The sequence below is a fragment of the Gossypium raimondii genome, chromosome 11 (assembly GCF_025698545.1).
Source record: "Gossypium raimondii isolate GPD5lz chromosome 11, ASM2569854v1, whole genome shotgun sequence".
NCBI classification, from domain to species: domain Eukaryota; kingdom Viridiplantae; phylum Streptophyta; class Magnoliopsida; order Malvales; family Malvaceae; genus Gossypium; species Gossypium raimondii.
In genome coordinates, this window is record NC_068575.1 from 62,387,485 (window position 1) to 62,497,340 (window position 109,856).

General features: G+C 31.9%; 14 protein-coding genes, 1 long non-coding RNA gene and 1 other non-coding gene across 19 annotated transcripts; 7 read left to right on the forward strand and 9 right to left on the reverse strand.

The window, feature by feature from the left end:
* Positions 1 to 3,840: 3,840 nt before the first annotated feature.
* LOC105801776 (uncharacterized) lies at positions 3,841 to 4,816 on the reverse strand. Its single transcript, XR_001136057.2, has 3 exons — positions 4,593 to 4,816; positions 4,180 to 4,404; positions 3,841 to 4,044 (listed from the first exon to the last, which is right to left on the reverse strand). It is a non-coding gene; the product is annotated as an uncharacterized LOC105801776 (long non-coding RNA).
* Positions 4,817 to 6,698: 1,882 nt separating this feature from the next.
* LOC105801774 (BAG family molecular chaperone regulator 1) lies at positions 6,699 to 9,317 on the forward strand. The gene is made up of 4 exons (XM_012633056.2): positions 6,699 to 7,540; positions 7,647 to 7,903; positions 7,982 to 8,128; positions 8,737 to 9,317. Exons 1-4 carry the CDS (start codon positions 7,324 to 7,326, stop codon positions 9,052 to 9,054), a joined length of 939 nt encoding a protein of 312 aa, XP_012488510.1. The 5' UTR covers positions 6,699 to 7,323; the 3' UTR covers positions 9,055 to 9,317.
* A 9,525-nt stretch (positions 9,318 to 18,842) lies between these two features.
* On the reverse strand, positions 18,843 to 20,623 carry LOC105801773 (protein DETOXIFICATION 49). Its single transcript, XM_012633055.2, has one exon. It carries the CDS (start codon positions 20,576 to 20,578, stop codon positions 18,977 to 18,979), a length of 1,602 nt encoding a protein of 533 aa, XP_012488509.1. The 5' UTR covers positions 20,579 to 20,623; the 3' UTR covers positions 18,843 to 18,976.
* A 9,971-nt stretch (positions 20,624 to 30,594) lies between these two features.
* LOC105801772 (ethylene-responsive transcription factor ERF027) lies at positions 30,595 to 31,652 on the forward strand. The gene has a single exon (XM_012633054.2). It carries the CDS (start codon positions 30,615 to 30,617, stop codon positions 31,326 to 31,328), a length of 714 nt encoding a protein of 237 aa, XP_012488508.1. The 5' UTR covers positions 30,595 to 30,614; the 3' UTR covers positions 31,329 to 31,652.
* Positions 31,653 to 41,766: 10,114 nt separating this feature from the next.
* Positions 41,767 to 42,882, forward strand: LOC105801771 (dehydration-responsive element-binding protein 1D). The gene has a single exon (XM_012633053.2). The coding sequence runs from the start codon at positions 41,964 to 41,966 to the stop codon at positions 42,603 to 42,605; it is 642 nt and encodes a 213-aa protein (XP_012488507.1). The 5' UTR covers positions 41,767 to 41,963; the 3' UTR covers positions 42,606 to 42,882.
* Positions 42,883 to 43,944: 1,062 nt separating this feature from the next.
* Positions 43,945 to 46,227, reverse strand: LOC105801770 (uncharacterized). The gene is made up of 5 exons (XM_012633052.2): positions 45,857 to 46,227; positions 45,216 to 45,477; positions 44,926 to 45,122; positions 44,564 to 44,751; positions 43,945 to 44,467 (listed from the first exon to the last, which is right to left on the reverse strand). The coding sequence occupies exons 1-5, from the start codon at positions 45,958 to 45,960 to the stop codon at positions 44,181 to 44,183; spliced, it is 1,038 nt and encodes a 345-aa protein (XP_012488506.1). The 5' UTR covers positions 45,961 to 46,227; the 3' UTR covers positions 43,945 to 44,180.
* A 6,190-nt stretch (positions 46,228 to 52,417) lies between these two features.
* Positions 52,418 to 54,697, forward strand: LOC105801768 (protein HOTHEAD). The gene is made up of 5 exons (XM_012633041.2): positions 52,418 to 52,539; positions 52,644 to 53,285; positions 53,359 to 53,756; positions 53,831 to 54,372; positions 54,451 to 54,697. The coding sequence occupies exons 1-5, from the start codon at positions 52,458 to 52,460 to the stop codon at positions 54,506 to 54,508; spliced, it is 1,722 nt and encodes a 573-aa protein (XP_012488495.1). The 5' UTR covers positions 52,418 to 52,457; the 3' UTR covers positions 54,509 to 54,697.
* Positions 54,698 to 56,872: 2,175 nt separating this feature from the next.
* On the forward strand, positions 56,873 to 63,290 carry LOC105801767 (MADS-box protein SOC1). 3 transcript variants are annotated; one of them, XM_012633040.2, is made up of 7 exons: positions 56,873 to 57,653; positions 61,274 to 61,358; positions 61,963 to 62,024; positions 62,126 to 62,225; positions 62,330 to 62,371; positions 62,831 to 62,867; positions 62,976 to 63,290. In XM_012633040.2, the coding sequence occupies exons 1-6, from the start codon at positions 57,472 to 57,474 to the stop codon at positions 62,864 to 62,866; spliced, it is 507 nt and encodes a 168-aa protein (XP_012488494.1). In that variant the 5' UTR covers positions 56,873 to 57,471; the 3' UTR covers position 62,867; positions 62,976 to 63,290. The 3 variants fall into 3 exon arrangements, 2 of the variants coding, with proteins under 2 accessions (XP_012488494.1, XP_012488492.1); XR_008190707.1 differs by having other exon boundaries at positions 56,874 to 57,653; positions 62,330 to 62,418; positions 62,826 to 62,867; XM_012633038.2 differs by having other exon boundaries at positions 56,875 to 57,653; positions 62,826 to 62,867.
* Positions 63,291 to 72,436: 9,146 nt separating this feature from the next.
* Positions 72,437 to 73,518, reverse strand: LOC105801766 (general transcription and DNA repair factor IIH subunit TFB2-like). Its single transcript, XM_052623343.1, has 4 exons — positions 73,333 to 73,518; positions 73,082 to 73,182; positions 72,928 to 72,973; positions 72,437 to 72,874 (listed from the first exon to the last, which is right to left on the reverse strand). Exons 1-4 carry the CDS (start codon positions 73,402 to 73,404, stop codon positions 72,797 to 72,799), a joined length of 297 nt encoding a protein of 98 aa, XP_052479303.1. The 5' UTR covers positions 73,405 to 73,518; the 3' UTR covers positions 72,437 to 72,796.
* A 173-nt stretch (positions 73,519 to 73,691) lies between these two features.
* On the reverse strand, positions 73,692 to 77,172 carry LOC105801765 (uncharacterized). Of its 2 annotated transcripts, XR_008190759.1 has the most exons (5): positions 77,037 to 77,172; positions 76,525 to 76,599; positions 75,125 to 75,242; positions 73,955 to 74,205; positions 73,711 to 73,839 (listed from the first exon to the last, which is right to left on the reverse strand). It is a non-coding gene; the product is annotated as an uncharacterized LOC105801765 (transcript). The 2 variants fall into 2 exon arrangements; XR_008190758.1 differs by having other exon boundaries at positions 73,692 to 73,839; positions 73,955 to 75,242.
* A 6,446-nt stretch (positions 77,173 to 83,618) lies between these two features.
* Positions 83,619 to 84,683, forward strand: LOC128034845 (cytosolic sulfotransferase 10-like). Its single transcript, XM_052623720.1, has 2 exons — positions 83,619 to 83,940; positions 84,421 to 84,683. The coding sequence occupies exons 1-2, from the start codon at positions 83,619 to 83,621 to the stop codon at positions 84,681 to 84,683; spliced, it is 585 nt and encodes a 194-aa protein (XP_052479680.1).
* Positions 84,684 to 85,754: 1,071 nt separating this feature from the next.
* Positions 85,755 to 87,200, reverse strand: LOC105801762 (3-ketoacyl-CoA synthase 6). Its single transcript, XM_012633029.2, has one exon. It carries the CDS (start codon positions 87,198 to 87,200, stop codon positions 85,755 to 85,757), a length of 1,446 nt encoding a protein of 481 aa, XP_012488483.1.
* A 2,091-nt stretch (positions 87,201 to 89,291) lies between these two features.
* On the reverse strand, positions 89,292 to 93,731 carry LOC105801761 (DEAD-box ATP-dependent RNA helicase 7). The gene is made up of 14 exons (XM_012633028.2): positions 93,108 to 93,731; positions 92,678 to 92,812; positions 92,448 to 92,588; positions 92,217 to 92,328; positions 92,049 to 92,119; positions 91,753 to 91,907; positions 91,520 to 91,631; positions 91,324 to 91,425; positions 91,170 to 91,230; positions 90,925 to 91,093; positions 90,752 to 90,848; positions 90,509 to 90,603; positions 90,061 to 90,194; positions 89,292 to 89,807 (listed from the first exon to the last, which is right to left on the reverse strand). The coding sequence occupies exons 1-14, from the start codon at positions 93,588 to 93,590 to the stop codon at positions 89,581 to 89,583; spliced, it is 2,094 nt and encodes a 697-aa protein (XP_012488482.1). The 5' UTR covers positions 93,591 to 93,731; the 3' UTR covers positions 89,292 to 89,580.
* A 2,107-nt stretch (positions 93,732 to 95,838) lies between these two features.
* Positions 95,839 to 97,688, reverse strand: LOC105801763 (xyloglucan galactosyltransferase XLT2). Its single transcript, XM_012633030.2, has one exon. It carries the CDS (start codon positions 97,417 to 97,419, stop codon positions 96,016 to 96,018), a length of 1,404 nt encoding a protein of 467 aa, XP_012488484.1. The 5' UTR covers positions 97,420 to 97,688; the 3' UTR covers positions 95,839 to 96,015.
* A 1,397-nt stretch (positions 97,689 to 99,085) lies between these two features.
* Positions 99,086 to 104,758, forward strand: LOC105801758 (hypothetical protein). Its single transcript, XM_012633026.2, has 2 exons — positions 99,086 to 99,367; positions 104,384 to 104,758. Exons 1-2 carry the CDS (start codon positions 99,253 to 99,255, stop codon positions 104,617 to 104,619), a joined length of 351 nt encoding a protein of 116 aa, XP_012488480.1. The 5' UTR covers positions 99,086 to 99,252; the 3' UTR covers positions 104,620 to 104,758.
* Positions 104,759 to 107,084: 2,326 nt separating this feature from the next.
* On the reverse strand, positions 107,085 to 107,925 carry LOC105801760 (CDGSH iron-sulfur domain-containing protein NEET). Its single transcript, XM_012633027.2, has 2 exons — positions 107,535 to 107,925; positions 107,085 to 107,455 (listed from the first exon to the last, which is right to left on the reverse strand). The coding sequence occupies exons 1-2, from the start codon at positions 107,777 to 107,779 to the stop codon at positions 107,353 to 107,355; spliced, it is 348 nt and encodes a 115-aa protein (XP_012488481.1). The 5' UTR covers positions 107,780 to 107,925; the 3' UTR covers positions 107,085 to 107,352.
* Between the last annotated feature and the right edge of the window lie 1,931 nt (positions 107,926 to 109,856).

Sequence of the window (109,856 nt, forward strand, 5' to 3'; positions counted from 1 at the left end):
AATGGATCGCTATTTGAAAAACTTGAAAGGCTGCAAATCAGATTGAAAAGATGGGCAAGCTCAATCAATAAGAGCCGAGACAGTTTAAAGAGAAAGCTCACAAAGGAACTAGAAAATCTAATGGCAAGGGAGAGGGATGATGATACAATGGCAAAGCTAATTGATACTAGAATTATACTTAATATGGAGATTGATAAAGATGAAATGTATTGGGAACAAATGGTACGAGCCAATTGGCTTCAATTAAGGGATAAGAATTTTGCCTTTTTTCATAAATATGCCCTAGTTTGTAGACGAATTAAAAAAAATAACTAGGCTGGAATTAGGCGAAGGACGGGAACTCTCTAATGAAACAACGATTAATGAGGTCGCTTCTATTTTTTTCTAGAATTTATTTTTGTCTAATAGAATTAGGAATCTATCCCACCTATTAACGGGCATTGATATTAATATCTCTTCTGATATCAATACAACTTTATTATCAACATATACGGCAGAAGAGGTTCATTCGGCTTTGAAATGAATAAGGCCCACTAAAGCACCAGACTATGATGGTTTTCCGGCATTATTTTTCAGAGATTCTGGCATATTGTAGGTAAAGATGTTGAAACTTTCTGTTTGGGAATTTTGAATGATGGTAAGGATTTTTGACTCTTTAAACCTAACAGATATTGTGCTTATTCCAAAAATCTTGAACCCCATAAGTTTTGTAAATTTTAAACCTATTAGTTTATGTACGATTATTTACAAAATTGTGGCCAAAACAATAGCAAATCGTCTTCAAGAAGTCATTGGAAGATGTATTGATTGCAGTCAAAGTGCTTTCGTTCCTGGAAGGTTAATCTCTGATAATGTGCTATTAGCCTATGAAATCTTACACACTTTACGTCAGAAGCATACCGGAAAAAAAATGCTATATAGCAGTAAAGTTAGATATGAGCAAAGCTTACAATAGAGTTGAATAAGATTTTTTAAAGGAAGTTATGCTCCAGATGAGCTTTGCAAAGGAATGGTTGGCACTAATTATGAAATGTATCTCCACTGTCTCTTATGCAGTGAACATTAATGGAAGAAGGGGATATATTTTTAAACCTACTAGAGGGCTCTGGCAAGGCGACCCACTCAGCCCTTTTCTTTTTCTTATATGCAGTGGGGGACTTTCATCTTTAATGAGACTGGCTATAAGAGAGGGCTTGTTAAAAGGAGTAAAAGCTAGCAGAAGGGGACTAGAGATATCACACTTACTTTTTTGCAGATGATTGTATTCTGTTTGGGGAAGCAACAAATAGAGGAGCGATGATTTTAAAAGAAATTTTGAAGGAATATGAACGATGCTTAGGCTAATGTGTAAATTTTAATAAATAAACGATCTTCTATAGCTCAACACAGTTGAGGAGAAAAAGAAGACATTTCAACTTTATTAGGTGTGAGAAGCTCAACAAATTTGGAAAAATATTTAGGACTCCCTAATATGGTAGGAAGACGGAAGAAATAATATTTTCAAAATCTCAAAAGATAGGGTTTACTTGAGAATTGAAGGGTGGAGTACAAAGCTACTATCACAAGGAGGAAATGAGGTTTTCATAAAATCTGTGCTTAGGTAATACCAACTTATGTTATGTCATGCTTTCTTCTACCAAAATCTTTATGTGGGGAATTAGAATACATTTTTGCTAAATTTTTGTGGCAAAAAGGACATTGGAAAAACGGAATACATTGGTGCCAGTGGAAGCATATGTGTCGTTCAAAAGAAGGGGATTGAGTTTCAGAAACATGTCTAAGTTCAATGTTCCCCTACTAGCAAAGCTAAGTATTTTCCGAATGATCATTTTCTAAACTCCCGTTTGGGAAATGCAAGCTCTTATATATGGAAAAGTAGCTGGGCGACGAAGGATATATTGGCAAAATGACATTATTGGAGGGTGGGTATAGGTATTAATGTCTCAATTAATGACGATGCATGGATTATTGACGCAGAAAATTTTAGATTATCTTCGTTTGTTCATATTATGCGAGATTCTAAAGTTGCTAAATTAATCGATAGTAATGAAAGAATATGAAAAATAGAGTTGATTGTCAATACCTTTTCGGAAGAAGATGCTGAAAAGATCCTCCGTATCCCATTAGCAGGAGGACCTCACGATGATTTTCTTATTTGGCGAGGTGAATCTTTGGGTGAGTTCTAAGAAAAATCCTAGAGTTTACGCTTTACAAACCGACTGTAGAAACTGTTAGAGTATGCCCAAAGATCAATCATGAGATGGTTGTAATAACATACTTGATTTATCATGTTTATTAATATAAGGCGTTACCATTATTATTTCAGTTTCTTTTCTGTGTGTATAAATAAACTGTTTTCTAATAATGTCCTAAGAATAATATGATTATTCTTAAAAGATCCTTAGTCAAGTATTATTGTTGGATAGGACAACAATAATGCATTAAGACTAACATGTAGTTGATTGATGATAAAGAGTTATCATTGATATGGAATATCGAATCGATGCATGAATATGTGTGTTAGAGAACAACATATTGGATGACCCATTATGAGTATGTTTCTTGGATTATTATGTAATTGCCACGACATTACTCATAGTGATTAATATGTATATGATCCTCGGACTTGAGATCATCATAATCCCAACATCGTGAGTAGTATATTTTGATACTGATCAAACGTACATCAGAATCGGTTGTTCTATAAAGGTGGTGTTGGATATACCACAATCGATGTAGAGGATATGGTTGGTCGATATAGAATAAGTCCCTCCTATATAATGGGAGTAATATCTTAGGCCACTTGATTAAGTGAGACTAGAAATGCATGGCCATGCTCAAATAAGTTGATATGAGATGTCATACTTATTTGTATATCGTAGTCTGCTTAAAATATCAAGGAACATGAAATGGACTATACAAGTGTGACTATTCCATGACTTGTGTCCAATCCAGAGATAAAGGACTTAAGGATTATTGCATAAAAGGTTAATCATAAAAGGTTATGTCGAATCATGACCTCTTGTGACTTAGGTAGCAATGATGCATTGCTAGATGCCACTCATTGTTTGTAACATTGGAATCGTTCTAGTATTACTGCTAACGTTACAAGAACCTACAGGGTCACACCCTATAGTTAAAATGAATGGAATAAACCATAGTTGGTATTGTTTTTAGGTGTCACTAGAATTAATTTAATTTGATTTCCAACACATTATGTACAAGGTTGTTGTACACATAATGAGGTTAGCATATGAATTCAAATAAATATATGGTTTACCGAAATTATAGTATAATTAATGTAATTATAATTTTCAGTTTAAAATATTATTATATTTATTTTAATTCATAAATAAAAACCCTAAAAAATAAATAATAATGATATAAGTATCCCGTTTTTCTTTGTTTTAGTCTAGTAGCCGTCAAAGAAAATTTACTCTCAAAACTATTTTGGGGATTTCTTCCGTTCGTAGTCAACTGGGTGGATCACGTGAGGTCTGAGTCTCAATAGATTGCGCTTAGTTCGATCAGAGATCGACTACACGTTGTTGAGAAGTTCTTGTCTATTCGAAACAACGATTAGGTAATTTCGTAACCCTTTTCACCCCGATTCGTTCCTTACACATGGATCCGTGGTTAGGGTCGCCGATTAATAAATTTTTCCGCTGCGCCGTAGGGGTGCCGGCGATCCAACAGAAACTTTTACAAAAAAATTTTGGCTGCTAAATCTACCTACTAAAATCAAAGTTGCAATCTGGAGAATATCATGGAACTATTTGCCTACAAAGGTCAATATGCATCATAGGAAACTAGTCAATAATACAATCTGCCCCCAACGTAGAGGAAAAGCTGAAACAATCGATCATATATTTCGCGAATGCCCAGTTTCAGTTGAAGTTTGGACAACATTATCAATCCAGAATATCCTCATGGATACTAATATGGATTTTTTACAGTGGATTACCTGGGTTTGTTATTAGTATACCCCTCGTCAATGCAGTTTTTTTTGTTGTGCACTTTGGGCCATCTAGGGAGAAAGAAATTCTAGAACGCATGAAAAGAAAATTAGCACTGGACAGGAAATAGCGAGTTTCGTAAATAATTATATTACTGAATAAAATGATATTGAAAAAAGAAATCTAGTAAGTTCGAAGTAGTTTAGAAGATGGAGTCACCCACCTAGTGAGTTCGTTAAAATCAATTTTGACGGTGCGTATGATGGGCGACATTACCAATCGACTCCGGGTATCATGGCCAGGAATGATGACGGGACAGTTCTCTTATCTTGCTCAAAAATTCATGAAGGGGTGGCCTCCGCCTTTGCTGCTGAAGCGATTGCATGCCGAAAAGCAGTCCAAATAGGAATCGAAAAGCAGTGGCCGACGATCATAATCGAAGTCGACTCTTTAACAATAATCAAGAAATGTAAAAATAAGAGTCAAAATCGATCACAAGTAGAAGTGTATATACATGATATTCAACAGAGAACAGGTAGATCTAGAAATATTGTGTTCAAACATACACCGAGATCAGTAAATGCTTTAGCACATATACTGGCAACAGAAACTCTGAAAAAGGAGGAGGAGGTGTACCTGGTAAAGAATGTCCCTGGGTATGCCGAAAATCAAAAAGAAATCGATTGGGTGCTTGAACCAGACTGAACATGACCGGAGAAGAGGATAAAGAGAGGAAAGCCTTAAGCAAAGTAAATGAACACTTTTTGAAAGGATAAGCTTCCCTGAGAACTGAAACCGTCAAAAAGAAAAGAGAAATGATGGTGAGTCGATAAGATGGGTATCAGGAATTTCTGATTGGGCAATCGTTCGGTGCTTTTATTATCTTTCTAGATTATTCTGAATTAATATCTAGGCTATTTTTTTTCTTTTTTGGGCCACTTTAAGTTTTGGGACCAAATTCTTTTCTTTTCTGTTTATTCTCTTTTAGACATTTGTTATGTAATCTAATTTCATTTACTTAATAAAGCTCAATCTAAAAATTTTGTCAAAAAAATTATCAAAATATTAATATCATTAATCAAATTGTAAACATATTTTAATATATGATATAAACAAATTAAATATAACGTGTTAAGAAAAAAAACACCTCCTTAAATTTATAGACACTATTTATGTTATAAGTATATATGTGTTTAAAATTTTAATCAACATCAAAGTGAATTTGGAAAATATTTTAGGACACCTATATTATGTTTATTTTTTTAGTAATTTAGTTGTTTTTTCGTTGACATGATTGGATCTGGCAGTAATTAGTAGTAATTATTACTCACAGTAAATCTAGTGAGTGGCCACACGTGTAGGAAGTTACCTGAAAAACGGACAAGCATGTGGCTGTCTTTGTCCGTGAATCGTCGCCTAAATGGCACGTGTCTAACATCCTATCCTACATAATTATCAGTTCAATGATTGGATTTATCACGAATTCACCAATATACCCCTCAACTCATATGTGTCCACTCATCAGCATTTTGAGCCCGTACTTATATTAGTAAACCGTGTCGCACTAGAATATTACCTCCCAATAGAGTTCGGTGAACATTTTTTAACGCAGTTAAGCGGTGGATTAGTACTTTTATTCTTTTATGAATTTTTTAATTATATTATAATTTGTTTACAAATAAAAAAATCTATTAACATATAATTTTTATTTTATGTTGCCAAAAGTAAGAAGATAAGAAAAGTTCCTTATAAATTTACAATTATAATGTATCCTCATAAATTAGATAATCGTTTTAATATTAATTTAAAAGTTTGAGAAGAAAAATAATTTTAAATTTTAGTGAAGAATATTACTACATATTTAATGAACTTTTTTATTATTATATAAATTTAAGATGATCAGTTAAACAGTTAATGTAAAACTTATCTTTGTTTTTGCCAAAACGTTAAATTTATCTAATGTCACACATTTATTATTATTTTACACAAATTTATAATTGTTTGATTTGATTATATTAATTCGATATATTTGTAAAAGTAATGTATGTTGAATAAATAAAATATTTTTATTTATTTAAAATAATAACTATTAAATATAGATAAAAAATTTAATATAAATATGAAATCTATTTTAAAATTAGATAATGTCACTAAATTATTAGTAAGTTTATGTTTTGGTTACTTAACTTTAAAAAGTTACAAAATAGTCATTGAACTTTTTAAAAATTTTCATTTAAGTTACTATATTATTAAAATTGTTGTTGTATAACATTCTCAGTTCACATCGCTTGTATCAATCAAAAGCTCTACTCCTCTTCTCTTTTACAGTTTAGTGTTTTTTTTTAAAGAAAAAACTTTGAAAGCCATGAATCTAAAAATCAAAATCAAAACAACTTTATTCTCTGGTCTCCAACATTGATCGTTAGATTAACTTAGATATAAGGTATGTTCTTCTACTTGTTGATGAGTACCGATCTATCTTACCATTTGTCAAATAATCATTTGGAGCCTGCTAATTGGACTTAAAAAAAAAGCTTAACAATCTAGTGATTTAAATAAAAAATCTCAAATAATTCAATAACAATTTTATAAAACTTTCTGAATTTTAGTGCTTAAACATAAACTTACTGATAATTTAATAACTCGAATATAATTTATATAGAAGTATGTAAAAAATGTAAATATTAATATAATCATCTCTCTCTCTATATATAGTTTCTTAAGCTAGAAAAACACAACTTCTACATGGTTAGCTGTCCACTGGTTTTTTTATTAATCTTTTTTTCCTTTTATTCCACCAGTTTTCCCCAGATTTTATTTTCTCTTAGCTTATATTTTTCTTCCCCCACCGTTTTGACATTTGAAAACTTTCCGGGACTTTATTTCCTTTAACGAAAGTCCCAGATTCTTAAAACACATTTCTCTTGGTAGAGATCTGGAGTTAAGGTTTTTGCTCTGTTTTAGTCAACGATCTGGGGAGTTCAGTTTGGTCTGGTTTTTTCTTACAGCTAAAGAATCAAAGGATTCTTTTTTTTGTTCTTGCCTTTGGTAAGACGCCATTGGAGAGAGAGTGAAAAATAACAACACCAAGACGAAGACGACGAGTTTCAGTTCAGTTTCTTTTTATATTCCTTAAAGCTTTTATCTTTGTATATAATACACGCGTGAACCTAGGAATTTGACTCGTGTAATGCTGCGAGCAGACTCAGTGAGTCTTACGCTTTCTCTGAAAAATGCGTTTCTCCATGATTTCTGAAACACAGATCGTTCATTTTCAATCTTTATAGAGATATAAAACCTTACCCTCCATACATATTTTTTTCTTCGTTTCTTTTTTTTTGTTGTTGTTGTTGTATAGTATAAAAAAATGATGAGAATGAAGACTAAACCGACGGCAGCAACCTTTAAAGGCGGAGGTGAACCGGTTGCACGTGAATGGGAACTTAGACCCGGAGGTATGTTAGTACAAAAACGAAACCCAGATTCCGATCAAATCACGATCCCACCGGCGCCGACTATTAGAGTTAAAGTCAAACACGGCTCTATTTACCATCAAATCAACATCAATTCTCAAGCTACATTCGGTAAAAGAAAATCGCACTTTTTTTTTCATCATAAAAATGGTTTTTTTATTATTAATTACAGTGAATTAATTATAAAACAACACTTTTTTTTTTGGTTTTTTTGCAGGGGAATTAAAGAAAATGTTAACGGGACCAACGGGATTACACCATAAAGATCAAAAGCTAATATACAAAGATAAAGAGAGGGATTCGAATGTGTTTTTGGATATGGTGGGTGTTAAAGATAAATCGAAAATGGTTTTAATTGAAGACCCAATTAGTCAAGAAAAGAGATTAATGGAGATGAGGAAAAATGCTAAAATGGAGAAAGCTTCTAAATCTATATCTGAAATTAGCTTTGAAGTTGATAGGCTTGCTGGCCAGGTAATTTGTTTTTTTGGGAGATTATGTTGTGTTTTTTTTTTTTGTGGGTTTTGATTTATGATGGAAATTATTTTGTAGGTTTCAGCATATGAATCGGTTATTTCAAAAGGTGGGAAAGTAAATGAGAAAGATGTGGTTAATTTGATTGAGCTGTTGATGAACCAGTTGCTTAAATTAGATGGGATTATGGCTGATGGTGATGTTAAATTGCAAAGGAAAATGCAGGTAAATTATAAAAAAAGATATCCCAATCTCTCTTTTTCTTTTTTATTTTATAAAACCCCTCGACCTAGCGGATTAGGCATCGGCTTGCTGGTTAGGCGAAAACTTTAGGTTTTTCTGTATTCAGTTTCGAGTTTTACTATACTACCTGTATTTCGCTTGATTTCATTTTAGGCAAAAATATTATGAAAGTTTTACTATACATAATTATTTTATTTTAACTCAAAAATGAAAAAATTAATTTTTGTATATTAGATCAAATAGTGAACTGATCTTTTCTATTAAAATTTATCTATTTTACTATTAAAATTGATGCGATGCGTGTATTTTATAGACCAATTTTAAGCACTAGAAATGAAAAAAAATTAATAGAAAGATTAATTTACTCATTAATCTAACATATTTAGATTAATTTGTCTATTTTTCAATAGAGGAGATAAAATACTATACTACTTTTAATATAAAACTTCCATTATACGTTTACCTTTCATTTTACATTTCAATTGATTTGACATAAATTTATACTTATGAATGTACTGAATTACTATTTTTTTCTTTAAAAAAAAAACGTAAAAACTTACAACCCAAAATCATTGGATATGTTGATGAAGGTGAGAAGGGTTCAAAAATATGTTGAAACATTGGATACGTTGAAGATTAAAAACTCAATGCCTAACAACAATGGAGGAGGTGAAATGGAAATGCAATCTGAAGACAAGCATACCAATGGGCAAAAAGTAGCCCCAATCCAAGAACGCCGCTATAATCAGCAACAGCAACAATCGTCGGCAGCGGATGGGGTGGTAGTGACGACAAAATGGGAGACATTTGATTCATTCCCAGCATTAGTGCCGGTCCCCTCGACATCTACATCGACTGCCAATAATTCAATCTCTCCGCCGAAGTTCCCTTGGGAATTCTTTGACTGAAGCAAATGCCATTTTTATTGTTTGTGTGTGTGTGGATGTGCTTTAGTGTTTGCCATATGATCTTATTGTTTTCTTCTTCATTCTTTGACGTAGTTAGATTTGGTTGAACAAAGCCCCCTTATGTTTTGAACATGTCATTTTATTAGTTTGAATGGGAAAATAAATACGGGGGCTTCCACTGTGGTTCAATTCTACAGTTCCATTTCAATTTGTATTCTCCTAAATTTAATGGTCGCAAACAACTATATATATTTTTTATGTTACTTCTGCTCTTCATATTTCTTTTATTTGCATTCTACATTATTTAAATATAGATTTTTTTAATATTGATAGATTTAAGTTAAAATAAATCTAAATTAAGAAACTAACATAATGTAAAATCTAAAATCTTAAAATTTGCGGATTTTAACCTTGTTTAGTGAAGATCTCATTGATAAAAATATAGATCATATTTAAATGAAGTTTAATTTTTAATAAACCATAATCACTTCCTACTTGACTATAGTTTTATTATCATCATTTATTGTATATGTAAAATGTTATATTTATCTCATATTTATTATTTTAAATTACAAATTAGAAATAAACACTATTTCATAAAAAAAATACCCATATTAATTTTAATTAATCACTTTACTAATAAAAATAAATAAATAAAACACGATTGTAAATGGTGCGACCAGAGATGAATTAAAGGGGTAAACAAGAGTTTTGGCTCTCCAAAAATAGAAAAATCTCTGTACAGCCCTTTAAGAGATGTTTAAATTTTAATTTAATAAGGATCAAATTACACTTTGACCCAAATATGATTTTTTTTCTTAAATTCCTTAAAGATAATATAATTATAAATTAATAGATAACAAATATATATTTTTTCACTTATAAAAACATTTTAAAATAAAAATTTTCATGTGTTTATACCTTGCTTATAATGGGGACAATATCTACATTACAACAGACACAAAAAGGGGAATTTCCAATGATAGGAAGCCAAGTATCAGAAAAAAAAGTTAAGGAAATGATTGGGTTGAATGTTAAGAAGTAGGGATATCATTGTTTTTCTTTACAAATGTCAAGTGACTCCAAATTCAGAAAAGAAATGTATAAAGACCTTCCATCTTTGATAGACTTGGTTCAATGGGTTGGTTGATTTTGAAAGGCTATATATAATGTACCTTTTACCTACTCAAAATAAAGTAAAAGAAGCAAAGGGACCACATTGTAAATGAGATTGAGTAAAGAGTAAGGTCACTTAGTTTTCATTTGCCTTCTTTTGCTTGGTTAAAAAAAACATGATATATGATGATGATGATTATCATCATTATTATTGTTATGTATCCTTTTGTATTGTTGAATAAGAAAGGACTAGAAATTACTCTTTTTCTTTTTTAATTTATTTATGTTTGGGGCTTGGAAAAGGGTTAGAATTAGAAGGACCTACTCAAATTAGATTAGTTCCAACCTACCAAAAATGCTCCTAAACTTTGAAATATATGTATAGATGATTAAATATTCAAATTGGATCCACTAATTGATTTGATTTCATTCAAAACTTATGGAATGCATATAAATAGAACTAAAGAATTAATAAACCAATAAAAACTTTAGAGATCAACCCAAGTTAACTTCCAGAATCCATACATTTACATAATGTGAGACTTGAATCTAAGACTTCAAAATTTTAGAATCCTCAACCTTGTCGTTTAGTCAAAACATTGTTTGCTAACGATGTAAATTGTTAATTTAATATGATATACTATAAAATTCATCATTCAATAAAAAGTTGATTAAGATGGTAAACATAATTATATATAATTTAAAAGTTTTCATTTTTGTAATGGTATAATGTCAAACTTAGGCATCAACATTTACATTTTTTGTCAAATTGACTCTTGTTCTTTTATTTAAACTAAATTTGACTTTTAACCTTTTAAAAGAGTTATGTTAGCATGAAGTGCACGTGCACTATTATGCGTGTTGCTACACTAACATCGTTAAGAAATTGATATTTTAGTTAACATTTTGTTAAAAAATAATTCGACTCTTTTAAAAAGTTAAAGGTCAAATATAATTCAAAAAAGAATAAAAATCAAATTGGCAAAAGATATAAATGTTAAACATTAAATTTCACGATTTATCTTTTTAATTAATAAGATTTCACCATTTAATCTATTAATCATTGAACATTAAACACGGTAGCATTAAAACAAATATTATATTAAATTCAATATATACATTTTTAAAATGAATATACATATTTTAAAAAATCAAATTTAAAATAATTAAATTCTTCTTAATTAAGCCATCCTATCAAACCTATAGCTATTAGAAACAATATCATATATATTTGTGACTTCTCCCATAAAAAATTTCTCCTTTTTTACATCAAATTATTTTCAATCCAACATAGAAACAAAAACCCTAAATAAAAATAATAATTGATAAAGTGCTCAACAAGGGAAGGGTACAGAGGAAAGGAGAATGATTACTGAGATGGTTGATTCACTTGGTTGGGGCTTAAAGCCAGAATTAAAGGTGGAGAGAGTTTGCAGATTGAATATAGAACAAGTATAGGCTAGGCATTCTTGAAAAGTCTATCCTTTCTTCAACTTTTTTGGGTATTTATAGGTGGGGCATCATACAATATGGTGTTAATGTGTTGGACTTACCATCTAGTCATTATTATGGAGCTTGTGGGAGCAATGTTTTCAATGGAACAAAGATGTTTGTGACGTGATGGATCCTATCATTCATTTTAATTGTAATGGAATAAAATAGTTGAGCTCACGTGATGTTTGGTGACTAAACGACTCCATATTCTCAATAAAAAATCAAGTCATCCATTGTCCGAATAATCCTCTCAAAAGAGTGAATTCATAGGGGACCACTTGGGTTGCCAGTGGGAGGCTTACTATTCAAACATCTTTATAAACTTACCAGTATAATAATAATTAAGAATAGAAAATTGTGAGGAGGAAAGCTAAGATAGAAGTTACTATCAAACAAATCATTTGAGCTTGAACGGCGTTGACATATCTGGTTAGCATTGCAAGTTATTAAAATAAATAAAATAAAAATGGAAAAAAGGTGGTCATCTAACATCCAATTCAAATAATTATAGCTTGTTTAAATTAAAAAGAAAAAAAAAAGTTAGCATTCAATATTTTTGTTTAAATCAATAATTGCTTGCAAAATATGAATATATTTAGTCAAATTTTATTTTATTTAATAAAAAGATTAGTTGTCCCTCATAATTGATAAAGCATTGGCCATCAGGGTAATAATAATTCAATCATATATATCTTTTCAGTACACATTTTGTTTGTTCAATTTGCCATTTTCTGAAAATTTTGTGATGTCATTAGGATATACTAATAATTAATTAATAAACAAATATATTAACGTATTATGGAGGTTTAGGAGTTGAATTTTCTTTTGCTTTCTTTACTTAAAAATAAGTAAATTAGTCACTGTACATTAAATCAAAAAGTAAGCTGATCATTTTGTCAAACATTGATCTTTGTATATATAACCATTTGATTATTCTGTCAATTTTAATAATAAAATTGATGAAATTTTAATAAAATTTTATATAACATACAGAGAATAATTTATTTATTTATTGAATAAAAGAAATAAAATATAATTTAATACTTTTACAGAATATCAACATTAATCATCATCAAAATAATGATTCTGATAATTTTGATTTATCGCATCAATTTTCTTTTAGAAAAAAGCAAGCTACTGATAGTAACTGAAAAAAGAAAGAAATTAATTGATTGAGACGAAGAGTTGTGGAACCGTACTATATTGTTCCATCACCGCTAATGTTGTTGGACTTACATGTAATATCAACCTCAAGTGCAGTATTATATTCTTATTTATGAGTTAAAAGGAACTATAAATAATTTTAAATATTATATCAAAAAAAATATCTTCAAAAACAAAATACAATTAGTGTTTGAAAGCAAAGGTAAAAGTAAAATTGAAGTCACAATTTTTGTTTGATGCAAATCTTAAAATAACGTGTTTTAAGTGTGCTTGATCTCTGTATTTTCTAAATTATTACAATAGTAATAATATGGGTTAAACTAAAATTTAGTCCACAAGTGAACACATTTTTGTGCATTGAATTTTCTTGTAAAAAGAATAGAGAATGCAGGCAATGGGTCTGCTCCAATTAAGCCCAGAGAACAACTACTTAAACGGCAAGATGCCCACTTGGTATATTCGATGTGGGATATCTGCTCCATTTCTTGAATTTCGTTAAGCCCGTTGTTCGTTTTGTTTAGATTTTTAGTTGGGCATGCAAAGCCCAAGAGACGTTTCACAAACCTAGCAATTTATTTGTATCACTTTTTAGATTATACTCATATATTTGGTTATAAAAATATTAATTCACTCGTGTATCTTTTTGCATTATAATAAAATTCCTTAATTAACATTATTGCTCTAACAACTCAAATAATGAGGGTTTCAACGTTTTTAAGCATACAATTTCTTTTGCTTTAGGAATTCAAAGTGATGGTGTTTCCAATTTAGTAACACCAACTTAATCTGTGAAAGTATGATCATACCAAAATCATTATATCAAAATACCCATAGGGGAAGGGATGGTGAAATTAGTTAAGATGAAAAAATCATAAAAAAAAAACTATATTACCTCAATTAGTTTCAATTTAAATATTATTAACTCACCTCCGAGTAAAACTTGCCTCCACCCACTTTCATTCGACCATATTTACTTTTAACTATATAAATATTTTCATCCACCCCAGACTTTGTTCGCTATCCTCTTCCATAAGGAACACCCCTTTTTAATATCTTTAGTGGTGTTTATCTTTATCTTTTAATTTGAGCTTGATGTTTGTTAATTTCATTTTTCTCGTGGATATACTTAAAAAAAAAAAAAAGGGTGCTGATTCAATCTTTAAGACAATATTCATATAAAGTTAAAAGCCACGATTAAGAAATTTAAAAAAAAAAGGAAAAGAAAGCAAAAAAGTGTAATTGTCAAATATTTATATCCTATTTTTGAGCATCATAAAGGCCCACTAAATCTAATAACTATAAAAAGAATAAGGAGTGAAGCTTGGCCCAACTCAGCTTTAATCCTATTCATATTAAAACCAACATTTTTCCTTCCACATTTCACACTTTTATCAACCGCCACCAATGGATAAAAAAGTTAGTATTCTAGACCTTTTTATATTCATCCTTGAAATTTTTGGGTTCATATTAATCCCCAAATTTGTATTTTCTTCTTTTAACTACGTGTCACGACATCACTTAACTTTAACGCATTATAAAATCTTCTTTTTTACGTTAAATTCATTGAATAAAAAATATTATAACTTTTATTTTTATTCTTCATCCTTATTAGTAACTTTTTGAAATATATAAATAAAGTGATCCCTACTTTTAAGGGGGGGAGTTCAAAGTTGACACGGATTCGTAGCCCAGTGAGCAGCCAAAGGTGTCTCGCAAATGCAAGATGATGGAGCCATGCCAACGTTCCCGGGTTTGCCAAATACCCATCCTCGCCTTTGTCTCCATAAAAGGGCGCCACCGTCTCTGCTGTCGCCATTATCCCCCCCCCCTACTATTATTCCTTTATCTCTCTATACAATATTCTTTTTACTGGGCGGTGCTCCATTCTCTGAAAATGACCCTTTGTTTTCTTTTTTTTCTGGAAATTCAACCTCTAAAGTGGTGCTTTGAATGGAAGCAATGCATCATCGGATCAGGGATTTATTTGTAGTTATCGCCCTCAATAGTGTTAAGATAATGTCACCCCATCTTATTTATTTATATAGAGAGATAAATAATGGCAGCCTTTTTTGCTTTTCAACAGTTGAAAAGGTAGAAAAGAATATTTTTTGTTTGGCTACTCTTTTTTTATGTCCAATATGTGGATCTTACACCACTTACAGGGTTCTATTTTGATGAAACGAATAACTATGGGGCACAGCACACACAACTTGGTTGCTAATTTCATGGAAGCATTTTGGAATTTATAATTTACTCATTGGTTTTTATATATATTGACAAGGGATAGGGGTATCCCGGGGCAAAAGTTAAAACAAATTTTCTTATGGATAAATATTAAATTATACATCAATTTTCATATAGTTTCCGAGGTTATATATTAATTTTAATTTGGTGTATTTGTAAATTGTATCAAAGTTCATATATAATTTTAGTATTTATCCCTTTTTTATATTAGGAGATCATAAAATTTATACATGGACTTTAATTTGATGCAATTATATATATGAAACTTTGATTTTGATCAATTGTATAAATTTAAAGAAATAAATACATACATTTATTTTATACTAGATTAATATAATTATTTGTGTATGTAATATATCAACGTGCTAATTCGATAATATTGTCAATAATTTATGAAAATTAAATCAAATAAAAAAAATCTTGTATAATTTTATACAAAATCAAAATTTACATTCGACCAAAGTTTAAGTATATTATTTTTGAACAACCAAAAATCCAATTTTATCAAACCACATATGAGGATGGCCCTGCCTACCCCCTCCTCCTCGGTAGGGGTATAAGTTGTCTAAACATTAACTTAAAATTACATCCATTTGTATTTATAAATAGTGGTCTTCGAACATTATTTCGTCAATTATATAAATTTTTAACAATAAAAATAATAAATCTTTTAATAGAAAGAAACGTTTTATTGTAATAAAAAATTTAATAAAAGTAGTGTATTAAAAGGAAAAGGGATGTAGTATAACAGTGGGAATTTGGGCAGTATAGTCATGGCACACAAAGGAAACATTGTACAATGAAAAGAGCAGAAGAAAAGAGGAGTCAGCAGATTCGTGGCCTCACATCTAAAAGAGAAAAACAATATCTAGTAATGAAGAACGGATCTGTACCTTGGAAATTTTTATTCTCTATTTACCAGATTTATAACTGTCCTTTAAATCTGTGGGACGTCACATATGTCGCCTTAATTAATTAATGTTTTAATCTTTAATTAATTGATGACAACCAAATAAATCTTTTTTATCTTTACATATATACTAGATTTTATTCCATTGATTTTAGTTATGTTATATTATGTGTAACCCTATCAAGCTACGACGTGCATTGAACAATGAAACTAGACTCTAGGTTTAGGATTGAATCAATGATGCTATAAAAAATATATTAACAAGGATCGTAATGTAAATTATTTTAATGGTTAAAATTGGATTATAATTTTTTAAGAGATTTCAAATTATAACTTATTAGGTAAAAATATTATAAAATTCTTGGATTAAGAGCCGGATCGTATTTTGTCTTTCTATTAAAAAGGAATAAATTAATCATTGTATATTAAACAAAGAGTCAATCGATTATTTTATTAAAATTATTCATTTTACCATTAAAATTAGTATTTGCATATCAACTGTATAGTATTTCATCAACCATGCCAATTTTTATATTTAAAATGGATGGATTTTAAACAAAAAGAACAACCGTGTGACCTCTATTTTTTGTTTTGTTTTGAATTAATCTCGGCTTATTTTCAAATTGATTTTAGAGTTATAAAACTTTGATTTAAACCCTATTTTTATATGAGTAACATGATTATTGACTGAAAGCATATTAATGATTGTTTAAAGATAAACTTTGGATTTATTTTGTTAATCGTCGTAACTCTAATCCAACGACGATGACGAGTGAAGTGTATTATATAAAATTCGCATGGTTTGCGATCCCAAAAAAGGCATGAACCTTGATAAATTGCAGGAAAAAAGTTCCAGATGCATTATTTTAAGGTGAGGATAAAAGAATTTGTTCCCTGAAAGAGATGATTAAGAAGAAAGAATGAGATCCCCGAGGCCGAGAAAGAGAGCAAAACGTTATACATTTAAGTTGACACGGAATTACGGCCACATTATCCAAACATCACTATTTCTCAAACGGTTTATACTAATGTATACCCAACAATTATCCCAAACCAGGTTTGGTCTCTCTCAACCCAACAGTTTTGGCGGTCTTGTCTCCTTGACTCACTGCCATTTTGTATATATATGCATTTATTTCTCTTATAGTTTATAGAGGTATAAAATGCATATGATACGTTGGTGATTTAAAATTTTGATTTTAATTTAATTATATTTATTTATTTTAATATTAGATTAATATAATTATTTGTGTGTATAATATATCAACATAAAATAGTACTAATTTGATAATATTATTAATAATTTATGAAAATTGAATTAAATTAAAATTTCATATATAAAATTCCACAAAATTAAAATTAATATATATATTAAATAAAAAATTATTGATAATTTTAATATTTATCCAAAAGAAAACGTAGCTTTATTTAAATGGGGATTTTTTTGTATAACATTCCAACTCATGAGAGCATCACTCTGATAAGTTCGATTGACTTCCATTACAAAAGGATTCTGCAAGTGGTGCCACTGCCACCCTTCATCTGAATATGTTCCTTTACTTATCACCCCAAAGATTCTGCTTCAATATATTATTCAAGTTTTACACTTTTTTCGTATCTATCTTATTTTTATTCAATTTGGTACTTATAGTTGAAAAAAATTATATATTTTAGTATTTAAAATAAAAATATTAGTTTTAATGTTAAATTCAAATTTGAGAGTTGGTTTCATAAAATTAATTGTTAATATTATTAACTAATTATAAATTTTCATCAAATGAACTCTAAAACCCGAATTAAACGCTAAAAGTATATAATTTTAAACAAAAATAATCTAAATACTATTTTTAGGAAAAGTGTCAAATTCATACATTAAGCCAACAATTAAATTATCCAAAAGAAATTAATACTAGTTTCATGCCACTAGCTTTGGTTCAATTTTTTTTTTTTAATATTAGCTAAGAGGATGTGAAAGTGTTTTATTCTTTTAACAGGGAGTTAAGTGAGTATACCAAAATAATAGTAAAAAAATTGCTTCAAATTAGTCCTTTTAAGCTTTACATGAATCATGCCTCATTGGACCGTGTCTCTGCTCCTGCATCATGCAGTTAACTCAAGGAACACTGCGTCTCTTCATGCGTTTCAAATTCATTCAACCAAAACCATTAATTATTAGTTTTTGGTTCATCCTTTTGCAATACATTCAAAGGACCTAAACTATGTCCACACAATACTGCAAATAAAAGTACATTAGAGTAAATTAGGGTATAACTGACCTGAATTCGAGTACTACTAAGTTTGAGTTTGAGCTCGACTCAAAATTTAAAATTTAATATTTGGTTTGAACTCTATCGAATAACTATTTTTAAGTTTAAATTTCGCTCGAGATATAATCAAGCTACTCAAGTTTGATTAAACTCATTTATCAATTGTTGTACTCGAGTTTGAACTTGACTCAATAATTAAGCTTAAGGTTAATAATATATATTAGGGGTAATAACGTAATATTAAAATATGAAAAACTCGATAAGGCTTGCAAGCCGGTTAAATAAAGTATTATTAAGCTTGAATTTGGTTCGATATTTATCCAATCTAATTCAATTTTTTTCGAGTAGAACACAAATAACTTGTGAGTATTAATGTCTCATTTACACCCCTAGGGTAAACTGCACCTAAGGTCACTAAACTGTTCAAAAATTTATGTTTGGTAACTCAACTTCAAAATAAAAACTTTCAAATAGTTTGATGATCATTTTTGTAACATTTTGAAATTAAATGATTAAAATATAAATTTACTAAAAATAATAATAATTTAATGATGTGAGAATTTTTTTTTGACATAATGGTTTTATAATATTCATATAGTTAATGATATTCTTTTTATACAATTGAATTAAAAAAGAAAACAAACTTTGAATAACTCCTTTTGTTCCCTCCCTTTACCTTCTTAAGATATACAGTACAGGTGACAAAAAGGGGGATAAAAATGGTTAACTAAACGAGGCAATAATGATTTGAATCACTTAATAAAGAAATAGATTCCTCCTCGAATTCTGCTTTGTCACTGTCATAGACAACCAGTACTGTTCCGGTCAGTTGTTTAGCCTTTGCAGCTTCCAAATCCCAATCTGTTCTAACCAAGACCACCATCATGGTCAACACACATGAGCCTTGTGCAGCCATTAGTCCAAGCCATAGTCCCTTGAAATCAAACCCAGCAAAGAAAGCTAGCCATATTGCAACCGGCATGCCAACAAGGTAGAAGCAACCGAGGTTTATGTTGGCTCCTACTTTGGGCCTGGCAGTGCCTCGTAACACACCACAGCCTGTGGTTTGTGGGCAGTTCCCGAGCTCGCATAAACCGATTATCGGCAAAACGAGGGAGGTTAATGCTATGATCTCTTTATCGGCGGAGAACATAGTAGCCCATATTTTCCTAACTGTTACGGCAAATACAAGTGCTGAAAACCCCAACATGAAGCCACAATGAAGGCCTACAAAGGCGGCGAGTTTAGCTCTTTTGGGTTGGTTAGCACCGAGTTCGTTCCCTACCCTTGTTGATACACTGAAGCTTAGTGAAGATGGGAATATGTAGATCAAGGCTGTTGTTTGAATCAAAATGCCCATTGAAGCAACGGTGGCTTTGGGGTTTAACAACAACCCACATAGAAGGATCATGATCTCGTACCACCACCATTCAAGGCAGACTGAAATGCAACTTGGAATGGCTAAATTCAATAGGGATTTCCATTCTTTAAAGCACTCCATTGAAAACCCTCCCCATGTCTTTTTATGAACTTTGAAGTAAAGGATATAGATTATCAATGAGGCTACAAGGTTGAAGTTGGTCCATACACCACTAAGAGCAACACCTTTGGTTCCTAATTTGAGATGGTATACGAGAAGGTAATTTATTGGTACGTGGAGAAGAATTGATAAAATGGCACAACATGTTAGAGGTAAAGTTATGGATTGGGTCCTTAGATAGATTCTCAATGGGTGTAAAAGGGATTGAGCTAAGAGATCAAGGATGGAGTAAATAAGATATGATTGTGCTTCAATGGCTATAGCTTCATCTTGGCCACAAAGTGTGAGTATTTTCTTCATGTTTATCCATAGAAGAGAAATGGGTAAAGAGGTAACTAAAAGCAATAGCACCGTTCTTTGCAACGTGATGCCAAGAAGGGTATACTTTCGAGCACCAAAAGCTTGTCCACAAATGGATTCCATTCCCATGGCAAGACCCGAAAGGATAGAGTAACCGGTGATATTGGCAAAGCCAATGGCAAGTGAACCACCAGCTAAAGCAAGTTCACCGAGTTGACCGAGGAAGAGCATGGAGATCAACGAGCGGGAATATAACACGAGCCCCGTTAGTATCATGGGAAGAGCTATCTTAGCTATGGAAATGGCTTCCTCGATTGCAAGAGACACAGAAGGCATGGCCCTTTCAAGCTTTTCGTCTTGGTTCCATATTGGGCTTTTAGGGGTAAACGATGGGTACATGTTGGACCCTTCGTTGGCTTTGATAGGGAGAAGGTAAGGCACGTTTGGATTGCAAGTGCAAGTGTCATTAGAGGATGTAAATTGACACATCTCTTTTTTTATTTGTATTAGAAACGAGAATAGAGAGTTTTGGGAGGTGGAATTGAAGAAAGTGGGGGATTACAAGGGTTTTTATAGTGGGTTTTGATGGGGAGGGGGATGACTCTTATCAACTTCACACGCATTTTACTAAGCCATAAGACTAACCCACTTTTCTTTTCTTTTATTTTCTTTTTTGTAAGCTTCTATATGTCGTCTTGTGCCAATGCAAAGGAGCCAAAAAAAGAAATATAAAATGATTCGAGATTAAAGGGCTTTAACCCAAATTTTCAATTAGCATTTGAAATCTAATGAGTCAAAAGTGTCATCGTGGGATGTCTTTGGGGTCAAACTTTAACACACGAATTTAGTGATGAAAAGGTCAAAAAAATAAGGCCTACGAAGACCGTCTATTGAAAGTGTGTACACTTGCCGTAAGAGGTAACAAACTTGTACCAATTTTATTTCTAAGATCATTGGTACTCACTGTAACCCTTTAACCCTTTCTAAATAAGGAAAAGGAAGCATTTAGTTCAGTTTTGTTGTTGCTTTTGTTGGTAACTTGAAACCCCATTTGGGATTGTTGTGTCTCAAGTGTTTGGTGCTTTACAAAAGTCAAGTAAACCTTGGGTTAAATTCTATTGTTAGCCCTATACTATGCAAAATTCATGGATTTAGTTAATGTACTTTAATTCAATCAATTTTTTAGTCATTGTACTTTTCAAATTGGTTAATTTTAGTCTATTTATTTTTGAATTTTAAAATTTAGTGAGTAATGTAGAAATAACAACCTCACGTGGTATTACACATATCATGATAATATATTTTCTGTATCAGATTTTGGAAATAACAAAATTTAACTTAATGAATTTAATATTGTTTGGGGAGGATTGAAATTTTAAAACTTGAAATGTACAGGGACTAAAAATGACCAAATTAAAATATATAGATTAAATCCACAACTTTCGTAAAGTTGAGTGACTAATGATAGAATTTAACCTAAAGCTTTCTGTTGGGGAGTTTTGATTGAAATGAAGTCACTACAAATATCTCCGTGAAGACCATGGAACATTGTTTGGTGGTTAAACAATGATGGTTCCATAGATGAGTGGGTTTGGTCTATAGAGAGCTATATATGTTTTGCAATGTATGTTCATTTTAGGCCCCTTCCCAAATATGGCATGAGTCCTAAGCCCGTCGTTTTGGCGGCTCCTTTTGTGGCCTTCAATCTAATTTTTCTATTCTTTTTTCTTATTATGTGTTTTTGAATTATCCCTGAACTTGATAACATTTTTCAATTTGGTTTTTGAACTTTTTTTTAGTTCTTTTAGGACCCGGCAACTTTTTCCAATTCGATCATTGAACTTGAATTCCATTAAGGAGTAAGGATGTGGCACTCTGAGATTTTGTGACATCATCACCTAAAAGTTAAAAAAACAATATATCAAATCTAAAAAATACAAAAAAAATTAAAATTATTAAAAATAATAAAGAAATTATAAAATTATTACTTTTCAAAAAAAAAATCAGATGATAATGTGCTAGTGCCACGCCATCATTCCTTCACAAAAACCAAGTTTAGGGAGCAAATTGAGAAAAATATCAAATTTTGAGATGAATGTGGACCAAAATAAGTTAGGGACTAAAGTGAAAAAAGTTACCAAATTCAAAAACTAAATGTTATTTTATCCTCTTTTTAAACCAATATTAGCACTACAATTTGAGGAGGGGATATCATTGTAAAGGTTTGAACTATGAATCATAAGATGTGAATATAGAACTTCAAATATTTGCTACTTTTGATTGTTGACCAAAAAAACTTTGTGTTTAAACACAAATTAGGAAATTCAGTGGTGAATCTTGTCATCGAATTAAGAAAATCCAATAGTGGATCTCACCATTAAGGTTTGAGGAATTCAAGTAAAATATCGAAAACAAATTTGAGGCCTGATTAAAAACTTTAAAACTAAAAACCTTTAAGGGATTTAATGAGAATTTTAAAAAAAATTAAAGGACCCAAATAAAAAGTTCAAAAAAAAAAAAGAGGAACTCAATGAAAATTTCTCAAGATTTTAGCCATTGACATCTATAACCTTTTAATTTGGACACAAAAAGTAAAGTAGAGAGAGGGAGTAAACGCCCCTAGTGATTGAAAAACGTGTGGAAATTTATGGAAATGGAAAGATAGAAAACTATACAAATGTTTAAAGTTTGATAATTGATACCTTACTTGATTCTCCAGAAATAAAAGAAGTTTGAGTTCCCATTTATTTGCTACCTTTAGACTGAGTCCAAGGCATTAAAATAACCAACTCTTTTTAATTGGAGTCCCACCACCATTTTTCGGAGGACTCTAATTTTGTGGCTAGGTGGTCTTCCACCTTTCGGTGGATCCCTTGGAAGCTTTTGTTGCATTTAATAATTATACAATTACGGTTTTCGATTCTTATAAGAAAAGTATACAAAATACCATTCATTTAAACTATTTAACACGTTTTGTAAATTCTCAATTTGAAGTTTTGTCTTCATACGCTGTTATTGGAAGTTCAAATGCTCAAAGAGAGACAAGTTCCCACTAGGTATAGTCCTAGTAGTAGGATTCTTACGCCACAAGTGCCTTATATGTTGTAAAGAATAGGGGTTTGATCGGTTTGACAAGGGATAACAATAATTAAATAAATAGTTACAAAATTATAAGATTGGTTCAATTGTCAATTGTTTATCCTAGTTTTACAATTTTTACCAATTCCGAGCGGTTTGTTTAGAGCAAGGATGAGGTAGAATATAAAATATTGTTTTATTCTTAGGACCATGGCCATTGTCTACCCCTATTCAAAGGTCGATTCAACCCCCAATTCCAAGGCGCTACATTGGTAGATTCTCAATTAAACCGATCCAATCGATCAATTCAATTCAGTTCAAGTAATACTAGTAACCATGCACGCCTATATACTCGATCTTCTTCGGCATCCAATGTATTGTTTCTTCAAGTATTCAAGCTCCTAAAATAATCAAGAGCTATCGTGGTGTTGAGGGATTAAAGGACCCTAAATAGACAACAATTTATATACTTGTTTCAAATGAGTTAAAAATCTCTGGAAAGATCCCTAAAGAAAAATTATATAATTAGAAGTGAAAATAGGGATGCATGTAGGGGTGTTAATTGAATTAATAGAAGTATTTAAAAAAACCAGCACCGTTAAAACTTCAGAACATAATAATAATAAAGCTTCAGTTATAAAAGGACGAGATATGGTTGTGATGGGAAATCAATCCAAACGAAACGGCTGCCCTAATTTACAATGATACAGAAAAAGTCAATAATCCAACACCATTTTGGTTTTGAACAAGTCTTCAATACGACTTTGAACAATAATATTAGCACGCATGCACAACCAAAATTTTGAATTCTTTTTTCTTACAAAGAATAATTAGGTCGCAATAATCCCATCTTCTTCATAAGGTGGCTTACCCACTGATTAAGACCATGCATGCAAACTGGTCGGGTCTTCTTGTAGGTGTTTTGTCTGTATGTTGAAGAAAAGCATCCATTTTTTTTCTTCACCAAAAAAGCTATGATATGGAAGAAAGTTGGCCAGATATTAACTTCACCTAATTGAATGATAAAGATGGCTATTTTTTTTTCTCAAGGTGAAGAAAAGTATCTAATAATATGCATCAGCTACCAACTTCAGTATTTGCATTGTAAAACGTCGGTTTAAAATAGTTGGAGGTCGGGCATGAAGTTTCAATCACTGTATCAACATAGCTATAGACAGGGTCCTAATAATCACACCCATTGCCCATTGCCCATTGCCCATTGCTGAAATTATAGTAAGGCCCCCGTTTTTAGAAAAAGCCTAGCCTAAAGCTCATAATGAGCAGTAAGCCCATTAGTTGGTGTTAGTTATTTGTCTTCAAGTTTAGGGTTTAATCCGTGAATTTACTTGCTGTGGGTTTAGGATTTTAAGGTTTAAATTTGAACTTGCATTGTATCAAGAAATCATATATATCAAATCTAAACCTATCATCTTCAAAATATAACATTATCAACGTACTCATATTTTATGAATAGTTGATGGATATGCTTCAAAAATAGATATAAAATTTTAAATTTTCTGTAAGAATTTATATTTATATTATTATTATTTAGACCCGTGATTGAATTGGTATTGTTAGTTAATCAAACTCCAATTGAATTAATATTATAAGTCAATTGAGCACAAATTCTATTGGAATATGACTAAAAGTTATTGTTTTTACAAAGTAGATTATATTACTATGAGAGAATGTTCTTGTCTTTTAAATTTTCTTATATATTAAAATACAAAAATAAGTTACATTATTATAAGAGCTTTTTTAAGATTTTTATATAGAAAATAATTTTCTATGCATGAACAAGTTTAAAACTAAGACACCATAAGTTTACACAATGTAGTGGATCTTGGTGTTAAGTTTCGTGGGTCTAATTAAATTTTCAAAAATTAAAAGTTTTAATTAAAATTTTCAATTTTTAGAGGGCTTAATAGAATTTTAATTAAACATTTTCAAAAGAAAATTTGAGGTGCTTAATAAGAACTTCTAAAAAATTCAAAAAAATATTAAGAGGCTTAATGAGAAATTACAAAATTTTGGGGCATGTGTAAAACTTTTATAAATTTTAAAGAGCATAACAACAATTTCTTAAATTTTTGGGGTCGAAGGTGTATATAAAATCTTGAGTGATGTGTATATGTTGGAAGATTATTTGGAGATTAAAAAATAGTTGTTCTAATTGTGTTTTTATTTTTATTTTATATTTTATTAAATTTAAGTATAAAATTAGGCTCGGACTAATTTGATCTATCCAATTCAAATGATTTGAAAATTTTAAACATAATCCAAGGTCAAAATGGCTGAGCCAAGTTGGCCACTTGGCCCATAAAAACCTAATTGTCCTTGTTGTTAGTTATGTAGCTAACTAAAACATCCTAATTAAATTCTCAAAATATTAATATCTTATCTATTAGCTCGAGTACTAAATATTTGCTCAAATATGATAAACACGTATACATATTACATGAACAACTTAGATTTAATTCGTTGAAAAAAAAGGTTTCCAAACATTATGGACATTATTTATGTGATAATTACATCTTATATAAAATAAATTTAACACCTCATTTTGTATGGTATTCAAAATGAGGAGATGGACATATTTTATGGGAATGGGGTCCTTAGATTTGAATGGAGAAAGCAAGGGACTATTAAGTAATGATGAGCCATTTTCAAGAAAAAGAAACTATTGGTTTGGTGGGTCGATTTTGATAGTATTGTATACATCTCTTTATTATCTATGTGCGGCTCTTTCAATTCTTATGCTTCTTTTCGCCATCTATGAATTCTTAGCTAAGACATTTTCTTGGGTTTTTAAATTTCATTAAATTCCTATAAATACTGTTTTTGAATAGTTTTAATCTTTATTTTATTAAAATATTATTTGATAAATGTTAGATGTAATGATAAAATAAATTGAAATACCGGTGAGAGAATTTAAGTTCAAACATTGAAGTCAATTGTATCTTTATTTAGTTGACATCGATACTAGTATGGCAAGTCCAGGAGGACGTAGATTTGGGCATACTTGAGTTTATTTTTTCTGAGGTTATTGAATATGTATTATTAGAAGTGGGCATTGTATAAAAAAAAGTTCAAACATTGGAGACAATGTTGTTAAGAGTGGCAATAACGAATCTCAAAAGGATTAAATTCGATTGACTGTTTGAATTTTAAATATAGACAATTTAACATATTTTTTTGATGTTAATATTATAGTGTTATATATTATTATAGATTTAATTTCACGTGATAAAATTTACATAATATATAAATAAAATAAAATAAAATAATAATAAAACGACTCGGGTTAGGTTAGGCTTGGGGCTTTGAGCGTTAGCGTCTAAGTTCAACCCATATTTTAAACAAGCTTAACTTTATTTCACGAACCCATATTTCACAGCTAATATTTTGATTTAAACCCTCTCAAATATCATGTCGGACTTTGAGCTTAGACAAGTAATTCAGTCCTTAAAAAAGTCTAGGCCATTGAAACTTTCGGATCTCAATTTTGAGTCTCATTTTATAAAATTCATATACGAGTTCTTAGTTCGGATTTATTCTGGTCTAAGTCTCATCATATGTTTGTCCCCCTTCCATCCTGATGTATTTGGATAATAAATCTATTTATTTGTGCATTGTAATGATTGATTTTGATTATAATTATACATATACATCAATTTTAAACTGATTTGAAAACTATTTTTCAACTAAAAGTTCATTTCAGGGAAGGTTTTCATATTGAATTTTAGTTTAATGTGTAATTTTATACATGAACTTTGATTTTGTGCAATTTTATACATTAAATTTTGATTTGATCCAATTCTCACAAATTATGAACACAATTATTGATATAATTTTATTTTATGTTTATATATTGCATACACATGTAATTAAATTTTATCCAATATAAAAGTAAATTCATATGTTTAATTATGGCTGAATTAAAATTAAAGTTTTATGTAATCGCTTAAGGGTGGTTCTTTTTTACAAAAGGAAATTAAAGTTTTACTTATACATTTAAACCAAAATCAAAACGTTACATGTACAACTAGATTAAATTAAAGTTTGAGAATTATAATTATAAGAAAGTTAGGATATAATGGAAGATTTTCAAAGTGAAATTAATTAAAAGATGGAACAAAATCTTAATGGTTGTGTTATAGGTTAGGTTAAGAGATATGTAAATATAATTGGACCATCCTTTTTCATTTTCTGTTTATAGGACCAATCTTATCAATATAATTGATCTGTCAAAACTGCAGAGTTTTAACCTAAAGTTATTATAGCACCGAGATTTTTCGATAGCTGCATTATTTCGTCGGAAATTGCCTTTATTGTTATTTATATGTGTCTATTAAATGTGAGATGGCCGACAATGTTATATTTTAAGTCGTAAAATTGGCATTCCTTGTATAATATTTTATTTTATATCCATATAATTAAATCATGTATTTTGAATAAATTTAAAATATATATTAATTTTATTAAATTTGAGTTGGAGGATTTTATCTAACAAACCCTAATTAATTTTAATTATTTAATATATTTGACTTCAAAATGAATATTTTGAAATGATCTTGTTGTTTAATATATGGGATGGTCCTTTTTTCCTTCCTTATTTTGCATTTGTTAAATGATGAATTTTATTTGTAAAAGACGAGCATTTTATATTTATTTAATCTTATTCATTTCATATTTGTATATAGTTTTATATACATAAATTAATCTATATTTTATTTAAGTTCTGGTGAGTTAGTGTCACGAGTTAGAGATCTTGTGAAAATATCATTCGGTAATTAAAATAAATTATATTATTCAATGATATGAGAATTTGAACTCATGTTATTTACATTTTAATTGTACTGTGCATACGATATTATTTCTATAAATTATATATTTATATTGATAATGTTATTGACTGAGTTGGTATTGCAAGTCAACTCGACACTAATAAAGATTGATGACAATACTTGTAATAAACAATTGTAATACATTTAGGCCTCGTTTGGTTATTGGTGTAATAATATAAGGAAAAAGTTTATTTATTACTTATGTATTGCAATAGTTAAACACGAAATAAGAAATAGTTAGTATATATAAATTAAAACTTGAAATTAGAAAGATAAGTAAAACTCTCAGTAAAGAATAAGACATTTTCAATATAAGCAAAAACATTACCAATTGAAATAGTTACTACTAAAACATGTGTAAACACAACATTAGTATTCTTAATACGACGTATTTATATGTTTAAATTTTATTTTACTCACAAATTAATCTATCTTTTCATTTTAATATCCTGTTTATTTCATGTATTATCATTAATTAGTTTCAAATCATACATATGTTATATTTAAACATAGTTTCCACACTGATAGAATTTAGAATAATTATTTTTAAAATATTAATATATATGAAAGGTACGTAAAAACATAGTAATATTTGTAGGTAGTAGCGACAATAGAAATACAAGTACTCATGGTCGTTAACATTATAGAGCAAAGTTTGAGTCTTGTGTCGCCACTTCCTCCTCAAATTTGTGAGGAAAAAACAAGCAAATGTGTGATAAATGTCTACTTTTTAATATTAATAAGGAGAAAATTAAGAGGTAGGGGACCAATCATCCTTCATTAAACCCTAGGGTGGGTCAGTGGCACTGAGAAGTAGTTCAGAAGTTTTAATTCAATTTTCTTACACCAAATGACACTTCCCCAATATGGTGAAATTTTATATAAGATTCAAATAGAGAAATTTTAATTCATTTTGTATAAAAATATAAAAATGCCAAAATAAATTATCCATTATAATTTATAAAAAATAACTAAGTCAAAAGTATTCCTAGTTATGGTTCTAATTGGTGATTAGTGAAATGTATGATTACTTAATTAATTTGTATCGATAATAAAAATATTAAGCAATTTTGAGGGATGTTGAGATTAATTTAGATAGAGTCTAGGAGCAATTTTATCAATCAAGGCCCTCAATTTGAGTCAAATGGATGTTGAGATTAATTTCACTCAAGGTGAAAACAAAATTGATGATATTCTACAATGCAATGCTGAGATTAACTTCAATAATTAATTATGGTTTAGGTCTTTTATTTACTTTATTTATTTCTCTTTCACAATCACAACAAATATTTATTCGATTATTATATAATTAATAATATTATTGTCTGTGCTTTTTTATTTTTATAATATAATTATTAATATTTATGTTTAATTATTTGATATCTAAAATACAAGAAACCATTTTGTTTATGGTTTATATGTTTATTATTCGTAAATAATTTTTTATTTACAAACATATTCAGTATAGGTTCGTAAACATGTTCATTTTCACAAATAAATTAATTCAATTTAAATGAGCGAACACGAACTCAAATAATTTATTAATGAAAAGATAATTGAATTTTTTTAAATTGCCATAATAGCATTATTAACCTTCAATATTTATTTATTTTATCAATTTAGTCTTGACTCTAAAAAATTAACCCTCAACATTTACTCATTTTGTAATTTGGTATTGTTTTTGCGTTTTTTTGTGACATTGAAAATTAATTCTAAAAGAATGAGAAAAGATGAAAATTATTATCTTGTAGTGTTGGACGTTTCTATTTTTTTATCAAATTTAGTTGATAAAATTATTTTTTAGCTTTTAAGTGAAAGAGTAAAAAAGAGTAAGACTCAAAATACACAAAATTACACAATGTGTAAATGTTGAGATCAATTTTTAGAATTAAGATTAAGTTCACATAATATATAAATATCGAGGTTTAAAGTTGACATCATTAATGAGCTAGTGACCAAAAATGATAAAATTGAATAATAGAGTAACTAAAGAACACCTCGAAATCCAAACGATTACATACGATATAAATAGACTCGTATTAACTATTTATAGTTGGGTTAGTAACTATTAATATAATTTTCTCTAAAATTTTATAAGAATTGAAGACGTGGAGAATGGTTATTATATATTTTCTATTACATGTATTGAAATAGAGATGAATGAAAAAGAAGGGATATAAACCCTATAAGATGGCCTGATAGTGAAGGGTACTTACAATTTCAGGTGCGGACTGAGTTTGAATCGGGTTAGTCAATTTAATTATACAGGGTTGTTGTAATTGAAAAAAAAAAAAGAAAAGGAAAAAGGGAGAAGGAATATGAGTAGAATTGAAAAAGGGGATCATAGAAGGACCGGGAGTAGACCGTAAGACAAAACAGTTAATTTACAGCTAATCCGTTTTTTTAATTGTCGAGCCCCTATTTGTCCAATACGTGTGCGCTGTTTTAGCGCCTCGCTCTCATAACCATCACATCATCAGTCATCTTCAAAGAAGAAAAAAAAAAGGTTCCGCGATTTCCCCACGCGGCCACGCCCTTTCCCCCGTCCTCTTCGTTCTTTTTTACCATATAAATCCAATCCAATCCCCAACCCATTACTCATGATTCAAATTTCTGCCATATTACACACAAACATGACTGAATCTGATTCTTCTTCAACCAATGTGCCCCCAAAAGACCAGCCGCCACCACCAACTGTTCCAATCCCTGACGCTCCGCCGCAAGAGCAGTCGCCGAAACCATCATCCACTCCATTGGTCTCATCGAAAGAAGGCGTAAGTTGGAATTCCACATCGAGAAAGTTGCCGGCGGTTTACCGGGGAGTAAGAAGCAGGAGTGGGAAATGGGTGTCCGAAATACGTGAGCCGCGTAAAACGACGCGTATATGGCTAGGGACATACCCTACACCTGAAATGGCAGCCACCGCGTATGACGTGGCTGCTCTTGCCCTAAAAGGTCCCGACGCGGAACTGAACTTTCCGGATATGGTTCATTCGTATCCGAAAGTGGGTTCTACATCGGCAACTGATATTCGTGCCGCCGCTGCTAGTGCCGCCGCTTCTAGACTACTACCCAAGGCTGTTACCAATACTGGGTCATCATCAAAAAACGAGGACACCACATCGACTACTGCTATGGAGATTACATGTTCAGGTCAAGAATTTATCGACGAGGAAGAGCTTTTAAACTTTCCCAATTTGATGGTGGATATGGCAGGGGGAATGCTAGTAAGCCCTCCAAACTGGATAAACTCACCACCTTCTGATGATTCACCAGATAATTCAGATGTAGATACACTATGGACTTACACTTAAAATAGAAAAATTCACTGTAAAAGTGATGAATGAGAGAGAGTATACAGTACAATGAAATGTAGAAGAAGAAGAAGCATGGTTTAAAAACTAGGGTCTAGATGCTTCTGATGATTCAGTAATATGAAATGCAGAAGGTACTGTCATTTGTCCTCTTTTTTTTCCTCTGTCCCTTCTGGTTTTTATCTCTTTTAGGGGTTGTTCCATTGCTGGAAAAACATATGAACAAATCAGAAGCCAATATAAGAAGAATCTGAGTGGTTTTACATATCTGTTGCAATGTTGATGCTATTATAAAGCTTGGGTTTTCTTTTGTTTTTCTAATAACTAGTGTTTCACTTACTTATTGCATCTATCTCTACTAAAGGATTGAGCAAATTAATTTTTACAAGTACAATTAAAGTGTAATACGTGAGCATAAGGTCTTTTTCCGGTGTTTCACTCAAAATCCCAATGGTGGACGACGACGACTCATAATTTTTTTCTGTTGGTACGACAGGCTCTCATCCTCAGAATTAGAGTTTTTCACCTTTTTTTTTTCTCTGGTATTATTTTCCTTACCTTATTGCCTATGAAAAAAAGCCTATTTCTAAGCTAAAAGTCGTTTGGGGTGGTCTCACAGACTTGTCTGTATGATGTTGGTACCACCACCAATTCTCTTTCCTTTTTATAGTATTATTTTCAATCACCATATAGAATCCATAGGCCATAGCATAAAGATACTAAACTGGGATATTTCATATCCTTACTATCACTGAGATGCACGGATTTTGATACTCGAAGCGACACAACTTTCTTTCTTTAAAGTGGAAACCTTTTATATATATATTATTTGCTTTATCCTGTTAACGGCATAAACTGTTTTTTAAAACAGGTTTTGTTTACTTTTGTGTTGTATTTGTTCCCACTTAAACCACCATGTCTGGTTTTTGTTGGTAATAATAATACTGCAGGCAGGGCTGCAGCATTAGTGCAAGTGAAAAAAAGAAATATGTGAGTTAATTGCGCGATAGCATTGATTTAAAAATGTTGAAATATTATATCAAATTCTTATGTCCATAAATTTAAATGTTTGCGACATCAACAATTATATTTACCTTCAAAAAAATTTTATTGGGATTTAGAGCAATGCAGGTTAGGGTTTTTTCCCATCGGTTGATTCTAATGCGATGTTAGTTTCATGGTAATACTTAGGTTCTGAGAAATTTCAAATCTTAACCTCAAGTCTTTGAAATTTTTTCTGATTTATTTTAATTGTAGTTAACAATTATTTATTTATTTTAATGTTTGTATTTATTGTTTCTAGCTAGATGAAACTGGTGACATAGTTGTAATTAAAAAAAAATCAAAATTCACCTTATCACCAAAACAACATCCTTTACGTATCTATTTGAAAAAAAACATTATATTAGGGTTTGGAAGATATCAAAATTTGGGTATTAAAAAGATGTTAAGCTAAATAGTTTTTTTAATTTTTTATTAGAATCTCAACCTTGGGTCTATTGGTCAAGAGTGGTTACCATATTTCTAAAATTATGGGATCAATCCATAAGCCATGTTTATGTGGTAAGTTAAGAGTATGTATTGTTTATGTTACTCATAAAAAGTAAATATTTAAGGATTCTTTTTAACTAAATCGTTAATGAGAATTTTTAAAAAAGAAGATTAAGATAATGATATGTGCCTGTATTTTAATTTTAAACATATATTATTGAAAGAATACATGTCATCTCTCTATCTTTTTATCTCATGGAGAAGATCACTAAGCTGATTTGAGGCTTTCCCTTACCTTTTCCTAATTGTTTTCATTCATTTTCTTCATCATTCCTTTTGTTATAATAACTAATAAGCAACAGCTCTTCTAAAGTTAGAAGACTCTCCCGGGTAATGGTATGAGAGGCAGGATTTTGTAGCCATTCCAGAGTGGAGTGGGGAGAACCTTTTTTTACATGATATGGTGACATTCACCTTTAATTCCAAATTTGGAGCTTTGGATCTTTCGTTGATGAGTTTTGTTTGGACTGTTGCTTGACAGTTTAGTCCGATATTGTAGTTATTTTTTCTTAACCCTCATTTAGTATAACTTTTAGAACATCATGCCTTGCGAGTTAAAGTGAAAACTGATGGTCTAAGTTATTTAATTTGCAAAATTAAATCCATGTATTTTAAATTAGCGATTACCAAATTTAAACCGGAATTGAAATAAAAAAAGGAACTCCAACTCTATTCAACATTAATATCATGCATATATGGAGAATGATACCATATCGGAGATTAAAAAGGCAAAATTTGTGGCGAAAGTCAAGGAAAGAAGTCTCCATCCCAAAAGATAAAGAGAGAGATTTTGTGACGCTTTTTGAGAAGGTATTTTCTTGCATGGGATCACATGGGTAGTCTCGTTTGCAGCTTGAATTTAACTTATTTTCACCATATTATCATTACTTCATCATGGGGTCCCAATCCAGCAAGTCTCATCCTCGATTTGCAAAACAAATCTATCAGACAATCATCAATTCAAAGTTTTAAGGCACAAATAAGTTGTTGGGGCTCAACTTCATTGCTATTCTTATATTAGGGTCTGAAATATTTTTATGTCCTGAACTTGACAACTGTCTTTTTGTCTAAATTAGTAATTAAAATAAGAACAATTATTAAGTTTAGATATTGATATAGACGATGAAAACAATTGCCTAATTCAACTCAATTGTCAACTACAAAATTTAATTCCATCTCTAATATAAAAATAACTAGATATATTTAAACCTATTGAATCCAAGATTTTATAACAATAAGTCGGCAATGGAAGATGAGTGTAGGTCAAACAGAGGTTGTCTCGTAAAAAAGAAAAAAGAAAAAAGAAAACGGTCAACTTAGTCACAGACAGAGGCTCATATTATCATCAAAGTTAAAAATGTAAGGTGTGAAATCAGCAACGACCGACATATCTTCAGACAGGTAAATTTCACATTTCACGAGACAATGATTCCAAAAGTTTTAGCCTTTAAGTTGTTCTGGGTTCCTTGTAGAAATAAAATAAAATAAAAACATATATCTTTTGATCTTATTGAAGGAGTAATAATTTTATAAATCAATTCAGTTAAGTCCACCAATGGTAAAATAACACGTTTTACCATAAAATTAGTCATTGTTAAGCATCATTTAATTTTTGAGACAAGCAAGGCTGTAACATTAAACAAACTGATAAGTGGGCCAATCTCTCACTAATGACATGATTTTTTCACATTTATTTAGAAAATAAGGTTGAAAAATGACTAACCAACACTGTACTATGAGAACTACTGTTTATCCACTGTTTTATTTAGTGCTAAGATGTGAGGGTAGTCCAAATGAAAATTCAAATGCTCTGATCATGTTGGCCAACTTGCCTGATAAAGACCATCAAATAAGTCTGCATAGACTTTGAAACCTATATGGCATGGCAGACCATATATCTTACTGTCCAGTGTCCACCTCCATTTCCAAATTTGTCATGTTTTTTGAAAATGAAAGAAACTACTCTCTACCTTCAAAACTTTTCGTTTCTTCAATCCATTCATCAATTTTCTATTTTTGTTTTCATTAACTTTTATTTATATTACTCTCCAATTTTAACATTGGTTTTTTAGTTTGTGATTATATAACAAGGGCAATGGTAGAAATTTTTTTTGTATTTTCTTTTAGAACCAAAATATAATTTTACTATTTTGATACTTTATATTTTTGTCAACTTTTAGAAGGATTAAATCACAATTTTATTGTTTTTGGATGACTAAAAGTATAATTTCTCCATTTTTAAACATATAATTTTTTTTAAAAAAATTAAAGGGTCAACCAGAAATTGACCTTCTCTTCGCTCCTGAATGATATTGTGTTTTCCTAAAAAATTTAAAAGATATAAAACCTAAAAATAAAAATAATTATTAAAATTTTAAAATAAATAAAAGTTTTGAAATGATGATATAGCATAATCTTAAAAAGTTAAAAATATAAATTGTAGGATCAAATCGGAAAAATGCTTCATATTCTCATTGCTTATCCCTGAGAAATTGAATGTCCCTTATCTAAGAGTTCTGTAAATATAAGAAAACAATATTAAAAGAGATTTTGTTATGTTCTTGATCTAATTGAATATTGAATGTAAAAAAGAATTAATAAATAAAAGTTTAATTTAAAAGCATAGCGAATAATTCAAGTCAAGAATCTCTTTTGTTCCATGTTTAAGATTTATATATTTCAATCTGTCTCATTTCATCAACATTTGGTTTAAATGGTGGAGCCTTCATAATACAAGGGGTGAAACTTGGAATTTTATTTAGTAATTAGATTTTAGTGTAATTATTTGTAATTACGCGAAAATGACATGTTTGGGTAACTATTGCATTTGGTGGGTCTCGCCGAATTGAGTGTACTTGAAGCACCTCAATTCTTAAGGAGGAGAGTGAGAATTAGAGTAATTACATTTTTTTTAATAATTTTATAAAAGTTATAAAAATATATATTATAAACATAAACACATGTGAATATTTGGAATGGCTATAGGCAAAAAATACATCATAAATCCTACAAAATTGTTATAAAAATGATTTATGGATTTTATAAAGTTATAACAAACAATTATATTATTTAAATCCTACAAAATTTCTATGAGGGAAAATTATTATAATTTGTTTATATTTTATAAAAGTATTATAATATATTTATTTATAAAATATTATGATCAAATATGGACATAACTTATTTATGTGTTCGTGTTATATATTATAAAATAATATACTTATTCACAAAAAAATGTTATAGGTTTTTGTATTGTAACTTATTTATATATAAAAAATTTCTAAAATTTTGACAAAAACTTATATTATTTATAAAAAATTGTTTTGAAAGTTTTGAGTAATTTATAAATTTTTTTATCAATGTTATATATTATAAAATTTATATTATTATTTATTTAATTTATATATTATGAAAATATTCAATCTAACATAAATTGTTCTCTAAATTAAATTTTTATAATTAAAACTATAGACTAATTAGACTATGAAACCAAATATTATAAAGTTGATTCTAATATGTAAATAGAAAAGGTTTTTTGCACAATATATTGGGGTACAATACCATAGATTGCTCATGAACTCTTTAATTTTAAACATTCAAGGCTTCAAAATATGGTTTAGAATACATTTGTTGTTCTAAAAAATATTTTTTATATTAATAATAGCACCTTAGTATAGCATAAAAAACAATGTTAGATCGTACTAGTATGTTGCAGATTTTATAACTTCAGTCATAGATAGAATTGATATGATCCAAACTTGATAAAAGTACATGGAAAAAAGAGATTTGATTATTAATTGTTTATCTTTTTACTGTTTTTATTATTAATTGTGTTATCAACTACTTTTTAGACTAACATAATACACATGATGATTTAATTTTAATTTTTGTTACTTGTCTAGAGATTATTTTATCCTAATAATAATTTTTAAAAATATAAATTATGTAATTGTGTAATTACAATTTGTACTACCAAACATGATATAGAAAATTACGATGTAATTATACTATATCAGTAAATACGTCAAGACAATTATAGTTCTTTATAATTACTAGAGAATGTAATTACTGGGTTAATAATTACTTTTCATTTAATTATTTTATGAGTTCTAAACAAACGCTAAAAAGTCCTAGTCGAGTTTAAATTCAATTGTTAATATGTGCTAATTCTTTTAGGGAAAAATGTTTTTTTTTTGGTAAGAAAAAGATGAATTTGTGTCTTTCTAAAGTGGATTAAATTATAATAATGGACTATTTAATTATTATAATGTAGATATATCATTCAATCTAGCTTATGATTCGTTTGAATGTCGGTAACTGTGTTTTATGATTGGATGTTTTAGATATTGGATCATTTATTAAACAATGTGAGTTAAATGTATAATGTGGTACATAAGTTTAATTTCAATGTTCAATTTAGTATATAAATTTGGATTCAATGTTAAATTTGGTACTTATATCGAATGACATTATGTAGCTCAATGGATGTTTGACACGTATTCTCATAAAAAAATATAATTAGTTTATTGGGGCAAAAAACGTATTCAATTAAACATTAAAAACAATACCAAATGGTATATCGCAGTGATATAAGAGAAATATCTATATAAAAGTATCATAGAGATCCTTATATTAGGAATAAGATTGCATTTTGTCAATCTATTCAGAAAATTGGTAAATTAGTCACTATATGTTAAATCAATGAGCAAACTAGCCATTCTATTAACAATTTCATTTATTATTAATGTTCATAACTGGTTCTTGTACCTACATTAGCATAATGTACATGTGGCACGACACGTGTAGCTATCTGGTTATTTCATTAGCCACAATAATTTTTAATTGTAGAAATTAATAAAAATTTTAACATAAAAGACCAATTTATTCTTTGGTCTAACGTATTCTTGAATTAACAATTGACTATTGGGGTAACAAATATCAATTGAAATATTAGTTGAATGTAATGATAAAAGATTAAAATTGACTGAAATCATCAATTAACACTTAAATCTCGAATTTAAAGATTAGACCATCTTTTTGTCTGAAACCCTAATCAAGAAAAATGGCCCTACAAATAGAAATTGGAAGAGGTGCATAAAGTGTAAAAATCAAATGATAATGTTCAAAAAGGAAGTCCTTTTCTAGAGAATGGAATAATTGGGTTTTTCTTTTTTGCCTTTTCTATCTTTATTATTACGAGAATCAATTTGTGGAAGGAGACAAGAACATGGTCTTTTTTTTCCCTTTACAAATTAAATTACTTGGTGTGGGTGAATATTTTTTAATTTTAATTTATGTTTTATAAGATTTTACATATTATTTAATGGTTAAATTGAGAGTTTCAATAATAATAAGACATAATTGATAATTTAATATGTAATTAAAATGTTGTAATTTTTAATCATAAATCGGAAAAGTTTATTCAATTAATTCTTTAAACAATAGTATGGAAGTATAGATATAGATTTGCCCTTTAAAAAGCCCAAGAGATTATGATTTGAAGTGATGAATCCACAATTTGCCCAAATACTTTAAAAGACTAAGTGGGCTGTCCAAGACTGAGAGCCCATATACCATAAAATGTCTAAAAATGCATTTTATATTAGGATTTTTAATAAAGAACCTAGACATTATATTTAACTGAATCTATTACTTTGTATTATATATATATATATATATATATATATGTATATTTAAGTTGATATCAATAACTTTCATAAAATCAACACAAGAATTTACATGGCAGTTTATTTTTTTTTAAAATAATTTCATACTACCTAAAACGAAATATCTGATAAATAATTCAAATTGGGATCATAATAATAATAGGTTTTGACGCGGATAATATCCGAGCCTGAGAGGAAGCCACCGCAGATGGGAATGGGTTATGGGCCACGCCGTACACGCGCTATGACGCGGCAAATACAATAAATAAATAAATAAATTATAGTCCTACTGGGTCACCAATCCATCAGCATCGGCGCACCTTTTGTGCGTGCGTTTCCTTTTCTGTCTGGTAGTGGAAAAATGGCGGTTGGGAAGTATTTAACTGTCAACCGTGTATTAGGAAATTCGTGTGACGTCACTTCAAGTTTGGTACGGCTTTTCCCTATGCCGGTTGCCTTGCCACCCCAAATCTGTTTTCCACTCTTGTCTTAAAATGTTCCGTTCAACTGTCCTGCCCTTTTCATCTCATTTCTAATTCATCGCCCATTTTTTCCACTCACTCGTCCTAACTTTTGTTTTGCAACTTTTTTCTATTTCACTAATTATGGGACGGAGACAACATCTTCGTATTATATCACGTGATTATCAATTTTTTTAAAATAATTTATTAAAATAGTTACTTTTGTTCATCTTAAGTTATATTTTGGTCACTTATGTTTGAAATCTTACATGTTGTAATATTTTAGTCACTGAGCCATTAATTGCTATTAATGATGTAACGATGGTGACGTGCCACGTTAAATCATCATTTCAAACAAAATTTTTAAGTTAAATTATACAATTGATCCCTTTATGTAATTTAATTTTCTTCTTCTATATTCTTTTAACTTTCATTTTTTCCTTTATTTTCTATTCTCTTCTGCTCTCTTCTGCTTTTCCTCCATTCTCCATTTCTTTTAACGTATCAAATAACAAATAAATATCAAGCAAGAAGGTCTTAAAATACAAGCTAAGCCTTAATAATGTAAGCAATAGAAAATAACTCTTCGAAATGAAATGTATCATACACATCTTAACAAAGAATCAATTATTGTGAAAACAAAAGTAAACCTAAAAAAATAGGTAATAAAAAATCCAAGATACTATCTTCCTCCCCAAAATTAAACCAATTTTTTTCCTTTCCATTTTTCCAAACTTTCTCAGCATCCAAACACCCAAAGTAGTCCACAAAAAAAAATCACAGAAAAAACCTGTCAACGACTATAGCAAGGGTTTTGATATAGCAATCGATCCTTTCCTACTTAGTAGCTCATTCTTCACCGGGCTTATCTATAATGATAAGTCAATGCTCATAATAACAACCCAAAAACAACCGGGCCATTTCAATCACCAGTTGATTGCTGAAGTTCGACCCTAAGTTGAGCAAAGAGTAAGTAGAGTTCCCGGAGCATTTGACGCGACATTGGATAGAGGTGAAGCATGTGGGGGCAAGAGGGAGACATCGGACGATATGGGAAAAAGGGGTAGGAGCGCAATGGGAGAAGCAGAGAAGCGGAGGAAAGGGATGAGAGGAGGATGGGTGATGGATTTGGAGTATAAGAGGCGTTTGGGGAGGAGAAAGGATAGAGTAAGGTGGCATGTAAGGGTGGATGTGGCGGCACATATAAAGGTTTGTGCCATGGTGAGTGAGAGATTGAATTTGATGAGAGTTGAGAGTGTAAGAGAGGATAAGTTGAGAGAGGGTTTGTGCCGTCCTGTTTGATACGTTAAAAGAATTTGAGAAGGGAGGAAAACGGAGGGATAAGTAGAATGGAAAGAAAAAAAAAGAAAAAAAAAGTTGAAAGAATATAAAATAAAGTTGAAAGAATATAAAAGAAAAAAAATAAATTGCTCAAAACATAGAAAAATATGGGGAGTAGTTGTATAATTTAACCTACAATTTTTGTATGAAATGATGATTTAATGTGCCACATCAGCTTACTGTTATACCGTTAGCGGCAATTAACAACTTAGTGACTAAAATGTTACAATATGATAACGTGACTAAAGTGTAACCCGAGGTAAACAAAAGTGACTATTTTAATAGTTTACCCAAAAAATTAAAACAATTTTTTAAAAATATATAAATATTGACATAAAATAATTTTTGTAATGCCCCAACATTTTAAACGGAGTAGAAAGCTCAATAAATACCTCAAACAAAAATTATTCGAAACACTCATTGACTTAACACTCACGAAGGTTCCACTTACTTCTTAAAAACAAGTATTACTTATTAATTGTCATCTCTGATTTCAATTACCACAGTTAATCTAAAATGCTTAACAACATATCCAATCGTTACCCTACCCAAACCTATAATAACAAATCACTTGACCAATCGCATTTGACCCACCAATAGAGGCTCGACAAATGGCACGTTGAGGCCACAACTAAAGGTATAAAAGCCCATAGCCACAAAAGGAAAGGGACTCTCTCTTTATTCTCCCTCAACTTTCTCTCTCAATTCTAATATTATCTCTCCTGAATATTGTCCAAGGCAACTCTTCACCTTGCACTGAACAAGATGAATCGGCCATCTCTATCTTGTTAGATTCGGACGTCAACAATTTTAATATATATTTCAATAATATTTTGAGTTTTTGGACTTGGATTTGAACAAACAAAATTTTTATTTGCAAGAGATGAATTAATTAGTGATGTAATAAGCTAAGATAAGGTGGTTGATTGAGATTGTAGTGAATGATTTGTGAGTTTAATAATAAAATTTCCTTAATTTCGCGAAGAGACAAATCTTTTGCTTACCATAGCATTATGTATAGGCTTCAAGGTTGTACAAAAAATTGACAACTATAAAAATAAATCAAAATTAAAATTACATCACTCATTGGAACAGATAAAAGATAAATCGTGCGAGTAGCTCGAAATGTAAGAGATAATACTGAAGCTGACGCTTATGACTCCGACAGCTACAGAAACAATAATTTTCTCGAACACAAAAAAATAATAATCAGTCAAAATGTCAAATAGAACACGTGTCGTTCCCTGAAGTATCGAGAGGTTGTCTGAAAAATTGGTACAGCTGGCTAAAGAGAAACCCAAGCGTGGATGCCCATCCACCTTTGCCCCCACAATTCCCACAGCCTGGATCCTCTTCGACTTTCCGTGTTCGTCCCCCTTATTTTTAAACTGTATAAAATTCGTGTACTTTCTAATCCTATGATCTCAACAACTTCAGATACTTATAAACCCCTTTCATTTCACACTTCCAATTCATACACTTATCTTTTATCTTACAACTTTGGGTTTGATTTTGTTCTACTGGAAGTGAAACTTCAGTGTCAAGCTCCTTATTCAAATGCTAAAAGTCAAATATTTGATTAATTGAAAATTCAGTTCACGGTTTTATTCCTTGTTATGGTTTCGTCACCGATGTCGGATAGTGGGAGTGGAAATGGAGCTTCTCGTCCGCCGAATTTTTCCGATGAAGACGTGATGTTAGCTTCGTGTTACCCAAAGAAGCGAGCGGGAAGGAAGAAATTCCGGGAGACTCGACACCCGGTGTTCCGAGGAGTTCGCCGGAGGAACTCCGGAAAATGGGTTTGTGAAGTAAGGGAACCTTACAAAAAGTCAAGGATTTGGCTCGGGACTTTTCCGACGGAAGAGATGGCGGCGCGTGCTCACGACGTGGCGGCGTTAGCTCTGAGAGGAAGGTTGGCTTGTTTGAACTTCGCTGACTCTGCTTGGAGACTCCCTGTACCAGCTTCTACCGATCCGAAAGACATCCAGAAAGCGGCGGCGGAGGCAGCGGAAGCTTTCCGACCTGTTGATTCCGCCGGAGATGGCTCAAAGACAGCTGAAAAAACGGCGGTGGAGGGAACTAAAGAGTCGGAAGAAGTGTTTTATTTGGACGAAGAAGCAGTGTTTGGGAGAGAAAAGTTTCTGGCAAACATGGCGGCGGGGATGATGATGTCTCCGCCTCACAGTGGATATGAAAAAGATGAACAAGAATTTGAGTTTGCCGATGGTTATGTACGGCTGTGGAGCTATTCTATTTAAAGTATTAAATATACATAGGAAATTCTATAATTAGGATATATATGTGTATACATGGACGAGATTAGTAAGATTGGCTTCTCGTCAGGGTATAGCTTCTTGTTCCCTTATTATTGCTCCGTACTTCAAATATTTTAGTAAGTACGGATGGTCTTAAATGGGTCCAGAGTTTTGATTCAGATCGCACGATCCCGACACGTAAGTGTTACTGTGTGTATTAGGTGCATCATTTGATTGTCGAAAAAATGATAGAAAAAAATGACAAAAATATTTAAAATTATTTATGGTCCTTTTTCAAATTTATAAATAGGAAGATAATGTGTTTTAATGCACCTAATCCCACATCTTCTTACACTAGCAACAATGTCTATACCAGTCGAATTAAGATTCAATTGGCATGAAAAAATTCATTTTTAAGCTCAAAGGAAAATGTCTAACCATCAATCCAAAGGCCATTATAAGATTTCGCATAAATCAATTGATAATTAAGCAACTACAGCATTAATTAAAGCTAATATTGCTGTAAATAGCATCAGGTTTAGCCAACTTTAGCTTACCACACTACTTGCTTAGCCCAACCATTGTAAGTGGGCTTCCAACTACTTCTGGGCTTTATCTCTTATTGTTGCTTCTCTAGGGATTTAAGTTGCTGGAGTATTCAATTTTTTTTTAAATCGATTAACAAACAATTCGATGATCAATACGATACATCAATACCCATAATTAGTAGAGCAATTCTTAGATCTAAATTGATAACACGGTCCATGCGGAAGATTGAAGAATAAAATATTTGGATTTTAAATTGTAGATTTACGATATTTAAAGCCATTTCAAGAAAAAATTAAACTATAGAAGAGAAAAGAAAAGAAAAATCTTTTAATTGATGCAGAAAACCATATATAAATAATTTTAACAACCCAATAATTTGAATGAAAACTGTTGAATAGTATGGTGGCTAATTTGTAATTTAAAAAAAGTAAAAGATAAAGACATAAACATACTAATAATTTAGTGCCATTGGGTATAATTTACCTTAACTAGTTCTTTTAAGTAATAGGAACTGTAATTACACAATTATATAAGTAAAAAATTAAAAAGGGCTTGAAATTCGTTGTTGCTATTTATTTGCATGTAAAAACTGCAATATTCAAACTATACTTAGATTACCCATAATTATAAAAAATTAGACTAAATGAGTTTTCAAACTAGTCTCAGGAAAATTGAACATCGAAATCCCAAAACAAAATAAAATCAATTTGAAAATGATATGAATATGCTTTAAACATGCCTTCGTTGCTACATAAAGCTGACTAAAACAAGCAATGCAAGTAAAACATGCTACTTTAAAGCTACAAAACACAAAAATTTACATTGAAATTGTGTTATCTTCGTGAATACACGGATCTTCACCAAAAAAAAAGACAGTCTAAAAAATTGGACTTACAGATTCTACAGAAACGCGTAAAAAGAAAAGATGTGGAGAGCCCCCATCGATGGCTTCATCACTGGTGAGTTCGGTTACTCGATAGGGTTTCACTGTTTTGGGGTTAGTGCACGCGTTTCTGACAGATAATAAAGTCATTTCGTTTTCTTGAGGAGTGTTGAGGTCCTGAACACGGCATCGTCCCTGACAAAGCTCCAGGAAATGTATGCGAGAGGGATATTGGCTGCATGCCAGAGAGCATGAGCATCGATAAAGCCTTTATAAGGTGGGAAATCGTATATTTCCAATAGCAATGCGATGGTTCCCCCTACATTGAACAACCAGACCTTCCACCGTGAAGGATGGCTCGTTATACCGGCCCAAACTCCCCAAATGAGGAGGTTGGCTACACCCATGGCCATACAGACTTTCGTATTTAGACCTGCAAATAAATCCGGGTTTGTTATAAAGGATACCAAAACGAACCGATAAGAGAATAACTCAGGATAAGAGATCAGTGATTCATAAACTGAATTACCATAATCAAGCTTGTAGAAGTTCAGATACAAGATATGTGTCATCACAAACGCAATCAACGGAGCAGCAACCATGACTCTCGAAGCTTCGTCTCTCACATCAAAGGTTCGTAGGATTGTTAGAATAAAACTGAATCCAACTAGTGCAACGGCAGATGAATAATCCAGCTTCTCTGTCAACTCGACATCTCTACAGGTGAATTAAGTTAGAGAACATTGCACAAGAGTTACACTATACAAGCTATGGTGAACACATGATCAAACACCTTATCACTCGAATTAATTCCTAAAGGCATTGAAAAAAAGGACTAGTCATTGTCAAAATTCTCTAAATCGTGACATTAGTACAAAGAGGACTACTTACCGAGTGTGACAAACGGCACTCCAAAACCAGAAATTCATTGCAAGGATGGCATAGATGTGAAACAAGCCAGTGTATTCATAATAAGTCTTTTTATCAGGCCTTAAAGGCAACTTATAATTCAAAAGGATAAGAAACGAGAGCCAACCATGAAACTGAATCGCGAGGCTTATCGCAGAGAATGCTACAGCTGCCGGTTCCTGAAAAAAATCACCCAAATTAAACCGTCACTAACAAGAACAACAATGTAAAAAAACCAACACAACAACAAGACACATTTCGCCTGTGTTAACCTGGATCGCGTAGACACGTTGGAAAGGCCATTTTCCGTGATATTTGATCGGTTTCCCACCGAGTTTCCATCTCTGTTCCTCTCTAGCAATCATACAATGGTACCGACAATCGGACCGACAATCCCATTGTTTCCATTTCTGATAAAGGGGTTCTTGCAAATACCATGGTCCATCAATTGGTTTCCCATCGGAAGAGAATTTACAGTGTTGAAAACACATTTCCCCTACACACCCACTTTTTTCACAGTCTTCTAAACAAGTCCTGAACATACCACGTAAGAATAATTGTCAAAAACCTAACGAGAATAACAGTTAAATTGCCGGGAAAGGACATTAAGGTCATCAAATTAAATCCAAATAGACAATATTGTAAATATAGCAAATTCAAACACCATAAAAATCTGTAATTATTGCTTGTTTTGTAAGAATATTCTTATTTGTATACCACCGATTATAAACAAAATTTTCTCAAAAATAATCAACCAACATAACTTTTTCATGAAATTAAACAAAAAGGGCATCTATTTCTATCAAGAAATTATCACATATTCAAAAGCTAAAGACCCAAGCTTCATTTTTTTTTGTTGAATCCTGCGAATAGAACCAAAAAAAAAAAAAGAATGGAAATTGAGTCAACTTACTTGTAAATCGGATCAGCATCACCTTCACTAGCTTCAAGTGAAGGAACAAGAAAGGAAAGAGCAAAAAGAAACATAATCAAATGGCTTCGAGCTATTTGATTCATGGCCAAAAAGAAAGGGGAAAAAAAGTCAACAGATAAAAAAATGTCTTGAATTATTAGTTTTTCTACAGAATAAAGGATAGGTGATTGAGGTTCCAGAGATGACGCGATGGATTCTGCCCCATGGAATAGAATAGAAAGAGAAGGGGAGAGTGAGTTCGATATGCAGAACCGAGTTGAGCTGGTTTTAAAAACGAAATCAGTGGAGAAAAGAGGAGAAGAAGGAAAGGTGTGAGAGTCAATGTTGGGGAGAAAAAAGGAGGAGAATAGTTATTTTTATTTTATTATTATCATAATTATTATTTTATTGTTTTTATGGAATCGTGACCGTGAGACCAGAATCTCGTGAAAGTGCTGAGCTCATAATCTTGACACGTAGGTATACAATGTTGTCTTGTTTTTCCTAAAACCACATTCGATTTCATCCGTATTGACGATTATGCCACTGGTCATTGACCATTTTATACGGTGTCGTTCCTTCAGAGGCGTTTTTTCTTTTAAGGACAAGTTTGGTTTTCGTCCCTTTAATTTTTATAGATTTGATCTTATAATTGCATGATAAATAGTTAATATTATTAATTACTCTCATTAAAAGAATCTAAGCATGATAAATTGAAAACAGGGTGAAATTAGAAATTTTTTATGGAACGGGTCGAAATTGAATTATAAAATTTGAGAGTCAAAAAGCAAATTTATTATTATATTAACTTATAACTTTATAGTTTTTAAAAGCACTAAATTAAATGTTTTAACATTTTTTAGAGATTAAAATATAATTTTATTATATATTAGTATGTAAATTTACAATTTTCAAAAATGCCAAAGCATAATTTTCTTACTTTTAAGTGGGCTAGGACCCTTCTTCCTCGTTGCTACCGTCCCTCATTGAAAAATGATGTTTCTAAAAAAAAAATCGATAAAAGTGCTATGGAGGCACATATACCAGAGTTCGGATTACATTTTACTTTCTTTATTCAAAATATGAATAAATTAGTCATTATATATTAGATTAAAAAGTAAATTAATTTTTTATTAAAATTTTCATCAATTTCTATTGTTAAAATCTAGTGTTAATGACAATAACCAGATAGTTACATGTGCATGCCACGTATATCTCATGCTAATGTACAAAGGCTAGTTTTTAAGGGTAAAAATACATAAAATTTTAATAGAATAACTATTTTAGTATTTGATCTAACATATAAGAATTAATCTACCTTTTTTTTAATAGAGAGGGTAAAATGTAATTCAACTACCAATACAAAAATCTCCGCGATATTTTTACTAAAAAATCACATCAATATAACTATTTAGACCTAAAAGTAAATTATAGGAATTAAATACAAAAATTAAAGTATAGAAGAAGGATTAAAGCCAGAATTTAACAAGTTTAAAAACAGTTACTTCGACGTAAAGACACGTGCTACGACCAACCTTGTCTCCGTCTCTGTAACCGTGCCTCTCCTTAGCCAGCTCAATCCCACGCGCGAAAAACTCAAAATTCCCCTCTATACCAATCACATCATTTCCAGCCAACTTCTCTCCCTGCCTGGGCAAGATTGAAGATTATCTTTCGCCGTCCAATCGTGAGTGAGTCCTGCTCGAGGATCTACGAGTCAGAAACGGATACCGAGGAAAAGCTGAGTCGCCAAACTTTGATAACTCGATGGCAGTCTTTTTGTTCCTCTTGTAGTCTATCAATAAATGCTCATATTCTCTATAAGTGATTTCTCTTGATCTTAAATTGAGCTTACAGGCAGCAGGCCAGATCCGTTATGGAAGTTGCTTAGCCGATTATGATCATTATTATTTTGGAGGTCAGATTTTAGAAGAGTTTTGCATCGAAAGGTTTAAAATAGTTTATGATTATATTAAATCTTATTTTCTTTAGATTTGACATTTGAAACATTTGTTGCAATCCGAATCTGCATGTTCGTGAAATTTTCGATCTGTCTATCCAGTTTAACTGGATATATGCTGGTGGAATTTGATTTCCTAAAACTGCAAAATCAGAAAATGGCAATAACCTTTTTTTAAAAAAAAAAGAAAAGGTGTGAACACATGCTTTGGTGACTCAAATGATAACTTTGGTTGTTCATAGATAAGATCCTTTGGTTGGGAAAAGAGTCAAATATTAATGGAGCATGGTAAGATTTTAGGCATGATCTCTTTTATGCACTTAGGGAAGTTTTTATCGTCTGTTGAAAGTTGTTTGGTAGAGCTAAGGTTAGTTTTGAAGGGTTTTTGTAGGTTGTTGCTTATCAGAAACACATTCAAATCCACAAATGAACCTTTAACCTTGGACAAGGTTGCTGTCTAGATTTCTTTACTGGCATCCCTTTTCCATTCTCTTGTTTGCACCTTTTGCCATAATGCTCATGTCATACATTTGGAAACCTTAAACCAACTTTGGCTGCTTTTGAGAACTGACTTTGTCGTTAGTAGTTTGCAATGTTGAGTAATTCTACATTGCTAAGAAATGTGCAAGTCTAAAGGTTTATATATGATATTCTTTTAAGCTAGGTTAATTGAGTCTCCATGACTAGCTCATTTAGAGCGAGCTACTTATTCAAAGATAGCTTAGTTGTTTTGCCATTCTCTACCCTGTGAGCGAAGGTTAGCTTGGCCGGATGATGCTCTGCTCTTGAAGGTATATCCAATGCTTTATCTTCATCTTCTCTTTAGGCTTTACTTTAAGCTACATCCCTTACACGATAAAAGTTGGTTTTCAGTTTTTAAAGTAAGATGTGGAAGTTTAGTAAGTATCAAACATAAGATTAGGCTTTCTTTTTACAATAAATAGGTAAAAGTCGTTTTCAATTTCGAAATTCAGCAAATTAGCCCCTTTCGAAAAAATTGGATCAAGTTAATCTCTGTTAACTTTGAAAGTGAGCAACTGAGGACAATTAATCATAGAGTTAATGTCATTTGTCAATTTTACATGATTTTGATTGGTATTATTTAGCCTTTAATGTTTACATATTTTGTTATTTTGGCCTTAATTCTAAAAATTTTTAACAAATTTAGTCTCAACATTTACACAAATTTTGTGGATTAATTTGTTAAATTAGGACCTAATTAATAGAATGTGTGAACTTTGAAGAGTAAATTTATTATTATACCAATTAAAATAATGTACAATTGATGAAAAACATTAATATTATCATTATGATTAATTGTTCTTAGTTGTTCACTTTTAAAATTGACATTGACAGAGGTTAAATTAGAGGTGATCATGGGCCGGGTGGCCTGGCCGGCCCGACGGCCTGCTTGAAATATGGGAGGACTCGGGTAAAATTATAGGCCCGAAATATGGGTTTAGGCAAAAAAAGAGGTCCGTTGGGCATCACTTTTTTAGTCCCGGGCTCGGCCCGGCCTGGCCCGAATATATAATATATATATTTTTATTTTTTTTAATTTTAAAATATTTTTAAAATACTTTTTTTATTTTTAAAATAAATTTTTGGTGTTTATTAAAAAAATGGGCCCGGCCGGGCCAGACTTGGGCTTAAGATTTTTTTCCCGGGCCGGGCATAGACAAAATTTTAGGCCCATATTTCGAGCCAGGCCGGGTCCGAGCCTAGGATGAGGGCCGAAATTTTTTAGGCCTAGCCCGGCCCATGATCATCTCTAGGTTAAATTACTTTTAATTTTTTGAAAGAGATCAATTTGTTGAATTTCGAAATTGAAAGGGATTGAAAAAGTTTTTTACCATAGTATTATTTGTCCACTGTGAATGGCAATAATGATCAAATGTACAAAACCAACTTGTAGTGGTAATTCTACACGTGATGGAGGTTTTTTAATTACAATGGCGGTGTAAGAATAATCATCTTGGAACAATGATCAAAGATACAAAATCAACTAAAGTGCTTAATTGTCCTGCACAGGTGTACATATTTCTTATCCTTGAGGCCTCCTGATATGGCAATTCTTAATGGGCTTAAATTTAACCCTAGCATGCAGAACTATGGCTGTTCTTCTAATCAGTTCAAGTGGGGCAGGCAAAAGCCCAATAGTAGACGATGGGTGAAGGCATTGTACTGCCTGCACGGGTTAGAAAGCAAACAATTACAGTGAAATAGTGTCCCAAACATGCTTTGAATGGTAAGAATAAATAGCATTCTGACTTTTGTTCCAAGTTTACCCTAATCAAGATAGACAGTAATTTCCAGGCTTCCTCCTATGCTTTATATATATACAAACTATACATGTGTTTGAAATTATGAATTGCTGGCTAGGTAGTTGGTAGCTAAAAGGCTGTTATTTGAAGTTTCCATAGATACCATTAATTACTTTTAGTAGTGGCTTTCATGTTATTGCAACCTTGATTTTGCATGAGTTTGGACCATTCTTTTTTTGTGGAACTTCAATTGATGAGGCTTTAATATCCGCCACTTTTTATGGTTTTTTTTTTATATAAGTCTTGCTATTAATTATAATCTTCGTATCAAACCCTTGAATCAGAAGATAATATATGTTTAAGTGTGTTTCAAAACGCTTCCTTCTGATGAGTAAAACTCAATCACCTCTTTTTTTTTTTGAAGTCATTGGAAAAATATTTGATTCGCGAGTTTTTTTTCGGGTTAAATATTTTTTGGGACCTTAACCCTTTTTGTTTCAAGTTAGGTCTTGAATTTGACAGTTGTTCTTATATTTAGGGTCGAATTTTTTTAATCCAATTTAGGTTCTAAACTTGACAATTGTTTTCATATTGGAGGCTTGAACTTTGTTTTGTCAAAGTTAGCCCTTGATATTTCTTTTAAAATCTTAAAAGTTCAAGCCTCAATTTACATGTAATTGTCAAGTTCATGGATTAACTTTGCCTAGTTCAAGCTTTAATATGAAATCAATTGAATAAAAAAATATACACCCCAAATAATTTTGTTTTGTATGAAGCAAATTATAACCAATATAAGTTTAGAAGTAAATTCTCTAGTAAACAATAAACCATTACATTTAAAAATATTAGAAAATTGAAGGGGTTTTGACTTTGTTATAGGGAGATTTTAAACTTCCCAAAGTTTGCATCTTTCAAATTCTTTTTAAGATGATTAAGTTTAGCATAACATTTTAATTATTAATGTGTTTTAGAGAAAGAAAAAATAGTTTCAGTTGATAAATTTAACTTGAGAGTTTTGATTGATTTATTTAAGTTGGAATCTAAATTTTTTGACTTTCATTAATACTTATTTACTTTTATTTCTTTTCCTCTTATGATGCAAGAAACTTCCAAAAGCTTGAGCAGATTGTTTAGAGTTATAGATATAAACATAAACATACAAAATACTTAAAATGTTATGTGTGATTGTTATGAATTTTCAAATTTCACTTAACCCAAAAATAATAAAAAGAATAAAAATATTTCATTTATAATTCGCCAAGTCACTGGTTTTTATTTAAAAATATTAAAATATTAAATAAAAAATTTTAAAATTTTAATCAATTCAATAAATCTCTATTAATTTTCTTTTATCTAAATAATTTAAACTTCTTTTTTAAAAAATTGATACCCAATCCATTTCAAACGTCATTCCTTAAATACTCAAAGTGGTTATCAGTCACAAAGTGGTCCCGTTTGACCTACGTACCTGTTCAAAAAGCAAAACAAAGTCGGGTAATGGTATGAAACAAAGTGTTTTCCTTTTGGATTAATTGCACTAAAACCCCTCAAATTGTGATGCTAATTTTAAATTGATTTCTAAAATTAAAACATCCTAAATAAGTTTTGAAAATATTATTGTCATATCAATTGGGTCATTCTATTACCTTAACTAATAGTTTAGACATTAAATGTGAAATATATTTAAGACATATGGATTACATTGTAAACATGTGTACGAATTGCATGGAGAGCAAGGAAATTTAATTACTTACAAGGTAGGCACACTTGTTTATAGTTTGATCTACGTGTTTTAAACATGTCTCATGTTAAATTCGAATCAGTATTCAACATCTAAATTGACAACTAAGCTGATAGAAAAGATTTAATTGACACAATATTGATCATTTAACAACTCAATTAGAATGTTTTGAAATTTAAGGACTAATTTAAAATATGAACAATAATTTAGGGATGTTCAGTTGAATTTAAAAAAAAAACCAACTTCTTTTCCATTTATAAGACTTTTGATTGTGTGTACCAGATACCAAATATATCAACAGATTCGATCATAGCCAAATTACTGTACTTTCCGTTTGTGAACACTAAAGGGTCAGCAAAAAGAAAAAAGTGAAAATTGATCAACACCCAAAATACATCTTCACCGGCAATTAAGGTTTTACAACAATAAATTCAGACCAGGTTGCTAGCATTTTAACAAGCTTGAATCTTTGGTTCTAAGGCAAGGAACAAAAAATACATTGTTGTTGAACTAGAAATCTTAAACATTGGGGCATTCTTTGTACCTAAAGAACGTTAGGGTCGTAGTAAGAGGAAATGACAGATTATTTAAAAGCAGAGTAGATTGATTGATGTTCCATCTTTTAGTGAACACAACATGGGTTTTGAATTTTGGATGTTTCTTTCACTTGTTTATGTCTCTCATTTTCATTTTCATGGCCTCTCTCTCGCAGAGAAAGGTATTCTATGCATACATACATATATATATATGTATATGATCTTATGAACGTAAAAGTTTGAATGTAATACGTGAACAATTGGGTTTGACTGTTTTTGGCTGCAGCTCCGTATTACAGCTTTGTTCATGAAGCAGCGATGGCGCCAGAAGTGTCGTTTTACGACTACATAATCATCGGTGGTGGGACCGCAGGTTGTCCCTTGGCAGCGACGTTGTCTGAAAGTGCGAACGTTTTAGTCTTGGAAAGAGGAGGGTCGCCTTACGAGAATCCTACCAAGCCGGACAAAGGGAATTTCTTCCCTAATTTATTAGACGTCTCCCCCAGTTCGTATGCTCAAGAGTTCACCTCCGAGGATGGTGTGTACAACGCCCGAGCGCGTGTTCTTGGTGGTGGATCGGTGATTAACGCAGGGTTTTACTCGCATGCTGAACCTGAGTTCTTGAAACAAGCCGGTTTGAATGAAGCTTTGGTTAATTATTCATACCAATGGGTTGAAAAGAAGATAGCTTTTGAACCACCTATGTTACAATGGCAATCTGCATTACGAGATGGGTTACTCGAAGCCGGAGTTTTGCCGAATAACGGGTTTACATTTGATCATATTTACGGGACTAAAATTGGTGGAACTATTTTTGATGGGGATGATCATAGACATACAGCAGCAGATTTACTAGAGTATGCTAATCCATACAGGATTAAGGTTTACTTGCATGCCACGGTAGAAAAGATTATATTTGAAACAAAAGGTAAATGGAACTTGTTTTTGTTTATGTCGTAGGAACCCCAACATATATATCTAATATGTTGTGTTTGATTCAGTTTTTTCAAGAACAAGAGCTCAAGGGGTTGTTTTCGAAGACGAATTGGGGAAGAAACATTGGGCGTTGTTGACAAAAGATTATAAAAGCGAGGTGATCTTATCGGCAGGTGCCCTTGGTAGCCCACAGTTGTTGATGTTAAGTGGCATAGGCCCTTCTCAGCAGCTTAAGAAATTTGGTATCAAAGTGGTGAAGGACCAACCCATGGTGGGTCAAGGACTGGTTGATAATCCGCTCAACGTTCTGTTGGTTCCGTCTCCGAGTCCTGTTGAGCTCTCACTCGTTTCGTTCGTTGGCATCACCCGGTTCGGCAGTTATATTGAAGCTTGTAGTGGGATAAGTTTCACTCCCTCTTGGTCTCGTAGTGTTGCTAAAGCCTTGGCTGCTATCTTAAACCAGGTTTGTTACTTTTAACTAAAAAAAGGCTTCTGTATATTTAGAGTTCAATTTTTAACTATGGTTGAAAAATGTAGACCGAGCAGAGTAGTACTAAGCTGTTTCAAGAAGGGATACTGAACCCCGAGTCACTCCTCGACACGAGGATACGAGGCGGAATTATTTTTGAGAAAGTGAAAGACCCGATTTCCTCAGGTTATCTTGAGCTTCGGAACATGAATCCTCGTGACAACCCTAAGGTGACCTTCAACTATTTCCAGGCACCAGAGGACTTGATGAAGTGCGTGCACGGTGTGAAAATCGCTATAGACGCTGTATATTCCAAATCGTTCTCGAATTTCCGTTATGAAATCTTGTCGGCTAAGGCTCTCCTAGAACTGATCGTTAACCTTCCCCTTAATCAAAGACCTAGGCACCTTACTTCGGCATTCTCCTTGGAAAAATTCTGCATGGACACCGTGATGACAATTTGGCACTATCACGGAGGCTGCCGCCTCGGCAAGGTTGTCGATCGCGACTACAAGGTCCTTGGTGTGGAGGCCTTAAGGATTGTTGATGGATCCACATTTACTTCCTCCCCTGGGACTAATCCTCAAGCTACTGTTATGATGCTTGGAAGGTAAGCAACATTAGCACATCAATGTGTGTGTGTGTATGTATGTATGATTGAAATTAACATGGGTTTCATGAGATGCAGATACATGGGATTGAAGATACTGCAAGAGAGATATTTCGGGAAGTATCGGAAGAAATAGTTGGATGCTTGGGAATGTGCAATGCAAAGCTGATTTTGGTTTTTTGATAGAAGGCAAGACATGGTCCTGCTTGATTTGTGCTATTTTGGCTGTCTGTTTTTATAGTTTTTGCTGCTTTGTAATTTCTGTTTATAACTTTGATTGATGTGATGCCCTTTATTAATGTTTGAATATATCGTGATTTATACATCTCTTATTATTATATTTACAGTCAACCTTCTAGATGGAAAATCAAATCAATAAGACAATTAATTTACGATTTTGAATAAATTATTAATGATTTTATTGAGGTTTTTTAAGGGTAAAGTGAGTCAAAGTTTGGGCTTCCTAGTCTTTCTTTTAACATGAATCTTGGGCCAACCGAATGTAGGTATTGATTAGACTGCACTAGAGGTGCTCATGGGCCGGGCGGCCCGGCCCGGCCCAACGGTCCGCCCGAAATATGGGAGGGTTTGGGTAAAATTATAGGCCCGAAATATGGGCTTGGGCAAAAAACGAGGCCCGTTTAGAAAACGGGCCGGGCCTCGGGTACCACTTTTTTGGCCCGGGCCCGGCCCGGCCCGATTAATAAATATATTTATTTTTTTAATTTTAAAATATTTTTTACATACTTTTTTAATTTTTTTTAAATTTTAAAATATTTTTAAAATACTTTTTTTAATTTTTTTTAATTTTAAAATATTTTTAAAATATTTTTTAATTTTTTTTAATTTTAAAATATTTTGAAAATATTTTTTTTACTTTTTTAAAATTTTTAAAATAAATATGGGCCGGGCCCGGGCTTATGATTTTTTCCCGGGCCGGGCTTGGGCAAAATCTTAGGCCCATATTTCGGGCCGGGCCCGGGCCTAGGACCCGGTCCAAAATTTTTTATGGGCCCGGCCCGGCCCATGAGCACCTCTAGACTGCACCAACTTCCTTTGTTTTCGTATATTTGTAATTCATATATGTTCTTTTACCTTAAAATCTACTATTTCAACTGATTCATTTTCCTATACTTTTATTCAACATATCAAAATATCTCCTTTAATGATAGGGATTATTTTTAAAATAAATTGGTAAAATAAGTATTTTTTATTAAAATTTACTAATTTGTTGCACTCATATGAGGTGTTATATAATTGACGAAAAATAAATAGGTTAAGTTGATAAATTATTGGACTAGAATTTTAAAATTGAAAAGTACACCAATAGTTATCCAACTATGAAAAAACTATAAAATGATCATACAACTTTTGACCCTTTTCAAGTAAAATACACCCGTAGTTATCCAACTATTACTATTCTTTTTTGGTAATTTACTTATAAAAATATATAAAATGATTATCTAACTTTTGACTTTTTTTCTGTCATCCTACTATTCAATTTTTTATTTGTTGGTCACCACCCATTAAATTACCGAGGAAAGACAATTTGGTAAATTTTAAAATTGATATAATAGTACTTTTAACCCTCAACATTTATAAATTGTATCAATTTAGTCTTGGTTCCAAAAATCTAACCCTTAACATTTACATATTGTGTAATTTAATTTTTTTTGTAATTTTACTTTTACTTGTGACATTAAAGGCTAAAAGAACAACAAAAGATGAAATTATTATATTAGATTTTCTAGTGTCTCCTTTTGGTATGGTCTCGGTCAAATTTAGTTGATAATTTCTTCTTCTTTTTTACTTTTTAGGTGAAAAGATCACAAAGAGAAGTAAAATTGAAAAAAAAAATACACAATTTATAAACGTTGAGGGTTAAATTTTTTAGAATCAAGACTAAATTGACCCAATGTATAATGTTGAGGGTTAAAATTACTATTATGTCTATTTTAAAAACTGTCACGTCATTTTCTCACAAGTCATTTAACAATTAGTGACCAAAAAAGAAATAAATTGAATAGTTGAATGACAAAAAAAAAAAACTTACCAAAGTTGCGGGGCTACAAGTATAGTTTACTCTTTCAATTTTTAAAATACAAAGACTAAACCTCAAATTCTATAAAAATTGAAGGACTAAAAACAGATTTTAACGTTCTTGAAATAAGAAAAAGTCACAATTCCCACACCCACTTTGTTTTTTCCTTTAATGCAATTCATACTCTTTTAACTCAACAAAAAAAATATATAAAAAAAACATTAGGAAGTCCAATTAAAGCAAACCCCCACACACACTAAAAAATATGTATAACATAGTAAAAGTTATGGCTGAACTCTCCATACAAGACAAGACACGTGACATGTCTGCTACCAACATGTTGGCGTGTCGGCACACCATTGCTCCAAACCTCACGTCATTGTACGATGATGTTTCTTTTATATATTTAAAAATTAAATCATTAGTATTATACTTATTTTGCTACTATACTCCTTTCAATCTTTCCTCTTTTCTTCCTTAGTTTTACCAAAAACAAAATAATGCCCAGACCCAGTCTTTTGAATCTCTTTTGATCACAATTTAATTTATTTTTTATTTGGGATTTGAGAGGTTTTTTTTTTTTTAAATTTTTGTTTCCATTCTTAAAGTTTTGGAGATATAAAGAGAAAAACGGACCTTAGGGTTAATTTGTGGTTAGAAAATAAAGAGATTTTCTTCTTCTTTTTGGTCCCAAAATAAAGAGATTGATACTTCAAAAAATAGAAAGATTCTAAGCGTTTTTGTTTTTGAACTTTTCATTTTGTTCCTTTTTTGCCGTTTTTACAGCTTTGATTATTCCCTTCTTCTTCCTTTAACCAGAAATTTTTTGTTCTATTGACTGCAGTACGTTGTTAAGTTGTGAATTCCATTGGAAAATCTATCTGGGTTTTCCTTAAAATATAATTTCCATTGAATTCTATACATAATTTTCCTTTATATATCTGAGCCCAACTAGAAGAACCATTTGAAGTATTTTTTCTTTTTAATTTTTGGTGAGTATTTTTTTTTTGCTGTTTTAAGCTTTTAGGGTTTTGCAGCATTTTTTAAAAAAGTAGGAGATGGTGAGAGGCAAAATTCAGATTAAGCGAATTGAAAATGCAACGAGCCGGCAAGTCACCTTCTCTAAGCGACGAAATGGGTTGTTGAAGAAGGCTTACGAACTATATGTTCTCTGCGATGCTGAAGTAGCTGTCATCATATTTTCTAATAAAGGAAAACTCTATGAGTTCTCAAGTTGCGAGTAAGTTCATTGTTCATTGTTCATTGATTTTCCTTCATTTTTTTCATTTCCCCATAACTAGATTTTCAAGAAATTTTGCTGGAGTTAGTATATATGAATTCGTGTTGTAGCAATAAAGTATGGGTTAAGTTGCATTAGTTGAGGATAGTGGCTGATGATGTTTTGGGCTATAATTGCTTTGATATATAGGATTAATTTCATGCCTGTCTCTTCTGACTCCTTTTTTCTCGTTTGGTCTTAATCATATCTTTCTATACCAATTAAGTTTTATATTTTTTGTACGGTTAAGATTTTATGAACAATCTTCAAATCTTGTTCACTTATGGTGGATTTTGTTTTGGTCCTTTGACTAAATATAATTATACCCTATTTGGCAAATCTTTTCTTTTGTTTGTTTGTTTTTTGGGGTTTTGGCAAAGAAAATTAAGAGCAAAAATAGTATATAAGTTCTATGATCAAGTACTTGAATCCTTATTATATTCATGTGTTTCTGCTTTTGTGTTTACGAATTTTTTAGTTCCCTATCCTTGCTTAAGAAAGTAGATCATCTCATCATCCCTTGAAACTCTGTTGACCTGTGTCTTCTAATGAATTGATTGTCTTTTAGGGTTTTGCAAAAGGTTTTTGAACAGCCAGTTGCAAGCCTAGCAAGTGTTGCTGGGAACCATCCATTGACATAGTTTTGGTTCAATGACTAGATTTTCAGTAGGGCAATCTTAAATTAATTACTGCATATTAGTAAAATGGACACCCTTTTGTGCCATAGGATAGCTTTACCAGCAACACCAGCCTATGTATAAGAGGTAACTAGATTCTAGTTTAAAACAAAGCTTCTTTCAATCATGGTAGTGAATGCTAAGCTCACACACTAATGGATCATAAACATGCAGACTCTGCTCTTAAAAACAATAGTCATTTCTAATAGCTCACCAACGCTAAGGGTGTGCTTAACTAGGTGGAAAAATAGAATGATTGAATGAGGGAGTGATAAAATGAAAAGAAAATAAATTTTGAATATGTTTGATAGAAAAGAAAAGTGAGATTAGGAAAGAAAATAAGAGAGAGAACCATTTTTCCTCATAATGCATAAAAATACATCATATAAAATTGAAAAGTTAGTTTAAAATTATGCATTTTTTAGAAGCTTCATTTCTACCAATTAATAAATGGAAAGAAAATTATTGTTTCTTTCAAATTTTCTTCTTTTTTCTTATTAAGCACACTAATGAAAAGAAAAATTATGTTTTACATTTTTTTATTTTTCTATTTGTAACACCTCATACCTGACCCGACCGTCGGGTCCGAGCTACAGGATGCCCAATTCGTTGTTGGTTCAACTACGATCATTTACAATCAATTTATACTATTAGATTATTAAATTTAACCAAAACATGCATTCAGTACAATATAGACTTGATTTACGGAAACGAGATACTGAAACTGTAATTTTCGACACCACTGACTTTCGAGTTATTTTCATTTTTTAATTTTCTTTCCGCTCTACCAAGCAAATTAGAAATAACTGATAGGGTGGTTAAAGACACATCTCCTATTGTTGATTTTCATCTGCAATCTGAGCTTTAAATGTTCCTTTGCTATTGCCCCTTTGTTCTTGCAAACTCTCGGCATGTGACCCTTTTGCTTGCAAGACCTCTTTCAAAGTGAATAATCTTTTGACACAGTCCATAAGGTGGATATTTCTTCTTTCCACCATCATTTGCATTCTTTGTATCGCCTTTATTTGTCGCTTCCACCATCATGTTTTCCTTATTGTATGAATTCCCTGGCTTTTCTTTGCTCTTAAGCCTGAACTGCAATCTAATTATCATGTTCTTCCTAATTAGCATGTTTGGTCTTGTTTGATAAGATATAGTAGACAAGTCTCTTGGATCTTCAAGATATGTAATGATTTCTTTTACTCATACCTGTAAAATTGTAATGACTTTTTCCACAACTATTTTTTCACTAAACTCATCTCCAAGTAGCCAGGTGCTAATGACAATGACCATATTAGCTTCATTATACTTTTATCTTCAGGTTCTCAAAATCTCTTCTCAAGAGTTGTTCCTGTCAGGGTTTTCTTTGAAACCTTGGAACTACTCCTTCAGCATGTCCATGCCTCCTTTAACACATTAATATAACAAAAGACATCACATGTCAAGCAAAATATAACAAAGAAATATGGAAAAATCTCTCTAACAGCAAAGTGCCACAACACTTTAACACATTGGCATTGATATTCCTTGATGAAGAGGCTCCGCTGGCCATTAGCTAAGATATGCTACTCTAGTAGACAATAATCTAGCTATCTATATGTATAAGGAGGCATAGGGAAAGTAAGGATTGACACTAAGTTGTTATATCCTATAACACAAAAGTCTTATTTTGTCGTTAGATTAAAAGGTTGTTGATGTTATTACAAATTATCTTGGCCTCCTATAACCCTTTAACATGTTCCATAAATGAGATGATGAGAACCTAGAACTGTAGATAAATATCTTGGTCTCCATGTCAAATGGTAAATCTAAATCTAGTCAATGAACATGTATTTTTAATGTTTGTAAGAGGAAGCCGTAGTTGTTTGTAAAGATCAATGCATTTGCAGATATATAAGGTTTATGGGTGGTTTTCTACCGAGTAATTAAATTTCATCTGCTGCATAGATGAATATATGGATTTAATTAGACTCAAAAGTATCAAATACAAATGAAACTAGAAAATTTATTGGCCTAATTGCTTGGAACTGTTTTGAGAATATTGTGATTATAACTTTGATGGCATGCTTTATTGTTTGTTTTCTTTATTTTTATGGTCCTAGATTTAGGTTACTTCTAGATGGGTTGTGAGCTTAGTTTTAATGAGACAGTACCATAATTGTAAAATTAAAAGAATGGTTGGTTATGTGATTGAATATAATAATGAGATGAGAATAGAAAATAATGATTAAAGACATTAGTATGAAAATTTTAGATAGTGTTAAATTATTTATGTATTTATATTAAAATTTGTAGAATTTTATTCTACACATTATTTACAATTATAATTTGTGTTAAAAATAAAAAAATTTGTAATATTTGAAGAAATGATAATTATGATATTTATAAAATATTCATTTTAACAAAGATAATATTGACAATTTGCATCGGTGAAGCTGGAGTCATAATGCACTAGTTAATAACTGAGGGTGCAATGAGATTTATAATTTATTTTTCACCACACTGATACTTTCCGAACAGCTACCTATGGTGGTATTGGATGGAAAGAAATAGCAGTTAAACGATTATCTAAAGGGGTCTTAGTCTTTATATTTATTTTAGTTCATGTCATTTTTACTAGTAATCTTGCATTACGTATACATTCCTCATTTTTCAGTTTAATTATTTTTAGTTTTTGCACTTTTTCAAATTTAAAATTTTGTGCTTAAACAATTAAATTCTTCAATTAAATAAAATGATTTTCTATAAATATTATGTAAAAATAATAAATTAATATAATATTATACATGTGATTATATGTTAAATTCCTCTTTAATCATTTGTTATTTTTCTTTATTAAACTATAATATCGCCATTCATGTATAAATAATATTCTAATTTTATTTAATTTGATGCTTTATGCAGCAACATGCAAAACACCATAGAACGATATCGCCAGTACAAGAAAGATGTCCAAAGTAACACCCCTCAAATTGAAAGATACAGACAGGTTAAACCTCAACAATATTATTTCCATTGTTTTGTTGGCATAATTAATTTATTTTCTTAATGAGTTTTTAATTAATTTTTAAATTGATTTGCATATTGTTACGCAAAAGCATTTTTATTCTTGTGTCTCGTAGTAATTTATCTTAGTTTTTTTAAGTTCTTGTGTTGTATCGTACTCGTGTTGCATGCTTGTATATGTTCTAAGAGAAGATAAAAATATAATGGAGACATTTGTATTAAGTATTAGATTGCATTTTGTTCTCATTACTTTGTTCTCATTATTAAAAAAATGGACAAATTAGTTCCAGTACATTAGTTCAAAAAGTAAATCATTAAGAACTGATGTTGCTGACGGAATAACCAAACAGTGATACGTACGTAGAGTGCCTCGTGTACATGATGATTTACAGAAATTAGTTTTTAACAGTAGAAATGGATAAAATTTTTAACAGAAAGACCAGTTTGTTCTTTGATCTAACGTATAAAGACTAATTTTGTTAATTTTTTTTAATAATGAGAGAATTAGTCAATTTTTTTTAATAATGAGAGGAAAATGCAATCTTACTCTGGGATTTCTGATTTGATTAATGGGATTTTGCATGTAGCAACTAAGGCTTGAAGCAGAAAATATGGCCAAGAAGATTGAGTTCCTTGAGGTTTCTAAAAGGTTAATGATTTAATTAGATGTGTTCTTCTTACATGGGTTTTCATTAAGCAATTATTACAAATATGAAATCTGTTTGAAACATAAGAATTTTGTTGTCTCAGGAGAATGTTGGGTCAAAATCTTGGTTCTTGTTCTATAGATGAACTTCAAGAGGTTGAAAACCAGCTTGAACGCAGCTTAAGAAACATTAGGGCAAGAAAGGTTAGCTCAACTACAATTTATACTTTTAAGATAAACCATTGAAATCTAGCATAAACCTAATTGAATTTAAGATAGTGAATCTGTCATGTTTTTGTATGTTGCAGGGCTATTTATTCAAGGAGCAGATACTGCAACTAAAAGCTAAGGTATGATATGGCTAAACAAGTATGCAACAGTTTCACTTCTCAATGAGGTATTTCTATTCATAGAGGGAGGTACATGTGCTAGAAGTTAAGTTGTATTTTGTCTCTTCTATTAAAAAATGGACAATTAATTCCTATATGTTAGATCTAAGAGCAAATAGATATTTTATATTCATCAATTTTTACTGTTAAAAATGGGCTAGGCTAACAGAATAACCATACAGTGACGCATGGCGTGCCATGTGTATTTCATGTTGACGTATAGTAACCAGTTTTTAACAGTAGAAATTGATGGAGTTTTAATAATAAAAAAACCAGTTTACTTTTTAATCTAAGATACAGAGATTAATTTATCTATTTTTTAATAGAGTCGACAAAATATAATTCAACTACTAATACAAGAGCTTACATGATACTTTTACCTGTAATAATTTTTCTTATGTTAATCCTAATCTAGGAAAGATATATGCAAGAGGAGAATGCCAAGTTATCTGCTAAGGTGATCTACTTTTTTATATTCGTATCAAACACATGATGCTATGAATATATGGAATGTCTTTGTATCGGCTAAATACTTGTATCTAACACATAGTTAACAACCGAACAGAACAATGGTACAACATGCAGCCAGCAGAACGCGGAGGTGGAGACAGAACTGTTCCTCGGGTTGCCGGAAAACCGCTGTTCCTAACAGGCAGGTCTTTGGATATGGAATGAAAATGGTATTCCCTATAGGAATAATGCTTGCTTGTACGCTATCGCCATTGCTACTGGTTGTGTCACTTGGATGTATGTATGTATATATATATATATATATATATATCCTCGACGCTCACCCAGAAACTGGACATCAGTGCATGGGACAAAGCTCGATGGGGGAAAACAGATCTTAATTCAATGTCGGTTTTTTGCTGATTACTCATCTTCACTTACAACAAATAATGGTACTATATATATATATATGTATATAAAGATGATTATTAAATATGAAATAGAATTAAAATTTTAAAATAGAAATTAATAGTCTAAACGAGGTTTTACATCTTAAGGAAATGCAATTAGAAGTTCATGTGTGAGGTTGTAATTAAGCTTAAGCTATTATTAAAATATTATTTTGTTTAAGTCCGATATAACTCAAAACATGTACCTATTTAATACTTATTTATTAAAATTTTATATAAACAATTAGGAATTTCTTAAATTTCCAAGAGAATATTAAAAACAAAAAAATAATTGTATGAAATAAGAATATTATCTTTTCTTATAGTTTAAAGTCATATTATTAATTTCATCTTTAATTTTAAATTTTTATTTAAATCTAATTTTTATTCAAAATAAAGATAATAATGTAGCATTAAATTATTGAAAACATGATTATTTCATTAATCCTTTCCGAAAAAAAAAAGAGAGCAGCAAAGTCCATCCTGCTACATGTCGGCATATAAATTATTAATACCCACATCAAACATGACACGTGTCCTGTCTTTTCTAAACTCATGATAAGTTATGGTAAATTTTTGGTCCATGTTATGCTTACTTTTAGGGTTTGATCATTTTTAAGATTACCCTATTTAACTTAAAAAAATTTAATATTTATAAAAATGACTTTGATTCAAAAACATTTACCTAAATGCCTTGAAATAAATAATAAATTTGGGTTATGAGAACCCAATAGTCGACACCCCCTTGTATTTCGGTCCCATGATTACCTGATGATTGTATCAGACTTTTAAAAAATAATTTTGAGTTCTAAAAAAAATTTTAGGTTTTGGCCAATAGATAGCCGGCACCAACACCTTTTTCGAGTCCCAAGACAAATTTTTTTGTTTTGGGACACTAATGGCCGACACCACCTTTTTCGGGTCCTAAAATTTTTTTTTGAGACACTTGTACTAGCCCGATTTTCAGTAATGTCAGAAACAGTGGTTCGAGACCACCAAGTCCAGCAAGTAAGCTCATAAATTTTATTATTTAATATTTATGAGCCAAATGTGGTTTTTAAAAGGTTTTTTTTATTAGTAAATTTGTGTTTATAAGGATTTATTAGATTAATTGATTTAGAAAATGAGGTATCGAAACCTCAATTTTATAAACCGAGCCGTAAATATTTTTAATAAATATTTACGGAGTGTCATTAACTTAGTATTAAAATTTCGTTAGAAAATTTTAACGTTTTAGTAGTCAATTAATTAAAAAGAATTAAATTGAAAAAGGTGCAAAACTTGCTAAAGTGATTAAATAGCTTAACAATTAAATAAGGCAGGACTAAAAAATGTTTTATGTGATTAAGGGTAAAATTGGAATTAAAACAAAGTTTATATGGCCAAATGTGATTCTAATAGTTTCTAGACATTTTCTTCATCATTTTTCTGTCAAAAACAACCATTGAAGAGGGTTTAAGCTGGTCTTTCATATTTTAGCTTCATGTAAGTTTAATTCTTGCTTTTTCTTGAGATTTTTATGTTTTTAGGCTTTTACAATTAGGTCCAACTTACTATTTCATTTGTTTGTGATTTTGTTGAAAGTTTTGAAAGTTACCATTGATGAATTCATATGATTTTAGTTATTAGATGATGAAATTGAGATTTTAATGAATATTTAAAGGTATTTATTAAGGAATTTTGGATGAAATCATGTTTTAGGGATTATTTTGAAAAGTTGTTGAATTTATGTGAAATTCTAAAATTTCATGGAATTCTTGAGTTTTTATTGATATATATGAAAATATCTAGGCTTGGAATAATGATTAAATTGCATGAATTTTATCTTCCAAGCCTAGGGAAGAAATCATAAATAAGTAAAAGTATAGGGGTAAAATGGTCATTTTAACACTCCCTTACCCGAGACCGTTGCCGGAGTCGAGTACGAGGCGTTATCTAACTTAACTTACTAGTTCGAAACACAAAAATTTGCTTTTAAAATTAATTTCACTATTCCTAACAAAACTGTCCACCTGTGCGACTGTCACTAATTTAATTATAACTCGAGATAGGAAACTCAAAATTTATATTAATAAATTTTCTCTGAAACTAGACTTATATACCTTCTTACCATAAAATTTCCAGAATTTTTGGCTTAGCCAATGAGTACAATTTATTCGTTAAATTCTCCCCTGTTTCACTGCTCGATAGTTCTGACCTCTTGCCACTAAAAATCAATTATCTCATTTTACAGAATTCATATAATGTTATTGTTTGATTATTTTGAAAATAGACTCACTAAGGAATCTAGACATATAAATAATGACCCATAATTGTTTCTGTACAATTTTTAATGAATTTCTAAAGTCAGAACAGGGGATTTCAAAAACCATTCTGACCCTATCTCACTAAAATTCAAATATCTCAAAGTATAAAATTTCTTTGCCTACATCGTTTCTTTCATTTAAAAATAGACTTGATAATATTTAATTCTATATATCATTCGCTCTCTAATTCTATTTCTACTATTTTTGGTGATTTTTTAAAATCACATCACTGCTGCTGTCCAAAAATTACTTCTTTGTATTAGCTACCATTTAAACATATATAACACCAAAACATGTTCTTTACTAACCATTTCAATAGCTAATCTTTAGCCATATCATATGAGCATACTCAAAATGAATAAGTCTCTATACATGCCATAGCTTTAAACGTCTTGAAATCACATAATACCGAGGTGTCTGTTAATAGTGTGATACGAAGCTCCGACGACCCCCAATTCGAGTAAGCTCAAAACACTATAAAACAAAGGAAAAGAAGAAAGGAGTAAGCTACTAATAGCTTAGTAAGTTACATGTAAACAATAAGCACTCATTTAATAATTAACATTTTTTTAGCATATAACTAATCAATACATTTCTTAGCAATTTCAATAAGTTATATATGCACAATCTTACCAAATTCACTTGCATATACATTTAAACACTTAACCTTTATCACATATGCTCATTCTTTCAAATGTACCTGCATACACACCTCATTTCATATTCACTTTAACTCATTATTAATCTCATTGAACACTCGGAATATACACGGATACGTAGAGAATTAGCACATAAGTGCCACACTGATATGTAGCGGAAGCTACCACTGATATGTAGCCGTAGCTACCACTGAAATGTAGTCGAAGCTACCACTGATCAAAAACACTAGAAATGTCCACAGGCCTGTTCATACAAGCTGTCAGGTATCTGTAACACATGCTAGATCACCCAGCACCCGGGACTCATTGTAACACTGTAACACTGGTCTCTAGTGACATGTCACTTGTATCCACTTTTAGTCCTAAGTTCAACCGGGAATTTACACTTAACACTTTATTTTAAACACTTTATCACTTGAATAATTCATGAACAATTTTCCTTCCACATTCAATATTAATTCACATATCAAATATAATTCACAATTTATAAAAAATATTGCTATTATTTACACATAACTTACATTGGATGCAAAACGACTATTTTCGTAAATTAGTCGATAACCTTCTCTTTTCCCCGATCACTTTCACTATTCCTTCTTTCTTGATCTATATTAATACAATTTAATATATTTTATCAACATCCCATTCAAATACAATTCATACACAATATTTTGACAAACTTACATTTTTCCCATAACTTTTCAAAAATTTCACTTTTGCCCCAAAGCTCGTAAAAATAAAATTCACTAAATTTCTTAAATTTTAAACCTCACTAAATCATATTTCATGCTCATAACAGCCCTCAATTTCACAAAATCACAACTTTATGCACACTTTACTATCTTTCACAATTTAGTCCGTTTTTAACATTTTTTATCGAAATTCATCTAGTAAAACTCGTAATTAGCACTTCAATCATTCATTATCTATCATCACTCATCAAATTACAACTATATCATGAATGGGTAAATTTTTTTAAACTTTAATTTTATTTAAAATAAATGGTAGAAACATGAAATTCAAGCTTCAATCGGCATAAAAATACGAAAATAATTAAAAACGGTGCAGAAAATCACTTACAATTGAGCTTAGAAAAATCAAGAGCCCTAGCTATGGTGACATGAAATTTTTGGCAGCAAGGGTCTAATTTGAAGAAGATTAACACTTGTTTTCATCTTATTTTGTCTTTTATTCAATTTTGACAAAAATGCCCTTGACCCACTTACTTAGATAGTTTTCTAGAATTACCCTTATGTGTCCATAACACTAATTTATGGTCTACTTGCCACATAAACATTTTTCTCAATTTAGTACTAAAAATTCAATTAGGCACTAAATCATTAAAATTTCCTATCCATATTTTCACACAATATTTCAATCAATCAGTAATTAACAAAAATTTATAAAATTAAACTATTTCACTTCAGATTTGTGGTTACGAAACCACTGTTCCTATTAGGCCCTATTTCGGGCTATCACAGACATTTTTCCCAATTTGTGAATTGAGATGAATTGAATATGAATTGTATTAAATTGAGTTAAATTTACTCATATAGATCTGGATAGATAAAAAATGGAGTTAGATCGTGGTAAAGAAAAAATATTGGATTAGAAGATTTCAACTCACGAACAATTGTCGAGGTAGGTTTGTGTTACTAAATTGTGTATATTTATATGCTTAAATTGAATGTTGAATATGTAAATTGTATAAATGTCATGTATGTGTATATAATTTACCTCATATCCGACAATTCTTGATAAATGAATAAGTCTCGATAAAATGAATGAAACTCGATTGGATACAGGGTTCTGTTTCCCGAACTGGTAATGTTCCTGCATATGTTGCGGACGTACTGTAGCTCGAAAGAGCGTCCCGTTATAAGCCCTCTCAAGCTTCCTGTTATAGTGTTCTTGCGGGCTTCTCGTTAAATGCTCTTCAGAGCATCCTGACTGGTTGTGTTATGCATATGTTGTAAACACACCCACGCTCTTACGGGCGGTCTATTTAAAAGTTCTTTGTGAACCTCCTTTTAAAGTGCTCTTCGGAGCTTCCTGTTAGTGCTCACTTGAACTTCCCGTTATATGGCTATCAGATGCTTTCTGATTAAGTGCTCTTCGGAGCTTCTCGTTAAGTGATCTTTAGAGCTACCTGTTAAAGGCTCTTTGTGAGCTTCCCATTTTTAAGCCCGAATAAGTTTCCCATTACATGCTCACATGAGCAATCTGTTATATGGCTTGAAAGTGTGCTTTTTGTTTAAGTGCTCTAATGAGTACTCCCGAATATGAGTTGACGAATTTCTGATTTATACACTTTATGTGTACTACCCTCGTTCCCATCGATATTACAAATGATTCAACGGGTGAAATTCTGACACGAAGACAAGTGAAAATCAAAATAAAATCAATATCTGAAAAATACATGAAATGTATCGAACTTGGTATTTGATGAGCTCATCTTTGTTATTGATATTTACATGAAATGAATAACTGACATATTTGATGGGATTGTGTGCTTATTTTTTCTTAATGTACAAATGAATGGTAAGTTAATTTTCTGTTATACGGACTTACTAAGCATAATATGTTTACTCTGTTTTATTTCATCTGTTTTATAGTAATACGAAAGCTCGTTGGATTGGACGTTTGGCAGAGATCACTCACACTATCCAGCGGCACATTTCGATACAAATATGATACTAATTGTAGATATAATGGCATGTATAGGTTTTGGTTAGCCAATGTTGGCATACAAATATTTTGGTTGTAAATAGCCATTGGAATGGCTTGTGATGAATGTGTTTTGGTATATTAACATATGGGTTAATTTCATGTTTGATATTAAGCAAATATGGTCAAATAGATAAATTCACAAACATGGATTATGAAGTGATATGGTATGTATGAGACTTGAGTTTTGCATGATTTAAATGTTTTGGATTGACTTTTGGATGTGTTAAAATGTTTGTGTAGGTGGATGATCAAATAAGTGAGAAATAAGGCTTGGAAATGGTCTTATTTTGTCTACAAGGGTAGAGACAAGGGCATGTATATCAACCGTGTGTGATACAACACACAGCCTAGCACATAGGTGTGTGTTTTGGCCGTGTGTCCCCTGCATATTAAAATTCAAAATAGAATGCTAAGTATTTTTCACACGGCCTGACACACGGGCGTGTGGCTTGGCCGTGTGACCCCTACACCTTAATGTTTTGCAAGTCAGAGAGTTACACGGGCTAGGGACACGGCCGTGTGACCTACTTCATATACCACATGTCCTAGGACATGGGTGTGTCACTTGGTCGTGTGAGCCACACGAGCGTGTGACCCTTGCACCTAGGAAAAATTCTGAAATTTTGGTCCTCGAGAGCCCTAATAAGGGACTTTACGATAAATTTTTTGACATGTATGATAAAATAATATAAAATGTTTGTATTCATTCCGTAAGTTCTGGTAATACTCTATAACCCTATTTCGGCGACAGATACGGGTTAGGAGTGTTACAACACTGATGGTTGACACCAAGTATTAAAAAATTATTTCTCTTAATTTTGGGAATCAGATGGCCGGAACCCCCCACTCTATATATTGGGGCTAGTTTGGGTTCTGATATTGTCATTGGATGAGAATTTTTTTTAGAGAGCCACCAAAATTAGAGTGTTTTATAGTGTATCATCAAATGAGTTTTTTTTGTAATGGATTGCATATAGAAGTTTTTCGTAGTGTACAACCGAATTTCGGGGTTGGATTATATATTGTCATGTTTCAACGGAGTTGAATTATACACTGTCATGTCAACCGTAAAGGTTATACCATTAAGGATTGGATGACTTTCAGTGCCATAGATGGCTAATCGAGATGTCCAACACAAATAAACATTATCCACGCTTGCGCTGCAAAAGCGTTTATTCCGCAACTTATAGGTGGGGTACTGATGCAACGTAGACCTGATTCAAGCAAAAGACGACTAATTGTGAAGAAACTACTATTGAAAATTTTTGTCTTAATTTTTTATCTATAAATCAAATTCGTGTATTAATTCTTTAGAATGTTTGTATTTTTTGTATCTGTAAATTTAATTTAGTAGGTATTATTTGTTGTTTCAATTTTATATTTTCGTGTATTAATTTTTTAGAATGTTTGTATTTTTTGTTGTATCTATAAATTTAATTTAGCTCGTATTATTTGTAGTTTGAATTTTAAATTTTCTTGTATTAATTTTACCTATCTATTTGTATTTTGTTGGGTCTGTAAATTTAATTTAGTTCGTATTATTTGTTGTTTGAATTTTATATTTTCGTGTATTAATCTTCAAAATGTTTGTATTTTCTTGTATTGTAAATTTAATTTGTTGTGTATTATTAATTTTTCTAATTATATATTTGTTTTTATTAATTTTGAAGTCATTTATCCAAACAAATAATTATTTTAGAAAAAAATAAATTTATATTAAAAACAGAATAATTACAAAGTAAAGTAAATATTTACAGATAAAAATCAAAATTGTCGTGATCCCGGCAACATCCCCAGCGCTGGTGTGTAACGATCTGGCTGCCTCCGACGGTGATGCCGTGCACCTTTCTGAGGCATTTGATTGTTGCTCGGTCAGGCCTCCAGTGTCCAGTCCGATGTACTTAGGAAAGTAGTAATAATTGTATACACCATAATCAGGAGTTAAGGAGTATTACGTGACCGGAGGTACCGATGGAAAAAATATCCTTAGTAGTAGGTGTACGTGCTTCCTGATCGAGCTCCGGGTGGTATGAGGACGATCTGGAGTGTGTCGAATGTTGAGGCTTGAGGTCATCACCAAATATATCCTCGAACAATGGAGAAAATTGTTGCCCATTTTTAATAGGCTTTGCGTAAGTGCGGGCTTGTCATGCTATGTCTTGTTACCTTCTTTTTTCATTTCAATTTATTTTTTTAATTTGATTTCAATTTAATTGTTCTCTAATGTAATTTGAATTTCATTTCACTTTTTTTCCGTTTTTAATTAAAAATTAATTTTAATTTCAAATTTTTCTCATTTTATTTGAATTTAATTTCAACTATAATTTTATTTCACTTTTTCTCATGTCATGTCAATTTTATTCTCATTTCAATTTCTTTTTAAATTTCATTTGAATTTCATTTTCTTCATTTCAATCTCATTTTACTTTAATTTCATTTGATTTCTTTTTAAAATTATTAAAAAAATCAATTCAGCCAAAACAAATCTTGTTATGCGAGCATTGACCTTGGTGCTGGCCATTAGGCCTGATTTGATAGCCTTACAGCATGTTTGGTTGGCTGTAATGGAATAGATGCGTAATGGAATAGAGGCGTAATAGGTAATCTTTTATTTGGTTGAATGTAATGGAATAGAGGCGTAATGGTATTCTTGTGTTTGGTTGAATGGAATAGAGGTGTAATAGCATAAGGAAAAAAACTAAAATGACTAGAATACCCTTAGCAGAATTGTTTTTAAGTAGATGATTATTGTTATTGTTATTAAATTTTAATAAGCTTATTAATATAAATAATATATAATTTAATAAAATATATGAATTTACTAAAATCATAATATATAATACTATAAAATATAATTTAAAATAATTATTATTAAATATAATTTAATATAAATATATAATTCCCCACGTTATTTGGAGATACAAAATACGAAGCAATTAATTGTTTCACTAATCAAGGGACTGATTTTGTTTAGCCATAAAATACATCAATATATATTTATGTAATGAGAGTTTTCATTTACATCCGAGTAAAGTTATTTTAATTTTATATTTCAACTAACTTAACATTTTATCTCCTATATTCTTTTGGAATATTAATTTTTATCAACCTTATACCATTCTTCTATATCATTTTGATTAAATTTAAGCTTAAATCTTATAAAAATAACATGTTTTAATAATAAAATGAAACAAACTTATTTTATTAAATTCCATAAGTTCAACTTAATAAACTGTGCTTCTTTTAAAACGAAAAAGGAAAGCAGGTTATGATATAATTTGATTTAATAAAATTAGTCAATATCCAAACTTTACAATTTAATCATTTGTGTCCTATACTTTAAGCAAATATTCTCTCCATTGAAGGTGTAGTAGATCACTTCATGCAAGACAACAAATCAAAAAGCAATTATATAAAGTACAAGTTTATCAGTATAAGGCCAAGACAAGGAGCCAATTTCTATTTTTCCTTCATTAAGCTTATCAGTATATGGATCCATCAATCCACAAACACTTGTACAACCAAAAGTCCCATATAGAAATGGTACATTTTTCCCTTGAACTAAAAGTAGCTGCTAATGCTCAAGCACACAAGAATACACAAGCTATTACTTTAGTGCATGCGCACAGTCACACCCCCTTAGGTACATCCACATTTAAGAGGATAATATATACTAATAAACCAATACCAAATAAAATTTTACAATAAATTCATGCCAATTTCCCCTTCAAGAACTTAACAACAGCAAAACACAATAGCTCTAACAAACAAGTTCCAAGCAGAACACAATAATTATCTCATCAAATATACCTCTGAATTGGAGATATACTCTCTGATAATATACCAAAGCTGAGCATTTGTATCCATCAACTGTAAATTACACAGAAAAGAGGCAAAAGGGCCATGAGTTTCATGATGCACACCAAGAATTGGAAACCACTCTCAGTTAATCTTGGAGCTTCTTTATCTCTGTAAAAACAAACATAAATACATCATGACACCAATCGTGAGATATAGAACCCTCAATATCTATTGCATAAAAGAAATGAAGCTAAAGTTCATGGCAGGATATAGCACCTCTGACGCAAAAGACCACGCTGAAAAATTCTCATCATGGAAGAGCTGAAGCTCGTTGATTTTTCAGCTTGTCCCGAACTTATAAGTTGCAGCAAGAAACACCGCTAACAAAGTGAAGTAAGCACTCAAACATTAAAACTAAAAAGTTGAGCAAATTCAAAACTAATTGCATAATTCCGCATCACATACACTACCATTAAGAACATAAATTATGCCAATGAATCAATGAAAAAAATAGGTGAAAGTCACACCTCCCATTGCTCATGTGCATAGGCATCGAGCTCCTCTGAGGTTGGAAGCCTTGCAGTAACACTTTGAGGCATCAGTTCTCTTGGCAAAATCCCACTGCAACTATCTCAACAACTCGTTGAGTAGTAACATCTTCCTGCATTGTTTAAATATGGCAATGCACATATTAAAATTCCAGTAGGTTATCAATTGAGCACACTGCCTAGTTATGGTTAATCGGGCAAGTCGAAAAGAACTCTCTGAAACCCACATAGTAATTATCGTATATCCTTCAGATCCATTGGTGTAATCAAGAATCGCAATCATAGGAGCATTTACACAACATCCTACTGAAAACATTTACAAAGTCATTAAATTTGTGAGAGTGATTAAGGAAAAAAAGGTTAGCATAAATAGATTTTCTAATAAAATTTGGCATTATGGAGAAAAAAAAGAAGTAAACATGTAAAGGGAAAGACTTACCATACATTCCATTTCTCCAACAGAGAATAAACCGTCCTTTGTTACCTCTGAATGATAAAAACAATAGATACTTCATATTCAATACAATCTAAAACTTCAAACTCTGACATGAGTTTTACATGATATGTGTATAACTGCAAGCAATATGTTTACAACACTTACCATTGCGCTCAACCCCCAAGTATTTCAATAAGGCTCTTTCAATTTCTCCTGAACCACATATCATACATGGTGTTGTGCCACAAACCAATGACCACATAACAGAGGAAGTGAGCAATTAGAGAATGACCGCAAAATGCAGGAAAAAGAAAAAAGAGAGCAAGAAAGCAACGATGGAATCAAATCTAAAATACCTTTGGGAGATGTTTTCTTCTTGAAGATCTTCAACATGAGATTAACTTCACTGGTTTATCCTTCAAAAACAAACAAAAACCCTAATAAACCAATATCAATGTGAGCAATAGCACTTCCAGTGAGGGAGAGACCTGGGCATGAAAAAAGAGGGAGAATGTAACACCCCTTACCCGAGACCTTTGCCGGAGTCGAGCACGAGGCGTTACTGAGCTTATTTTACCAATTCGGAGCATAAAAATTTGGTTTGAAAATTTATTTCACTGTTTACAGTAATCTGCCCAATCGCGCAGCAGTTACTAAATTGATTATAACTCGAGCTACGGGACTCGAAATTTAATTCCGTAAATTTTCCCTGAAACTAGACTCATATATCTTTCTACCATAAAATTTTCAGAATTTTTGATTTGGCCAATTAGTACAGTTTATTAGTTAAAGTCTCCCCTGTTTCTTCAATCGACTGTCCTGACCTCTTGCCACTAAAAATAATTTTTCTCATTATAGTATTTTCACATGATATTACCACTTGTTTCTACAGAAAATAGACTCAATAAGGATTCAATACATATAAACTAAAACTCATAACTATTTTTGTACCAGTTTTAGTGATTTTCTAAACTCGGAACAGAGGACTCCAGAAACAGATCTGACCCTGTCTCGTTAAAATTCATATATCTTAAAATATAAAATTCTTTTTGCTAAACCGTTATTTTTCTATAAAAATAGACTCGATAATCTTTAATTTCATATATTATTCACCCTCTAATTCATTTTATACTATCTTAGGTGATTTTTCAAAGTTACGTCGCTGTTGCTGTCTGAATTCTGTTTCTTTGCAAAATTTACCCTTTCTTGATTTTCATACTTAACCATTTTAAAAGCCAAACATTATCACATACCCACACATCTTTCTTTAGCAATATCATAGATACAACATTCAAAATGACTAATCCCTATACATCACTTAGGTATATACATTACCTAGGTATGTACATTACTTAGGTACATGCCACATTATCAACAGAAAGGTACATCACTAAAATGTCTCTGAGGTCGGGATTACTTTGGATGCTGGATCGAACACTGGTTTTCTACAATCCTGTGCACGGAAACAACCGTACGCTGAGTATGGGTATACTCAGTGGTATTTCCATAATTCAAATTAATAACATAAATTGATAAATTATATACATTTAATTTATGTCTACAATTATTCACTAATTGTCTCATACTTTAAATCAACTCGATCATTAATAACAATAAGCAATATTTCAGTCTTATATTTAATGGTATTCATACCTTATTTCACTATCTAAATTTTATTGGATTTTTCACATCTCATTCCAATAATTCATTTCAGTTCATATGAAATTCATTCAATTTATCACTATATTTAGTATCAATTCTATTGCAATTTGTACTCACTAATATCATATAACAAAATTTACTCTTTATCACATCATGAACTTTGGGCTCATATCTTTAAATCTCTTATTTCGATTTCCAATTCACACATCAATTCACAATTTCACTTTTTCGTTTCTTCCCATAGCTCAATCAATCACATTTATTCAATTTTCTCATTTCAATTATTTCCCCTATTAACAAGACTCGGACCTTGGCGGATACACGAATCCAACCAAACACACCAGAATGGCACCCAGTGCCTCATCGGATAGTTCGAAGCAATAGTTGACACCCAGTGTCTCATCGGCCAAGCCGAAGTAAGTTGGTACCCAGTACCTCATCGAATCTATCCGAAGTAATAGTATGACACCCAGTATCTCATCGACTCAAGGTCGAAGTATCCCTGAACTCTTCCAATCCTATGGCATGCCAACTATATCCGACTCAGCCCGACTAGTTAATAGGGTTTCCGAATCACATTTCAATTCAATCACTTTCTCATACTTTCAATTCAAATCATTCCCATTTAATCACCATTTGTTTCAATACATTTTTCTATTTCAAATTCACTTTCGATTTAATCGCAATTCAACTCAGATTCACTTCCCACTTTCAAATCAATATACAATTCAATACCAATACATATTTCAGATATTCACATATAATCATACTTCGATTCAATTCAAACCACTTTTCAATCAATACACAATTCACATATCTCAATTTAATATCTCATTTATTCAATTCATATTTTAATTCATTCAATTAAATATCAATATTCTCCTTATTTTTATTTACTAACATATTATTCAAAATTCAATAATTACTGTCAATAAATTCAATATCAATACGTATATATATATATATATATATATTATTCAATTCAATTATGAAACTCACCTCAATTTGCTTATCGTGTATATTAATTTAATTTTAACAATTAATAATTAAATTCGAATTATGGTCATACTAACCGAAATTTCTCCCGAGTCAATCCTTGTCCACCTTCTCCTTTCCTTTCTCGGACAATGACTCGTACACGACATTAGCTACGTAATTAAACAATTAAAAATCATTAATACTCAATTTCATTAAAATATTTCCCGTATACCTAAACTTTACCCAAATTCTAATTTAATCCCTTATTAATACTAATTTTATTTTTCCATTCTAACTCTATATTCTCTCTTAATTCTTACTATAAACTCAGTTTAATTCTTCAATTTCCCCATAAATCCCTAATTTCGGGATTCTTTCAATTTAATCCCTATCAATTCAAAACTTATGTTTTATTTTACAAATCAACCTTTTACTAACTTTTAACTTAAAATTCAATCATTTTAACCTCTAATTCATCAATTAATTCAACATGAACAACATCTAATAATCTACTAACTTCCAAAATTTCCACTTAAATCAAGTAGTATTTTGCTCTAGGATTCCAAAAATATCAAAACCATAAGAAAAAGGGACTAAATTGACTTACCAATTGAATTTAGAAGTTTTGAAACCCCTAAACCGTCGCTCTTTCTTTTTCTTCTTTCTCCCTTCTCTGTTTCGTTTTGCTCTCTGTTTCTTTCTTTCTCATTTCCATTCTTTCTTTTGTTATATATATATAATATAATATAAAATATTAATAATAATCATTACTTACATATATATAATATATATATATATATATATATTAACTAGAATATCTCAGATATTTCTTTCATTATGCCGCCTCTAACTTTAGAAAAGGCATAATTGCCTATTTGGTCCTTTTAACTTTTCTTTAATCTATAATTAAACTTTTATCCCTATTGCAATTTAATCCTTTTCATAATTAACTATCGAAACATTAAAATTTCTTAACGAAACTTTAATATTATCCTATTGACACTCCGTAAATATTTATAAAAATATTTACGGCTCAGTTTATAATATCGAGGTCTCGATACCTCGTTTTCGACCCAATTTACCTAATAATTTCTTTTAAATCACAAAATTCACTAATTCAAAAATATTTCTAACTTTTTCATCGAATTTAGTGATCTCAAATCACTGTTCTGACACTACTGAAAATTGGGCTGTTACAGAGAAGGTTGGAAGGAAATGGGAAGAAGAATGAAAAAAAGAAGAAGATGCTTCAGACGTATTACACCCTCATCTAAACCAACTCCATAAAACGAGAAGAAGAAGCAGAAATCAATGGAAGGGAAAGGGAAATTACCTAATCAGCATTTGAGGCAAAAATTGATGGAAGAAGCAGAAATTGACGAGGGCAGAGAATGGAATAGAAAAAAAAATAGGGAAGGAATCCCTAATCAGCGTTTGAGGCAGGGAATGGCTATTACAGCCAAGTGAGGTAATAGATCCGTAACCAAATATAGCCGTAATAGCATTACGGGCAACCAAACATATGAATAGGTAGGGCCCACGTAATAGGGGTGTAATGGCTATGCCATTACACCCAACCAAACATGCTCTTAGTAAAAAATCCTTGACTAAATAGTGTCAACTATTAATAAATTTTTAATTATGTCAGATAAATTCGTAAAATCTTTTTTTAATAAAACATTATAAATTTTAAACTTTTCACTTTACTTTTCCAAGCTTTTACATTAATTATGGCTTCAGACGCCCAAAATAATTTCGTTTCAAGCTTGACTCAATGATCCGACTCGAACTCTTTAAGATTTGTGTGTTTTCAAGGGGAGAGTTTAATTACCTTTTAAATCTTTTTTTCTTTTTTGCCCTTTTTTAATTTCGTGTTATTTTCCTTTTTATTTGTTTTAATTTCACCCCTCTTATTTTATTTTTTTACAATTCAGTCCTTTGACCCACTGTTGACCTAAGGGAATGACATAGGGTTGGGAAAATAACATTTTGAGTCCCCGTACTTTTCTATCTTATTTTAATTTGATCCTTTATGTTTTGTTTTTATTTTTTATAATGTATACTTTAAATTGTGCTACATATTCAATTTAGTCCCCTACTTATTTAATTAAGTCTCTGTACTTTCTATCTTTTTAATTTTTACCCTTTAAGTTATAGAATTTATGTTTTTACCCTCAAATTTCTGATTATTTTATTTTGGTCCTTTATTTTTAATGTTGATACTATTAGTATTATTTTATTTTGGATATAATTATATTATCATACATTTTATATTATTTCACTATTATTATCATCATTATCATATAGTATTATTAATTGAATATTTTTATTGTTATTATTATTTCTTATTATTGTATTCATTATAGTATTGTCATTATTTATGTTGTTATATTGTTAATACAATAATTTTGCCATATTCATACATTGTAAATATTGCTACATACACTCATCCGTTTTTTGGCACAAACACATAAAAAATAATTAAAACCGAGGAAATGTTCATTATTTTAGGGATTCAAGGAGTATTCTTGTTTTAGGGCCTCTTCTTAGAACCAAAATAATCAAACATCCTATTTAAAATTCAAGACACGTAGGACTTAGGTAACAATCAAATGACGAGTATTCTTCTTTTCGAGGATTCGAGATATCGTGGTCTAATTTACGGGACATGATCTTTTTTTATCGATTAACTCGAAATAAGAAAGCCATTTCCATAAAATTTAATTTAGTTAGCGATATTTTAATCAAATCATGCAAGAAGGGGATCGTATTTTAAATTTTCTTTGAATTCTCAACTTTCAACACCAAGTAATCAACTAGCTACCAATTTTGGGCGTTGTGATGATGCTAATTCTTCCTCATATGTAATCAACTCCCGAACCCATTTCTTAGATTTTGTAGACCGAAAATTTATCGTTTTAGTAAAATTAACCTTTTTTATTAAAATGATTAAATCTCAAGGTGTCCCAATCACACCTAATAAACATGATTAGTGGCGACTCCATCTTCGTTTTTAAAATAAAAAGTCGATTTCCAAAAAAGAAGTTTCGACATATACATATATAAAATAATTTTTTTAAAATAATGATAAACTCAAAATGGTACACCGAAACAAAGACTGATACCAATACATACTAATATCAGTGGAAAAATAATACATCCATCAATAGGATACTGCCTACCTTAATCGTTGTGAAAGAGAAAGCAACTCATGCAATATAAAATGTCAAATTACTTAGATAAAAACTAAGCATCTATATAATATATACGAGTTTTAAAAAAATTGAATCGGTGAGAATGTTTTTATTTTTATCATATTACTAATTTAATATTTAAAATAATTATAATATTTCATTTAGAATTATTAATTTTAAAAAGTTGATGTAAAATAGAATTTGAGATAATTATACATTAACAATAATTATAATTATAATTTAATTTACTTAAAAATTAGTTTAGTTAAAATAGTTATAATTGTAAAAATGTTTTTACAATTACAATCATTTAAAGGAGTTTTTCTTTTATATATCTTTACTTGTCTGTTACCTATTAATTATATACTATTTACAAATTATAGTCAATTTATTAACTAATAAGAAAATAAAACAAATAGTGAAGAGTTTATTTAAAATATATCATAATTAATGTATTTTGATAATATTGTAGATTACATTCTTACCGGCACTCAAACCTTGTTTAGGTTTAAGTATGAAGCACCTAAGCATTGATGACAAGGAGAGCTAGTTAATTATGTTTTGAATGTTTTTTAATATTATTAAAATATTTATTGATCTTTAAAATATTATTATTTTTAATATGGTGTTTGATAATCATATTTAACAATTTGAATAATAAATTTAAAATTAATTACAATAATTAAAATACATTATTTAAAAATTAAACATTAGTATTACAAAATACTACACATAATTGGAGGTCCAAATGCCTCAACTAACACATTAGGGCTTATCCACCGTTCATTTATCAAAATCATAGATAATTTTAAATTAATATTTATTTCTTTCAAAAATATCTGTAATATAGATATTATATATATATATATATATATAAATACCTGTTAAAATATTTTGTAGTACTTCCAATACAACATTAGCACTTATATCTATAAAATTATTATAATAATTAAAAGAATGTAAATTTGAGTAGGAAAAAGTTGGATTGGCTGTAATCATTCATTTATACAATATTTTTTAAAAAAGTTCAAAATTCTTTTAAAAGTAACTTTTAAGTTTGTGTTAAAGTCAAAAGAAAATTTGATTTCGGGAGACTAATTATGTGTGGAAAAGATTTGATATCCTTGTTGAAATCTGTGTTATCTAATTTTTAAAATATGAGTTGAATTCAATATTTAATTATAATCCGATGAAATGAAAATTTATTTATTTAAAATAAATTATATTTTATATAAAATAAAAATATCTTCGATAATTTTGAAAATACTCGTTTTAAGAAGAGCAATTCATTTTTAATAAAAATGGATGTAATCCTACACATATATTCACTAATGCATAAACACAAATACACATACAAACATGTTCATAATTATAACATGTACATTTAACCATGCGTGGGAAATTAAACCCATATCTACGTACGTGAGGCATCTAACCAGGGCGCAGTTATGGCTAAAATAAATAAAAAAATAATTTTTTTAAGTTTTTTAAAATTTCAAATTAATAAAGATAAAATCGTATTTTGACTCCTCTAAAAATTATAGAAATTTAAATTATTAAAATGATAAAATTATACTCTTATTATAATAAAAATTACTCCTAAAAGAATTTCTGAGTTGGTGCCTACATCTAACCATCACCATGCTTTCTTTCGTTTTAGCTTTGGATTCCCATACTGTTTGTCGTGTGAGTACCATCATTATCTCCCTTTTTAATATTATATTATACCATATTAATAATGAATAATAGGTAAATTATACCGACAGTCATTCAATTATGAGGTAGTTAATAAAGGAGTCATCTAAGTTTCATTTCAGTCATTTAATTTTTAAAAAATAACGAAACAGTCACCGATTAACAGTTTTCATTAGTGTCTTAACGGGACTACTGATGCGAGAAACTCACTCAATTTAAAAAGAAATTGAAAAAAAAACCTTAATAACAGAGAAAAAGAAAAAGAAAATGTTCCACGAGTAAACAATATTCCTTTACGGAAGCCGTTCAAACAGTGACTCAGCATCCGCCATCGCCTCACACTTGCAATACATTGTCAAAAGTGCATTACTCACAGCTGTTTCTGATAAATACTGCATCTTCACAACTTGGGCATGAAGTTGTTTTCCTTCTTCGATAGTCGAAAGGATTCCACAAATTGCTAGCATACTTGAGTATGTATAAGAATTAGGCTTGTTACCCCAGCTTTCATAATTCATGAACAAGCTAAAAGCTTCTTCAAATAATCCACAATTAGCATAACCAGAAATCAATAAGGCTGGTATTTACAAACTCATCCCCATTAAGTCCAGTCTTTGCAATCAAACCATGGTAAGTCCTTCCAAATTCTAAACATCCTTCACCACCACAAAACTTTAGAATGCTAATCAAATGACTAATGTCCAAATCATTTCTAGCATAATCACCATTTTCCCCAGTTCCAGTTTCGTGAAGATATGTTAACGCACCAGTACCAGTTCTTTCAGGAATTCGAGAAAATACTCTGCATTCATTCTTTAACGGAACTGGAAAGTTACATCTTTGAAGCAAGGTTTGATCTTTAACAGAACCAACAAAAGACAAGGAAGACTTTTTTTTTAGTCTCTTCTTCTTAGACTATCTAAAATTGAGTGAGTGTTGGTGTAATTTACTTTTATTATATAAACACAAACATAAATCCACTTATCTCAACCTCAATATTCAAGTTTTCGAAAGTTTTACATTTCGAGTTTTGTTTTAAACGAAATTTTAAAATTCATGATCAAAGTCAAGAATGTACAAAGTCGAAAATTGAATTTAGTGCACGAAATTTAAGTAAAACTAAACTAAAATAAATATTCGAATTAATCTGACAGTACACCAAATGTTATTACAGCAGGAATGATCTTATTATTTATAAGACCAAAGCCAAACATAGTACAGATACGAATAAAATGCTGATTTGGAACAGGGAAGTGGAGCTGGCGCGTACTACATATACCAAAACTAGTATAACAATAAATTTTTAAAAATTTTAATTTAATAAAAATAAAATTATACTTTGTCCTCCTTCAAAATATAAAAATTTAATTTAATTATTTTAAAAAATAAATATATAAATTATCAAAATAGTAAAATTATATTTTTACTAATGTAAAAATTACAATTTAATTTTGAATTTTTAAATAAATTTTTTAACCCTTGTGGAGTACTAATATAATATATTTTAAATTCTCCCCCCATAAAAAACCTCATGCACAAAATGCTGATAGCATAGGGTCCAGAGTGGGTTGATAAGCTGAGCTATAAAACCTGGGTTTTTTCTATATAGAAATCAGACCAGATTTCACTCAATCTAATGTTTTTTCCTTTTTTTTACTTGGTGTTTTCATCAGCTGGTCAGTAATGGTGTGCGGTGACTTCAGTACATATTATAGTTTGATGGGTGAACTCTCTAAAGTGACATGGTTTCGTTCTGAATTTTCCCAAACTCTTTTTTTTATTCGGAAAGGATTAAAACGAAATTACTTCTACGACACAATAATCATTTCAGTACAATTTATTCTTTCCTGTTTCCAATAATATATTTTTAACAATTTACCTATTATTGGAAGAAAAGGTTGTAAACTTCAGTCGTTAATGGATATTTTCAAGGAAATTCGTTCTTCCAATACGTACTAAAATATTTTAGACGTGGAGCCTCACACTGGACTAGATTAATGGTATATGTGTTATAATTTGAAGATATCAACCCATATTGAATTATTCATCAAAATCATCGCTCATTTTACTGCTCTTACAACTCGCTAGCTAATTAAAAAGAGAGTCCCCAAAGATAAACTCATGCAAAACATGCTGATACGTCGGTTCGTGTAATCCAAAGGGCCCCAAGTGGGTTCTCAAGCTCAGCTATAAATACTGGGTTTTTTCGATATAGAAATCAGATCAAATCATTTCTCTCTCTGGTTTTCTTTCTTTTTTACTTGTTCAATTGGGTTTTTTTTTTCATCAGCTGGTCAGTAATGGAGTGTGGTGACTTCAGTACATTTTATACTTTAATGGGTCAACTCCCTAAAGTAACATGGTTTCGTTTGGATCTTTACAACTGGGAAGGGTTCTGGTATGTGGGCGATCACCTTCCTGGTGCCATGGATGCAAAGTCCAACTTCCAAGCAAAAGACGACGATGTGCTTTTGACTTCTTCTGTAAAGACGGGCACCACATGGCTCAAGGCTATCATCCCATTCCCAACAATCATGAACCCCAAAGGTCGCAAAGATGATGGTAGCGATGACCCTTCGCTCAAACACCACCCTAATGAGCTGACGCCATCACTGGAACTCGGTTTTTATAAGGTCAACCCCAACCCTGATCTTTCCCATATGTGAAAGAATATGATAAACAGAAGAGAGAAATGATGAAAAATATTCTTTTGTTATTCAAAAATTCTTAACCTCTCAACTCACCAGATACCGTATATATAGGCATCCTTATTCCTTAATATTTGCTCTCAACAATATAGCTGCATTAAACAAACTTAACAACTTTCTAACTGCTTAATACTAACTGCTTAATTGCTTGATACTAACTGCTTAATAATATGCCTTCTCCAAGACTGTTTCGGACCCATATCCCGTACACTTCGTTACCCGAATCCGTTAAAACCTCTGCTTGCAAGATCGTGTACATCACTCGAGAGAGTCGAGACCCAAAGGACACGTTCGTGTCATCGTGGCACTTCGTCAACGTTTTCATTGGTGATCAGGGAATAGATCCATGGCCTTTCAAGAACGCTTACGGGGCCTTTCCATGACCATGTTTTAGGTTCTTGGAGAGAGAGTATAAAGAGGCCTGAAATGATATATTTTATGAGAAACGAAGACATGAAGAAGGACCCAAAGGGGGAAGTGAAGAAGCTGGCTTGTTTCCTCGGCAGGCCATTTGAGAAGGAAGAAGAGGTGGAGAAGGTGTTGTGGAGGTGCAGCCTGGATAGGCTTAAAAACCTGGAGGTGAACCAACATGGAATCGAGCCTTGGTCAGGCGTGGGATTGTCGGGGACTGGAAGAACCACTTCACTGATGAGATGAAAGGGAAGTTGGACCAGCTTACAGCCATGAAATTTGAAGGTTCTGGTCTGGATTTCGGATATTAAATCTTGGATCTGGTTTGTGTGGGTGTCTGTTTGATTTCATGAGTTCAGGGTTGGTTGTGTTGTGGTTTTTCTGTATGAAGAAGTGGTGTTGTATTGAGGTATATTAATAAATAAAATCAATAATAATATTAATCTTACAAAAAATGAACACCTTTATAAGATCAATTGCATTTATCTCTTTCTTTTATTTCCTTTTTATTGGTTATTTAGGTATATTTTGTGTTTAATAATTATTTCAACACATGGTAATTGAATTCTATTGCAGCATAGGTAATTAATAAAAAACATTATTATTTGAAATAATAATTGAGAATAAAAGATGAATAGTAGAGAATATTTAGGATTATTGTCGATCTATTTCATTACATTTTTTATTTTCCAATTCCAATTATAAAAGGTTGAATCAAACTAACCAAACCAAAATAATTAATTGGGTGAAATAATAGTTGAATTAAGTTTTATATATATATATATATATATATATATATATATTTTTTAATTTTATGAATTTTAAATAATTTATTTAATTAAAATCGAACCGACAATCAAATCAGTTTAATATAAAATTAATAATCTAACAAGTTTAACCACCAATCATTCACTCACTCTTTCGGATGGTTGACAATCAAAATAGTAAATTAAATACTATAATACTTTAAATTTAAATTTGTATATATATTCTAATACATAAAAATATAAAAGGTAAAAGCACCAAAAGAATATTTATTATTTTATAAAAATAATAAACTCTTAGTAAAAATTCCTTTTCACTAATTAGTGTCTAACTATTAATAAAATTTTAATTATGTCGGATAAATTAGCAAAATATATTCTTAATAAAACATTATAAATTCTTAACTTTTCAATTACGTTAATTTTCACTAACAGAAATCAGTCACTTTTAAAATGTAAATCTATCATTACTTGATATATAGGTTCAAACGACCTTATTTAAAGTAGGACTAAAGTTATAAATCCTGATACCAAGAAAAAAAATTAGACATTACTAGACCTGAATAGGATACTGTTGAATACAACAACTCCATGGGCTTTTCTTGTCATCTTCAACAATGGGTCTCAAACACTCCAAAACCAAACTACAACACTTAATTCCAGTCCCCAATCCAAGAACCCAAATCTTATCGCCTTTCTTCACTCTCCACTTCCCTTCCATGTAACCCAATTCATACCACCATGAAGACGACGACTGGTTCCCGAACCTATGTAATGTCATTAAAGCAGGCTCAATATTCCTTCCATTAAGATTCAACCCTTTAGCCACCTCTCTTATCAACGGTTTCCCCGAACTCGGCAAACAGAAATGCTGTACTACGGTCTTGAATCTCGGCGTGTAAATTTCTGCTGATTCATCGATGAGTTTTTTACGCAGGATCGAAATAACATGGAAAAATTGTTCCGTAAATGGTAAGATTTGGGAACCGAGGAGTGTTATGTGTGACCGAAGAGTTTCACTGACGGCTTGTAGTAAATCTTTATTGAACGTGACACCGAGTATCCCACGAGAGTCTTCTTCACGGTATACGGCATAGTAAGCTGTATCATCGTAAGCTCTTTGGGTTCTTAAGCTGTGTATAAGCTTATATTTCGATGTGTTTTCTGCTTGTTTTTTGTTTGATAGTAAGATTCCGGCGCCACCCATTCTGAAAACGCAGTTGAGGATTAGCTTGGGTTTTTCGTGACCGGAATACCAGCCGGTGGATAAGATTTCAGTGCTAAGAACAATGGCGGTTTTGTTTTCATGTGTTTTGAGGAGGTTTTGAGCTAAATCGACACCGATGGTTCCTGCACTGCACCCCATACCGGAGAGATTATAGCTTTTGATATCACTTTTCATGGAGTATTTATTGATGATGATGGAAGAAAGAGAAGGTGAAGGGCAAAAACCACTACAGTTGAGGATGAGTATATCGATGTCGTAAGGGGATAGTTTTGTTTTTGATAACAGTTCATCCATTACAGGGAAGAGTACCATTTGAGCTTCATTGATGGATTCTCGATCATGGGTTTTCGGTGGAATACAATGTAAAGCTGGTGGAAGATAAGTTTCTTGGCTTAATCCTGAAGAAACCAAAGTTTTGGCCATGAATTCGACACTTTCAGTATCGAAAGCTTCGATCATGGAGGCATGGTGTATGAAGGAAGAGAAAGGGACTTTACATTTGCTCGGTGGCTTGTAACACAAGAAGTCTACGAGATAAACAGGACGAGGCTGCTTTGACTTGAGAAAGTAGGTTTTAATGGCGAAAAAGAAGTACGATAGCAGCAGGAAGTGGAAAATAGGATGCCGCCATTGTTGAAGGATGAATAAAGCTTCAAATGCAACGATAATGAAAGCAAAAAAAGTTGGCTTAGATAGCATGGTGGATAGAGGAAGAATGTTGATTAAATTCAGAAAGAGCAGCCCATAATCATGCTGAGATATGGCAGCCATTATATTGGAAGGGTTGCATGAGTATGTGTGATGGACCGTTGGGGAGGTTGATGCTCATTTATTCAAATTTGTTGCCCCAACAATAGCTTACTGTAAATTTCAATGTAATATACAATAGGGTTAATATATTTTTTTCAAATCAGTACTTGAGTCTAGTTTTAATATTAATTTTAATATTTAAGCATTTTTAAATTAATATTTGAGTGTTTTTTATTTCAATTAAGTATCAATGTTCGATTTGATACTCAATTTTTTTTATTCCATATTTATGTCTTTTTTACTAAAGTACATTTGATTTAGATATCAAATAAAACATTAAAATTAAATTGAAAAAGAAAAATTCATATACCAAAATAAATATTAAAACTAAACTATATTAATCTTATTCTTAATTCTTTTTAACAACAAATGTTTTGGAACTCACATATCTGTAACTATTGGCTAGCCTCAGGACATACAAGTCAAAGCTTATTGAAGTCTGGCATTATAAAAAAATTACATTAATAAAAGTTATTTGACGTATTCTTAAAATATATATCTTTTATTATTTGGTTGGAATTTGTGAGAGAAATAAATTTGGTTGGTGGAGAGATGATGGGTTTATACAACGAAGCCCACTGTCATTTTGTTGACGGTTCAAATTTGAGGGGAAATTATTTTATCTACTATTCCTTATTTAATCATATTTTACTAATTTTAATATTTTTTATCTCGAGTTCAGAATTTAGAATCCCAAATAACCTTAAACTCGAACTATGATACTAAAATTGGTGGGTGGGTATTAATTTCAACCCTCATTTAATATTTTCAATATTTTATAGTGGCTTAGAGAGACCCCAAGCCAGTCGTTATGAATGGAAGCTTAGCGTATCCTCTAACTCCTTTTATCAAAAATATTGAGATTTATTTGGATTAATAATTAAAATTTTTTCGTGAATTAAAATAACTTTTTAACAAATTAGTAATAATTGATAAATCAACAGAAAAATAAATAAATTAAATTAATTAGATTTTGATTGTATTCAGAAAGTAAATCTTAAAACCTTTTCCTATTAAAATAAATACTATATTTCCACTACATCAAATTATTTGTCTGCAGTTAAATAAATTAATTCCGTCTCAATACTCAATACTAATAAATTAAATAAAGTTAAATTTTATCATTTTACAAATGAAATCATTTGTTAATTTGAATTGTGATTGAAGAGAAAACATATCACTTTCTAAATAATAATTATTTAAAATTTAAACTTTTTAGTTTATTAAAGTAATATAAGGAATAATTCAATTAATAATAAACACTGATTTAATTCGATCTCTGCATAATTATTTTATCTAAAAATAAGCATAATAACTTATTTGACCCTTCATTTATTTTTATTTTTTATCTTTTCGATTGAATCACACCAAAATGAATAGAAAAACATTTTTAACTTTACTTACATTACATACACATGAGCTACCACGTATGATATAGCATTTAATTAATTTCTTAAATTTTAAAATTATTTTTAAAATAAAAATTCATTAAAATCGTTAAAAATTATAAATAAATATTTCTTAAAATTTAAAATTAATTAAATGATAATGTGTCATTCTCATGACTATTGTATACTACGTCAAAAGTTGACAAATACAAACTTTTCTTCTCTTTTAAGGTAATTTGATAAAAATATACAAATTCAAAGATTAAAAAGACAAAAAAATTAAATCTAAAACAAAGATAAAATTTATCGTAAAATTGGAAAATCAAAAATCATTATGCTAAAAAATAAAAAGATTGAAACAAGTTTATCTTTACCAGATTTGCTAAACTCAATTATTCAACCATTACTCTTCAGTTTTAATACTAAATTATATACTAAAATTTATGGTCTCAATTAGGTAACCCATAATGCTATCATAAGCCTAATTGGTCCCCAATTTAAATCAATAATCCAAACCCTCCCAATTTTTTAACAAACCTCCTTAAGATGTAAAATATATCCCTTCTCAGTGTATGAAAATAAAATAACAATATTCATGTCCATTTAAGATCAAATGAATTTTCATCATATCAATGCTGTTCGAACATAAATACTCAGTTCACCATGCTTAAATATTTTTTTATAATTCTTTTCTCCTGCTAATGTTTTTGGTCGCAGGCAAGGATTACATATTAAATGTATTTTTCTTACATTTCTAGCAAAACATAAGAAATAAAACTGGGGAGGAAGGCAAAACCCCCAGGGATTATCATATAATTTAAAAACGAAAAAAAAAAAAAATACAGATCAACACAAGTAGATAAAATGTTGCAAGGGTTCATATCTTCTTCATCTTCAGGTGGTGCCACTTCCCTCGAGTACCCTTATTACATTGGCTGAAGTCAAGAGTTCACTCACCATCTCTTACTATTATAATGACCTCGCCCACCTCCATTCCTTCTATCGGAAAACCCACCTCGGCCACCACCTCTGCCGCCAGAGAACCTGCTACCACCACCATTTCTATCACCAAAACCACCCCGTCCACCACCAAATCTTCCTCTTGACATGTCCCTCTGTTGCAAGGGTGGCAACGCATTCTTCAACACCTCTAAGTTAACATTAGCTGCATTTTCAGCACCTGAAAACATAAAGCAAGTAAAAAGTGTGAAACTACAACCAACATCACAAACCAGTAAGAAACCAGAGAATCGAGTCCCCAACATTCAAGAAGCCCAGCAAAACAAACACTTTGGCATAAGAGAAGCATTATACATCATATATTGTGAAATTAAGCAACAACAGAGTTCAACAAAATGAACACGCGGGCAAGGTAGCAACAAAAAAATAACCATCAAGAACAAAAAGTTCAATAGAATCGCGGAGAAAAATACCAGTAAGAAATGCTTCCACATCATCTTCTGCAACATCAAAAACTGCACCCATTCCATCAGCGGTAAGGGTCAGACCTTGCACTGACTGAACCTTTTCCTCGGGCAAGAATCTTTTCAAGACACCAAAAACAAATCTAATACATGCAAAAAAGATAGGGTCAGGAAATGTTAATTGAATTTAGATGGCTCAGAAACAAAAGATGATGATGCGATGGAAGGTGATACAAGAGGAATTCTAACGTCCAAGAATTTAGGACTTGATTGAGATATAATATCGCATTCTTAGATTCAACTCATTTGACATTCATACATATAGTACTCTTAAGCTTATTTAATTAGGGTTTTGGATACCTAAAAAAATTAAAACCTCCTTGAGTCGCTAGTTATTTTTCTTTGAAAATGCTACATCAATTTAAAAAATAAACAAATGAGAACTTCGTGATCTTACGAAAGTGTGTAAATAGGTTTTCCAGCTTCAAGAAGTAAAGTAACATGGTTCTCCATAGACGATAGAAGGGATCTACTCTTTATCTCAGAGTAACCCTGAAAAACCATGCAATAATTAGTTGCTTTCAACCGAAAACATAAACAAAGAGTCAAATAATTAGGTGCTTTCAACTAAACAAGAAAGCGAGCATTCACAATATAAAGTGAATAAAAATGTCTGTTATAGGGGTGGAACAGGACTCACTGCAGCCTTGGCAAGTGCTTTGGCGAGCAGATCTTGTGCTGATAGGCCAGAAGTTTCCAAAAGCTCCTGAGCAACGTCCTTGAAGGCAGGGATTACACTATAATTTCATAGAGGTTAAAACTACAGTTGACAATACATTAAAAAAGATCAAATAACAGTAGTAGCAAGTATACCTGTCTGAGACTTGGGTTATTATTTTTGCTGCTTCTACACCAGCAGATTTCGCAATATCAACAGGCTGAGGAGCAGATATGTGCTCAAATTTTACACCGGATTCTCTTTCTATCTTTGATACGCTTGACCTTTTAGGATCATAAAGCATGACAGCAACTCCAGTATTGCCTGAAATTTCATTATTCTCAGTATCATATCAAATTCAAAATACCAAATTGAAAAGAAGAGCTGAACTGTTTCATACCTGCTCTGCCTGTTCGTCCAGACCTATGAATGTATGCTTCTACATCACGTGGAGGCTCACACTGGAATAGATTAATGGTAAATGTAAACTTAAATGATACGTATAAGCATAAACACATCAGCAACTTCAGTAAAACAAGTGTATTGGAACATACCTGGATGATTAACTGCACATCATTGATATCTAATCCCCGCGCTGCCACATTGGTAGCCACTAATGTCATGAACTTGCCTGAGCGGAACCCATTAAGGGTGACCTACAACCACATAACACAGTGAGAAATAGTACATACATGGTATGTTTTGCCGTAGGAGAGCATGAATAATTATACACAATCCATATAACACTACCTCACGTTGGGCCTGCTGTATGTCACCATGCAAAGCACGGGATCCAGGCAATAAGCCAGCAAGCTCAGAGGCAGAATCTTTTGTCTCAGTGAATATAATAGTTCGTCCACCACTGAATCAAATTGATCAAACAAAGAGGATAAATTAAAAAAAGACAAGAAAAAAAGGCAACTCGGACAAATCAAATGGAATCTAAATTGTAGCAATACTGTTATATTAAAACTACATCAAACCTGCTATAACAACGTATAATATCTGGGATCAACTGTGACCTTGCAGACTTAGAACAGGGCAAAACAATATGCCTAACATTGGTACTAGCCTTCATCTTCTCATTACCAACTAGATCAACAGTCTTCTTACTTGGTTTAAGAAACCTTGAAGCAATCTGTCAATTAGAAAAACAAATGTTTTCAATCAGCCGGGGTAAATAAACAGGAATTGTATTAAATTAAACATCAATTCTTTTAGATGAATATATTCGAGCTAAAAACAAAGATAAATGAATACTAATAGTTAAGAAACATACACCCTTCACCCAGTCCGGCAAGGTGGCACTAAAAAGAACTGTCTGAACTTTACTTGCATCCGCTACCTTGCCTGGGAAATTAAAACCATGGCATGCATAATCAGACTGCAGTGTTACACACAGGGACCACTGCCTGCCAAGAAAGGTAACATTCACAAAAACACATACCTAATATAAGTTCAACATCATCAACAAATCCCATTCTCAACATTTCATCTGCTTCATCAAGAACTCGGAATGTCAATGAGCCTAAGTGAATATTGCCCCTCTCTATGTGATCCTGCACCAGTTGCAATAGAACATCAAAAATCATAAAATAACATGGCATTTTAAGAACTATAAAACTTAATGTTCCCTAAAACTAGCTAAACTGCTTGAATTATTAAAACATCAGGCTACCTTTACACGTCCAGGAGTCCCAACAACTATGTCAACCCCTCTCTTCAGTTTCATCTCTTGGGTGTGGTAAGGAGCACCTCCATATAAACAACATGATGTCAACCCCACTGCCTCACCATAAACTTCAAAGTCCTCAAAAACCTAGAAACAAAAGATTAATTATCATAAACTTCACAGACAAAAGACAGGCATTATCGAAGAATCACATGTGTAGAGAAATAAGCAAATACCTGTTTAGCCAATTCCCTGGTTGGTAAAAGTACTAGAACACTTGGTGCCCTTCCATATCCAGACGTCCTTGACGATTTTCCAGGGCCATTTGTTAAAGACTCCAATATAGGCAACACAAAGGCCAGTGTCTTACCCTGCAAAATATTAAACAAAGGCTAATGACAACAAAGAATAGAACTTCTAAAATCAGTCACACGACAATGGTTGAATTATATTAACCAATTTCAATAAGACCAACAGACTAGCAGCCATAACTTATTAATCACGGTAGGACTTCAAAATTAGGCAAACGGAGAATATAAACAAAGCGTTTCGTATGATATTTTGGTAAATCTCCTACGTAAGCTATAACAACAGGACAATCACTTCAATAGCAACACCGTCGTCCATTGGACATTCATAAGATATCAACGGTTACGAAAATTATACCTGACCGGTTCGTGCGCGTCCAACTAAATCAGTGCCATCAAGAATCATATCAAAAGTCATGGCTTGAATGGGGAACAAAGCCTCAATCCCCTTGGACTTAAGCTTTTCCCTAAGCGCTTCCGAAATCCGAAACCTCGAAATCGCATTAGGATCCTCACTTTTCCCTTCATCTCCATCTCCATCTCCATCTCCTTCTTCCTCGACCTTAGCTTTCTTTTTCTTCTTTTTCTTCTCCTTTGGATCCACCGGCTCAACAAGCTCCGAGCTCGTCTCGCTCCTCTCCTCCTCTTCCATTTGGAGCTCCGAGGCCTTACGCTTCTTTTTACTCTTCTTCACAGCCGAATCATCTTCCTCTTCTCTAACCTTAGGTTCCTTGATCTTCTTCGTTTTTTTATCGGATTCAGGTGTTTCGAGAGCGATCTTCTTCTTCATCATTTTCTCTTCTTTCTTCTCTTTGAGGTCAGATATAGCCAAAGAAGGCATTTGGATTAAGATTGTTATAAACTAAAATCAAAAGCTAAAAGGATGTCTCAGAGAGAAAGAGAGAGAGCTCCTTCTGCCGCTGCAAAATATAGTATTTTGCAATGTGAGGCGGGCAGAAACAGAGGAAGAGAGGAGGGAATTAGGGTTTAGCGGTTTCTTTTATAGTGTTGCCATGTGGTAATCTTTCAATTAAACCGTCAAACCCTAATGTTGCTTTAAACTGGACGGCTTTGATTTGACTTTGAGTTGAGTACGTCTCCTTTTGAGTGGGATGCGAAACGATGTCGTTTGCATCTAGATATTTTAGTTTTGCTATGGTAAAAAGCCCTCTCTAATCCTTCTCAATTTCAAAACCGATCAAATTGATCCCTCTCAAACAATTCAAAGCAATTTAATCCTTGTCAATTTTGAAAGTGAGAGGACAATTAGTCATGGTCATGGCTTTAATTTCTTCAGTAAATTGTACATGATTTTGATCAGCATAACAATAAATTCAGCTCTCGATATTTACATGTTTTATTAATTTAGTCTAGATTCTAAAAGTTCAACAAATTTAGTCTCACCATTTACACATTTACATAAATGTTAAAGCATTACCAATTTGATAGAATATGTAACTTTTAGGGCTAAAATTATTATTACATCAATCCAAAATATGTACAATTAATAAAAATATTAAGGTCGTGATTAATTATATTACCTTTTACTTTAAATATCTCTTCAAAAAGAATTAATCACTTATATCCACACTGAATCAATAATTTCAACCAAAAATATCCACAAGATTACAAAGGAAAACAATGTTACTTTTCTATTAAAAATTAAACTCGACTTTTATACTTTTATCTTGAACTTTACGATGTTTAAATTTAAATTTCAATTAATTTTTAATATTATTTACATATTTATAATATTAAAATTAAAATTGTAAAAATATAAACTGATGAAATACTTAAATCTAAGTATTAAAATATTTATCATTTTATCAAAAGAAAATGTATAGGTGAATGATTTTTTAAAGTATGAAAATAAATTCTAATGTTAATATATATCCAATTAATCATAACATAATATAAAAAACAAAAACCTGAACAATATACACATATTAAAAGTAATAATCTACAGATTATAATTACGAATAATGAAGTATTAAGAATGATGACTATTTAAATGATGGGAGATCCAGAGGGGTAAAATTATTTTTACTATTAAAATAACAGGTGTAGTTTGGGGTAAGATTTGTGAGGCATCCAATTTCATGATGGTTGTGGAAAGTCCTTTATTTATTAACTCCGTTTGATGATTGACTAAAAAATCCTTCATTTAAACGATTTAACTTCATCTATTTTCAGCGTCACATGTTTTAATACCTTGGACGATCCACTAGAGTTTTGAGACCGAATGCTACTTCAAACAAACAAAACAGTGAACTCCAAAGCCTTGTCTTTTGTAATAAACAATTATTGGTGGGTAAAAGAAAATTGTAATTACAAATAAAAGCAAAAGGGGATGCAATTCATTTGTTTTTTCATTGTTGTTTTTTATTACAAGAAAAGCAGTGCAGAAGTAAAGAGAAATTAGATTCCTTGTTGCGTTTTTTAATTCCACATTTCCCCCTCACAGGCCCACCATTAAAGATGTTCCAAAGGTTGTCATTCCAATTCATTTTTTATATTTACCAAACACTTCCCTTGCATATGAGAATCATTGCAACGAGGAATAGACGGCTTAGAGATGGGAGAAAGGTCACGAGTGTGGTTGAGAGATGTAGTAGGTTTAGTGTTCATCTCTTTAGTGATATAAGAGATGTTACGTTTCTGGATCTCACTAGCGATTAAGTTTAATTGTAGTGGCATTGCGTGTCAAATCTCACATGCTCCTAACAGAAGTAATATTGGAAGTTCACTTAGTACAGCCTGCAGAGGTAGCATAACAATTTGTATATATACATGTTTTAATTTTCTAATCTAATTGCCTTTAATGTTTTTTTTCCTCCTTATAATTCACTTCACTATCACCATAAATAAAGTTTCACGGTGTTCCCAATTTTCATAAAATATTAATAAATTAAGATAAAAATTCCTCTAGTTTGATTAAATATTACATTAACTTTGTTCTCACCTCTATTGGGAGTCACAAATTGTCGAATCAACTCAAACATCATTTATGAGCTAAGCTATATTACTACTGATTTCTAAATTCTAAATCTTCAAAGCCAATCTCTTATTACTCAACACAACATAACATATTCAGTAACTTTCACCCTCAAACCATTATTATTATATACAAAAAGTTAACAATGTCAGGGGGAAGTCATGCCCCTATCCCATCCTTTAAAAATGAAAAAATAATAAATATAAATTTCTGTATATTCTCTGCATTTCTATTTTTTTTCACCCCGAGCTTCCAATTTCCATTAAAACCATCATTTCCACTTGTAACCAGGCTGCTCATGCTCCTTATTTCTCTTCAACACTCCATCAATGGCGACATCAAATGCATCTTTAATACTCTCCAAACCATTCTCAGGCTTTGCATAAATTATCTTGGGAATGAATTCAATCACTTTCTCCCTCATTTTCTTCACTTCTTCTCTACTGTAACGTTGAAGCACGCTTTGAATGCTCGTCCCATTTTTCACCTCGTCCCGGTGGATGAAAACCGAGTAACTTTTGGGATCATTCGGTAAAAACCACTGGTACTGGAGATAAGCCGTTCGGTGCCAGAAGAAAACGGGGATGGAACCGGCGACCATGCAGTCGAAAATTGACCTACGAGTGAAACTGTCGCCTCTGGGTTGCAAGCAAAAATCGGAATCCAAAAATGTTTCGAGGATCGCCGATGTGCCGTTGGAGCAACGGGTACCGGCGCAATCAACGACCCGGCATAAACCGGAAGCGTTCATACATTGGTTCAACAGCAAGCCTCGGAAATCGTTCTTCACGGCGCCGCGCGGCGCTCCGGCAAAGCAGAAGAGGGTGTCGCGTTGGCGGTTACGGACGAAGTACTGCCATTGGAAGATGTCGGAATCGGACCTGGGGTGGAATCCACTAGGATAAGGTACACCGACGTCAAAATAGTCCCAGGGGTTTCGTTCAATCAAGAGACGCGTGATGTTCCTCATCCCCGGCATGTAAATACATCGGGAACCCCAGTCTTCGTTTTTGGACCGCCGGAAATCCCATGTGATGCGTCCCATCGTCGTGAAATGATCCCATCCGTCGGAACGGTTCCAATACGGTTGATCTCGGACCCAGTCTAGTATCATCTCGCAGTACCTATCACGATCTTTTGTAGTATAATTGGACCACAAGTACTTCCCGACGGCGAGTCCAGCGTAAAACGGGATATAAAACGCCGTCGCGGAATCCGGTTCCATGGTGCGACACTTATGGTTCAAAATACGGTTGTGGTAAATAACTTCCATGGCGAACTGGTCTGTCCAGTACCAAGCCGGGATCAACTCTTCCGGTACGACGCCGGATAATCCCGTCGCCTTCCTCCCTAACCCACCGTTGGACAATGCTTCGCAACGTGAATTCCATGGGTCCAGCTCGTGGCAATTATCCAACAACTCTTGGTTGAAAACAAGTGGCAAGTTGTAAACGAAGATACGACCCGACGAGCACGGGTCGGATACTGGGTTCGGGAAATGGGTTCGGCGATTGTAGAAAGGGACGGCGCGAGCCATAATGAGAATGGTTACCTGAAGTGAGACGATGAAAAGGAGCAGCCATAGAAATGAAAAAGGTTGAAGCTGGAGAGAGGAGGAGGAGCTGTTTGTTTTTGTAGTAGAGTATATAGCGTCGCTGCTGGAGTTCGGAGGCATTAAGATCTCTTTTGAGGGCGACGTTTTGTGGAAGTTCCCGGCCGGAAAATATGGTGAGAGGAGATGAGTGAAAATTGCAGTTTGGTCCTTGAGCCTTGAGATGGAAGGAAGGAAGGAAGTAGGAACCTTAATTTGTATAATGTAGACGGGTATTCCGACTTTGAAGAGAAATCAACTATGGCAACCGAGGAGAGGGGGGAAGGGAATAAACACGTGGCTTGTGGTTATTGGCTTTTAGGCTACCGACAAAGTGTGGATATCGAACCTTCAGTAAACTCACACATGGGTATTGCCTGTAGATTACTGGAAAGCGTTCCGCTTGGGACATATTTCAGTTTAGGTTAAGGGAGCAAAAATAATTTTATTTTTCTGCCGTGTCAAGAAATATTAAAAAATGATCCAAAATTTAAATTGTTTACCAAATTATCGGTTAAGTTCAGTCTAATCGTGGCAATAAATCTCAGCTTAAATCTCGTTTAAAATATGTATCAAATTATGATTATATCTGTATTTATTAATAAGTATATTATTTTAACGAATTATATATAAAAACTTTCTTTAAATTAAATATTCATGTATTTATAATTTGATTAAGATGAAAAACACCATATATATTATTACTGATATACTGCAAGAATGGGATGAAAATAAATAACGCGATCACTGCCCTAATTTAGCTCCATTGCTATTTATATTTCTTCAAATGTTTTTAGGTTTTGGGTGGAGGATTTACCAGCGGCGGCAGAGGTATTTTTGGCTAGAGACCTTTCGGGTCTGATTTCTCAGATCTAAGGGACTGGAAGCTGCGTTTTTTGGATCTCTGGTTTTATTTTAGAGCAAAATTTCTTCTTTCTCCGCTGGTGCTTTTGTGTTTGGGTATGCTTTATGTCTTTTCATTTACCCACAAGCCGCCGAGAGTTACTGCTTAGTTTTACGCTTTCTTTTGTGTGTTACAGCTAGGGCGGATAATGACTTTCCTGTTTTGCCCTCCCTTTGTACTTGTTTTTTTCATTATTGAAATAAAACTCTCGGTATTACTATAAAAAATTATTTATTTTTATTATTAAAACTTAACATCGAAAAATAAATATAATCCATTTTTAATAATAATAATAACTCTCGCCATACTTTCACCCATTCAAATTTCCGGTCAAAATTGTCACTATCCTTCTCTCGAGTAATGACCACGACGATGGTAAACATAAAAAATCAAAGATTCAAAAGTCCAAATCATGACGCAAAGTTAGCCAGGTGGAGATCGGATTGTGGGCCCAAGAATAAACCTTTAACACCTGTTAGTTCTAAAGTAAAGCCACGTAAGTGGGCCTCTAGAATAATCCAATTACAGTTCCGATTAAGCTGGCACTAGGATAGCTGTTGGGATAATACGTAATGTATTCCTCTCTCTCAGCTTTACTAAAGGACGGGAACGGCGACAAATTTGGTTTCGTAAATTTTGGGGCTCTGACAGTGAAAGAGAGAGATTAGTGACTGCGTGCCTTAAATTTGTGACAATATTTTATCACTGATTTGACACTTGGATGATTATAACTGGTGAACTGGCCGTCTCCCACAACCTCATAAATGTTCTGCACATGGTTTTGCTTCTTATATTATATAGGTAATAATTAACAAAATTATTCAATCAATTCTTTTTTTTTAATTAAAAACCGTGATTTCCATTAAAATAAAATAAAACCAAACCCAATTGGAACAGTTAGTCAGCAAAAATAGAAAAACAACAGTAGAAATGAAAAGTAAAGTGGAAAGGAGGTAAACCCAAAGACACCAGACCACCATGTAGATCTCTCTGGTGACAAAACCTGACCGTCAATGATTCCAACAATCCGGTCCCTAACCCAAGCCTTCAATCAGTTACAGCACGTTGCTTGTCTCCTCCGCAGCCACCAGCTCTCTCGCCACCGCCGGAATGTCTTCTATCCAAAAGGTATTCTCTGATTTACTGTGACTCTCCCTAGCAATGATATGTGCCACTTAATTTGCCTCCCTTCTGACATGCTTAAAGCTAATCTGCTGAAAATAATTTTTGAATGCTTTGATGTCTGCTATAACCGAATCCAGATCTGCTCTACCATCTTCTCCCTGAATAATTTTCTCGATTACTACCCGCGCATCCCCTTCAACCTCTACATTTGCGAAACTCGTTTCTTTAGCAAAGAGGAGACCTTGATAGCAAGCTACAGCTTCAGCCAAACCCACATCCAATATGTTGGAATGAAGGGTAATTCCACTACCCATTACTTCCCCTTTCTCGTTTCTAATAACAAACCCCTAACAGGACTTATTCAATTGAGCTTTGTAGGCTGCATCGAAGTTCAATTTTACCCATGAATTTTGTGGGGGTTTCCATCGGTCAATATCCACCTCTCTAACAGCAGGTAATTTCTCCTTCAATACATCGATCTCAGCAAGTAAACTCAAAATTTTTGCTATAGTCTCATGTCTTTTTACAACTTTGCCTTCCATAGTTTGTCTATTACGAGCCCACCAAATAGCCCAAACCGCAATGATGACCTTTTCCCAGACCCTCTCCGCTCTGTCCTGTACCAAATAACAAAACCATTCCCAAAAATTCACCAAATTCAGATTATTTGGCCAGGTAATACCTATTGCTTCCTAGATGCTTTTGACTTGATTACAATCTGCTACCACATGCAATAATGTTTCTGATTCAGCATTACATCGAACACAGGTTGCATTATTTCGAATCCTCCTATTATAAAGTGTCTGACCTGTTGGGAGGAAACCTCGAAGCGCTCTCCACATCATTATCTTAATCTTTGAAGGTAAAGATAGAGTCCACAATCTTTTATACATTGAGTGCATGTTATCTGTAATTTCTAAATTTACATGTCGAGACATAAGCTCTTTATACCCACTCCTAACAGAATATTGACCTGTTTTTTCCCCACGTCACACCAGACAGTCTTCGCGTACAACTTTGGATAAAGGAACACATTTGATTGCTCTCGCGTCTTCAGCTGAAAAAATACTGGTAATCATCTCTTCTTTCCAGACCCGTCTTTCCTGGTCAATTATCTGATCCACTGTTAGGACTAGATTATTAATAGGATAAGAATTCACCTTGCTGCCAAACTTTTGCGGTAGCCAACGATCGTGCCAAATTGATATCCTCTCCCCTGTACCTACCCTCCAACCTATCCGTTGCTCCAACAAACCCCTAGCCGCGTATATACTTTTCCAATTGTACGAAGGGCAAGTTCCAAGTCTAGCTTCCCAAAAACTTGAACGAGAATAGTATCTTGCTTTAAGAATTCTAGCTAACAACGAATCCGACTTAGTAATTAACCGCCATCCTTGTTTAGCTAATAAAGCGATGTTAAACTTCCCCATATCTCGAAAGTTTAGACCCCCATCCTCTTTAGCCTGACATAAATCAGACCAGCAGGACCAGTGCAAACCGTGCCTATTACCTCCTTTTCCCCACCAAAACTGATTCAAAATCTTTTCCATTTCAACACACAATGACTTTGGAAGAAGAAAACAAGACATTGAGAAAATCGGCATGGCCTGTAGTACAGCTTTAATGAAGACTTCTTTGCCCCCTTGAGACAACATATGGCTCCCCCACCCAGTGATTCTTGCTCTCAGTCTATCACAAAGTATTTGAAAAGCCTCATTCTTCCTCCTCCTCACCATTGTAGGCAAACCCAAATACTTTTCCATACTCGTGACAGACCAAACACCCAAATAATTCGTCAAAAGATCTCTATTGTCTTCAGGGCAGTTAGAACTGAAAAAAATTATTGATTTATCCAAATTGATCTTCTGACCTGATGCTTTCTCATAGTCATCCAGAAAGCCTTTCATTATCCTGCAACCATCCTCATTTGCTTCTCCAAAAATAATGCTCTCATCTGCGAAAAACAAATGAGTTACCCCCGGACCTCCTCGACAAACACGCGCTCCTTGGATAAGACCATCCCTCTTAGCTAGTTTAAGTAGTGTTGAAAAACCCTCAGTACAAATAAGAAACAAGCAATGACTCAGTGGGTCCCCTTGTCTGAGGCCCCGTTCCGATTGAAAAGGCTCACTCAACCTTCCGTTGATCGTAACAGCGTAATGGACCGAGGAAATGCAATGATAAATTAGCTCCACCCATTTTTCATCAAACCCCATACTCCTCATCATGCCTGTGACAAATCCCCACTCAACTCTGTCATATGCTTTGCTCATGTCGAGCTTTAAAGCAAAAAAGCCCTTCTTCCCTTTCCTCCTATTCTTAAAAGCGTGTAGGATTTCATAAACCGCAAGGAAATTATCCGTAATAAGCCGACCAGGGACAAACGCTCTTTTGAATCTATTAGCGATGACTTTCGCTATAATTTTATATAACACCGTACACAAACTTATAGGCCGAAAGTCTGTCATACAATCTGGCGTTGGGGCTTTGGAGATTAACACAATCGTTGTAAAATTAACCTCGTTCAGCTGGAGTTCTCTATTAAGCACTTTAAGACAGAAGTTTGTAACATCCTCACCTACAATTTCCCAAAATCTCTGAAAAAACACCGCATGGAAGCCATCAATACCCGGAGCTTTATTTCCCCCATCTCCTTAACCACCCTCCTAACTTCATCATCGCGAAAGATGTCCAATAACATCATGTTCATCTCAACTGTTATCGTTTTTTGACCCCTTCAAAAATTTTTCCAGCTCCTCTACATCTCTCACTAGCAAACAGCCCTTTAAAATAACTGGTTGCAATGCGCATAAGGCCTTCGTCCGTCTCCATGATGTTCCCATTTTGATCCTTCAGCCCAGTAATCTTGTTTTTACGGCGTCTACTTGATGCGAGATTGTGGAAAAAACTAGTATTCCGATCCACATACCTTAACCAATTTGATCTAGCCCTTTGCTCCCAATAGAGCTCTTCCTTATCGATCTCAAGATTCATCTCTAGTTTAGTCCTAATCATGGCCCCGATAATGTCATCTGAAGGGTCTTCCTCAGACAATTTATTTAATTGGTCTGACAGCTTCTTCATATTCGCGCCCCTTTCCCTCTTTAAATTACTTGCCCATCTTCATAACCCCTCACCCATCAGTGTTAATCTTTCAGGCACTGGCGCATTTTTGTTGGAAACCCACAAAGATCTAACTTGCTCATAACAAGAATCTTCTAACAGCCAAGCAGTTTCAAACCGAAATAAACACGTTGAGTTTGAAGAGGTACCATTACTTGTCGATAAATCTGTTTCCAGCAACAACGGACAATGATCAGAAATTGAATTGTCAATATGAAGGAGTCTATAAAATGGAAACATCTCAGTCCACGCCAGATTTGCCACTCCCCTATCAAGCCGCTCTCTTATATTATTTGCCTCAAAATTCCCCCTCTCCCACGTATACCATCGGCCACTGTACCCTATATCCACCAACTCATAATCGTCCAAAGTTGATCAAAAAGCCTCCATTTGCCTTGCTTCCCTCAAACGACCTCTTTGTTTTTCAAAGCTAAATAAAATCTCATTAAAATCCCTATAACAACCGAAGGCAACTCATTGTTTGTGCTTAGTTGCTTTAACAGATCCCAAGAAAAATCCCTCCACCGACAATCCGGAATACCGTAAAACCCCGTAAGCCTCCACTTTGTCGCCCCATCACTATTCACAATGATTGCATCTATATGATTCTCCGAGAAACTTGAGATGGTAATATCCACCAAACTACACCAACTCAAAGACAGACCCCCTTGCGATCCTTGGGCCGAAATATCCATCCCATTCACGAAACCAAATTTCCTTCTTATTCTGTCCATTCTCGATTTCTCTACTTTTGTCTCCATAAAAAAACAAACTTGGGGACGGTACTTTTTCAGCACATGCTGAATTCTCCGAACAGACCGTGGGTTCCCCAGCCCACGAACGTTCCAGCTCAATATTTTCATAATGCTCGGCTGACCTGCCCTGCAGGTTCAGCCATTATTCAATCAATTCTTAAAACATCCATAAAAGTACAAATGATATTTTAATATATAGAATTTATATATCTCTTATTTGATTCATAAGAGTTAATAGGCTTAAATTCATAATTTAATCTTAATTTCTCTTGTACTTATCAAAATATTCATTTAATTTCTATATATCATATTAATAGGGTCAAAATTTTTGTTATTAATTTTATTTATAAACATATTAGATAATTGAAGTTAATAATAAATTACAAATTTGTTTTTTGTTATTCTGCTTCTATTTTAAGTAAATATAAATAAAAAATTAAACTGATAGGTTAAGATTTGGATACTGTTAGTAATCTCGTGAAAGCTTGGTTTATTTTAAAATGCATTATGTGAAAAGAGAAATAAATAAATAATAATAATGTGATAGAAAAAATAAAGAATACGGAAAACCAATTGTGTTGGTGAATAATATTCCATCTATTTTCAGTATGTGATTTTTTAATTAAATGTGATTTTGAAGGAAGCCTTATTTTGTGTTTTGAGTTTATATGTTAGGATTTGTGAAATAGTCTCATTTTTTGTCAAGTTCTTTTCTAGCTCTTCGTGGAGGGAACCTTTGATGATATTAGTTGAATATGAGAATGTCAGTTTTATGTAGTGGATTATGAATCAGCTTGAAAGATGAAAAATACTTACTCATCCATGTTGCTAAATAATGAATCATTGAGTATTTAAAGCTTTTTCTTTTCTATTTCTTGGTCATAAGATAATAATAATATATAATGAAGTTAATAATTTTGAGCCATTCAGCAATTCACAAGTGTAAGGCTCACATTTACTGGATTGCTTGCTCATACCATAGGCATTTAAATTTCTTCATTTATTTTTTTTGGTTAAAGGAATCAATACTGCAGGGTCAAATTTTATTAAAAAAAAGTTGATGTATTGGGTACGTTTTTTTTTTATTAATCTTTTTCCCTTTTCAATATATACACACATTTTTCGCACTTTTGGAAAAAAGGACAAAAGAATAGAAAGAGTGAAGCTGTTTGGAAATATTTGGAGAGTGGTTACCCAAAATGTCATTGGCCATGTCTCTCGGCGGCCCAATTGAGCATGATGTTCAAGGACAAGAGATGGCAAGTTGTAAGAATAGAAAGTGACCAAAGCTCCGACCACCAAACTTATAATTCCGGCAGCTCATCCGAGGAAGATGAATGCAAATGGGAGGCTGAGAAGCGGTGGTGCAACAATTGATGTGGTCAAGTGGTAACCACAGTGCAGCCATTATCCTATACGTTCAATTAAAACATGTTAATTAAACAATTCAAACTTCATTTGGCCACGTAAGCTTGACAATAATATGATTAAAATAAATTAAAGGTCAAAGATAGAATACGCTGATTTTTTAGTTTTAAATTATAAGTCTTCAATCTCGATAAAATCTTAATTATAAAAAAGAGTAATATATTCCATAAAACCAAGAGCTCATGCATGTTCGTCGGTGCCTTAATTATGAACAATATGATATAAAAAAGGATTTGTATGAACTTAAAACTTACAAAATGGTAATTGAATTATTTAAGCCAATAAATTATTTAAAAGTTTTTATTTAATTCATTGAGCTGTTAAGTTTTTCTTTTTTAAATAGTGTGATTAGCGAGTTCCAAGCAATGATTCGATGATCGATACGGTGGATCAGTACTGATTTGGTGTGGATTTTGATTCGTAAATTTGTGATTTTTAAAGTTATTTTATGAAAAAAAATTGAATTGTAGAAGAGAAAAGGAAATAGAGCTTTCATTTGGTGCAGGTGGTACGAACAGAAAAGGCCATACAACAGCGACTTTAATAGTTCAATAGTTCAATGATTTAAATGAAAACTTTCGAATAATTCAATGACTGTTTTATAACTGTTTAAAGTTGAAAGATTAAAACATAAATTTATTAGTAGTGTAATAACTTTGGGTATAATGTACCTTTTTCTATATATTAATATACATTAGGAAGAAATTTTAAATTTTATTTGATGTGATAACATTAAAGTTATCGATGGTATATGATTGAATATTAACTCCACAGAGAATAAGAAATATGAAGTGTTGTTGGTGTCTATGATATACGAAGGCAAAAGGTGGTGAAAGAGAGAAAAAGGGAGAGCCAGGAAAAAACACAGAAAGAAAGTCGAAGATTTTTCTTGATGATAAATTATAAGACTTGGATGGAAATTAAAGAGAATAGTGAATACATTTCATTATTTAGAAAAATAATCATTTATTTATTCAATATTTATATCTAAAAATAAATGTTAGACAAATGAATTAAATTAAGTTGTGAAAGTAGATATTAAATATGACATATTATCATAATATATACAATCAGTGTATTAAATATTGGATAGACAAAATTCCAATTGCTATCTGGTTGGTGGGATCTTAATTAAGACATTGTTTAAATGAAGCGTAAAGTGGTCAAAATAAATAATAATATTTTGAATATCAAAATATAAATTTATCATTATACTAATTTGTATTTATATAAATTTTAAAGAAATTAATTGGATAATTTTATCACGTCGGGGGCAAGACGATTGTGAGTGGCAGAGTAATTTACTCGTACTTTTAATACCTCAAATTTATCATCCATGGTTAATATGATAATTTTGAATTTATGTTGTATATATATATTTTATCATATTATTATAAGAGTTAATTGAACAAAAGACTGCTAAATTATGATCCTCATTCAAATTGGTCCTCAAACTCTAAACCATTCTAATTACATCCTAAAACCATCAATGTTATATCAATAAGACCCATTCGTTACTAAAATGGTTAACTTAACCGATACATGAGATGTTAGATCTTATGTAACATAATTTATGAAAAATTTAAAGAAAAACAAATATCATAAAAACATTGGTTTTAAAGGTTTTGAAACTTTTAGGTTAATGCACTCTCTTTTTTCGGTTTTACTTGTCTTTTAGTTTTAATATTAAAAGTTACGCGACAACATTTGATTTTTCTTTAAAAAAATCATTTTCAATTACTTCGCATAAGATCTTACATGTCATTTAATAGTTAAATTAATGGTTTCAACAATGGAAGGGCTTGATTGATTTAACATCAATAGTTTGAGGATGCAATTAGAAATTTTTGAAGCTTGGGGACCAAATTAGAATGAGGATCATACTTTAGGGATGTCTTATGTAATTAACTCTTATATAATCATGCATATGAACTAAGTCTGAAAGTGCTCTTTTTGCGTATGGGAGCGTTATCTTCCACTGAGATCGTTGAAATGAGTATTGGGTATAAAGTGAGAGCGGTCATCGGTGGACTAGTTCGGAAGCTGGTGGATGGGGTTGTTTTCGCAGAATCAGGATTGAATAGGCAAACCGTTGAGCACTTTTGTTGGAACTACCTCTGCTTTTGTTTCGACTGTGGTGTGGTGTGCTTGGTTCCTAACTCATAAGTAGATTGCATAAAGAATAAGATAAAAGATCAAGGAGCAGAATCTGCTGCTAACCAATAGCATAAATCAAAGCTAAGCAACTTCTAAGGAAGGCAATTAATACAGATAATCGGAGATAAAGGGGCAAACATAGGATCCCAGCTTGGTCAAGAGCCATGAAACTGTTTGTATATGTAAGTACGTGAATATACTACCAATGTTGGGATTCATGAATATGGCATTGTGCCCTGAATCTGACTCTAATAAAATAATGTTATAATCCACACTCCATATACTTGGTTAAACTCTAATACACAATGGATTCATCGTTTACTTTGAAAACAAGATATAAAGAATACCAATATTGCTTTGCAGCTGACGGTATACGAAGAAAAACATAACTGAGGAAACAAACACTTCAAAACAAAATCAGACCAAACACAAACACAAGAAAGAAGGTTCTCAGTTCATACGATTTGATAATCAAATTTAACATCAAAGTCCAAAGCCATGATAGAGAAAAACCAAACCAAAGGGTTACTGTTTCTTCAAGAGCAAAGGACCAACATTGTCCCCTGTAGCCTTGTTGTGTTTCACATGTCCTCCATCGCAAAGAGGGAAAGTACCTGACCTCCAACATCTGCAAAAAACCAACATAAATAAACCTTCGTAATATAGTGAAACTCAAGACACAACGAAAACAGAGAGAACCAACCAACCTGCAATAAGCTGTAAGGGGCTTAGAGAGTTCAGTGACTACAACTGAGTCGACCACCTTCTCTTCCGTTTTCCTTATCTCTGGGTTTATGGTTTGACCCTCAGCTCTGACTACCATAGCCGACGAGCGGCGAGGCTTTGGAAAAATAATGGTAGCGACACCAACAGTGGGGCTTCGCTTGAGGCTGCTCAACCCCAAAGCTGTTGTTGATACGCCGGAACCGAATGCGATCGTACTGGACGCCATTGAAAGGGCTTCGGATTGTTGAGAGAAATTTGGTACTGCGTTTGTGTGTCTGGTTAATAGAGATAACACAAACACGGGGTTATCTTTTGGGATCGAAAAATAGGCGAGAACTTGTGGCAAACACGCTCTCCTTCAACGCCCGTGGATTCAACCAGCGACACGTTGCTTTGTTTTGTACGGATTAAAAATAGATGTTGGTGCTACGCTCTAGAGCTGTTTATGACCAAGGCCGGGCCGCAGCCCAATTTTAGAAATGTTTTCAAGCCTGGATACGAGTTCGACTCAGGTCATTCAAATATTTTATTTTACTATATTTAAAAGATAATAAAACATAAAATTTTCATTTATATATTTTTATAATTAAATTCAAATGAATTATTTATCTAATTTAAATTCAGGTCAGTTCGAAATCATCTAAGAACAAAAAAAAAGTTTCATTCCCAAACACGATTCAAGTTGGGCCAAAAGGCCTAGACCATGCTTCAATATTTAATTTGATACTTTAGTTTATTTTATCTCAATTTGGTACTTAAGTGTAGTTCCAATGTTTATTTTGGTATCTAAGGTTTTTTGGTTATAGTTAAGTACCTAAGTTTAACTTTAATGTTCAATTTGATAAACAAGCTTCTTTGTATCGTAATTGAGTACCTATATTTTTATTACTAAAGCACTTGTGTCAAAATTCATTGATCCATATAATGTCGTTTGGTCCGAGTATCAAATTGAACAGTAAAACCAAACTCAGGTACTGAATTATGACAAAAGAAAAAAAAAAGCTCTCAGTGAAGCATAATCAAGTATCAAATAGTATTTAAAACTTAAAGCATAATAAATTAATTTACATATTGTTCTTACATAAAAACGAAAATATCCAACAAAAAATGCAAACCTACGTAAGCAAGTAGCTTTGATTCTACAACCACATTAAAAATATTCAACAAAATAATATAAGGTTTTCATCTCTTAATTTTGAAGAAAACTTGCAGCCAAATCGTCCTATGTTTCTTATTTCATGGCTACCTTCTTTGTTGCATTAAATGATCAGAAGCAGCAACAAGGGATTCCTCGTTGAACTCCTCCATCGACATCACCTGCTCGTAAAGCTGTGTGGCGTTAACTTCATCATCACTAATAAATTTTCCCATGGCATCTGCGATCTTTACGAGTGCATTCATTACATTGTTGATGCGTTCATTTTCGACACTTGCTCGAACAGTTTTCCTTCTAGGACGAGACCTTGATTGTGCAGTTCCAGCTGATGAAGATGCTTTTCCCGAGTTAATATCAGCCTCGGAATCTTCAGAATCAAGCAAAACTTCCGGTTGATATTTCTTCGTCAAAAACCAAAGCCATCTCGAGTTTCCTGTTCAAAACCCATTCGTACTTGGGATGTTTCTGTTTCAAATCATAAATACGAGGAGAATAATTAAACTATTGCAATAAAAACGACTACTGAACGAATAAAGTTAAGATATTACCCTCATTGCTTCCTCGTAAGTTTTTTTTTTTTTTATCACAAGTTATCATCTTATAATTGTCGTTCCATCCAAATTCATTATCCTTTCGAATTTTGCATATAATTGTTGGAACTGGTCCGTGGGAAGGTGTTCCATATTCAAACGTTTGGTGGGGTTATTCCCACATGTCTACATTTTGTTGCCGACCACCTTCACACCTTTGTATGTGTAATAGTGAGATGTGTAGTTGAGGATTTTGATAGGGAATCACCATTATAAATATCGACTAGCATAAAATTCATAAAGCACCGAAAAAAGTAAAAAAAAACAAACAACAAATGCATTCTAGTGGGGTTTTCGAATGCTTAGAAAACTTTGACGGTTTTCAATTTTTCGTACTACTAAATTCGACGTCCTTGTCAGCGGTTTGACGTGCTCGACATACATGTCACAACAATTCAATCTTGGTATTTGATTTAGGCAATGATTAGAATCTATATTTATTTTTTTTCGCTGCATTGTATTATAAATCGTTATTTATGCTAACAATAATATCACATCTACTTTTTAGCCTATTAAGAGGACTGTCCACGTGCTCAAAGTATAAGACGACTTGTTTC

What these genes read in the sequence shown, in the direction of transcription:
- LOC105801774 (XM_012633056.2), top strand. Translation starts at nt 7,324, where the DNA reads ATGATGAGAATGAAGACTAAACCGACGGCAGCAACCTTTAAAGGCGGA. An exon ending in CAATTCTCAAGCTACATTCG is followed by an intron (nt 7,541 to 7,646) that starts GTAAAAGAAAAT and finishes GTTTTTTTGCAG; the next exon opens with GGGAATTAAAGAAAATGTTA. An exon ending in AATTGCAAAGGAAAATGCAG is followed by an intron (nt 8,129 to 8,736) that starts GTAAATTATAAA and finishes ATGTTGATGAAG; the next exon opens with GTGAGAAGGGTTCAAAAATA.
- LOC105801773 (XM_012633055.2), bottom strand. Translation starts at nt 20,578, where the DNA reads ATGTGTCAATTTACATCCTCTAATGACACTTGCACTTGCAATCCAAAC.
- LOC105801772 (XM_012633054.2), top strand. Translation starts at nt 30,615, where the DNA reads ATGATTCAAATTTCTGCCATATTACACACAAACATGACTGAATCTGAT.
- LOC105801771 (XM_012633053.2), top strand. Translation starts at nt 41,964, where the DNA reads ATGGTTTCGTCACCGATGTCGGATAGTGGGAGTGGAAATGGAGCTTCT.
- LOC105801770 (XM_012633052.2), bottom strand. Translation starts at nt 45,960, where the DNA reads ATGAATCAAATAGCTCGAAGCCATTTGATTATGTTTCTTTTTGCTCTT. An exon ending in GATGCTGATCCGATTTACAA is followed by an intron (nt 45,478 to 45,856) that starts GTAAGTTGACTC and finishes TGGTATGTTCAG; the next exon opens with GACTTGTTTAGAAGACTGTG. An exon ending in CTTCTACAAGCTTGATTATG is followed by an intron (nt 44,468 to 44,563) that starts GTAATTCAGTTT and finishes ATTTATTTGCAG; the next exon opens with GTCTAAATACGAAAGTCTGT.
- LOC105801768 (XM_012633041.2), top strand. Translation starts at nt 52,458, where the DNA reads ATGGGTTTTGAATTTTGGATGTTTCTTTCACTTGTTTATGTCTCTCAT. An exon ending in GATTATATTTGAAACAAAAG is followed by an intron (nt 53,286 to 53,358) that starts GTAAATGGAACT and finishes TGTTTGATTCAG; the next exon opens with TTTTTTCAAGAACAAGAGCT. An exon ending in ACTGTTATGATGCTTGGAAG is followed by an intron (nt 54,373 to 54,450) that starts GTAAGCAACATT and finishes CATGAGATGCAG; the next exon opens with ATACATGGGATTGAAGATAC.
- LOC105801767 (XM_012633038.2), top strand. Translation starts at nt 57,472, where the DNA reads ATGGTGAGAGGCAAAATTCAGATTAAGCGAATTGAAAATGCAACGAGC. An exon ending in TTCCTTGAGGTTTCTAAAAG is followed by an intron (nt 62,025 to 62,125) that starts GTTAATGATTTA and finishes TTGTTGTCTCAG; the next exon opens with GAGAATGTTGGGTCAAAATC. An exon ending in GAAACATTAGGGCAAGAAAG is followed by an intron (nt 62,226 to 62,329) that starts GTTAGCTCAACT and finishes TGTATGTTGCAG; the next exon opens with GGCTATTTATTCAAGGAGCA.
- LOC105801766 (XM_052623343.1), bottom strand. Translation starts at nt 73,404, where the DNA reads ATGCCTCAAAGTGTTACTGCAAGGCTTCCAACCTCAGAGGAGCTCGAT. An exon ending in ATGCACATGAGCAATGGGAG is followed by an intron (nt 73,183 to 73,332) that starts GTGTGACTTTCA and finishes CTTTGTTAGCGG; the next exon opens with TGTTTCTTGCTGCAACTTAT. An exon ending in CGTGGTCTTTTGCGTCAGAG is followed by an intron (nt 72,974 to 73,081) that starts GTGCTATATCCT and finishes TTGTTTTTACAG; the next exon opens with AGATAAAGAAGCTCCAAGAT.
- LOC128034845 (XM_052623720.1), top strand. Translation starts at nt 83,619, where the DNA reads ATGGAGTGTGGTGACTTCAGTACATTTTATACTTTAATGGGTCAACTC. An exon ending in GACGCCATCACTGGAACTCG is followed by an intron (nt 83,941 to 84,420) that starts GTTTTTATAAGG and finishes ACCATGTTTTAG; the next exon opens with GTTCTTGGAGAGAGAGTATA.
- LOC105801762 (XM_012633029.2), bottom strand. Translation starts at nt 87,200, where the DNA reads ATGGCTGCCATATCTCAGCATGATTATGGGCTGCTCTTTCTGAATTTA.
- LOC105801761 (XM_012633028.2), bottom strand. Translation starts at nt 93,590, where the DNA reads ATGCCTTCTTTGGCTATATCTGACCTCAAAGAGAAGAAAGAAGAGAAA. An exon ending in GGACTCCTGGACGTGTAAAG is followed by an intron (nt 92,329 to 92,447) that starts GTAGCCTGATGT and finishes CAACTGGTGCAG; the next exon opens with GATCACATAGAGAGGGGCAA. An exon ending in AAGCACTTGCCAAGGCTGCA is followed by an intron (nt 90,604 to 90,751) that starts GTGAGTCCTGTT and finishes ATGGTTTTTCAG; the next exon opens with GGTTACTCTGAGATAAAGAG.
- LOC105801763 (XM_012633030.2), bottom strand. Translation starts at nt 97,419, where the DNA reads ATGCCTCCGAACTCCAGCAGCGACGCTATATACTCTACTACAAAAACA.
- LOC105801758 (XM_012633026.2), top strand. Translation starts at nt 99,253, where the DNA reads ATGATTCCAACAATCCGGTCCCTAACCCAAGCCTTCAATCAGTTACAG. An exon ending in GAATGTCTTCTATCCAAAAG is followed by an intron (nt 99,368 to 104,383) that starts GTATTCTCTGAT and finishes TTTGGAAAAAAG; the next exon opens with GACAAAAGAATAGAAAGAGT.
- LOC105801760 (XM_012633027.2), bottom strand. Translation starts at nt 107,779, where the DNA reads ATGGCGTCCAGTACGATCGCATTCGGTTCCGGCGTATCAACAACAGCT. An exon ending in CCCCTTACAGCTTATTGCAG is followed by an intron (nt 107,456 to 107,534) that starts GTTGGTTGGTTC and finishes GGTTTTTTGCAG; the next exon opens with ATGTTGGAGGTCAGGTACTT.